The following is a 144179-nucleotide window of genomic DNA, read 5'->3' as shown; positions in this document are numbered from 1 at the left end:
GCACTCAACACTACACAGGATTAGGCCTATAGTGACATATTGTTAACATAATACAACAGTGCTGCACAGTAATTATGTTCATGTTGACAGAAAATGCATGGTCTTTTCCTGCAGTCCTTTCACATGTACAACTCCTATTGACGTTAGCGGGTGCTAAGATTGCAGGTTCTGGCCTATAATTCGTAAAGAGCAAAGCAGAACTCCAGGGCTGAATTCCTTCAAACACTGGGAAGATTCAGATCAGATCTGGATGTGAAATTTTTGACTTGGACCCATCTTTATTAATTAGGGAGTTACCGGCTACTGTAATAGATGCTATTCTGTGTAGGCATAGCTAGACAGGTTCAATGGATATCAAATCCCCTGCAGTCTGATTTAAAGAGAGATGAAATTATTTAGCCTCAAGGAGCAGGATATCTTCCATGTAAGTTGACACCAGTCACATATAAATTACCATTTACTATGGACAGTTAGGGCCTGCTCCTCTTCTCGTTTATACTGTAGTAAGTCAGAGGTAACGCCAATTAAATCAATGGAATTATACTGATGTAGAATCAGTATAAGTCAAAGGGGATCTGGGCCTGCTGAATGAAACTGCCATGTAAAATAAAATGGAATATCTAGAGCCAGAGTATCTGTTTTAAGTATTCAGCTGGACAGATGTGACTTTTTTAATCTGAAGGATTTTGAGTGAAAAGCTTTTGCCAAACAAAAGTTGTGGTGCTTTTTTTGGGGAGGTGGGGGGGGTGGGAGGGGTAGGTTTAGTAATGTCAGATTCATTATTTCATGCTTCATTCCCATGACCAGTTTGACTTTTAGTTGTTTTAATCTCTTTAAAACTTTAATAGTTGACATTTCTTTCCCCCTCTTGTGTTTTTGGAACATTCCTGGGATAACATACTTCTAAATGCTTTTTATATTCACAGCTTTTATTTGCAGATACGTATAGTCTATAATCAAAACCTTAGCTCTGAGTGTTCTTACAGATATCACTGTTCCATTTTCTGTCAAATTAACAATGTCACGCAAGCTTTGAGAGGCTGTAATTACAACCTCAACAGAGCAGAAAAGCTCTAGCAGTCAGACAGCCTTATGCTGCTCAAAAATTATCCCATTCCCCCTTGGAAAATGGAACAGTTCCTCCTTTTAGCTTCATCCTGATGGTGAGCCAAATTCTGCCTTCTTTTGGACCTCAGCAATGCTGCTGACACTCATTCAAGTGTAACCGAGGAAAGATTCAGACCAGTTGGGCTCTGATTTGTCATACAGTTCTCCCAGTTGCATTGCATAGACAGCAGCCCCTATATTTTAGCATAGAGAATCAGTTACTGCTTTACTGTAGGCTGTATGAAGTGTGATTGTAGCTGTGTTGGTCCCAGGATATGAGAGACAAGGTGGGTGAGGTAATATCTTTTATTGGACCAACTTCTGTTGGTGAGAAAGACAAGAAGCTGGTCCAATAAAGGATGTTACCACACCCACCCTTGTCCCTCTTTCTGCAGGCTGCTCATTCACATACTAGCATGGCACAATGAGATGAATATAAACTAAACAGAGCTAAACTATGGTACTGTAGCATAGGAGGATGAATAGACTAGAGCCAGGTTCAGGTTATTGATGCTCATCTCAATCCACTAGGCTACCAGCTCACAGTCACTTGGTTAGCTAACTAGAATAGGAAAGGCTGGACTCGCTCTCCATTTTAGGTACATATCAAGCTTAGGTTTACCATAGTATCTGAGCACCTCACAGCATCTCTGTGATAGAGGGGCAGTATTAACTGTTATCTTCATTTTACAAATTGGATCCGAGGAACAGAAGCCCAGATTTTTAAAAGGTATTTAGGCACCTAACTCCCATTGATTTCAACAAAATTTAGGCTTCTTAATGCCTTGAAACATCTGGCTCAGCGAGATGAAGGGCTATATTTTCCAAGGTATTTAGTTGCTAATAGGTGACAAGTGGGCTTTTCAAATGTACCTAAGCAGGTTACATGATTTCCAGGGGAATTAGATACCCAACCTCCTGAGGTACTTAGTCACACTCGGCATCTGGTTGAATTTTTAGGTGCCTAAACACCTTTGAAAGTCTGTCTCTAATTGACTTGATCAGGCACTGAACCAGGCTCTCCAAAGCCCCAAGCTAGCACCTCCTTCCTCAGACTACATGCTGACCAGTGTGTTACTGTCATTGTTTTTGTTCAGTGGAAAAAGGGAGGGATGGCCGTGGAGTTCCCCCATCCCTGAAGCTCATTCAACATTCAGTTCAATGCTCATCTCATAATCAAAAGCCTTGCCAAGTTTGCTTATTTTGAAAAAGAGAAAGATAGGAGAAGCTCTCACTGCACAGAGGTCTAGATCAACTAGTTCAGAATGGCGCTGTCTGAGGTCTGCTTTAAACACTGAAGGACAAGTGATTTCAATAGCTTTGCACCAGTGTAAGTGAAAGCAGTATTGAGCCCCAGGACCAGCTGCTCATCTGAGTTAAACTGGTGCAAATTCCTGCCATAATTCCTTTGAAGCAGATGATGTTTGGATTTATACTGACGTGACTCAGCTGAGCATCTGGCCCTCAACTGTTATGCCATTTGCAAATATTTTGACATTCAAACATCCCTAAAGCAAGCATAAATGTGACAAGTTCCTAGCATGGTAGCAGTACAAACATTTAATGGGCCAAACCTACCAGTGGCTCGCTCTCATTCATTACATGATAATAGACACCACCACCACATCACATGTGGAAGAACACTTTTCACAAAACAATCACTCCATATCTGACCTCTCAGCCCTCAGAGGCCACTCATATATTCCCAGAATACTGGACATTCCAGTATCTCTGTGAGTGGTGTGGACCTGCCCCAGCCAATGTGACCTGAGATGCATGATGTATGCATGCACTCCTCAAAATGGTATCCTCCAGCTAATACTGGACAAAACCATTTCTGGTCTTGTCTGAGTACCAGACAATGAACAAACCCTAGAAAACATGTCTGTCTGGTTTAACACCAGATGAGATGCCTGCCTACTCAGTCCTCATCCTCAAAAGAAACCTTCATGACACCTTCAAAAGATGAGGCTCATAACTTTGTTAGACACTAAAAATCAGAGTTTTCAGAAGGACAGTGGAATTATGGCTTATTACAACAATCTGTAACTCGCTATCCCCCATTTGTCATCCTATGACTGCATTTCACCTTGAATCATCTCTTAGAATATGTAATTACTTATGCTAAACAATCTATTCCACCTTGTATTTAACTGAGAGCCTCTGGATATGTCTGTCTTGCTATTAGACACCCACAGCTGGCCAGTGTCAGCTGACTCAGGCTCATGGGTGTCAGGCTAAGGGGTGCTTAACTATGGTGTTAGACGTTTGGGCTCTGTCATAAACAGATAGCTAAGGGTTAATGTCTCTTTCACCTGAAGCACCTGACCAGAGGACCAATCAGGAAACCGGATTTTTTCAACTCTGGGTGGAGGGAAGTTTGTGTCTGAGTCTTTGTTTTCGGTCTGCCTTTTTCTCTGAGCTTTGGAGAAGTAGTTTCTGCTTTCTAATCTTCTGTTTCCAAGTTGTAAGGTCAAAGAGATCAAATAGTGAGTTATATGATTTCTTTTCTTTGGTATTTACATGTCTATAGTGGCTGGAGTGCTTTGATTTGTATTCTTTTTGAATAAGGCTGTTTATTCAATATTCTTTTAAGCAATTGACCCTGTATTTGTCACCTTAATACAGAGAGACCATTTGTATGTATTTTTTCTTTCTTTTGTATATAAAGCTTTCTTTTTGAGACCTGTTGGAGGTTTCTTTTCTGGGAAACTTCAGGGAAATTGAGTCTGTACTCACCAGGGAATTGGTGGGAGGAAGAAGTCAGAGGGAGATCTATGTGTGTGTTAGATTTACTAGTCTGATTTTGCATTCCCTCTGGGTGAAGAGGAAAGTGCTTTTGTTTCCAGGATTGGAATTACACAGGGTGGGCTCCCTCTGTTTAGATTCACAGAGCTTGTGTCTGTGTATCTCTCCAGGAGCACCTGGAGGGGGGAAGGGAAAAGATTTATTTCCCTTTGTTGTGAGACTCAAGGGTTTGGGTCTTGGGGTCCCCAGGGAAGGGTTTCGGGGGGACCAGAGTGCCCCAAAACACTCTAATTTTTTGGGTGGTGGCAGCAAGTACCAACTCCAAGCTGGTAACTAAGCTTGGAGGTTTTCATGCTAACCCCCATATTTTGGACGCTAAGGTCCAAATCTGGGACTAAGTTATGACATGGTGTGCAGTGGTGGGATAGAATCCAGAAGCCAGTAGGAATATTATATTTTTCTTTTCTCTGCTAGGGACTTTTTAGCAGAGAGGGTTTGGTTTTCAAAGAAACCAGAGAGAATTTTTTTCTGCTCTCTCTGGCAGTTTGTGGCTTGCATATTAAGCAAGAAGCCATTAAGGAGCTGTTACAGGTCTTTTGTCATGCAATAGCACTCCCATTAGGAGGCAAATACCAGCACTATATACATGCAAATAAAGTGGTTTTTCTAGTTTACGCTAGAGGAAGAAAAGGAAATAAGCACTGTTGCTAGGCAGACTTCAGGAGGCAACAGAGAACCTGCAGTTCTGAAGATAAACACCGGAGGGCACCCCAACACAAGAAAACAGAAACCATGTCTACCAAGACAAAAATGGAGGCCGAAGAACAAATCAAAGAAGCTGAACACAGGCGACAACTGGAAAAAAGACAAAAAGAGGTGGAGCTGAAAGAAAAGGAAGAAAGCATCAAACTGGCAGCCTACCAAAGAGAACAGGCAGCCAAAGAGGCAGCACACAAAAGAAAACTAGAAGAAGAAGAGGTGGCCCACAGAAGGAAACAAGAAGAAGAAGAGGCGGCCCACCGTCGAGAAATGGAAAAACAACAAAAAGAAAATGAAGAAAAGGAAAAACAGAGAAAACATGAACTGGACTTAGCGCAAGCTGGGCTGCATGTGCCAGCCAATCCAGCAACCCTTCACCAATTATGGTTCCACACCACAGAAAATTTCCCACCTACAAGGCAGGTGACGACACCGAGGCCTTCTTGGAAAATTTTGAAAGAGCCTGTCTTGGGTACAGCATCCCTGAAGACCAGTACATGGTAGAATTGAGGCCACAGCTCAGTGGACCTTTAGCAGAGGTGACAACTGAAATGCCTAAGCAGCAAATGAATGACTATAAACTTTTTCAAACCAAGGCCAGATACAGAATGGGGATCACCCCGGATCATGCCCGTCGGCGCTTCAGAACCCAAAAGTGGAAACCAGATGTGTCATTTCCCAAACACGCCTACTACGTTGGGAAAAATTATGAGGCCTGGATATCAGGACACAATGTTAAAATCTTGGAAGAACTGCACCTCCTCATACAAATGGAGCAGTTCTTGGATGGTGTTCCTGAAGACATCACACGGTACATACAAGATGGAAAACCCAAAAATCTCGCTGAGGCAAGGGAGATTGGAGCCAGATGGATGGAAGTGGCAGAAAGCAAGAAAGCTACGGTCAAGGGGAACGAATACCCCAGGGGGCACACCGACCATAAACCCTACAACGAGGACAGCCAAAGACCCCACATACAACCCAAGTAAAGCCACAGATGCCCTATTCTTCCACCTCACCAGTCTCCAGTAACTCACCTCGGCCCACTGACCCATCAGATGGAAGATGCTTTAAGTGTAATGAACTGGGACATATCAAGGCCAACTGTCCAAAGAATACCATGCGAGTGCAATTCATTACACCACCATCACACCAAAGATCCCCAGGCCCGGATGCCTCTCAAATACCCTTGGAGCGAAGGGAAAATTTGAGAGTGGGCGGAAAGAAGGTTACTGCGTGGAGAGACACGGGGGCACAAGTGTCAGCTATCCACCAATCCTTCGTTGACCCCAAATTCATCAACCCAAAGGCCAAAGTTACAATTTATCCCTTCATGTCACAAGCTGAAAACTTGCCTACAGCTCAACTGCCTGTCCAGTACAAAGGCTGGTCAGGAATGTGGACTTTTGCAGTCTATGACAATTATCCTATCCCCATGCTACTGGGGGAAGACTTGGCCAACCAGGTGAAGCGGGCCAAGAGAGTGGGAATGGTTACACGTAGCCAAACCAGGCAAGCTTCCAGACCCATTCCTGTTCCTGAGCCATCCACAGAGGCCCCGTCTGTGTTACCAGAGACCCAGACAGAGGTAGTGGACCCGGATTCCATGTCTACCACTGAAACAGCCACAGCACCTCCAGTCCCAGGCCCAGAACTGGAACAGCAACCAGCACCAGCAATTGCAACCCCATCTTCAAACTCAACGCCAGAGGGTGCCAGTGAGCCAGAACTGGCAGAAACAACAGACAGCCATACCCAAAAGGCTCAGCCAGAGCCTGAAATACCCTCAGGTGCACCAGCGGAGAGCGGTTCACCAGCAACGGAAACAACCCCATCACCTACATCGCTTCCAGAGGGACCAAGCCCAAGTCCACAGTCTGAGGAAGAACTGGTGACCCCAGCCTCAAGGGAACAGTTCCAGACTGAGCAGGAAGCAGATGACAGCCTTCAGAAAGCGTGGGTGGCGGCACGGAGCACCCTACCGCCTCTCAGCTCTTCTAATCGATCCCGGTTTGTTATAGACCAAGGACTTTTATACAAGGAAATTCTTTCTGGTGGACACCGGGAAGAATGGCAGCCGCAAAAACAGTTGGTGGTTCCAACTAAGTACCTGGGGAAGCTCTTAAGCTTAGCCCATGATCATCCCAGTGGCCATGCTGGGGTGAACAGAACCAAGGACCGGTTGGGGAAGTCCTTCCACTGGGAGGAGATGGGCAAGGACGTTGCCAAGTATGTCCGGTCCTGTGAGGTATGCCAAAGAGTGGGAAAGCCTCAAGACCAGGTCAAGGCCCCTCTCTAGCCACTCCCCATAATTGAGGTCCCATTTCAGCGAGTAGCTGTGGATATTCTGGGCCCTTTCCCAAAAAAGACGCCCAGAGGAAAGCAGTACATACTGACTTTAGTGGACTTTGGTACCCGATGGCCGGAAGCAGTAGCTCTAGGCAACACCAGGGCTAACACTCTGTGCCTGGCCTTAACAGACATCTTTGCCAGGGTAGGTTGGCCCTCCGACATCCTTACAGATTCAGGGTCTAATTTCCTGGCAGGGACCATGGAAAAACTGTGGGAAACTCATGGGGTGAATCACTTGGTTGCCACTCCGTACCACCATCAAACCAATGGCCTGGTGGAAAGGTTCAATGGAACTTTGGGGGCCATGATACGAAAATTCATCAATGAATTCTCCGATAATTGGGACCTAGTGTTGCAGCAGTTGCTGTTTGCCTACAGGGCTGTACCACATCCCAGTTTAGGGTTTTCACCGTTTGAACTTGTGTATGGTCACAAGGTTAAGGGACCATTACAGTTGGTGAAGCAGCAATGGGAGGGGTTTACGCCTTCTCCAGGAACTAACATTCTGGACTTTGTAAGCAATCTACAAAGCCCCCTCCGACACTCTTTAGCCCTTGCTAGAGAGAATCTAAAGGATGCTCAGGAAGAGCAAAAGTCCTGGTATGACAGACATGCCAGAGAACGTTCCTTCAAGGTAGGAGACCAGGTTATGGTCTTGAAGGCACAACAGGCCCATAAGATGGAAGCATCATGGGAAGGGCCATTCACGGTCCAAGAGCGCCTGGGAACTGTGAACTACCTCATAGCATTTCCCAATTCCTCACTAAAACCTAGAGTTTACCATGTTAATTCTCTCAAGCCTTTCTATTCCAGAGACTTACAGGTTTGTCAGTTTACAGTCCAGGGAGATGATGCTGAGTGGCCTGATGGTGTCTACTACGACGGGAAAAAAGACGGTGGCGTGGAAGAGGTGAACCTCTCAACCACCCTGGAACGTCTGCAGCGGCGACAAATCAAGGAGCTGTGCACTAGCTTCGCCCCATTGTTCTCAGCCACCCCAGGACGGACTGAACGGGCATACCACTCCATTGACACAGGTAATGCTCACCCAATCAGAACCCCACCCTACCGGGTGTCTCCTCATGCCCAAGCTGCTATAGAATGGGAGATCCAGAACATGCTACAGATGGGTATAATCCGCTCATCTACCAGTGCATGGGCATCTCCAGTGGTTCTGGTCCCCAAACCAGATGGGGAAATACGCTTTTGCGTGGACTACCGTAAGCTAAATGCGGTAACTCGTCCGGATAACTATCCAATGCCACGCACCGATGAGCTATTGGAAAAGTTGGGACGGGCCCAGTTCATCTCTGCAATAGACTTAACCAAGGGGTATTGGCAAGTACCTCTAGATGAACCTGCCAAGGAGAGGTCAGCATTCGTCACCCATGCGAGGGTGTATGAATTCAATGTCCTTCCTTTCGGCCTTCGAAATGCACCTGCCACCTTCCAGAGGCTGGTAGATGGTCTACTAGCAGGACTGGGAGAATTTGCAGTTGCCTACCTCGATGATGTGGCCATTTTTTCTGACTCCTGGCCCGAACACCTACTACACCTGGAAAAGGTCTTTGAGCACATCAGGCAGGCCGGACTAACTGTTAAGGCCAAAAAGTGTCAAATAGGCCAAAACAGAGTGACTTACCTGGGGCACCAGGTGGGTCGAGGAACCATAAACCCCCTACAGGCCAAGGTGGATGCTATCCAAAAGTGGCCTGTCCCACGGTCCAAAAAGCAGGTCCAATCCTTCTTAGGCTTGGCCGGATACTACAGGCGATTTGTACCACACTACAGCCAAATTGCTGCCCCACTGACCGACCTGACCAAAAAGACCCAGCCAAATGCAGTTAAGTGGACTGATGAGTGTCAAAAGGCCTTTACCCAACTTAAGGCAACGCTCATGTCTGACCCTGTGCTCAGGGCCCCGGATTTTGACAAACCATTCCTGGTAACCACGGATGCATCTGAGCGTGGTATAGGAGCAGTGCTCATGCAGGAAGCAACAGATCACAACTTCCATCCTGTCGTGTTTCTCAGCAAGAAACTGTCTGAGAGGGAAAGTCACTGGCCAGTCAGTGAAAAGGAATGCTATGCCATTGTGTACGCCCTGGAAAAGCTACGCCCATATGTTTGGGGACGGCGGTTCCAACTACAAACTGACCATGCTGCACTAAAGTGGCTTCATACTGCCAAAGGGAACAACAAGAAACTTCTTCGTTGGAGTTTAGCTCTCCAAGATTTTGATTTTGAAATTCAGCATATCACAGGAGCTTCTAACAAAGTAGCTGATGCACTCTCCCGTGAGAGTTTCCCAGACTCTAGTAGTTAAAAAGTGTTCTTAAAATGTTGAAGTCTGTTAGTTATATACTTAGTGGTATATGTAAAGGTGCATGTGTTGTATTAATCTGTTTATTTTCAAGTTCTAGAAGGAAATCGCCGCCAGTGAGCTTCCCCACTGTCTGCAATTTGGGGGGCGTGTCATAAACAGATAGCTAAGGGTTAATGTCTCTTTCACCTGAAGCACCTGACCAGAGGACCAATCAGGAAACTGGATTTTTTCAACTCTGGGTGGAGGGAAGTTTGTGTCTGAGTCTTTGTTTTCGGTCTGCCTTTTTCTCTGAGCTTTGGAGAAGTAGTTTCTGCTTTCTAATCTTCTGTTTCCAAGTTGTAAGGACAAAGAGATCAAATAGTGAGTTATATGATTTCTTTTCTTTGGTATTTACATGTCTGTAGTGGCTGGAGTGCTTTGATTTGTATTCTTTTTGAATAAGGCTGTTTATTCAATATTCTTTTAAGCAATTGACCCTGTATGTGTCACCTTAATACAGAGAGACCATTTGTATGTATTTTTTCTTTCTTTTTATATAAAGCTTTCTTTTTGAGACCTGTTGGAGGTTTCTTTTCTGGGAAACTTCAGGGAAATTGAGTCTGTACTCACCAGGGAATTGGTGGGAGGAAGAAGTCAGAGGGAGATCTATGTGTGTGTTAGATTTACTAGTCTGATTTTGCATTCCCTCTGGGTGAAGAGGAAAGTGCTTTTGTTTCCAGGATTGGAATTACACAATTACAGCTTGTGTCTGTGTATCTCTCCAGGAGCACTTGGAGGGGGGAAGGGAAAAGATTTATTTCCCTTTGTTGTGAGACTCAAGGGTTTGGGTTTTGGGGTCCCCAGGGAAGGGTTTCGGGGGGACCAGAGTGCCCCAAAACACTCTAATTTTTTGGGTGGTGGCAGCAAGTACCAACTCCAAGCTGGTAACTAAGCTTGGAGGTTTTCATGCTAACCCCCATATTTTGGACGCTAAGGTCCAAATCTGGGACTAAGTTATGACAGGCTCGAGCTGGTGAGTCTACATTGTAATTAAAAAGTCCTGTAGCCTGAGCCCTGCAAGCCCAAGTCAACCAGCACGGGCCAGCCACAACTGTCTAACTGCAATGTAGACATAACCTCTGAGTACATTTCCCAGACTTGAGGCAGAACTCTGTACCTCAAAAAAACATGTTTCTTTCACCCATAGAAGTTGGGCCAGTGTAAAAGATATTTCATCACCCATCTACTCTCTATAACCTCCTAAATTGCAAGACAGTAAATGGATCTCAGCAGCAAAACATGCCTGCATGTGGCTGTTTCTCATCCATCTCTCTGCCTTTCCATTCCTCTCCCTCTTTTGCAGGGGGCAGTCTGACCTGTAGACTCAGGTAAGCCTTAATATTAACAGATTCCTATCTGTTAAACAGAATTACAAAGAAGATACTTACCTACCACGCAGGGGTGGTGAGAGATTTCAATTGGTATTCGTACACCACAGTAAATATGTACAGTGTATAAATGCTAAGTATTATTTCTAAGGCTACGTGCACACTGCCACTGACTTCTGTGTAACTTGCATCACTGAGGGGTGCAAATAAGCCACCCCCTTGAACAATGCAAGTTACACCGATTTAAGCATCAGTGTGGACAGACCTTTGTTGGTGGGAGAGCAGCTGCACCTCTGTAAGCTCTGCAGTGTAGTCATTGCCTCAGTCACCTACCACAGGACAGCTGTTTAATGTTTCTGCTGGCATCACAGGCACATTTTTAGGAATCATCCTTTGGTGGTTTCTCTGTGATCCAAGAAATTGAAAGTAGAGCTGTAGTGTGTTTTCAAGTTTTAAGTCTGCGTGGATAGAATTTTGTGAGAGACTCTTAGGATTACAGCCATTCCCCCAACGTTTATAAAAGATTTGGCCACTGCTCTGGTCATTGTGTTCTTGTTCTATTTAAACTGGGGGGTTATTAGATTAAAACTGGACAGGATTGGCAAACATGCAGTTGTTCAGAAAGCCTTTAACCCTCTTTGAAACATGTGGAAACATTATTCTAATAAATGGCTTTTAAAAAAACAGGGTTCACAGGACCTGGAAGTGCAGCCCTGTGCCAGAAAGTCTTAAAATGAGGATTTCTACCAAATGAGCTCATGTTACTCAATTCATAACACAGAAGAAAAATCAACTTGGGAACTCAAATTCACAGGACACAATGCAATAGATGCAAGAGGGATATTGGATTTATAGCTCATTAGAGACACAATGATACATGCTGCTGTACTTAACATATAGTGGTGTCTCATATTGAGTCAGATTCTCCATTGTAGCGTCGCCTGTTCACACCACACTGCTAGTATAATTTGGCATACAGTCCAGTTTAACCTTCCTATGAAGGATCATCCCAGTTTAAGGGTAACTCTAGTGGTGAGCAGTCAATGTCAGGTGCGGTAGAACCACTCAGTCCAACACTACTGAGGTAGAAGGGAAAAGCAGACATGGCAGGAGGAAAGGGGTGAGGTTGGGACGGATGTAAACAAAGCAGTCTGTCCCTTCACGCACCAAAAGGGGCTGGAGAGTCCTGGTCTGGAAATGAAGTGGGTATTCACCTACGAAAGCTCATGCTCCAATACGTCTGTTAGTCTATAAGGTGCCACAGGACTCTGCCGCTTTTACAGATCCAGACTAACATGGCTACCCCGCTGATACTGGTCAGGAGAGGAGACCAGCAGTCTGGTGATGGGAATCATCTGACCCAGCTGGACAGCATCAAGTGACTGTCTGATGATGCACTTCTCAGGGATATATAAAAGAGGACTCCAGCTGCATGAGTGAGCCTGGGACCAGGAGAAGGCTGGGAATGCACTCATATGTCACTGCAGCAGAAGGCTGTGAGACGGAATGTCAGCCCTGAGGACTTCTCGCACCCATGTTGTGGGAAGTTCCAGACCATAAAGCTACTGGAGGCCAGAGGGCCCCACAGCCTCAAATGAGAAGAGGACTGTTGCTTTTTGTTATTGTTCCAGTTTCCTTTGTGCATGTATGCATTAAAGAATAAACTTAGCCCTGATGTAAGGGCTACAAACTGAGCTGGAGGCAGCTGACTGGGTTCATCAGCCTACAATGGACCTCACCACATCGCTATTTAGCTAACTCTTTAGACTGGTGTAAAATTAGAGCAGGCTCTTTGGTGTTCTAACACAGTGTAGGGGACCAGCCTACACAGAGCAGCACCAAGTTCAGGGGAACGTAAAGATGAGTTTTAAGCAACCGTGGCCAACAACTCCATGACCTCTGCCATGTGAAGTTTAGCTGCATCCCAAAATCCTGTCCATAACTTACACAACAGCATTATACAGGCTAAGGCTAGGAAGAGAGTATGTACAATATTTATTCATCAGAGTAGGTATGTTCTGTAACTTGTAAAGCAATTTAAATAAACGTGTAAAGATGTAAGTCTTGATTCTCGTTTACACTAAGCCCCCTAGAGACTGGCATTCTGAGAGCAAATGAAAAATCAGGCCTTAACCTTTTTCTCCACTGTACCTTTTTAATTTCCCAGTTTTGACATGGAGAATATACTGGCCTAATCCTGAAAGCATGAGATAATTCATGTGCTGAGGGCACAAAAAGGCTCAAACAAACATCACCTCTTAAATTTGGCCCTTCATATACAACTCAGTAACAATGAAATTGCATTGGTATATATAGGGAGGTAAGTTAGGTTTGCAGTTGACAAGCTCAACCTTTGAACTGCACTTAAGATGTATGATACATAGCAACTGAATGCTGAAAAAAAAAACCCCAAACACACCTTAAGGAGGAAAAATCCTATGAAGTCTAAATCAATACATTGAACTATTTTGGAACTGAAATTAATGTAAGTGTAAATGAACAGCAAATATCATAAGATACTTCATTTGTGAATCTAAGGTTGTAGAAAATTATATAGTATTATTTGAGCATGTGATCATATCATAATGCTTATGCACAAGGGGTCAGAGTTAAGGTTGAATATGCAGCCTCATCTTTTGCTTTTCCTAACTTTCCAGTACTTAGTTGTGAAACTCCCTTAATAGAGTTCCCCCCCCCCGTGGAATTTCACATCTTCTATTCAATTTCTATATACATGGAAGTCACTTCCATAATACCTCTAATGTTTTTCAACTCCTCCACATGCCTCACTGGACACAACATAAAAAGAACGCGTCTTCAGTCTTTAAGCATTGATGACTACTCTCTGGTCCTGCAATAGAAGTGTCGGTTGAGCTGCATTTATACAAATCACCATACATTTAACCAATTTATACAAACAGATTTATATATAAACCACCAAGGCTGTTAAAAAGTGTATGGATGAACATATAAGTTGCAGTCCAAATAGATTTTAATGACATGTTCTGTGTCAGGGGTTGGCAACCTTTCAGAAGTGGTGTGTCGAGTCTTCATTTATTCACTCTAATTTAAGGTTTTGCATGCTGGTAATACATTTTAATGTTTTTAGGTCTCTTTCTATAAGTCTATAATATATAACTACACTATTGTTGTATGTAAAGTAAATAGGTTTTTTAAATGTTTAAGAAACTTCATTTAAAATTAAATTAAAATGCAGAGCCTCCTGGACCGGTGGCTAGGACCTGGGCAGCATGAGTGCCACTGAGAATCAGCTTGCTTTGGCACACATGCCAGAGGTTGCCTACCCCTGTTCTAGGCTGTTAATACCCATTCCACTGATTCTGAAGAGCAATGCAGTATCCATTTGTATGTTACTTTTATAGAATTCTCTTTCTTTACAAAGTAAAGAAGGTTAAAGTAATTTACTTCCAGTGTTTATCATATATGGAGCTGTTGAAATAATGAGGGCAATAAAATTGAATTTAGAATTGTCTTTATTGGTATGAAGGTTACATTCATAAGCTTTGTTTGTTTTAATAGGTTTATTGTACGGTTGTAGGCATATGCTATTATACAGCAATGGATATGCTTTGAATATTTTTGTAATTGTGGGTAGTATAAAAGTCATTTTCTGTTAGATTGCACAAATCCATTACATTAGTAGAAAGATACATTATTGTAATAGGATTAATATGCAACACATAAACATCAGTAATATTCTTTTTGATAAATCATCTCATTTTAATCACTTGGAATGTAGAGAGAGGTTTCAGGATAGTTCCATCTTTGATTTGCATAATTGTATTACAGACAGACAAATTGCATTATATTCTTCATTAACAGTAGATGGCTTGTATAACTATTGTATTTTGGAAGGTACTGCTCTTACGTTCATCCTGTAATTTGTCATTTTGTGACAGTGCTGTGTAGATTAGTTGGAGAGAACAGAAACTAAAAGATTACTTGATTTTAGCTGAGTTCAGTAATACCTCTGAATTCAATTGCAATGCAGTTAACTATTGTTTGTCTTAAATTATAATCCAACAGCTAAAACTAGTTAACATTTTCTCTCATTTGTGGAAGATCCCATGTTTATAGCTTTTCACAGCAGAATGTTAGCACTCGTAAATGAACTTCATGAAATCAAATCAGAATTTTTTTCTACTTTCAAACTTTCTTTCACATATCAGCCACAGGACTCCTTCAGGGAGTGGTTCTGTATAGTAAACAAAACGACTATTTATGACAAACTCACTTTCAGTAATAAATCCCTGTGTTTTAGGTTTGTATATTGTCTATACCAGCAGTTCTCAACCAGGGATCTAAGGCCCCTTGGGGTGTCACGAGCAGATTCATAGTGTCCGCCAAGCAGGGCCAGCATTAGACTCCCTGAGGTCCAGGGCAGAAAGCTGAAGCCCCGCCATGCTGGGGCTGAAGCTGAAGTCTGAGCAACTTCACTTCACTGAGCCCTGTGTGGCGTGGGGGTCCCAGGCAATTGCCTTTCTTGCCACCCCCTAGTGCTGGCCCAGACTTTTATATGCAGAAAAACAGTTGTAGCACTGGTGGGCCATGGACTACTTACAGCATGTTGGGAGTGGGGGGGAGGAGAGGGACTCAGAAAGAAAAAGGTTGAGAACCTTTGATCTCTACAAAGGCCCGAAGCTTCCCATAAATGTTTTAGGTTGAAGCAAGTTTTTGGGAGGGGCTGTTTCTAAACAAACCCTCTTCAATCACTTTTGACTGCTAAGAAATTAGAAGTTAATAGCCTGAGTCAGCTTTTTGCAGTCCTACCGAATCAAAACCACTTAGTGTTTTAGAAAAGTCAAATTGTTGCCCTCTATTTAGTCTGTCATAAGTTTTGTGCATTCATATTTTAATTTTTCTACAAAATAACTTTAAGGTGGTTAAATCACCAATAGAGATGTGTGAAGTTTTTCCATAATGAAACAGAAAACTCATGTTTCTGATTTAATTCAGAATCTGAAACTCAGGCTAGACTCACTGAGTTTTGCAAATATGGGCAAAGTTTGGGGCCAAGTGTTTTTTAAAAAAATAGGAGCCTAAAGTTAGAATCCTAAATCCACCTTTAGGCCCCAACCCTGCGAAGCTTTTTGGGCATGTTTATCTTTAAGCATGGCGAGTACTCCCCCTGGAGTTAATAGTCACAGATGAAATCATGACCTCATTGAAGTCAATGAGATTTCTGTAATTGACTTCAGTGGGACCAGGATTTCACCCACAATGTGCAAAGGTAAACCTGTGGGCAGGTCTCAACAAATTTTGGGCCCTAAGCATGCAAGAGCTCCCACTGGGAGAGATTCTCATCCTCATACCAGCCAAGTAAAGAGGCCACAGAGGTGGCTACAGATTCATCCAGAGGAATTCCACCAGTGCAGAAACTGAAGAATTCAGCTGCAGGCTATCCTGCAAGATCCTTCCTGTCAGTACTTGCAAGGGGTGTGTGGCTGGAGTATGTTGGGGGCAGGGCTGCAGCATGTGTTGCTGCCCATAGGGCAACCTGGGAAAGCTATCACAGTTAGACATCCCTGAGAGCTTAAAGCCACCTTAGGCCCCTCCTCCCAAGCTGCAAGTTTCTGTTCTCCACCTCTGTGCTGTGCCTCGAGGAATTTCACCCATTACCTTTAGACTCCTGTTTTGAAATTCTTGGCATTGGTAGTTACTACAGATGAACTTAATCTGCCAAATGTATATAGATATGCAAATATATCTGGATTCCAAACACTGCAAGCTTCAAGGAAGATGACTGGCTCAGGAGTTTCATTCTGGGCCCATCATTTATTCTAATGATTTTGACACTAAACCATGCCCCCCAAAAATATTGAGTTTTAGCTTTGGGGGTTCTTCATTTGAAGATGAAACTCAGTGAAACCAAATGTGATTCACTGGGGAACTGAACCATTAAAACGCAAAACTAAACAAAACAAAACAAAAACCCACCACACTGGTTCACATAAAACCATTAGAACCAAAAACCTTGTGTTTTCTGCAGAACAAAGAAGAGTATGATGTACATTACAGTAGGAGAACACTGCTAAGAAATCAAATATGCAATGGGATAAAAACTGCAAAATTGTTTTGACTAATTTTGCTCCTTGTGACTTTTTGTTCTTTTTACAGTAAAATTCATACAGGTGATGTTTTGTTTATTATGATGTAGAAAGTAAGGGTCATGAAACATGTTTGCATAAAGTTTTGAGCTTTTGATTTTTTCATGAAGTTCACTTGCAATTGTTGTTTCCCTATTCCTGCCCACAGGAAAGTCCATCCTCCAATCCATGCAATTTAGGTAGGCAACTGAACTCCAGAAAGTAACTAATGAACTATGCATAGCTTAAGTGAACAATTTGCTGAAACATTAAAATGTGCAAACACAGCATAGGGCTAAATTTGCAAGTTATTTGCAACCAGTAATTTGCCTACCTCTATATCAAATCTTCTAAGAGAAACTTTCTAAAGAGTTTTGGCACTCACATTTAAAGGTGACATTTCCAACCCCACTGGTACCATGTATTTTGATGTACATAACTCCCGTGTCAATCCAAGGGGGTTCCTATCTCATTCCAGCTTGGGTTCCTAGAAATACTGCATTTCTTCGATTCCCAGGGAAATCAATGGATAATTCAGCATTCTTCAGGATCAGGTACTTTGTGGGAAGTGTGCATATTGCCAAGAAAATAACATTTAGTCAAAAGTTCATGATGCAACATCTTATATGGGCATTGGGAAACAGCTTTTGGTCTGCGTATGATAAGTCAGCAGAATTCTACTGACGGGGAAAATGTGAAGAAATCTTTCAGTGCTATTCATCATCCTACATGTAACCTTCCAATAAATATACAAAGACCACATTTCTTCAGAAATGCATGTCTTTGACCATCTGTGGAAGAGAGAAGTAATTCCACTTGCCGCTGCCACTACCATATCTTGTGCATGTACCAAGAGGCAATAGCAAAATATGACATTGCACTCTCCACTTCCCCTCTTTCTGCAACCGAACAACCAGACTGCTCCAGATGAACCCATATGTTTCATTCTCTTGAGATCTCATTTTTTATTTCTCCTTTTAAACCATGAAGAGTGACATCTTGGTCTCATTGAAGTCAATGGGAATTTTGCCATAGACCTCAATAAAGCCAGGATTTCACACTGTATTTTTACTAGAATGTCCCATTGCACATCATCTCTCAGTGGTTGTAATTCAGTACATTACAAACAATGGAGGATAGGTCCATTGAGCCAAGATGGTCAGGGATGATGCAAACCTGTGCTCTGGGTGTCCCTGAGCCTTTGACTGCCGGATGCTGGGACTGGACAACAGAGGATGAATCACTTGATATTCCTCTGTTCTGTTCATTCTCTCTGAAACATCTGGTGTTGGCCAGTGTTGGAAAACAGGATACTGAATTGGATGGACCTTTGGTCTGAGCCAGTATGGCTATTTTTGCATTAATATGAATATAAATGACTAATAGGATAATAAAAATGGAAAGGAGGGTCTGCTAGATGATCAGGAGGCTTTGGAGTAGCTGGGAAAGAGAGAACAAAATAAGTTTCCTCCCCATCAAAGATATTTTCTCATAAAGATAAAATGTTGGCCAGGTGACTGATACCATTAGTCCATGTGACACAAGGCCAGAAAAGGTTATACAACTAGCAGGCTAATTGACCCAGATTCAACTTTTAGAGACGGATTAGTAGATAAGTGTGTTTTTTGTGTGTTTACATATATACTATTAGGGGCTGACAATGTAACCAAACAGTTCCTGTATGTCACTGTATTGTTAATTCAGAGATTAAAAAGAGATGTTAGCATTTAGATGAACTGTGAATGTAATAATATCACTGTCTTCATTTCTCTTTGCAGTATGTAGTAAACTACCTGTAAATGGCAGGAGATGAGCAGTTGTCGTATGTTAATCCATGTAGCTAATTACCAGTGGTGCTTAGGCAATAGGGGATTACTTCAAATCCACTATTGTTCACCCACAGACCGCACACTGTCAAGAGGCTGCCGGGGATCTATAAAAATGGATTCTTGGACTCTGATCCTGATCTCGGATCTGCTTAAGCTTCATCAGAGGAAGTTTAATTGCAAGTCTGAGATTTCCAGTTCCATTCTGGATTGCCCTGATATTGGACATTGGACTATAACCCGATGAACTGATACTGAAAGAACTTTTTACACATCTAAAGCTTATCATCTCTACTCTGAAACTGAAGAATTTTATTCAAGTTTGTATGTATAATCATCTTTTAACCAATACACTCTTCTTTTTTAATAGATCTTAGTTTAGCGTGTATTTGGGTAAGATCTGAAATATTCATTAACCTAGTGGGTTAATATGATGAACAAGTTTTTTGGCAATCCTCATCATATTTGACTTGGCTGTCTGAGTGGGAACTCAAGGCTAGGTTGCTTTAAGGGAACTGTATTTTGGCTTCTAGGTAACTAGTAAGGTATCGTAGAAGCTATTCTGTTGCTGGCTGGGTGAATCTAAGTATTAGAATAACCACAAGTTTGGGGGATTGTGTGCCCAATTCTTTGCAGTTTGCCCTAATTGAGCAATCTCAGCATGGCCCCCCTGGCACCTTGGTCGCACTCCACAACTGGTCCCCTTGACTTCTTGTAGAGTAAGGTGCTACCCAACATTAAGTAAGGGTTGGAGGATCTGGCCTGGTGTATTAGCAGACAGACATATTGGACCAGTGGTTAGGGTACTAGACTGAGTTCTATTCCTAGCTCAGACCTGTAGTGTGATTTTGGACCAGTCACAGTTTACGCCTCTGTATTTTGTTTGTACTCCCCATTAAGATGGCCTTTGATTGGTTTGTTTAATGTGTGATCTTTAACATTTCAAAGACAGTTGGAGGACAATTTCCCAGTGCATGTTTGATCTCACATTTGCTCCACTGACTCGAGTTAGTGCAACAATGCTCCTATGCCTTCTACCACCCAAGTGCCATTAGTGACATTCAGAACCGCCCCCCTCAAACATATATTGCAAAAACATTTTTAATATAAAGATTTCCTCACTCACCAAAAATACAATAATAAACATGGATAGAAATAAAAACAGATGTGAAAATATATTAAAGACAAAAAACCCAATCCCCTCCTTAATACAATTTTCCCTCAAATCTCCCTTTTTCTCTGAGTCTTTCATGTACATGTTGCATTGTCCTGATGGAAACTAAATATAACCTCCTTCAGAAATTAATAAGACTAGGTTACACTTCAGTGGGAAATCAGAGGGCATAAATTATGAAAATTTCCTGTGTCTTGTGGTGAAGGAAGCTGCTCTTTGTGCTAGTGAGCTCCCGCAAACAGACATTTGATGACTCAGATTTGCTGAGCAATCATCAACAGGGCTCTCTATAGGGTAGGGTTGGGGGCCAGGGGCCTGCCTGCGGGCCACATATTGTCCATTGAGTCTGAAAACACAATTAACAGACATACACATTTCCCCTTAGATACCTCAGTTCAGGAAGGCATCTCTAGTCATTATTCAGGAAAGCACACGCTTAACTTTATTCATGTGCTTAAATGTTTTCTTCATTAGGGATGGACTTACGTATTTGCTTAAATGCATTCCTGAACTGGGGCTTGGTAGGTCAGGCTTGTGTCTGCTGTTTTTCCTCAGATACTTGCCTATGGAAGGGTGACAGCTTCCCTCCTATGGAGTGGTCATTAGGGTCTGCTAAAAAAACCAAAACACATCTCTTAACAGTGGCATGATCATGATCATTAATAATGATCATGCTGTCCCTACCCTTCTCTTCTAGGATTGTAAAGACTTTTCCTTTCTATAGTGAGACAGACTGTGCTAGTCCCATTGACTGATGGCTTTCTGGTTCTTTTAGACTGGTCAGCAGCTTTTGATACTATTGGTCTGGGATTTTCTCAACATGTCTATAGGCCCTAGGTGGAAAGGATTTCACTTGAATGGTCCCATTTTTTCTTCCTGGGAAGGTCCCCTGGTATGAGCTCGTCTTGCCTGTGGGCTCTAATGTGGATTTTGGAGGATTATGTCAATAAGTTCCATTGTTTCATTCTCATGCATCTTTCCAAATTTCCCCCCGACCCCATGGTTGATCAAATTAGTAATATCATGCACACTCCCTATCAAACTATCCAGTGCCTGCCTACCTCACATAAGAGTTACTCAAATCAGGTTCACTATGTATTATATTCTCCCATAATGCAAACAACTTATCACAGAACCAAAGAAGTTAGAGATGGGAAAGGCTAACTGGGTTATCTAGACCATACCCTTGCCACTATTTTTTCCTTCTAATTTTAATCACAGAAAGAGGCTTTCCCTAAAGAGACTAATTTCAGCCTAAACACCCCTATTCTTAAAATTTTCGCATTACTCCTAGTTATGCTCTAGCTATCATTATCTACTAAAGTTATCCTTAAATTTATTACAACAGTTAAAGCTAATCCAATATTTGATCAAATAGTTTTAATGTTCCCAAGCCTGAGATTATGTTCAGTACTTTGTCATTTACTGCAACTATGGAGCTGTGAATTCTTTCAGAACTCCCTTCATTGTGTGTAAGAAGGGCTAACAATTATGTGGAACTTAAAAATTCGTACCAGTAAGGGATGACAAATGTATACAGTTCTATTAGACTCATAGACTCATAGGTCAGAAGGGACCAATCTGATCATCTAGTCTGACCTCCTGCACAAGGCAGGCCACAGAACCCCACCCATCCAATTTTATACAACCCCTATCCCAGGACCGAGTTATTGAAATCCTCAAAAATGGTTTGAAGACCTCAAGCTGCAGAGACACCACCAGCAAGCGACCCGTGCCCCACGCTGCAGGGGAAGGCGAAAAACCTCCAGGGCACCTGCCAATCCGCCCTGGAGGAAAATTCCTTCCCGACCCCAAATATGGCGATCAGCTAAACCCTGAGCATGTGGGCAAGAGTCACCAGCCAGCACCCAAGAAGGAGTTCTCCGCAGCAACTCAGTACCCATCGCATGCAACATCTCCCCGCAGACCATTGAGCAGACCTGTCTGGTGGTAATTCAAGATCAATTGCCCAAATTAACGATCCTATCATAACATCCCCTCCATATACTTATCAAGCTTTGTCTTAAAGCCAGGAAAGTCTTTTGCCCCTACTACTTCCCTCGACGGAAGGCTATTCCAGAACTTCACTCCCCTAATGGTCAGAAACCTTCGTCTAATTTCAAGTCTAAACTTCCTAATATCCAGTTTATACCCATTCGTCCTCGTGGCTACATTAGTACTAAACTTAAATAATTCCTCTCCCTCTCTAACGTTAACCCCCTTGATATATTTATATAGGGCGAGCATATCCCCCCTCAGCCTTCTTTTGGCCAGGCTAAACAAGCCAAGCTCTTTGAGTCTCCTTTCATAAGGCAGTTTTTCCATTCCTCGGATCATCCTCGTAGCCCGTCTCTGAACCTGTTCCAGTTTGAATTCATCCTTCTTGAACATGGGACACCAGAACTGCACACAGTATTCCAGATGGGGTCTCACCAACGCCGTATACAACGGTACTAACACCTCCTTATCCTTGCAGGAAATACCCCGCCTGATGCATCCCAAAATCGCATTTGCTTTTTTAACAGCCGTATCACATTGGCGACTCATAGTCATCCTGCTATCAACCAGTACCCCAAGGTCCTTCTCTTCCTCCGTCGCTTCCAACTGATGCGCCCCCAACGTATATCCAAAATTCTTCTTATTAATTCCTAAATGCATGACCTTGCACTTTTCACTATTGTATTTCATCCTATTTCTATTACTCCAGTTTACAAGGTGGTTCAGATCTTCCTGAATAGTATCCCTGTCCTTCTCCGTGTTAGCAATACCCCCCAGCTTCGTGTCATCCGCGAACTTTATTAGCACATTCCCGCTCTTTGTGCCAAGGTCAGTAATAAAAAGGTTAAATAAGATCGGTCCCAAAACCAATCCTTGAGGGACTCCACTGGTGACCTCCTTCCAGTCCGACAGTTCACCTTTCAATACGACCCTCTGGAGTCTCCCCTTTAACCAGTTCCTTATCCACCTTACAACTTTCATATTCACTCCCAGCTTTTCCAATTTAACTAACAGCTCCGTGTGCGGAACCGTGTCGAACGCCTTACTGAAATCTAGGTAAATTATATCTACCGCATTTCCTTTATCTAAGTAATCCGTCACCTTCTCAAAGAAGGAGATCAGATTGGTTTGGCACGATCTACCTTTAGTAAATCCGTGTTGCAATTCGTCCCAATTACCATTGACCTCTATGTCCTTAACTACTTTCTCTCTTAAAATTTTTTCCAAGACCTTACATACTACAGACGTCAAGCTAACAGGCCTATAATTACCCGGATCACTCTTTTTCCCTTTCTTTCCTATTATTCACTTAGGCCCACAACCTCAACCTCAACTATATTTAAGTGCTTAACTCCCACTGAAATCAACATGAGTTCGGCACCGCAAAACCTTTAAGGATTGGGCCTTTCTAGATACGTGTTGTAGAGATTTAAGGGCTTGTCTACACTGGACTGCTAAAGTCAGCGCTGCTGACTGATGCAGCATCATCGATTTTGCGTGTCTGGTGAAGACATAAGTCGATGGGAGAGCACTCTCCCGTCGACTTCAGTATTCCCCCTCCCTGAGAGGCGGAAGCTAAATTGAAAGGAGAGCATCTCCTCCCAACATAGCATGGTGTAGACACTGTGTTAGTGACATAGTTTACATCAACTTCACGGGGGTGATTTTTTTCACATCCCCGAGCAATGTAACTTACATCACTTAAGCGGCAGTGTAGGCCAGGCCATAAACATACATTCCTACCTTCACTTGGTTAGCCCCAAGATGCCCTAAGAGACAAAAGAAAAAAGTGCCAATGTCACTTTTGAAAATGGATCTAAAGCTCCCAATTCAAATAAGTGCTTTTATGAATTTTACTCAGAATATTTATGTACACATAAGTAAAGCAGGAAAGCCTTTAGTCACTAGTTTTATAAGCTAAATTATATCTAATGGTCTAAATAAAAAGATGTCTCAAAGTGATCAAGATGTCAATATTTCATGAAGAATACATTTATCCATAAGAATAACGAGTCTTGTTTAGAACTTTCATGTGTAGCTCCAACACGTGGACTATTTTAAATATCTGTAAGTGGACTTTCAAAAAAGTCAAATACACAAAGGATTTATACTTTATTGGTAAATATTAGATTGTCCATAGGCTTTTAAGCAACAGACTTATTTCATATAAGCCTTAATGCATCTCTATGATCAATATATTAATTTTCCTTTAGATATACATTTTCAATAGCAAGCCATGCATGAAATCTGTTAAACCTTTTGAATTGTCTATCAGTCTGGGGGGTTACAAATTTTAACCCATATGGATATATAGTTCAACCACATAATGAAAATCATTTTTAAAAAGTACTGAATATTAGTAATCAAATATGCATTTGAGATTCAAAATTACATTTTGGATATGCCAGGAAAATTTCCAGATTCAGCCAACCAAATGAAGCTCTTCTCTTACATATTCAAGTTTTTATACTTTCTATATTATACATCCATACCAACTCTTTGCACTTCCGTAGTGTATATATCAGAACATCAGATGATCTGTAAACCCCTTGCTGGCATTAAATTAGACTATTACTGTACAATGTTGTCTGTACCATATTCTGTAAAATATATTTTCCAATTGGATTTTTGTCAAACTGCAGCAGTAGCTGAGTATTTAAAACACATTGCTATAAAGAGGTGTTAGAACACCACCCTCCACTGATGTAAGTGAAGTCTGCATCACAATGGAGTGACATTGTTTTACACCAGCTGAGGAGCTAGCCCTATATCTGTTAATTTAATAGATTGCCTTTCCATTGCTTCTTTCATTAGAGCTCTCAAAACTTGTGACAGCCCTTGCGAGGAAAGTTATTGTACTTACTGTTTCCATTTCATTGGCTGAAAAATGGAGGCACAGTAGGGTTAATGAATCAGTGACAGAAGTGTGAATTGAATGACAAGTAAACATTTTATATTTAATTTTAATTATTATCACCACCTAGCTCTTTTCATGGATAGATTTCAAAGTCCTTTATGAAGATGTCAGTATCATTATCGCCATTTTACAGATGGTGAAGTGAAGTGACTTGCCCAAAGTCAGCCAGCAGGCCAGTGGCAGAATTAGGAATGGAACTCCTGAGTCTCAGTCCCAGGCTCTACCTATTAGACCACACTGCTTCCCCTCCTTTCAAAGGAACTGGAACCAGAGGAGTGCAGAACCCAAATAGCGTGGAAGGGCAGATGTCACATGTGCTAATAGCTTCAAATTACCAAATAGATGGCTAGATCTAGACCCAAGGAGATTTTCTATACCCTGAAGAGGGCTACTGCCAATCTATTTTATTTGGAAGGTACCCAGATACAATGATGGTCAGCAGCAGAAAAATGTTCAGTAGTTTAAAACACAGCAAATGCACAACTAAAAAATGCACAGTTTAATCAGACAGCTGGTTACACCTGACAAGAAGAAAAGAAATGGATTTACCTAGTGGAGGATAGGCTAGATAGACCTGTGGTTCTGTCTTTCCACAGAACTGCTTCATATCTGTGAGCTTTCTTTTAAAAATCAGCAGGCTAACTAACTGTGCAATCAGATATGTAACTATAGGGATGGATCCGGAAAGTGCTCTGCCCATGGAACTCCCATGAGAGTCCAGGGGAGTTGCCAGTGCACTAGGCTTGCAGGACCAGGCATGTTTCACTAATCTACTGCTTGGCTGTAACCACCCTGCGAAATGAAGCAGAAAGATTTTCCACCCATGCCAATGTACATGTACAATAGAGAGAGGAAAGACAGGCTTGTGGTGAAGCCTCAGGAATGGGAGTCAGGAGTTCTTGGTTTTATTTTTGCCCTTGCTACAGAATTCCTGTGTGACCTTGAGCAAGTTATTTAATCTCTCTGGGCTTGGTCCTGCAAGCTGCTGTGCATTCTGCCCTTGATCCATCACATGTGTAGTCCCACTGAAGTTAAGCTGAGCCTGTGCTAAAGTACTTTGTAGGCTCCAGGCCACAGCTTGCTGGATCGAGCTGTAGGAACCTAGATTTCTTTCACTGCAAAACTGGGAATATTGCTTACTTCACAGGTGTAATGCCTTTGGAGGGGCTGCTCCTGAAATACCACATTGAGCTTCTGGGTGCTTGCCTCTGGACTACAGCATCAGTGAGCTCTGAACACAGGCTCAGGACTCAGTTTCCCAGAGAGGGGCTTAAGTGGTCCATTGGGCCTTGTTTGAGCCTACCACATGGAGACAAATTTCACTTCACTGTTCACGGAATGCCTAGATTGCCTTTCAATCGCATCTTCCATGCAAGAGAAAGTATTATTATTATTACTCATAATAATCAAGTTAGCGGATTCCATACATTTACAAATGTAGGACATAGCCTTGGATCCACTGGAGTCAGTGGGAGTTCTGCCATTGACTTCAGAGGAACAGGATTTGGTCCTTAGTGTCCAATCCCATAGAAAGAAGGAAGTGATGAACAAAGTGAAAGAAGGAATAACTTCCCTAAAATTCTATAAGGGTTTCAGACAAAACAATTTAAAACCAAATTAATGTATTCATTTTTAATCACTCGATGAGCACAATTAGCAACCAGTGCATAATGACAGCAAATAATTGTTCTCTTTTTCACCTTAAGTTTAGTGACTATTTTCCCACAGTCTAAAGTGACATTGTATTTACCAGTTGTACTTATTTTAATATTGACAGACAAAGCACTTTTTAGGTAACAAAATTCTAAACTACAGTACATAATGGTCCTAGCTTGAAAAAGCTTTTGAGCCATTTTCCTATGACTGCAAAGGCTTCTCAAGAGCATGCTGTATGATAGGATCTCATTAAGAGAATTTCATGTAGAGAAATGTTGTTGTTCACTTCATCTTCCCCATATGATGACTAATCAGTGGCCCTCATTTATTATGTGTCTTTCCTTTATGAGCCCCATTATAGGTAGGAGTCCCAGAACAACAATCTTGAGAACCTTAATAATAGTGCTATATGCAAAACAAAAGTTTTAATATACAACTTCAGAATCCAGGTGGTTTATCTGGTAGCACTGAAGTATATGAACTTTTCAGCTGGCTTTCAAGGTTGTGAATCATTATCTAGCTCACTCTATATAAACACAGACATCACATTAAAACTGGAAAATAAATAGTTTTGCTGATTTCACCAAACAAGTGTCAAATTCAGCTTTTCTAAATAGTAAATACCAAGATGCAAAAGGTATCATCCAATGAGACAGTTTTCATCCTACATCTTCATTGAGTGTCACTGACTGCAGTGGCATCTGTTGCTCTACTGCCAACCAAATGAGTTCCAACTGATTTGTAAAAGATAAGAATAGCAGAAGATCAAACCAAAGGCCCCGGCCTGCAAGTCCTCCATATGTTGAACTGCCTTTGATGTCATCTGACTTGAAAAACATGGAAGATTGGTAATGACTTGCTCCAGATTCAATGGATATAGTGGATAGTAGTGACATTTCAATTTTCCTAGCCCATCACTTTGACCATGTCACTCCCTCCCTGTCTGCCTCTACTGGCTTCCCTTTCTGCATCAGAGATAAGCTATTTATTCTCACTTGCAAGACCACGTAGGACCTATCATCTCTTATTCACTATTGAGATGTGGACTTCCTGCTCCAACAGGCCCACAATCTCAGACTTCATCACCTATTTGTTAAATTTTCAAACAAGCACCTTTGTACGCTTTCTCCTAGGCTACGGCCCACACTAGAGAACAACTTCCCCATAAACATCTGCAATACTAACTTGTTATTCCCCTTTAGAGCCACCTGTTAAAACTTTCTGGTTTGCTGAGACTACTGCCTATCATTCTGACCAATATTATCTCATTGTTTCCTTGTACTTCCCTATCTGTATCCATCTGATATTGTCACCTCTCCAGGGCAAGGACTGCCTTTTTGTTCTGTGTTTGTATCATACTTAGCACAATGGTGTCCAAGTACATGATCAGGGCTCCTCGGCACTACAATAATGAATTTATGGTGGAAATTACTGCCCTCTCTTACACAAAGAGCTTTAGTAGCTCACAATGTTGGCTGTGACTAGCTAGCTGGGAAATACAAAACCCACCAGAGTTATGTTATATAGTTATTAGAGTAGGACCCATCCTATCCTTACTGTTGGTCATCATGAGAGATTGGCCATTGACTTTAATAAGAGGTGCACCCTAATTGTTCCTTAGACTTCTGAGTTCACTGTTTGTGGATGAAAAATATTCTAGATAACATAGCATATAACACCAGGTAGTAATAATAATGGCAGCATACTTAATAATTTACATTTCTACAGCACCTCTTATCTCAAGTGATCCTCAAGAGCTTGACTAGCTAGACACATACAGCACCACTGACATACTCCTATCTGTGGTGCAGAGTGGGGAATCCATTTGCTTATGATTGGTAGTTTACTGATGGGAGAAGTGTTGGCAGGACCGGTGCTAGAGTTTTTCGTGCCCTAGGCGCACGGCCATTGTTCTGCTCCCGTGGCTCCGGTGGAGCTGCCGCAGCCGTGCCTGCGGGAGGTCCACCTGAGCCGCGTGGGACCAGCGGACCATCCGCAGGCAGGACTGCGGCAGGTCCACCGGAGCCGTCTGCCGCCCCCTCTGGCAAAATGCCACCCCTCGAAAATCCTGGTGCCCTAGGCGATTGCCTAGTTTGCCTCAATGGAAGCGCCGGCCCTGAGTGTTGGCCAGTTGCATCAGGACATATCCTACTCTTACAAAAATGTGCATGGGATTTTTTTATTTTCAAGCAGAGCAAGAAGGACCTTAATCATGGAGGTCTCATCCCAAAGAGCACATGATAAATTGAATACCATGTAGTTTATCTACCTCAGAAGGATAAATTAGTGGATTTGCATGTACATAAAAATGAGTGGTATTGAGACTATTTGAACCTGTGGTTCCAGGAAGTTCAGGTGTTTCAAATCTGAAGTATAGGCCACTTAAAGATGAAAAAATAATCAGAACCAATCAGAATCTGTTTTTAAAAAAAAAAAGCTCTTTCATCAGATGTCAGGTGAGGTGAGAAATGGTGATGAGAAGAGACATGAGCAGCTGGCAAGCCCCTGTTATAAAGCAAGATTCTGAATGCTAGACAAACTTTGAATAGATTAGAAGCTGATCACTTTTTGGTATGTGTGTAATGAGTATTATGGAAAGCTGGGTGAAGTTTTTCACAAAGCCTTTTTAAGGACAAAAAATGCCAATTCAGGTCAACTAAAACAATTTGTGAACTCAGTTCAAATTCACTAACTAGTTTTGGTCAAAGGAAAAAAGATCGGCGAAAAGTTGAAACAAAATGCAACATTTCAATATTTTGATTTGGGATGACTTTTAATTTTGAATTTTATTCCAATTTTATATGATTTTAACAAAAAAAGTTTGATTTTTTTTAAATTTCACTTCAATTACCAAACTGAAAAAAAATCAGTTATTTGCATGTTTCTGGGATTATTGATTTCTGATTGTTGCTATTTTCATTGGACTCAGTTGATCAAACTCTTATTATAATGAACAAATAATCTTGATGATCCTACTATATCTTACAAGAGATCATGAAGAAGCCAGTTTAATATATAAGAATGAGGATGTTTAAATAGGCTTTTGGATCAAAAAAACCCACCTCATTTATAGCATCTAACCCAAATTCTTCCCTTGAATATTGAATATGCATATACATCCAACTTCCACTGAAATTTTGTGCACAAACTCAATTTTTTCCTCTGAATAAGTGTCTCATGTACAAAGGGAAGGGCAACTATGAAATTATGCGGCAATGGAGGAGAATCCCAGCCGTACACAAATATTATTATAAAATATTATATAATATGTTGGCACTTGTTCAAAACACTGAAGCATTAATATTTTAATCAGTTTTCCATTGAAGTAAAAATGCTACATGTATAATTAAACAATTGTATTGTACTGTAAAAATAACCATGTAATGACAGTTAGAAATTCTTGGTTTTTCATGGTAACACCATATATAATTACCATGTAATCTGTAGAAAGCAAACAAGTCTGCAGTTGTTCTGTAATCCAATTTAATTACAGGGTAACAGATTTGTTGTTTGTTCCCTGTAAAATATACAGACTCTGGAAAGAAGTTGGTAGAGAAAAGATAATTTACCTTTGGAGAAACTTATTTTAAAAAGTTGGTTCAACATTAATATGTTGAAGGACACAGATGAACCAAACACCAAACATCCATGGGTCAGAGCCTCAAATAGTGTTAATTAGCTTAGCCCACTTAAGCAAGTGTAACACCATTGAAGTCAATGGAACTGAGGATTTAGCCTTCCAAAGTAAGGCTGACATTCTTTCTGGGTTGTTTGCCTTTTACTTTTTCTCAAGTGCTGGAGAAAGGTACTGAGTTAGCAGCACAGGAAAAAGTAGTCTCGTTAAGTATTCATAGAACAGGCACTGCCTACATAACAGCACTGCAATCGTTCTCATACCACCTATACTTGTTCCTCAGGGAAATCCTGCAGATAAGCAGTTATGCCTATTAGTCCTTAACCTCTTCACTGAGGCTGAAAACAGGCCAGGGAAGTAATTTTGCTCAATTGAAGTTGGGCTGAGACCACTAACTGCTTTTTTTTTTTTGCAGCTTTGACCGCTGCTCCAACCATCAGGCTTGCCTGCCTAGACTAGAATATTAGGGTTGAAAGAGACCTCAGGAACCATTCAAGTGCAATTCTGACCCCAGCTTGGGTCATCAACAGAGTTCAGACTGTCCATAATTTATTGTCCCTTTTAAATTGTTGACAACTGGAGACTTTAAAAATTCCCTAAAATCTATCCAACTTGGACAACCAAGGCATCTTACATCAATATACAACAGACCAAACTCTGATCTCTGTGGAAAGCGTCAGACATGAAGGGTTAGATGTTCATTCCTTTACTCAGGGTGAATAGTACCTTTCTCTGGACACAATTCAAAACCTATGATTAACTCCCATTGAAATCAACATAGGGTGACCAGATGTCCCAATTTTATAGGGACAGTCCCGATATTTGGGGCTTTGTATTATATAGGCTCCTATTACCGCCCACCCCCGTCCCCTTTTTCACACTTGCTGTCTGGTCACCCTAAATCAACAGGACAAAGCATGTGTTTCAGTGCTTTGATGAATGGGGGCCTCGGAAAGTAGTACTCAGAGGTACTATTCACCATGAGTAAGAGTCAGAATCTGGCCCAAAGGTTTGACATTTTCTGAACCTCTTGTCTCCTAGGGGTGGCCATTTGTTTCCTTAATAAAAACCAACAGATTGTTGAGGGCCTGACTGGAGCCCTCAAGACCAATAATATTTTGAGTTAAGGTGTTAACTCCACCAGTTGTGTGTAGAGATCACAGGGGTCTGAAATCTGCATGCATTCTCTTATGTATGCTACACTTTTTGAAGCACAGGCATGGAAGTGTGTACACATGCACACAGGTGTGGGAGAAAAGTGGAGAAATGGATTCAGTTACTTTGAATTTATGATTGTCCAATTAATATTTTTAAAAAATGGAATTATTTGTATGTAGCATTTCCTGCAGGTCCTTACAGGAGGGGTGAGAAATCAATAGAAGGCTGTAAAACAACTCTTAAAACTTGTGAATCATTGCCATGATGGGCTGTTACTGTCTCCTTCAGAGCCATTCTAATCTGTTGTGCCAATGCATACTATTAAAGATCTTTAACTGATGGATTATTGACATCATAGGCTGTACTGGCTCTTTTGGATTGTTACAGTCAGTGGTGTTAATGCCTGTTTAGGGAGCTTTAATCTGCAGATTATCGACATGACAGAATGTAATGGCTCCTTGCAAGCCATTATGGTGCATTGTGTCAATGCAAGGCAGTGTGCATGTATGCACAAACTAATATGATGTACAAGTCACGTACTTTAACGCTGAATGAAAGTGCTGCAGATCATAGAGAAGGACTGTAGTATTGTAGCAAAGTTATTGCTGTTTAAAAATCAATACTGCACCAGGTACATTTTAAAATGAACAGAAGGAACTGGTATACACTATCCACAAATGGACTGCAATAATTCATGTTCAGCATGCAGGTCTGTCTTTCTAATGGTACCAAAATATTAAAACTAAGGGAAAGATCAGAGTGCTTTTGGCTCATACCAAGTGTAATATCTGTTATAAAATCAATGTCTCATATCTGCTGTGTCTGGGATCTGTAGATATAATCATGACAGGCGCTGAGCAACCACAACTCTGGTTGACTTCAGTGGAAGTTGCAGGTTCTCCAAACTGATCTTTATAAAGACAAGCCAAAGTCACCTTTGTTGAAAGTGGACACAGGTGCCTTTGAAACTACTGGGAGCGTTTCCAGTGCACGCCAAAGGTGAGTTGACCCAGCACCAGCCTTGGCCTACACTTAAAATTTAGATTGACATAGTTACATTGCTCTGGAGTATGACAAATCCACACCCATAGGCATCATAGGTACACTGACCTAACCTCCGGTGTTGATGAAGCTATATCAATGGAAGAATGCTTCCATTGACCTAGCTACTGTTTCTCAAAAAGGTGGTCTTCCCACAGAGACAAAAAAAAGCTTACACTATAGGGTTATGCTGGCATAGTGATAGTGCTGTAGCAGTGCCACTGTAGTACCCATAGCGTAGACATGGCCTCAGGTAACCAGTTGGCAATCTTTCTGCATGAAAGTTGTTACATCATTATAGTGACTCTTAGATACCATGGTGATGCGCTCAGTATGAAGACAGAAACAGCAGGGCTGATCCTGCTTACACTGGTTTTAGACTGGTACAATTTGACTTTAATAGCATGAGAAAAGAAAAAGGCTCAGCAACCTTATTCCCATTGAACTCCATGAGAATCTTGTCATTAAATACAATGAAAACCAGATTAATCTCTATAAACCAGATTTTGAAGAGTCTGACTCCCATTCAGGCACCAAAATCATAGACTATCAGGGTTGGAAGGGACCTCAGGAGGTCATCTAGTCCAACCCTCTGCTCAAAGCAGGACCAATCCTCAAGTAAATCAAATATGTGAACCAATCCCCAACTAAATCAAAATATGTGGTCAGATTTTCAAAAAAGCTCAGCATGTTGGGTTCTCATCTCTTCTGAAAATCAGGCCATAAGATTCACAAGAGGAGTTACTGGGTGCTGAACACCTTTGAAGGTCTGGTCCTTAATTAGGTGCTTCAGTAGAAGCTGGGCTTTTTTAAAAAGCTGGCCAATTTATACATGCTGAGCACTTGGCAATACAGCCCTGTAAATACACTTAATATTGGTTTCTTTGTCCTTTTAAATCTGGTTCAGAAGCAGGGCAAACTTGCAGTGCTAAGTAGTTGAAATGGATGCAAAAGCACATAGTGAAATAGAAACTATTTTCCATCTCTAATTCCCAATAATTGTTCAACACGGGTTTCATTCCCTCCACCTTCTTTACATTTACAAAGTAAGTTCAGACTATTAGCATTTTACTATTAGAAAATATTTCCACAGTATATATTTAAAGTGTGTCACAAGAACAATTCAAATTAAAAAATATTCCGGGCAGGAATGTTGGCTGAATTTTATAGCTGAATGGTATCTGAACTACTACAGAAGTAGTGAATGATAACGTTTTCAGGGTTTCAAAGTACTGGCATTTCATTTCTTCAAATGGGGGAAAGTAAGCATAATTGTGATATACAAATTCCTTTTTTTGATACAATTATCTAGTGGCAAAGCTATCACTTTGTACAGAATAAGTTGGCTGTAATGAATCTATTCCATCTAATCTTCATAATCATGGTATCTCCAAGGTAGAAAATTAATTGGATGAAGTTAAATATCCCCTTTTCATGTCAACAAAATTGGTTTTTCTGGGGATTAAAGGATTAACGTGGTGTTAAATCCCTAAAGAGGTTAAAACACTTTATTATTCATTACAAAACACAAAGATTGGGCTGTTATTTTGTTCTGATGTCACCGATCTTCATTTCATTACAACAAGAAAAGAAGGAGCAAAAAAATTGTTAGTGAACATTTTTTAAAAGCTGTATTTTTTTAAATGTTTTGATATTTGTGAACTCGTTGTAGACTATAAACCCTATATCATTTTATACAAAAGTATTGGAATATTGTATTTTTTTTAATCTACATCTATAGATAAAAAGGGGTTTGATATGGAGTAGAGAGGGGGGTATTGCAATGGGATGTTTAAGCTTTCAGATAACTCCATAATTATTGCAAAATTAATAATTTTGTAATTGTTCTCCCCAGGATAAAAAATGAATCAAATGGTGCACTAGCTCTCTGAGCAGAAAGTATGCCTGCTTGGAGGCTGACTCTTTAAATGGAAGAGTTAGGCTGTGTCTATACTGGCACTCTCCTTGTGAAGACTTTTGCTGCTCAGAGGTGTGAAAAAACATACCCCTGAATGACAAACGTTTTAACGATGAAAGGCGCTGGTGCGGACAGTGCTTTGGCGGCAGGAGTCATGCTCCCGGTGATGAAGATGCTGCCCCTCGTTGGAGGTTGTTTTATTTTGTCGCTGGGAGAGCTCTCTCCCCAGTGATAAGAGCGGCCACACAGCACATCTTACAATGACATGGCTGCAGCGGCAAAGTCATGCCATTGTAAGGTGCGCAGTGTGGACATTGCCTTACTCAAATCTTCACAAAACACTTCTGGGCCTGATTCAATGCCCACTAAAGTTACTGGCAGCCTTTCCCTCTCCCTTCAATGAGCACTGGACCAAGTCCTAAGACCCATGCATGGTCAATGTTATTAAAATCTTGATCTTTTACCAATTACAGAAGTTACCCTTTGCTCTGAGAGGTTGTTTTGATTGCCCCCTTTCATCAAATTTAAATAAAGCTACTGCAGTATGTATGGTAATCCCCATATCTTAATTCCTGACAGGGAATACCACAGACACTCTGGGTAAAGAAAATGCCCCAGTGCAGTAAATGTTTACATTTCAGTGGTGCTCACCATGCAGTGCTTCCCTGCATCTGTGCATGAAACTCCCTTGTCTGCAAAAATAGTTTTGAAAGTGTATTGAGGTCTGTGACACCAATAAAATAAATACATAGATTACAAAATATATAAGGCCTGATTTTCACAGTTCCAATAGAAGTCAGTGGGACTTGTACTCAGCACCTCTAAAAATCAGAAACCTAAAGTATTCTAATGTTGCTAGCGTCGTCCTGCTCTACGCAGCGCTGGTCAGGCATGAGCTGGAGTACTGTGTCCAGTTCTGGGCACCATGTTTTCGGAAAGATGTGGACAAATTTGAGGGAGTCCAAAGGAGAGCAAAAAAAAATGATAAGATTTAGAAAACCTGGTCTATGATGAAAGGTAAAAAGGTGGGCATGTTTAATCTTGAGAAAAGATAACTAACCCCGAACCTGATAATCTTCAAATGTGTTAAGGGCTGCTATAAAGAGGATGGGATCAATTGTTCTCCAAGTCCACTGAAGGTAGAAGAAGTAATAATGGGCTTAATCTGCAGCAAGATAGATTTAGGTTAGACATTAGGAAAAAATTCCTAACTCTAAGGGTAGTTAAGTGCTGGAACAGGCTTCCAGAGGAGGTTGTGGGATCCCTGTCACTGGGTTTTTTTTTTTTAAAAACAGATTAACAAACATCTGTCAGGGATGGTCTATGTTTACTTGGTCCTGCCTCAGCACAGGGAGCTGGACATGGGAGCTCGAGGTCCCTTTCAACTTGGCATTTCTATAATTCTGTGATAGAAGCTGCACCCCAAAATGTTTTACTGAGTTAAAACACAAAAAAGCAAAAACACTGTATAAATCAGATAAATCAATGCTATAAAAGCCATTTTTAGGCTAAGTTAAAATAACAGGTAATGTTAATAACAGAGAAGAAAGAGAACTTAAGTGGTACAGGCAGAATGGGAAAAGAGATGTTTTCAGATGAGATTTGAAAAGAGTTGGAGAGTCAGTGAGGTGGACAGATACAGGAAGGTTGTTCCAGATGGCAAGAGCTGCAGAGGAAAATGCTAATGAGTATCATTACAAAACAGTGGGGAGGCAAATACATGGCTATTTGAAAGGGTACTTAACAGGCACCATGTGTCCTTCTGAAATGGAATTGTGTCCCGGGCAGTCAGACCACAGAAACACTCTACTCAGTAGCCAGCAGAGAAATGCTCTGTTACTAACTGTCGTGGGACAGGTGTACCCCGTCAACCTTTGGGGGAGGGGGATGTTGTAGCCCCACGGCTGAGTCAAAATAACCACCCTTTTTCTCAGGGCAGTATGACCTAGTGGTCAGAGTCAATAGAACTGCCCTTCAGTACAGCACAGTAGGGCCCACTGGCCGACATTCATAGGCCTGTCCCTAGATTCAGGGCAGCACGGCCTAACGGCCAGAGTCAATAGGACTTCCCTTCAATGCGGGGCAGTATGTCAGTAGGGCTACTCTTAGCTTGAGGGCAGTATTGCCTAGCGATCAGAGTCAACAGGGCTGCCCTTATATGCTGGGCCTTTATATGGTCCTGGGGCATTTCCAGGCTGAGCAGAAATAGGAAGTACTAAAAAGCTCATAATAAAGACTATTCTCTTGCGAGATTCCATACCGTCTCTTGGCAGACCAAAAGATCAGGATAAGTGTAAAAATATTTGAGCGCTTATCCATTGAATCCATCCTTTACCCATGTTAGTTATACCCATCCCCAGTCAAGACTCAACTTCATAAATCCCTTGGGGCTTGTTCCAGTAATGCGCCTTTGAATTCTATATAAGGCAGACTTCTATTTCAAGCTTCGTTTCAGTTTCTTCCATAGCTTCTTTTGCAGCATCCAAAAACAGTATCTTTACTTCCTTCGGTTATCAGCTCAGTAACTACAATAGTGAAGGAACCCTCCATGCTGCTGCCAGGTCCACTGAAGAGAAGAACCTGTCAGTATTCTCTTCAGTGCCTTTTCCCTATTTATTATCTTGTTTATGAGACCATTAGTTAGGTAAAAAAGGACAATGATGTGTGCCAATTTCTCCTATATTGGCCATTGTCTTCAGTGTACACGAGATCAAAATCCCAGATGACAAGAATCCCATAGCTGCTAAGTAGCAATTATACTGCATTGTACTGTATCACCCTGCGTCATGTTAAAATAGATTATCAGAGGCACATGCCATACATTTTAAACAAATAGATATTTCAAATGCTGTTATTTAAAGAAGAATGGTGTTGGGGGGAAAGACTGACTGGGAACATTGAAATGAACTGGGGTGATGCAGCGACATGTTCCTTCGCTCTTTATTGTGCCCTGTGGGTGGCAATCAGCCACTTGATAAGTTTAGTGAGACCTTTAATATTTTCAGAAAAGAGTGGCGGAGCCATGAAAAGTCTCATAATCATTCACGATTCAATCAGTATTTCAGCTCACCCAAATGCAACAGACCTGTCATTTTTTTTTTGTTTAAATAATCTCTGAAGATGCATTACAAGTCTGATATCTATTTTCTGAAAATAGTTAACCACCAAAAAAAATTTCAATGATATTTTTTTCTTTTTGGCTAACAGGTAGATACGGCTGTTAAATAATTTGACATTACTCACAGTGGAAAAAGAATGTCTAATTACAAACAATTCAGAGCAACCCTTCAAGAATATTTCTTAGAAACCTGGAATAGATGCAATTTTAATTTCTTGTGATGAAATTGTGCAGTTCATTCAAAGATGTTGATTTCATTACAAAGAATAAAGAAAATCTAGGTTGTGGGAGTTATTGCAATATTATAAAAATATAGTATTCTAGAGTAGTGGTTACAAATACTACTATATTCTTATAATTTGGAAGATTACTGTAGAATTCTGTATTATACTTTGTGTGTATATCTGAAGGTCAAGAAAGCTTTGGGTTTTATATATTGTATTTAAAGATGAGCCAAGGATCTAGATCAGGATTAAGTTTGGTCTAAAGTATCTTTTCCAAACTGTAGTATGGCTTGTAACCTGGGGAGAGCAGGTTGGTTATATGGTGCAGGTTCTCTCACTTTGTCCACTTGCTATGTCACAATCAGATAAGCTAAAAATACATTAAACGTTCACCTAATATTACTTTTCCATGTCAAGAGTTACCTTCTTTGTCACATGGATGATCTATGACTATGAATGGAAAGCATGTGTTTTTCACAATTGGGGAGGGGAGCTGTTCATGAGCTTTAACCACAGTGTAGTCCACACAGGCCCAGCTCCAAGCAGCAATGGAGGAAGCATGTGCCTGGGGCAGCACATGCTAAGGGGTGGCATTCCATCCGTTCTTGGGCGGCACTGTCCAAGTGGCAGTTCAGGCAGCATTTTTTTTGCTTGAGGTGGCAAAAATGGTAGAGCCAGCCCTGCAAAAAGCTGAAGAACCAATCATCTAGAACAAGGTGAAGATTAATGCTGGAGTAAAGTTAAGTTTTTTATTCAGTTTCCAAACTCTTAAAAGCTTCCAGTAAAAGATTCAGGAATGCCGAAAATGGAAGAACATTCACAAAAATCAATTGATCAGTGATTTTGTGAGGATTTCCGCCTTGAATGGGTGAAATCTCATGAGATTAACTGTTCTCACAAGATTTCCACCCTCTTGGTGCAAAAAAAGTGGTAGTCACAAGATATCTGCTATCTTGAGCCACATGCCAATGTCATTTCTGTTCTAGGATATGACTTGGACTCAGAACTATAGGACAGGTTCTGATATCAGGGTTCAGATTTGAAGTTCCAGTTTGAGCCCATCTCCAACTATGTACGTTGCACCAAACTACTAAATCTGTAAAATTAAAAGGGCCAGCGCCTCAGTGGGTATAAGTCAACACAATTCCATTGAAATCAGTAGAGCTACACTGATTTTCACCTACAAAGGATCTGGCTCAAAGGGATGAGTGTTTGCTAGGCTAATATGGTATAGTATCTTGCTAATTAACTCCATTCTACATGCAAAAAGGTGAGTATCCAGCATTCAATACTGTTCTGCAACAGTTCTAAGAACCTTCACATACACATTTACAAGAGTCACATTTAATATATACCATTTCCTTTTTACATTCGCTTTGTATGCAGTGCAATAATATGGCATTAATTGTTGTGTAACGTGGCCAGCATCCATTGTTTCTAGGACGGAAATCCACTGCACTCTGCTTTGCCAAGTTCTCACTGAGATTTTTATTTTTTACATATAAAGTTAATCTTGGAATGTGGGCAAACTAGCTGGTCCTTGAACACTACGCAGAGGGAGACAGGAATAAGTTTTACCAAGGTTGAAAGTTTCTTGTTTCGTTTGTTTTTGTGTGAGTGCTTTGCAAAAGATATCGTACTGCAAAAATATAGGTGGATACAGCTTTAGACTATTTACATTTATGCTCTAGAAGTCTGTACTATTTAGAGAGGAAAAAAGAAGAATATCTTCTAAGTAATGGATACAGACACAGCATCCAGCCACCTGGAGTTTAAGCAATGGCTAGAGTTGCATCTCTGGTATGTGACAGGGTATCTGAGGAAGAGGGAATGTGGGTGAAACCCCAATACAGGGAAGAAAATACAGAAAAATCTGGAAGATTGGGATTGAATTATTAAGTGGCATAAATTCAAAAATTAAATATTTAGGCAGTTTTAAATTGCATTACTGGCATTCTCCCCAACCTCACTCGCTTCGCCAACATTCTGGGATGACCTTCACAGGGAAGCCAACCACTCTTGCACAATTATGAGAGCAAACAGTTTTCTTCAGAATTCAGCAGCTTCACTTCTCTCTTCTTTCTGAAGCAGGCACAGAGGAGCATCATTGGTCTTTGGTTGCACATGAGCCACCCCATTCAAGGTAATGATATTTCACCAGTGTATGTAGGCACAAAGCTGGACCCCTTGTAGCTGGGGCTGGTCTGCTCCTGCCTTCTCCCACCACAGAAACCTGCTCAGACTCCATTGCTTGGAAAGGCATACAGTGCTGTTTATTTCAGATCCCTCCACCAACACCTTTACAGTTTTTGGGGACAATACAAGGTCCCTTATAGCCTCAGCAGTTTTCCTAGGGTACAAGAGGAGACAAGGTCTCTCTCTTCCTGGAGAAATCTCAGCCAGCTCTGCCTCTGCCTTGCACTTTCTTCCCAGTCCTCAGCTGATGGGCTAATTAATCCTTTTACTCATTCATCTTCCATGGTTTGCTAATTACATTTCATTCCCCAATCAGGCCTCTCTGGGGGAACTTATTCTTCAAAAGTGATCAGAGTGCAGGCTCACCTGTTAGTGCCATGCACTCGGTCACACCCGTCAAAGAGTACTCAAGGAAATTTAAATCCTTAGAAATACGGGCGAGCCCCATAGCAAAATTTTGACTAAAAAGGAAAATAAGATATAAAACTCCTCCACCCCTTGCACTTTTTAACTACTTCAAAGTGTGTGTTTGTACATGTGTAATAGTAAAACTATAACTGCCTACATAATCCTGAGGAGACGGATAGAACTAGTTCCAGCTAACAGATCCTTACTGCTGTAGCCTTTGGCTTCCTTACCTGGCCAGCCCCAGTGCTTGTCATGATCCCTCACACCCCCTTATGAGGCAGGTATGTAGTGTTGGTGGAGCCTCTCCAACCTGCATGTCCTGCACAAGGGCCTGTTGCAATGTAGCCCCTCAAATACCCACAAAGAGGGTAGAGAGGTATGATCCTGCTGTTTCTCTTCACTGGTCTACACAGCAGGTCTGACATGCTGGACAGAGTATGTTGCACACATCTGAAGAGGAGTAGCAGTAGGCCCACTTCCCATTTCATGCTGGAGCCTCAAGAAAAACACCTCCTGGAGATCCTGCTGAGAAGGTGTGGCTCCACACTGCCTCCACCATGTGCTAGTGCAGACTGGGTTTGATCCTGCAAGGGTCCTGAGCACTCTGGCTTCAATCCAGCAAAACACTTTAGCACACACTTAGCTTTAAGCACAGTAGAAGTTTCATGGAAACCAATGCAACTATTTAGATACAGGATCAGGGCCAAAGTGCTCAGCACTTTGTAGTATCAAGCCCTTAGGGCCTGATCCAAAGCCTGTTGATATCAGTGGGAGTCTTTGAAGTCAATACAATTGTCATTGGATCAGGTCCATAATGCACAGCTGAGCCCTTCGGCTGTAAGATCCTCAGTGTACAGATATATTCTATTGGTCTGGAAAGCACACACTCTCTCCACACACACATACCTATGACTCTATGGAAATAAGTCCTAATAAGAACAACACATTGTAGTATTCTGACATCCAGGGCTAGGAAGTTGGTCCTAAGCTCAATTTGATTGAGTGACTCATCTCAGGAAGCACTTGGCCATATTGTTTGGATTTTGCATAGCACTCCAGGCTCTGGAACCATACTTTCCACTGAAAAAATATTGCTTGTAGGACCAGGAGACATGGGCGAAGGTAGTGGACAGTAGCTAATGCGCTCTCAATGCTCTACAAAAAGCCAACCAAGATAATCGGATTTATGGCATTATCCTATGCCTTGCTATAGAGAAGGCAGTTAAGGAGAGCTACCCATTGTGTCCAGCACATGCGGCCAAGAGCGGGAGATGGGGTCAAATAAAGGTATTCAGTGCAAAGGGCAGAAGCTCTGCGGAAATCTGCTGGAGATGCAATGGTGGGCTGCACAAGGGTGATCAGATGTCCCTATTTTATAGGGACAGTTCTGATATTCAGGACTATCACCACCCCGCCACACCACATCTCCTGATTTTTCATGCTTGCTATCTGGTCACCCGAGGCTGCACAGATGGAAGAGGTGGCCACATGGTAGGTCTTTCCAGCTTCCCACAAAGCTGCCTGCTTCCCCATCGCAAGTTATCTCTGTGGCCCCATCTTCCATGTTGGAAAAGGAGATATTTGAAGAACACAAAAGGAGGAGCCAGGGAGCTGCCATCCCCTGCAGCATGTTCTTCTCCTACATAATATCAAGGCCATAGTAATAAGGGGGATTTGTTAGTGCTGCTCATGGGAGCATTAACTATCCCATCTTTCTCTTTAACCCTGTATCACAAGGGATAACAAAGCTCGTGTTGGTTGCATGGAGACCAAAGGCAGCACAAACAGCCCAGCCATGCTGGAAATTGGGACTCAGAAATGTTCAGAGGTGAGCCCCTCTCTGTAACTGCTTGAAAGCCTGCAGCCTATGCTGCAAAAGCAGATTTCAACCCTTGCCTGTGTAACCCACTGGTCAATGTGTTGTACATCCCTCTCTGTGCCTAATTTACAAAGGATCAGAGTCTTCTACAGCCCCAGCTATAGAGCCTTTAGCTCAGGCTGCAAAAGGCCCCAGCTTCTTGGCTCATGACCACCACGTAAGTAAAAGCTTGTCTGATGTGCCTAAGACACTTGTGCAGAGGAAGTGTGTAACCCACTGATCAGTGTGTGTTACATGATCCCTCTTTGCAGAGCATATGGGTCTTTTTTAGCTCTCAACTTAAGAGTCTGGCTCTTTAGATCAAGCTATAGAGATTCATGCTCTTAACTCTGGAGGTTCACTGTTCAATCCACACTATTAATTAAGATGGTAGTATCACATCTGCACATCTCTCTGCTGGCCTTGACTGAAAGTGCGGGAAACACTTTTGGTACACTATTTTAAGTTTAGGAACCTTGGGGTGGGGGGAATCAGATAAATCTTAAAGAAGCTCATGTGATAAACACAGCACTGATAATCACCCATAGATCAGAATCAGTAAAACATCCTATCAGCCAAGGAGAAATTATTCCAACCAAACTATAATAAATTTCTGTGTTGTAATTCCCAAAATATTTTGCTGGAATTTATGGCGTCACTGGAACTTATTCCTCAGATGTTTAAGGTTATTGCTTTGCCAGCAATTTTATGTATTGTATTAAATCACTGGGCTTATGAACGCTCCCATTATTTTCAGACTTTGTCTTAATTGTAAATCACATTAATGGCAATTTAGAAATATATAAAAGTGATGGGACATTTTTATAACTTTGTTGACTATCTTAGATAAAAAAAAGTGTGGAGTGTGAGAGTGAAGGATGAGAAATGCAATTAAAGAAAATATCTTGATTTATTCAATTCTATTTTGAATCACTCTATCCATGAAATGGAATTTTAAAAATGACATTTTTTACCATTTGCTTTAGCCTCTCTTCAGTTTTAATGTCCATCAGCAAAAACACAAACCTCTCCAGTCTCCTAACCAACCAACCCAGTTTCCTTCGTTACCTTAGAGATTCACAGCCTATCCAGATTTTTCCTTCCCTTGTTCTGAGACTTATCTGCTCCATTAAGACAACATAGACCAGTGTGTAGAGTACAACAGAGTGAAGAGTTCTGCATTGTCAAAAAAACTTGCTGTTTGGCCTTGGGCAAGGCTTCTTTAACATCCCCAGCTACACAAAGGGAAGAATGTCACCTCATCAGTAGCTGAGGAGAGGAAAGGATTAGCTAATATATATTTGAACCAGCCTTTGATATCCTCATAACAGAGGAGTGTAGAGGATTATGGGTATAATTCACCCTTGAGCAGAGGCCCAGCAGAAGACAATTGCAACAGTAAAATCTCACATAGGCCTTTTTTTGAAGACTGAAATGATACATAGAATTTAGATTGGCCCTCACTTCTGGAACCAATTTCATTCTCAGTTACCTCTCAGTGTTATGCTTTTCTGTACACATAGATCAGCCAGACATTTCCCAAATGAACAACAAGACAGACACAAGTAGAGTATCTCATTTTTAACATGCTGCATAGCTCTCCCTCCCAAAATGGCAGACAGACCCCTTAGATTCAGTACACAAAAAATAAAGTCAACAGAGTTAGAAACTACCTACCTTTCACTCAGTCTGTCTTGTCCTCTGCAACTTCCCAACACAGACCATTCTAGGTCCTTCCAAACTTTACATAGACTGATAAAATTTGCTTGTGAGCCCTGCATATCTAGTGCTATTGACTGCTTTGAGTGGCAACTGGCTTTGCCAGGGTGCTTTTCACAGATCTGCTTTTATCCTTAGTAAAAATTATAGTCCAGAGTGAATTTTTATGACCAGGTTATAAACCCTGAAAAGTGAGTTTTCTAATGGATATCCTGACAGAATCTTTACTACAGAAGCACAAATTATGTTGCTATAATAATTTCTCTGTATGATCAAGGAGCACTTAAGGAAGACAAGGCCATTGTGGAGAAGCTAAATGAATTCTTTGCATCAGTCTTCACTGCAGAGAGCATGAGGGAGATTCCCACACCTGAGCCATTCTTTTTAGGTGACAAATCTGAGGAACTTTCCTGGATGGAGGTGTCAATACAGGAGGTTTTGGAACAAACTGATAAATTAAACAATAAAGTACCCAGCACCAGATGGCATTCACCCAAGTGTTCTGAAGGAACTCGAATGCAAAATTGCAGAACTACTAACTGTGGCATGTTTCAGAGTGGTAGCCGTGTTAGTCTGTATCAGCAAAAAGAACAGGAGTACTTGCGGCATCTTACAGACTAATAATTTTATTTGAGCATAAACTTTCATGGGCTAAAACTGGATCTTATGAAGTGGGTTTTAGCCCACGAAATATTATGCTCAAATAAATTTGTTAGTCTCTAAGTTGCCACAAGTACTCCTCGTTCTTTTAACTGTGGCATGTAATCTGTCACTTAAATCAGCCTCTGTACCAGATGACAGGAGGATAGCTAATATAACACTGATTTTTAAAAAGAAAAGTGATCCTGGAAGTTACAGGCTGGAAAGCCTAACCTCAGTACTAGTAAAGAACAGAATTATCAGACACAAAGATGAACATGACATGTTGGGGAACAGTCAACATGGTTTTTCTAAAGGAAAATCATGCCTCACCAATCTATTAGAATTCTTTGAAGGTGTCAGCAAACATGTGAACAAGGGCGACCCAATGGATTATGTACTTGGACTTTCAGAAAGTCTTCAACAAGGTCTCTCATCAAAGGCTATTAAGAAAAGTTAGCAGTCATGCGATAAGAGGGAAGGACTGCTCAGAGATCAGTAACTCATTAAGAGATAAGAAACAATGGGTAAGAATAAATGGTCAGTCTTCAAAATGGAGAGAGGTAAGCGATGTTCAACATATTCATGAATGAGCTGGAAAAAGTAATGAACAGTGAGGTGGCAAATTTGTAGACAATACAAAATTACTCAAGAATGCAGTCAGCTTTGGACTTAACTAAGAGTTGCAAAGAGACCTTACAAAACTGTGTGACTGGGCAACAAAACAAGAGAAATTCAATGTTGATAAATGCAAAGTAATGCACACTGGAAAATATTCCCAACTATTTGTAAAACAATAAGGTTTAAATGAGCTGTTATCACCTAAGAAAATATTGGGCTCTTCGTGGATAGTTCTCTGAAAACATCTCTTCAATGTGCCACAGCAGTCAAAAAAGCTAACAATGTCATTGGAAAAGGATAGATAATTAGACAGAAAATATCATAATGCCACTATATAAAGTCATATTGCATGCTGTTCTGGTGGCCCGCTCTCAAAAAAAAGATATAATAGAATTGGAAAGAGTACAGAAAAGGGCAACAAAAGTGATTAAGGGTATGGAACAGCTTCCATAAGAGGAGAGCTTAAAGAGCCTGGGACTGTTCAACTTAGAAAAGAAATTAAGGGGTCTATAAAATCATGAATGGTGTGGAGAAAATAAGGAAGGAAGTGTAATTTACACTTTCACATAACACAAAAAGCAGAGTTATTGGGTGACCTCTAACAGGCAGCAAGATTAAAACAAACATAAGTACTTCTTCAAGCACTGTTCCGTCAACCTGTGGAACTCATTTCCAGGGGATGTGTGATGGTCAAAATATAACTGGCTTAAAAAAAGAATTAGATAAATTCATGGAGGATAGGTCCACAAGGATCACAACCCCAGGGTGTGGGTGCCCTTAAGTCCTGATTGCCAGAAGCTGGAACCGGACAACAAGGGATAGATCACTTGATAATTACTCTATTCTGTTCATTCCCTCTGAAGCACCTGCCATTGGCCACTGTCAGAAGACAGAATAATGGGCTAGATGGACCATTGATCTGACCCTGCATGGCCATTCTTATAGTATGTTCTAAATCTGACATGGTAAAGCTATTTAAAAAATAAAATGAATGTTAAGTCACATAATCAGCTAGGTACTATACTCAGCAGATTTTAGAAAGCTGTTTTTAAACTGAACACTGGAAACTTTATAATATTTCCTCGGATCCCCATGAAAAAAGCTATTAGTTGTTATTAATATTGTAATATATATCTAAGAGAGTGATATCCTGTAGTTTAATTTTATTTTACATTTCTTTGGGCTAAATTGATCCATTGGCATCCATGAGGTACACCAAAGACGAATTTGGCCCATTGTTTTAATTTTTAAAAACAGACAATGATTTGTTTTCAAATCTTGGGGATATTCAAGTGTTTACGTGAATAATGGTTGCAGGACTGGTCCCTTGACTTTTATGACTAACATGGGGCCTGTCATGGAAATAGTTTCTGTCAGGCGTACTGTTTATACCAAGAGGCCCAACTGCATCTTCCTTATTCACAGTGAGTAGTTCCTGACTACATGAATAGTCCCATTGACATCAAACGGGACTGTGTGTGTAATGACGTACTAGTCCATCTGAGTAAGGGCAGCATAACTAGTGCCATGGATAGCCTTATTTACTTCAGTGTGACTGCTCCAGGTAGTGAGAATTACACCTGGTAGTACATATTTGCAGAACAAGAGCCAGAAAGAATGTAACAGTGTAACGGCTGTGCCACCCTGTTGCTGAACAAAAGGAGCAAGTGATCACTATTTTATCACTTTTTTCCTATCGTAAGCTTCTCCCAATGTAAGGCTTCATACGCGCAGTCCTACTTTTCGTAGCAGAAGTTCTTAGTGGAAATTCCAGATGTGAACTCCGTGATCAGTCCCTAATTTCAAAATCCTTCTTCTGCCATTATTTTCCTGTCTCCCATGATGGTTACCACCTCATCCTCACTCGAAGACTATACCTTCTAGTCAAGGCTATGTGAAAAAGATCACAGTCTCATACCATGCTAATCATAAATAAATTGGGAATGGAAAAGTGTATGAAGTTCCAGGACAGAGATTAGTGCAAAAGGAAAGAATTTATATTGAAACTGAGAAATAATGCAACACCACTTCCTAGACCTAGCTAGTTGTCCTCAGATATCTGGGCATGGCATTGCTTATGATCTAATCCAAGGAGAGGCTGAAATGTACCATCATGCACAGGATGTGATTCCATATAGTGGTTATGTATTATATGCCATCAGATCAAGATTTTCAAAGCAATTTATGGGAGTAAAGTGCCCAAAAAGCTCCTTTGAAAATGTCAGATTTAGCCATTAATAAGGGTCAAATATAAGGAAAAGTCGGTTGCTCCTTTTGAATTTGGCTGGCAATGTAAATGTAAACTGTACTTGAATCTAAAACCTTCTGAGAGGGGAATACCTAAGAAGTGCATTTTAACAACCTTTTTATAGGATGCCTCAAGGAGAGATCTACAAATGGGAAAATCTGTGATACGGTATGTGTATGTAAAATTCAAAGGGAAGGATTGGCTTCCTTCACACAGAAGATGCAAAAGATCTTTATGCAGTTGCTACTTACAGACAGCGTTACAAGCCAGGAATAAACAACCTAACTGAAGTACTGTTACATCAATAATTTTGAAACATCTGAAGCACCAGTGTGAGCCAACTTCTAGCTAAACTGTGCTATGCAACACATGCTCATGGAGGCTGATTGGCTGTTACTAACTATTATGCATAGTGCACAACTAAAACAAGATTAGTTTAGTTGTACCATATACAAGGCTAGCTCCGCTGCAATAATCCAGCTAGACTGCTCATCCTATACAAGTGTGCAAAATGATTCCATTTTAAATGTCTGTCCAGAAACCTTCTGTAATTGTATGAACAATAGATATTTAGGGATGATCCTGACTATATATCAGTAGATGAAACAGGAATTTGCCTGTGGGAAAAATATTTAATGACTATTTATTGTGTAAGCAATACTCAGTCTATCTAAGGCATCAAAACTCTCAAGCTTATGCTAAATGTTTTCCTTCTGTAGTTCAAACTGAGGGACTTTCCATGTCCACATACTGGAAAATACACTGCTCTGCCAAAACCCACATAGAACTAGCATGTGGTTGGGTGCTTTGGGTAGATTCCTTGTTGAATTTCATAGCCTAGTCATTTTTCATGTCGCAGGGAAAATCCAGGAGATAAAGGGAAATGTGCATGTTAGGGCAAAAACTAATTCAGAGCATTGTGTGCAAAACCAAAAGGATTCCTCACATAAGAAAAGTTTCATGCATGTATAGCTGTTTGCAGGATTGGGGTCTTAGCAAAGAACTAACCCCTCAGATCCACATAGTAATCTCCCCGCCTTTATTCTGTTCCTCTGCAAAAGGAGTGCTCCCAGGGTTGTCAACAGGAGTTCCGTACACAAGTGATTAAATTCCCCTTGTGCAGAGGGCCCATGAACCACTAAAATTCACATACACCAGCTCTCTACACAGGGGTGAATTTCATCCATAGACATGGCACTTTCAGTGTGACTCTGACGGGAGTAGTTTGCCTTAATCCTTCCATTTAGCCATTACTGAGAGTCAAACTTGTATCATTCCCTGTAAATCAAGTTACCAATCATCAGACTCAATTCAGGTATGTCTGGCAAAAACAGAAAGAGGTGCCAAGCCGCAGTGATTTGCCAAGTTTCCCAGGGCCTTGTACTGACTTAGCTCTACAGAAGCAGCCAGACAGATTTTATGCTGCATCTGGCCCTGATATACAATATATTCTACCTTGAAAATGGCTGTTAAAACAGTAAAGTTACAGCTAACTCAGATTTCCTATATAGAGAAACAGCTGCTTTTTAATTTACAAAATCTAAATTAAATCGTAACTTAAAAGCTATGTGCAGCCACCGACAAAACATGCCAAATCATATGCCTGAAATATAAATATTATTATAATTTCAGCAGCAGTTTTAACATGTTCTTTATGAAGAAAAATATTCATCCTGAGCATGGAAATGGCCTGAACAAAGGCAGCATTAGGACCTCCAAAGCTGAGCGTGTACAAAAGGTTATGAGACTGTGTCTGTTCAGAGCTACAAATCAAAGAACACCATCACCACGTTACAGAACATGAAGTATCCCTTACGAACACTATAAAACCCTGACAAATCCTCACCTAGAGATTTCCATTGGCCAGTGGAAGGCTGGGTTTTTCTCCATTTTTTAACTGCACGCCAAAAGCCCTGTGGTACCATTGAAGTGACCTTTGGGGGATTAAGGTTAAGAATCAATGACAAAGGATTGTCTCTGGTCTAATACTGTCTCCTATTTATATATTAAAAATATGGGTGCTTGATGTCCAAGTGATTTCAGGTAGAGTGGTTCCAGCTGGCTAAACTGTAGCCACGGGGTGAAAGATTGTCTTTTTTTTATTTAATTCAGGATAGTTTTAAGGCTTTTGTCTAATCAACGATTGCATATTTGTTGTTGCAAGGTATGTGCATCACCACCTCCAAAATTACTAGAGCTTGTTATGTTCTAAGGCAGGGGTTCTCAAAATGGGGGTCAAGACCCCTCAGGGATTGCAAGTTTATTACATGGGGGGGTCACGAGCTGTCAGCCTCCAGCACAAGCCCCTCTTTGCCTTCAGCATTTATAATGGTGTTTAAATATATAAAAATGTGTTTTTAATTTCGGGGGAGGGGGTCACATTCAGAGGCTTGCTGTGTGTAAGGGGTCACCAGTACAAAAGTTTGAGAACCACTGTTCTAAGGTATTATAAGAGCACAGCAATAAAATAAATAGGCCCAGTTTGTGGCAAGCGATGGACACCCCTGCAGGCCTGCAGGAGTGGAAGGGGGAATTAGACAGTTCTCTTGTGCTACCATGGAGGCTCCCCAGATGTTGAGTCTAGACACATAGGTGTAAGTGGGTGCCATGCACCCATACCTGCCCCCTGGACTAGGTGAAATGAATGAGCAGAGCCTGACTCCACCCCCACCAGTGTGCTGGCCAGTAGAATAGAGTTCAGTAGATATGAGCTGGTGCAAGCGGTACCATAATTTGCTACTAGTATAAAGCATTAGCAAATTATGCCACAACCTGCGCAGAAGCAAGGGGAAAGAAAATGGGAATGATGCCTTGGAAGCAGCTGCATGCTGCAGCCCCCTCTTACACTGGGCTTGTGGCAAAGCCAAAATCTCACCTATATTATGTGAGTTCATTTGCTTAGGAAAAAGAATATTTAAATTGGCAGTTTGTATCCTCCACACAAGTCTTTGCACCATACAGCCTGGTCAAGTTCCAGTGTAATTCAGGGGAGTTTTGCCATTGATTCCTGTGGGAACAAGATCATGTCCATGTTGCATTCTGAATTGAAGAGAGAAAACTGTGGTGTAGAGGTATTTCTGTGGCACTCACCACTGTAGTATCTGAGAACCTTACAAACAATGAACTAAATTTCACAATACCCCTTTGGCGTGGGAAAGTATAATCCCCATGCTATAAATGGAGAAACTGAGGCACAAGGAAGTTCAAACTCAAATTTTGCCAAGTGTCTTAACTGGAACATTGACGTAAATTCTATACATGCATACACTCCACTCCCTGCAGTTCTGCTTCACTCTTTGCTGAAGCAGAGGTAGAATTCTGTCTTTTCAGAAAACACTATGCAAAAATCATTCCCGGCATCGCTGTATTTTAAACCCTGAATATAGGGTCTTTAAACCATGATTTGAGGATTTCAGTAGCTCAGACATAGGTTAGGGGTTTGTTACAGGAGTGGGTGAGTGAGATTCTGTGGTCTGCGTTATGCCGGAGGTCAGACTAGATGATCATAATGGTCCCTTCTGACCTTAAAGTCTATGTGTCTATTTTATCAATAGCGCCCAAACATTTTAAACAGCACTTGGAATAGCTTTTTAAAATGAAGCTGCTGAATAGTAAAGTGACCGCAGTGTGTCCTTTCTATCTAGACTTCTGCAGAGGCTTTTCTTACACTACCTACGTCACTATTTCAAGTTCTCATCTTAATATTCACCCCCCTTTATTTTAGCACACACATTTTTGCTCATCAGATGCTGTTAACAGACAATCTCAGTCTAAATTGTGGCCTAACATCCACTGTGTCCCTTGAATTCATCAGCACTGGAATGATAATGGCGGCATCTCTCAGTCCATATCTAAACACTTCTGCCTTGCACTCAAACCCTGCTTGCTCTGCTTAGCTCGGCTGATCGAACACAAAACTTGCTAAACCAAAGTTCTAAAGCTCTATAACATCAGTACATAGAAAAAGCTTCTGGATTCCTACAGAGCCCTCACTAACACACAGCTCTTTTCTTCCCAGTAAGAGCAGCTGAGTTAGACAAGGGATCTATAGACACTCATCGTCCCCAGTCCTGCCTCTGTATTATTGCTCACTAATGAAGAAAGAGTCTCAGTTTAAAGCAGTTGGCTAACAGCAAATTGTGGCTTCAATAAGTTCTGTGGCTTTGAAAGGTGAAAATTTTTGGGTGCCCATCCCGAGACATGCAAAGCCTAATACTCTGTAAAGCAGACCATTGACATCTCAAGGTGGGCACCTAAAAATGGCAGATGCTCTTGGCCTATGAGATTGATCCAGAGCCAGACAGGAAACCTGTGCAAAACTGGGAGACAAACAGCTCTCAATTTCCAGGCCTGTGACTTAACTGCAAGTATTTATCCTGGTGCTGGGAGAGCAGACCTGACTGTGGGCAGAGTGTAGGTGAGAGAATACCAGGTAATCTTTTCAGATTAGAAGTTAGATTAACCTTCACATATTTAATTGAACATTAGATAAATCACTAGGCAATATTTTTACCATATACCTTATTTCCACAACTGGTGGAATACGCTTCATCATGTATGTTAATATCAAAGGAGCTGCCATTTTCCTAGTTTGAAAGCTTGAGACCCTGATTGTCTTCTCCATTACAAACTAAGAACATAAGAACATCCATACCGGGTCAGACCAATGGTCCATCTAGCTCAGTATCCTGTTTCCAACAGTGGCCAGTACCAGACCTTCGGGGGAGTGTACACAACAGGGCAATTTTGGAGAGATCCTGCAATATCATCTTCCCTTCCTGGTTTATGGCAAGTCAAGCATGGGGTAACATTTCTGATAGTCTTGGCTAATAGTCATTGAGGGACCTATCCTCCATGAACTTATCTAGTCCTTTTTTGAAGCCAGTTATACCTTTGGTCGTCACCACATGCCATGGCAATGAGTTCCACTGGCTATCTGTGCGTTGTGTGAAAAAGTATTTCCTCTTGTTTTTATTAAACCTGCAGCCTATTAATTTCATCAGGTGACCCCGTTTTTTTGTATTGCGAGAATAACACTTCTCTTCACTTTTCCCCACCTTTCATGGTTTTATAGACCACTTCATATCCCCTTTCAAACATCTCGTCTAAGCTGAGCATCCCTAATCTTTTTAGTCTCTCCTCCAATGGAAGCCATTCTATACCCTGATCTTCGACGCCCTTCTATGAATCTTTTCCATTTCCATTATAACCTTTTGAGATGGGGCAACCAGAACTGGATACAGCATTCAAAGTGTTGGATTTATCTAGTGGCTTTCGCAATATTTCTGACTTATTTTCTATCCCTTTTCTAATTGTCCTAACATTCTGTTAGCCTTTTTGGCCACTTCTGAACACCGAGCTGAAGTTTTTACGGAATTATCCACAATGATGCTAAGATCTCTTACTTGTGTGGTAAGAACTAATTTTGAACCCATCATTATATATGTGCAGTTGGGATTACTTTTTCCACTGTGCATTTCTTTGCAGTTATCAATGCTGAATTTCACTGACATTTTGTTGCCCAGTCATTTTGTTGTGAGATCCCTTTGTAATTCTTTGCAGTCAGCTTTGGACTTAAACTATTTTATCCTATTATCTGCAAACTTTGCCACCTCACTGTTCACTCCCTTTCCCAGGTCATTTATGAATATGTTGAATAGCACAGGTCCCAGTACAGATCCTTGGGGGATCCCTCTGTTTACAGCTCTCCATTTTGAAACTGAGAGGAGAACTGGGTTCTCATTCTCTATCCTTCTCTTTTCAGCCAACCCCACCTCCGGCTTATCCTTCCTTTTTCCTTCACATACTTGAAGAGGACACAAATCTGGCAAACTTGGGGCTCGATTCTGCTATTCCTATTAAAACATAACTTCCATTGAAGATATTGACTGTCTACTGGTTGTTTGGTGCACCCACATCTGGCGTGAAGTGTAGCAATTTGGGGTCCATAGGAGAGCTGATCAGAAAAAACTTAGAACATGTTGATTTCACCGACATATTAATTTGGAGGGGGGAAAAAGTGGGAAAGGAGTTCTAAAAATGTTTAAGCAGTGCATTTTGACATTTTCATTTCAAAAGGTTTTGATTTTATAATATATTAAAATTAGAAAGTCAAAATCAAAACCAAAAGGTTGAAATGTTTTGTTTGGAGAAAATTAAAATCAACCCAAAATGAATTTTTTTCCCCAGAATTTTCTTGCATGGAAAATTTTGGAGTTTTCATTCTGAATCAGAATGAAAATAAAATGTCAAAATCTGCCATGAAATGGAATTTCCATTCTCCGCATGGCTCTAGTCCAGAGTTTCTAACGAACACCGGGATCTTTTGGAGTTAAAGGCAATATACATGTAACTATCAGGAGAAGCCTGATCTTAACATAACAATTCCTTAACTTTGAAATCTTTTCTTGCAGATTACCCATGAAAAAAATGGCGATAGCACCCTTAGTCATGAAGGGAAGGAAATGCCATATGTGGGAGAATACCTGGAAGCTACAATACACATAATGGACATAAACATTCCATGTCCATAACCTCAAGGGGCAGCAGTTCAGTCCCGTGAGAGACAGGCTGATGGTCACCAACCCTAGAAAATATGCCTAGAAGCAAAAGAATAACACCGAGAATAGGCTGCAGTGTGAGAGGCAGAATGACCTTGCAAGATCTGGATCTCTGAGTTCAGTTCCCAGCTGTGTCACAGGCTGCCTGTCACACCCTGAGCCTGAGTTTCTTATCTGTAAGATGGGAGTAATAATACTCCCTCTCTGCCTTGTCTACATAGATTGTGAAGTCTGTGAGATGGGGAACCTGTCTCGTACTATGTGTTTATTTAGGGCTTTGTGCCTCTTTTGGGGCAGCAGGGTGCTAATGTAATACAAGCAATACAATGCAAGTGAAGCAGAGGCTTATCACAATATTGTGCATGATGAATGCCTACCAAGAACACAAAGGTCTAGTGATAACAGTTCCAAATGAGTGTGCTGGGGCAGGCATCTGGGGACTACACCAGTGCTGGTAGGCTGCTTGGGTTGATGCCTTTAAAGTTGCTATAAAAGTTGGATGGCTACACAGTTACTGTTTATTACTCGCTGAGGACTGTGGGGTGGGTAGAATGGGCTGAGGGGCCTTGGAGGTGCTCAGCACCCACTTTCCACCCCAAGGAGTGATGATGATGGAGCAGGTGGTTTTCTAGTGCCAGGGAAGTGATGGCAGATACAGACTGTAGCATATGTGCAGTCCTGTATGCCAACTTGCACATATGTGCTTTGGATGGGAAGTGCGCTACTGCTCAGTGATACATAGACTCATAGACTCTAGGGCTGGAAGGAACCTCGAGAGGTCATCGAGTCCAGTCCCCTGCCCTCATGGCAGGACCAAATACTGTCTAGACCATCCCTAATAGACATTTATCTAACCTACTCTTAAATATCTCCAGAGATGGAGATTCCACAACTTCCCTAGGCAATCTATTCCAGTGTTTAACTACCCTGACAGTTAGGAACTTTTTCCTAATGTCCAATCTAAATCTCCCTTGCTGCAGTTTAAGCCCATAGCCTCCAATGATAGAACAAGAAGCAAAGGTGAACAAGTTTTCTCCCTCCTCCTGATGACACCCTTTTAGATACCTGAAAACTGCTATCATGTCCCCTCTCAGTCTTCTCTTTTCCAAACTAAACAAACCCAATTCCTTCAGCCTTCCTTCATAGGTCATGTTCTCAAGACCTTTAATCATTCTTGTTGCTCTTCTCTGGACCCTCTCCAATTTCTCCACATCTTTCTTGAAATGCGGTGCCCAGAACTGGACACAATACTCCAGTTGAGGCCTAACCAGCGCAGAGTAAAGCGGAAGAATGACTTCTTGTGTCTTGTTTACAACACACCTGTTAATGCATCCCAGAATCATGTTTGCTTTTTTTGCAACAGTATCACACTGTTGACTCATATTAAGCTTGTGGTCCACTATGACCCCTAGATCTCTTTCTGCCATACTCCTTCCTAGACAGTCTCTTCCCATTCTGTATGTGTGAAACTGATTGTTCCTTCCTAAGTGGAGCACTTTGCATTTATCTTTATTGAACTTCATCCTGTTTACCTCAGACCATTTCTCCAATTTGTCCAGATCATTTTGAATTTTGACCCTGTCCTCCAAAGCAGTTGCAATCCCTCCCAGTTTGGTATCGTCTGCAAACTTAAATAAGCGTACTTTCTATGCCAACATCTAAATCGTTGATGAAGATATTGAACAGAACCGGTCCCAAAACAGACCCCTGCGGAACCCCACTTGTTATACCTTTCCAGCAGGATTGGGAGCCATTAACAACTACTCTCTGAGTACGGTTATCCATGCTTCAAATTAAAGAGTTGTTTATTTTAATGGCTAATTTGTAACTGGCATATTCCAGATACACTCCCCTCCGCTGATTCTCCATCCTACCCACCCCACCACAGGCACCGTCTTTATGAGTTGCTGGCAGGTGCTCGACAGTCTCACCTCTTCCCACCCTTGATCTGCTCCATTCCACCCCTCCCTTGAGCGTGCCCTGCCCACGCTCCTCCTGCATGCTGCTAAACAGCTGATCCACAGTGGGTGAGAGGCGCTGGGAGAGAAGAGGCTGATCAAGCGGGCTGCCAGTGGATGCTGAGCATGCACAATTTTTTCCCATGGGTATGTCAGCCTATGCCACCAATCCTTTTAGAAGGACTGGTGCATACCGTATTTTTCCCTTTGAGGAAGATCTTAGTAATAAAGCACAAATCCATTCCTCAAACCGTAACTCCAGCAGCTTCATATTATCCTGACCTTTCCAGCTTTATTTCAAATGTGCCTAATTCGCTGAACATCAACATACCCCTCTTGAGTCTGACTCTTTGACTTGTCAACCTCTCCTGTTTAATGGGGATGAAAAAAGCCCAGGTATCATGAGGATAAAGTGCAGACTGACAATAAAAGGACAAACTTCACTTTCTTTATCATAAAAGCTACAAGCCAGACCCTCTAGCTAGGAAGTTCTCAGGAATCTATCATGCAAGGAGATAGCTCAGCTCTATGCCATTCATAAGCAGACAAATCCTTGGGAAGTATCTACTTGTGCACAAGGAGAAGTGGCTTGTAGCACAAAAGCAGGTAGTTGGTCAGGAAAATTTCTTTCCCTCATTTCAGGTGAACAAAATGCTTGGGGAAATCATATACCTAGTGAGTATATGTATCACCAATAGCACCCATATCCACTCTGTATTTAGATGTAGTCAGAGGTACTTTTCATGTAGACTGTAGATTACTGTAGTGCGATGCTATCATGTAGCAACCCCAATAAATCCTTATGCTAGGCACTCTCCATACAGGTAACAAACAAGAGAGCCCCGCCTCAGAGAGCTTACAGTCCAGATCATCAGATGCAGGTGAGAGAATTGGTGTTGGTATTAAATGAAATGTCTGTTTTTCAAACAAAAATCATCATTTGTAATGAGGTTTCCAAACATGTACCAGCTGCTTAGGGCCAAAATTCAGATGCCCCTCAACGTGAGACGAGGTACCTTTACTGTGCTACATTTATTTAAGGTCGCTTTCATGGACATGACTGTTACATTCCACTGAAACAATGAAGCTTTTGTCCAATATGCAGGGGGATGAGGAATTGGAGGCAGAACCGTCATAGGGTCTGGATCTATTCTACAGAGCTCACTGCTGCAAGAGGTAATAGCAGCCATCTCACCACGTCTAAAATGAAATGCAAAATTCATTCCTTTAACTCAGCGTCTGCTCAATGAATTCTTCACACACGACACATGCTCCCTCGCTCTTTTACACCAAACATAAATACATCTTAAAAGCCCAATAAACTAATCAAGTTAATTCTCCCACACACTAGAAAGGAAGAAACAGAGATACTATTGGACATTTAAAGTGTCTCAGGGAAAAATGTAAATTCCTAAAGCTAGACCGGTTATATATCTCGTAGTAGATAGGAAGGCTCCAAATAACATTCCTATGCTGCATAAAGCCACAGTTATTCCCTCACATAGGCCACCCGCAAGTTCTCCCAATCAAGGGGAAGCTGATAGTTTGATTCTTTAAAGAAACAGGGTTTCATCGCATTATACTTACATCTCTTTTCTGTGGCCTGAAAGTTAGCAAAAAAGGATTTGGGTGAGAGTGGTGTTTTATTCAAAACTGTAATTTATCAGGTGGTCATACACCTTTACAGCTTTACCATGGGCAGTGGCCGGTGAGCAAATCCACATACATTACAATGTAACATGGAAACAATAAGATCTAAACTTTAAAACAACAGCAAACATCAACCCACCCCACACATTTCAACTGATGGGGTATCCTGGTGACATTAAGAAGCACTTCAGAATGTGATGAAGGGGTTAACCTGAGGTAGATGCCATCCCGGAGACCAAGAATCCACATTTACTCCCATTCCCCTGCCTCCTCAAGAGTTCCAGCTACTCCACTGCCTAGCTAATTAATTAGATCTGATTGGGAGGAAGGAAGGAGGAAATATTTCAGGCAATGTTCATGAATTTTTCCTGTATGTTTATTTGTAGAAATTTTGAACTTTGAAGAATTTTGATGGACTATTTTTTGAAGTTCAAAATGTTGATGAAATTCCAAATTTCAACCACCACCACCACCACAAAATTCTATCATCTTCTTCTTGCTACAGCATAACAAGTTTTGTCCTCCTCCCCATTTTTCCCCAAATATTCAAAATCTCGAAACTCTTCATTGAGATTTTGGCAATTTTGGACCTGCTCTGTAAGTAATGGTGTTTTTTGTGCTTCAAGAAGGAGATCCTTCAACCCTTAGTTTGCTGAAAGGACAATCAGCATAACACAGGGATCCTTAAAAGTTTGGATAAAGGAAAAATCAGAAGATCTTTAGACCCCCATCAGGTATGCTGAAAATCCCCATAGCAAGAAAAAGTGGAGATCTACACAGAACATGCAAGTATCTTCAAACCCTGGGCCAAATCCTAAAGTCCTTTTTACACTGAATTCAATGGTAGTTTTGCCTGAGTAAGAACTGCAAGATTTAGCCCACAAAGATCATTTCTTTACTGGGGCAGCTGTTTACCTGCATCAAGATTTAGTAGAGCGGGGAGGGGAAAGTTGAGGGATTAGAATTTTGTGCTAGATTTGAGTTTTGTGGTTAAACTGTCTCAAAGTCCCTTACTGAGTTTTCAATATACCTGGCCCAGGTGCGTTGATATCCTAGATAAAGCTGTTATTTGGTGTATCTCACATTATACTCTTCCTCCCATTGAGACATGCAGCTCAGCAACACACCTGGGTCCTGAACCAGTCAATGGAATCCTTCCTATTAGTATAACTGGTTGATGGCTCAGACCCCTAATCCCTTCTCTGTGTAATTTTTTCATTCAGAATGGTGCCACTATTCTAATTATTTGCATGCCTTTGAGTCTGCAAGGCATGTAAAATCTTTTGCAACAGCTTGTACTAGCAAGAATCTTGCATGGAAGATGCAAAAGTATACTTACCTAGACACAATCCTTTCATAATAATTGATCCATGCGTGAACTTTGCATTCTTGCTGGTAGGGAAACCACGTATTATTTCAAAAGAGATGTGTCAGGACCTACCAAAAAGGATTCTGGAAGGTCTTTTGATAACAGCAACCAGAAAGACTGCAGGGTGAGAAGGCAGATTCAAGAGTGATATAACGGTGAACTGTGAAGGTAGCCTCCATGATATCCACTACAACTGATATTAATTAGCACTGTTGGTGGAAATCTCACCTAAATAGCCAAGAAATGGGCACAGAGACTGGAGTACCTTCTGAATCCTATAGGTGGTGTCTCCTGGACAGATCCTCAGCCAGTGTAAATCAGCATAGCTTCACTGGAGCCAAAGGAACTGTACCAATTTAAACTGGCTGAGGATCTTCCTCTGCTTCAGGCTATAGCTCATTGGCAGGGCAGCACAAAGAAGCTTAGACTAACACTACTCGTATTGCATTTGTCTGGGGTTGACTCCTACGCACGAGACTACTTGTGGTTGTAAGGTGAGCAGGATTTGGCCCTCTATGGATCATGAGGGAAATTCAAAGTACACTGTTCATCAACAGGGGGCATCTTTCATGAACACCCCAAGTGCAATCCTGCATAAGCAAAAAAGAGGCCGTGGTTTTCAAAAACAACAACAACAAGCAATCAGCATTTTAATCTGTTTTTAAAATGTAAGTTATTAATTCTAAGGGGCAGATCCTGATCCTCTTCCTCATAGGCTTACAGTATCTTACTCCACAAGAAGTCCCAATCTTCATGGCACAATGTGATGCTCATAGTAAAAACGATATTAGAATCCGGTCATAAAAACATAAAAAATATAATCTATTTCCTGGTAAATTTCATATTTGGCACAAACAACCTTTCAGAGGACTAGGCAGGCACCGGTATCTACATGTGTTTTACTACCATCCATCAACAAAAGTTGATTCTGGGTATTTTCTAATCAGACAGAAGCCAAAAGAAAAGGCAGCTGTGATGAAAGCAGTTGTTGATAGTGTGATTATTTAATTTCAAGGATGGCAGGGCTTTTTGCTTTTCTTTCTTTCTTTGTTTTGTTTTTCCCTCCTTCCTTTTCATGTTTTCGCCCTTTTAAGCAGCTCTCATTTAGAGCTGTCTTCATTGTGGATTTACCAAACCCCTCTGCAACCTAAACCAGAACCAAAACTCTAGATTTCCCCAAATCTGTAAAACAACCCCCACCTCCAATTCATTTCATGTTAAAAAGTGGTTTGTATTGAAATTATTTGCCCGTCGTGCATGAATTGTTTGGCTGCAATCTAAGCAGTGCGCAGTCATTGCCAGATTTCAGAAAGATGAGTAAACTTCTGAATCTGATAGCGACTTCCACAGAATACCAAAAAGGGACTTCTTTGTTCTCCATAAATGGAGTATTTACTTTGATCTGGTAAAATGAATTAATGAAAGGAAATGACACTTTCCAAGTGTGTGTGTGTGTGTGTGTGTGTGTGTGTGTGTAATGGGGTTAATTTTTTTTTCCAGGGGAAGGGTAGGCAAGGGGGCAACCTTTCTAAAGTGTGGCTCTCTAAGAAACAGACAGATCTTTTCTCTGGTTAAAAGTCACCTCATAACACCGTAAAGTCCATGTATATGCAAGCAGTTCAGAGATATTACAAATCTGAAATAGGAAACTATTCACTTGATCTTTTGGTTCAATCCTATTAGGACCCCCCTGGAGTTCTAAATGGATACCAGCCTGTCACAGCCCTGTTGCTGTGACTACCCAGCCTTTATAGAACAAGAAAAAGAACTGATAGTGATTGGCAGACCTTTCTTGCCCTAGTATGTAACACAAAGGGAGACAAAATGAAGAGGAAGTCAGGCTCTTATTTTAGGTTTGATGCTTCTTAACCTTACAGCACCTTACACCTGGTAAGTGTCACCCTGTAAACCCTCAAACGGCTAATGTAACATTTCAGTATCAAATGAGAAGATCCAAGCCAGGCATTAATTATCTGTCATTGTCTGTTAATTGATTGAAATGCACACTGTGTTCTAGCAAAACTATGTCTCAAAGAAAAAAAAAGAAATAGGGCCAAATCCTGTTTGCCTTACACCCGCAAGTAGTCTTGCTGATGTAGAAGTACTAAGGTGAGCAGAATTTAGCCCATAGTGTAAATGAATAAGTGGCTAGGAAAAAAACAACAAAGGGTAACTATTTACCCTGCATGAGCAAGGAAGGAATTTGATAAATCCTACCATATGGTGCCATACTGTATCTTGCTGGCTATAAATAATAGCCTCTCTGTTTCTGGTTTTCTTTAGCTTTTCTTGGTAGCTATGACAGATTTCCAGCAATGGTTACAAACAGTACAAAATTCAGTTTGTTCTTTTTTCCTCCACTTTTTTGTGAGCAACTAAACAAGAGAAGAAAGAAAGATCAGAGGAACAGGAACAATAGGAAATTCCCCATTAGCTTAACAACAGGAAAATCCAGATAAACTAACTATCACTGGTATCTTTTGCCTTCAATTGTTGCTACCAAGAACTGTCAAATAAAATGATTGTTTAAAGATGATGTATATACATCTGCCTGAACTATACACATATAGTATATACGTTTCATCAAATAATTATAATGCTGTTACTAGCATGTTAGACTTCATTTTAAAAATTCTAAGGAGTCAAATGGTTTTCACATTGAGTCACACAGAAAGTGAATTTGAGTTTCTGTTCCATTTTGTTTCCTTTTGTATTGCAAGAAAGGTTTCGCTCAAAAAACTTTTAAACTGCATTTTTGACCTTCTCTGTTTTGTGACACTTTTAAAACAGAAGATTCCAAAAATGACTGATCAAATATTCAAATGAAATCCTATATTCAAAGATATTTAGCAAAGGGATAAATGTGCATACATTCTAAAATGACAGTTGTAAAAGTCACTTCAATAGAACTAACTACTAAATTCTAAAATATCCTATCCTAATACATAGTTATGACACAATTTACCTTTTAAAATAGGGAGGAAAAGGACACTTCCTACAAGCTAGAGCTGTTTTTAGCTCTTGCATGCCCTCAAATAAAAGCCAAAACAATGGGCCAGATCCTCAGCTGGCATAAATCAATGCAGCTCCATTAACTTCAATGGAGCTATACTGATTTACAGCAGCTGAGGATCTGCTCCCTTGTTTTAAGAGATTTTGGATCTGAAATACTGTAAATCATGACAGTGAGCTTTTAAGGTGACAGTTAGAATTTTTGCATTTAGCCCATCTGCCATTATTTCTTCCACTTTCCAAAGCAGAACTTGAAATAAAAGCCTTTTTTATATTGTAACAGAGAAAAAATTATCCACAAGAACTTAATCAAAAATTTAAAAAGCAAAGAAATTGACAACATGCTAATACTACCTATGTTTTCTGCACTAACCTACTTATTTTCCCACAAACCTAATATCATTTTGAGCTACAAAAAGCATGTGGAAATGTATATTTTTTATACTGTATAGGTCTGTCATCTCACTCCAGAAGGGTCTACAGTTCTACTAGAAACTAAACAGAAAAAAAGGAGTAATAGATATGGGCCAGCATACATAAATAAATAATAAATAAGTTTAACCTTTGTGTACCATATAGAATGAGTGACATTTACTATAAAATAGTGGCTTTGGACTGATCAATGGCAGGCTGACAGATGTTTCTAACCTATCCCATGGTAGCGATCATTACTAATTTAGAACCCACAAACTTCTAAACAGATAAACATTCATCAATATTTCATTTATACACCTTTCTCCTCCACATTTATAAACTTTTTTCCACTTAGCTTTTAAATGTGAACTATTAAATATTTTACCAGTGGTTTTTGAACTCAGGCCCAATTTTTGACCCAATTTAAAACAAAATTCTGGGTAGCACTTTTGTGGGGTTATAAAAAGTTTAAAAAACAAAGGAAACTAGTTCACTTAAATTGTTTTTGTTGCTGTTGTGACATTAGTGCTGTCTAAGTTTTTTTTGTAAAGACAAATTCATTTCTTTTGCAAATTTGAATAATTATAAACTAATTGTTGCCAATGTTCTCCCATTTATTTATTTTTAAATACAAAGGAATATTCAGCATTCAAAGCTATTGCCTCCTTTGACTTAGATGTACCTGACAATATTTTTTCATAAAATAGCTGTTTCCATTTCAAATACCACATGGGAATAATATATTGGCTATGAAAATCTTTTAAACAGAGTTAAAACAGGAAATAAGCATTCATACAAAGAGGAGGAAACAAGTACATAGAGGTAAATTACAGTGTATCCTCAGTGTTTTTTATGCATTCAATGAAACAAAGACTTTTTTGTCCTGTAAATATAATCACATTTGAAATCCCTTTTGTAATTATTATTATTGCATTAAAATATCATTTAGAATTGTCCAGATTCTCTTACCACTCATTATTTATTCCCAGGCATAAATTCATACCATATTGCATAGGATTATAAGAAAAAGCTATTAAGGTCGAGCATCATATTTTTCCCAGTTGGCACTATACTTGGATAGTTGTAGAGTAGCCTTTGAAAAACTGAGAATGTTTTGTCTTCACTGGTGGGATGAGCAGTGATTTTGCACCACCTTCTGGCACACTGAAGAACAACAATAGACCAAGTCTGAAGAGAAGAGTTATTCCCTCTCCCCCAACCCCTTTAAAACGTTAATGTAATTATACTATCTAATTAGGCCCTAATTCATGGACTTGCACTAATATCATAGGAGTAAAGGTCCAGCTATATTAATCCCTCTGCAGAATCTGGCCTACAGTACCACACTGATGAATTAAAATAGACCCAAGACTGAGCATTGCCTCAAATTAAGGGCTGCATTCAAGTGAAACTCTTGTGAAACTGGGGAGTCCTAACCCCACTAGAGGGGTCTGCAAGGACGTGCAGTGCTGGCTGCTGCAGAGGAGAATGTAAGTCCTTCTCTTCCTGTCCTGCACTGAAAGGAGGCCACACAGATCCATGTCACTTGCAGAACCATTGGCCATGCCTCCATTTCTGCTCTCGATAGAGAACAGCTGAGATCCACACCAATGTTCATGGGTAGGCAGAGTCAACCTGTGCTGGATCTCTGCTACTGCCCCCAGGCTTTCCTTAAGCTTTTATGAATCTATTCAATGAGTGTCTGGACTGGACACTTAAGGCCTGATCAGAAGCTCATCAAAGTCAATGGAAACCCCTATATTCCCTATATCTCACTAGACTGTAATGGAGTCTGGATCAGGGCCACAATTAGCAAGTCACAATGAACAGGCCATTTCATTGAGGGTCTCATTCTGCCACCCTTATTCACATGGGTGAATAAAATTTATGCTAGCCTGCTGTCAGTCACATTGATTTCCTAAGGCAGATGACCACATAACCTATTTTCCTTAGTTTTTCTATGTCAGAATGCCATTTTAATCTTTTCTGAAAGGAAAAATTGAAAATTACAGTACTTTGTGCCAAATCCTTCCTTGCTCGCACAGGGTTACTGAGGCCAACGGGTCTACTCATGTGAGTGGAATCTGACCCTGCACTTCTAATAGTAGCTGTTCCATAGATAAATAAGAGGGGTTTCAACATCTATTTGGCTTTGCATATCTAAAGCTTTAAAACAAAACAGGAGTCTACAACTACAGTACCAGAGAAACAAATGTGTTTCTTTCTTAGGTTCATAAAACACTCATTACCCACAATTAATCATAATGACACGTCGTATTCAAGGCTTTAGCTAGAATCTGGCTAGGAGTGTGAAGACTTGGCTCTTTCTAGATTTCAATTCTTCAGGCAGCGTGTATTTAAGGATGCAAAACCGATTAGGCAAAACACAAACCTCTTAGTTTCGCTCTCTTTTGTGTTGAAAAGCCTGTTAGTTTAATTGCTGAGGCTTTTTCATTTCATGCTTTTTCCGTACAGGACTTTTAGCCATATTTGTCTGTGGTTTAACTCCGTTGACATCAATGGAGTTACACCACAATGAATCTGACCCAGTATTTTTATAATTATTGAAAATTTGACTTGGATAGACTCAATCTTCAAAAGAGGCTTTGTGCTATGGCTAAGATCATACACATGTCTTAAATAGGATATCCTAATCTTCAGACTTCAAAGTATATTCCAGTATTTCATATTGACTACATGAAAATTCTGCATTTGTTAGAACTGGTTATTTGTAAATATGTGCCTTATGTTTTAAATGTGAGAATTTCCATAAAAGTTTTAATTAAAAATAAAAACAAAGACCCCAACAATCCAAAAGCTATACAAGTTTACTCAACCGTCCATGAATTCCAAGTAACAAGAGAACAAGGACAGTTCAAAAGTTGTGAATTCTCACAGAAGAGGAGCATGATATTAAATGCTAGTGCATATGTTTTGTTCACTACCATGTCACTTGTTTGAACTCTAGTAACAGGAGATAAGGGCTTGATCCAAAGTTCATGACAGTCAATGGGAATCTTTCTATTAATTTCAGTGGGGCTTTGAATCAAGCCCCGGGACAGAATGTGCTTGTTGGCATTTGCTCTCCCCCCATGGAAACACAAAGAAAGAGGAATAGACTTATCAAAAAGTGCAATTTTCATTTATACAATGAGCTTATGATCTATTGAAAACCTCTGTCCTAAGACACAGCTTCCTCATCCGCCAGCCATAATCTTGCAGTCATGGTGAGGTACATACTGTACAGCACATGCAGAGGACGGGTTTTTTAAAAAATAAAATCAAGTTGTTTGGGCATTTCTGGAATATAACATTTGCATTTATTAAAGCAGACCATCACAGTCCCCATTGAAAATCAGTGAGGTAAACATGTGCTTGTTTTTAGTGCGTAAAGCTTTTACTTGGCTTGCTAGTCCCCGTGAAACTCATGCCACCATGACTATACTACTCTGATGAGATGTACTGTCTACATTAAAGCTAGAATAGGTTTGCCTATCCATGCTAAAGTCATATCTTCATTAACAAAGTAGACGTGGAGGTCATAGGAGTGGGTAGAAATTTAACTGGAGAAAACGTTATTTGTTTATTTACATTCACGTTGTCAATATTTGCCCTTGAGGGAAAAACCTTGCTGGCGGCAGTTGTGTTTGTTTTTCTGATGACTCATTCCACCAAAAACTTCCAATGCCTAAGACTGTGTTTACTACAAAGCTTTGCAGACATAGCTATAGCCATATAGCTATATTAGCAGCTGTACCAGTGTAGATGCAGCATATGCCAACAGAGGGAATTTTTCTGCCAGCATAGTAACATCACCTCCCCAAATGATGTTAGCTATATCAACAGAAACACTCTTCTGTCAGCATAGCTGTGTCTACATTGCTATGTAGAGTGAGTGTGTAGTTTCCCCCTGCCCCCACATCTCAGACTAACATAGCTACACAGACAAAACTTCATAGTAGCAGCAAAGAATCCTGTGGCACCTTATAGACTAACAGATGTTTTGGAGCATGAGCTTTTGTGGGTGCATCTGACGAAGTGGGTATTCAGCCACAAAAGCTCATGCTCCAAAACGTCTGTTAGTCTATAAGGTGCCACAGGATTCTTTGCTGCTTTTACAGATCCAGACTAACATGGCTACCCCTCTGATACAAAACCTGGTAGTGTAAACCTAGCCTAAGGTAGGACCTAACCTAAGGTAAGTTATGATTTTCTTTGCCTCTGCTATGAACAAAACTGCAGTCTGGGAGGACTACTAGGCCAGGAGGACTAGATTTTCAGTGTGAGATTTGTTGCAGTGATGGGGCATGTGAGATACAGGGGACAGGTTTGCTTGGGAATCCGGGGTGTTCCTATGAAAGGATTTTGGTAGGTGAGGGTGACAAATGTGTGTTCACTCCTTCTCTCCTCCCCCCCCGCCCACACACACATTTCAGGATAAGAAATGGGGACTTCTAAATGTAAAAAAAGAGCCAGTGGGAGAAAATACTTATCTGCCTGCATTCCCTAAGCTGTTTGCTCACGAGTCCCAAGGGTTTTCCTCAGTGCTTAATTTGTAATGAAAAGGGTACCAAGGCTCATGCAATTTTTTTTACTTTCATAACTGGCTGAAGACCACTTACGGAGATGGGGATTCACAGGTGGCTTTTTTGCAGTGATGGCGAGAGGGGCTGGGTTTGTAACATGTGAGAGACCCGGCAGAAGGGGTCCTTATGCCCACATCCAGACTAACCCACGGCATCGGTGGGTTAAAATCGATTGCTCGGGGATCGATGTATCGCGTCTAGTCTGGACGCGATGTATCGATCCCCGAGCGCGCTTACATCGATTCCGGAACTCCATCAACCCGAACGGAGTTCCGGAATCTACACGGAGAGCCGCGGACATCGATGCAGCGCCATCTGGACAGGTGAGTACCTCGATTTTAGAAATTCGACTTCAGCTACGTTATTCACGTAGCTGAAGTTGCGTATCTAAAATCGATTTTAATACCCTAGTCTGGACGTGGCCTATGATGCACAAGCTCTCAAGCAACGGCCTGTCAATTTCACCACCGCAACTAGGCAGTAGCCCCTTCAGGTAACCAGGGTTTGTTAGGCCACATCCAGACTAGGGTATTAAAATCTATTTTAGATACGCAACTTCAGCTACGTGAATAACGTAGCTGAAGTCGAATTTCTAAAATCGAGGTACTCACCCATCCAGACGGCGTGGCATCGATGTCCGCGGCTCTCCGTGTCGATTCCGGAACTCCGTTCGGGTTGATGGAGTTCCGGAATCGATGTAAGCGCGCTCGGGGATCGATACATCGCGTCCAGACTAGACGCGATATATCGATCCCCGAGCAATCGATTTTAACCCGCCGATGCCGCAGGTTAGTCTGGACGTGGGCTCCGAGAACTGGATAAAACAGCAGGTTTTCTGGGACAGGCTCTAAAAACAGGACTTCTGTGCACTGATTGTATATAATCATTCAGTCTCCAAATCTGCATCTTAAAATTTGTCAAGAGTTAACTAACTCTCCAACAACTGAATGGAGTCAAGCATAAAAACTGAACCCCAAAATTGTGATTGGAGGGGGAAAAGACTTTTTACTCTGACTCAGTTAAAGTCTAATCTTTCTTCCAAATTGTGTGTATCAAAAAAGGCTGTTCAAAGTTTTCCTGCCAAGTACCAGAAGGTTAAAAGAAAGCTATAAGCATCTGTCTGTAAAGCAGGAGCTGCCTCTTTCTGGGCATGGCTGAGTGAATGCATGACTGGTGTAGTCCTATTATTTCAGTTCCCACTTCTTGCTAGCTTTGAATTTTTTTAATTATTTTTGAGTCAGGAGTTTTAGAATGGTTGAGATAATGCCTGTGGATTGACCCATAATCTCAAATATCTCAGGATACCTACAGACCTGCTGATTGACTGACCGGGTATGTTTTTAGATCTGTGGATTTTCTGAGCTCCAAGTTATGGAAACGGGGAAGTTCCTTGTTTCCTAAAGGTGACCCAACTGGACCTTGTTAGGTGCTACTAGACCTCAAAAAAGGACTTCCCATTCAGTTTCACCAAGAAGCTCCTGCAAGGAGTTCCATGGGGGAGGAACCACTCAGGCCACCAACCGAAGGAAAGGAAGATGCTTGCTCATTTCTGGCTCATTTGCCTGCAACAGCTGCTGGCCTCCGGCTATACAGCACCACTAAGTCTGACAAAGAAGCTTGTGGTTCAACTGGCAACTAAAGGGGTAGGAGTCCAGAAACATGTAACATCTAAGATTAGATTTCTACAGGCAATTAACCATTAGACTTGCCGGCTGGTTATCAACATTAAACATCGGGCGAACAAAACCAGCTAATCTTTTCAACTCTGTGTCACCTTCATGAAACTAAAGGAAACCACAAGAGTCACAGCCACCTCCTTAGTGTCATTTCATTTTTCAATCTTTATTAGTAGAGGCATGCATCTACCTCAGCATCCTTGCAATTGTTTTTAACTCCAGCAGATGGCTGGTAGTGAGCGTGTGTGTGTCGAGAACTCACAGAATTTATCTGAGAATGCTTCTGTAGAAGCATTCCTCAAAATGTCTTAAACACCATTAGGTAAAACCTTGCTGTCTAAAAGATCACACATGCATATATTTCATGCGTTAGGAGTGTTATGCTTAATCCTAAGAAATCATGTTATTTTCACCTAAATTAATCATTTGACTATTAAATTTAGCAAGTGGTTTCATAAATTGTATTAGACTTTTTCATTGTAATCCTATGTTTGGGGGTGGATGTAGGAAGGGGGGAAAGAAGTGAATGGCTGTCACCTATTAGCCAGGATACTTTAAATGCTCAACATTAGATTTAACTTGGGAAGGATATGATCCTCTCTATATCAGATATTTGGCTGGAACCTAAGTATGTATATTGAAAGGTATTGAGACATACCTTTGTGGAATACCAGGACTGTTGCCTTCCCAAATTATTACTTAAAGCTTATAAGGAGTTGGTGGTTTACGTGATATGAATTAATCAACCAGCTGCTTAGATTTGACAATTTGATATTAACTTTCTCTTTTCATGTGATAAGCACTGTTTTTGCTTAGTTATTTTTGTGTAGTTAACTATAGGTACAGATCATTGGAAATCTGTCTGGATTATATCTACTGTGACCAGATGTCCCAATTTTATAGGGAGAGTCCCGATTTTTGGGTCTTTTTCTTATATAGGCTCTTATTACCCCCCACTCCATCATGATTTTTCATATTTGCTGTCTGGTCACCCTATTTGGAACTTTCCTCTACAAATGTCAGGGTTGCAAAGCTGAGGAGTTCCTAGGCTAATAATGAAGCCACTCTGAGACCCACCTAGTGGTGGTCCATCAAATTGCTCCTATAGTTCTATAACTGGAGCCTGACCTGGTGCACTCAGGATTTTTGAGGGAAATGTTGACTTATACAGTGATAATTTCTCTTGATTAAACAAAGCATGGGTTTCAGAAACTTTGAGGGCCAAATGAGGTGGATATGAGCCAGTCAATCTAAAGGCTGGCCCATTTCCCTCAATAAATCTATACTTCTTGCAATGGGAGGGAGCTAATAACTGCTTTAGAATCTCACTATTCTACACTTTGCTAATCCAGATCCTTTTAGGGTTTACAAAAAAATGGCTATCGTCTCTTCCTACCTCTCAGCAAATAATTAACAGCAGAGGCTCTGGAAAGTATCCATATTACTGAAATTGAATTGTTTTTACAAAACAATTTGGAACATTTACCAATCCATTTAAAAGTATTAGTATAAATAATGATTAAATTACACAGATGCATATGTAAACACCAGTAGAGAAGTACATAGTATGCGTGGTATTTTGCACTGTCAGCAAGAGGAATGGCATAGGATGGGGAAAGGAGGTTGGATAAGCACGCTTTAGTGCTGATCTTATATATTGGACAGGGATAATATCCAGTTTTTGAACTAGCACGGAAAATGGTACAAACATGCATGAACAATTTAACCAAGTCTTTATTCTACCTCTTTTAAATAGGTACCACATGTATCTTTTATAACTGTTATGTTTGCAGTATTTAGGCAATAGCTACTATTGAAGACTACGTCAGCCATGCTTCAATGGGTCATAAAAGCATCTTCCGCTTAAAGAAAGAGGATTTCATAGTAATAGAGGAAATTGTAAGTGCTATCAATGGTTACATTTCACTTCATTGATTTACACTGTATAGCATGATAACCTGAGCTGAATCACGTATGCAGAAGATATGCTGTATTCAATGCAAGACAATTAGATTTTACAATATAAATGAACAAGCAAAGTCCACTAATTCTTGGCATGGGGACTGTGTGCATAAAACGCCCATGGGGTTAATGATTAGGTGATGCTGAGCACATACCCGTAAGTGGAATTTGGAGTGTATGCAGGTCTCAGGATGTTAGCAAAAATCTCATCTGTCCAGGATCAGAGCATACATACTTCGTTATTTGCTAATTTTTAAATGGAGAGCAAGTTGCCTCTTGCACAGACACATATCTAAGGGTAACCATGGAGGTGGGGTGGGAGAGGAGGGTGCATTTGCTGCATCTCATTCTGGGACATCTGCCAACTGAAGATGGGAAGAAGGCATTCTAGGAGTGTTTGGTCAGCACAACTAGCATGGATGCTGCCAAAACCTGCTGCCCACATTTCCTGGGGATTTATTTAGCCAGGGCAGAACCAATCTGCCAGAGAGCTTTTACAGTTTAGAGGTGATTAGAGAGGGCCTGAATTTGGCACAGTGCAGCACGTGCCAGGCACTCACTTTGGCAGATCCACATCACTGCTTCTTGCCATGGCTTATTTTCTCCACACATTGACACCACCAGACTTAACTGGTAAATACCGTTTTAGGAGACAAGTAACAGAGAACTGGGTTCTACGTGAGCTGTGTTTTATATCACCACTTGTGTAAACTATGCTTTGACCTGGATACTACATATCCTAGTATTAGCTGTACAGTCAATGTCCTTTAGAGCAGGTCACAGGCCAAATCAAAACACATGGTTTCAATGATAGTGGTCGTGAGAAGTTAGCAGGTATAGACTTAGTTTATCATACACCCTGAAATAAAGATGCAGCTCCAAGGACTGCTTTTTTATCTCCTGTCCTATGACATGAGTCACACAAAATTACACCCGTCCTTATGTATTATTAGCCATTATCAAAGCAGTGCAATTGATTAGAGTCGGGGCTCTGGCTCCGAGTCAATAAGTACAGCTCTGTTCCATTTTGCACTTACAGCCTGGGATTCAACTTCTTTGTTTCGTATGGGAGGAAGAAAGTGGATCATCCCCCAAACTACTGGATTTATGCCAAATATAAAATGAGTTTAATGGATTTACTTGTAAATTACCGATTAGGGTAGGAGTTAAAAATTGCACATGGACTTCAGCATTGCAACACTGAGTATCATGGCACCTAGAAAAAGAAAAAAAAATCACAGGAACACCACTGTGATCCACAAACCTTGAGTTAGGCACCCAGGCTCCTGCACAATAAATGGGGAGAAAGAAGTGCCTTAGAACATGATCCATGCAAGCCAGGCAGGGAGCCACTTGAACTGGCCACTGGGAGGGGCAAAGAAGGGTAGGGGGGTGGGGGAGGTGTGCTAAGCCCCACCTCTCTCACACAGAAAAACACCTAATTCTGGGCTGCAGAGAGGTACCTAGCCCTGCTTAGCAATCCATGAATGGGAACCCACTGCCTGGAATCAGGCAACTTAGGCATTTCTTGCAGGAATGAGGTAAGCGCCTGCCTCACTCTACACAAAATAGCTAGAGGAGGTGCTGCCACCCACCTTGTAACATTTAGCCCAGCGGTTAGAGCACTCACCTGTACGGGAGATCCAGGTTCAGTTTTTTCCTCCCCCACTCCTGCTTGAGGGGCAGAATAGATTTGAACAGGGAGTCTCCCACCTCTCTCATAGATGCCCAACCTATTGGACTATAAAGTGTTTCTCTCTCACTCGCCCGATGACTATTTAAGTATTTATCTACAGTGGAATAGTCATTGGAGCCAAGTGAGCATGAGAATGACTCTGTAGTCCAGTGGTTAGGGCACCTACCTGGGCAGTGGAAGATCAGGGTCGTCTCCCTCTTCCAGTTAATCTTTCGTTATTTAGACACACTGGAACAGCTTCACCAGGAGAGACTGCACCACACCAGAATATCCCATAGCTCAGTGATTGGCGCCCTCTTCTGTGAGGTAGACCTCTTTTCTCCCTCTGGCAGGAGAAGTGGGAATTAAACCTCCATCCCAGGCAAGTACTCTAACCCCTTGACTAAAGATGTCAGTTGGGTGCAACCACCTCCTCCTCTTAAATGGGACCCGATCCGGTCAGCAACCTCTGAGCATGCCTACTAGCTAGCACCCCACATGTGAGTAGGCATTTGCTCACCCATGTTCCCCCTGTTCATGGTTTACTCTGGGGCTAAAGCAGGAGATAGGCATCCAGACACCCACAGGCAGGTAACAGTGCACACAGTCAGAGATAGAAACATAGGGGAACTTATACCTGAAAATTTGGGTGCCAAGTGAGTTTAAGCACCTACAGGGTTCAGCAGAAGTTTTGTGGATCATAATGAGCCTAAAGCTAGGATGTTGGTACCTAACTCTGGAGTTTAGGTACTTCTGCGGCTCCCACACTGGATCCTTTAACAAAAAGTAGCATTGGTGTCAGCCTTTGCTTTGTCTCATATGATCTTAATAGTGGAACTCTCATAGTCCAAACTTTCATTGAAGCTTTGTACATAGGATATATTTGAAGAAATTATCAATGAGTGTTGTATACAATTCTTTTAACTTAGGCCACAGGCAGTCTCAGCAACTTGGGGAGGAGTGGATAGGCATTTTTTGGTTAAGTAGCTTGTTCATCAAAACAATGATTTTTTGGTCAGCCTCACACTATTTATTCATTAATTTGATATAAAATTCATGTAGTAGTTTTGGCCTGAAAAAAAAGTTTTTTTGGGAGTAAATTCACAGTACAGCCAGAAAGAGGTAGTACCATCCTCCTTGTAAATTCTAGGACCCTCACCTGGGATAGGGAAGACCTAAGTGTCTCTTCATTCCCCTCTAAATGAGTGTGCTAACCTCCTCCGAAGCCATGGGACCAGCGGACCCTCCGCAGACAAGCCGCCGAAGGCATCCTGCCTGCCGCCCTCATGGCGCTGGCAGAGCGACCCCCACGGCTTGCCACTCCAAGCACGCGCTTGGCATGCTGGGGCCTGGAGCCGCCCCGACCACCTGCTCCTCCAGGTTGGCTAAGAATCTAGTCCTTTTTAAATGCTTGAAAACAAGACATTTTGGGATGGATGACATCTTCCATTTGACTCAAAATAGATTTTTTAATTCACTGAAATTATCTGATTCAGTGCAGATCAAACTAGCATCCCTCCTCCACTCCCTCCCCCCGAAGTTTTCCACAACTTCCAGTGAACCAAAAAAGTCAGTTATTTGTCCAACTCTAACTATGACAGAGATAATTCAATCAATTGCCACTTCTTCTCTAGAGTTAATTTGCATGCAACAATTCTACGGTTGTAATGATTCAGTGGTGTAAAGGAGACTGGACAATTGTTCACTGGTGGATTACTTAGTCCCATTCTCATTACTCTTCAGAAGTAAGGTGACCATACATCCCGTTCTGACCAGAACAGTCCCTTTTTTAAGACTTCCCCTGGCCGTACTGACTCCCCCTCCTCCCTGCCTTTAAAAGGAGGCATTTGTCCTGTTTGCTCTTGCTGACTGTCCTTTGTCAAAAAAGGTGGGGTGCAGTGCAGACGAATGTGGGGGGGCAAGCAAAGATGCCAGCCCCCCACAAAGGAGGCAGCAGAGCTGGGGCAGGAGGCAGGGTTCCAGGTACTGGGCAACAGGCTTCTTAGGGTGGCCTCCACAGGGTTCCAGGGACTGGGCAGCAGCCTCCTGAGGGGTTGGGGAGTGGCTGGGTGTCCTGTTCTCTCTTTGGGAAATATAGTCAACCTATTGAGACACTCCATGCCGACTTGGGAATCAGTACTTAAAAAAAGGCTTCCAATGACACTGTTGCCTCTGCACATTGATGCAGAACCCTTGGCAGAGCTCAGGGAGAACCCTTTAAGCACAGACACATTGCAACTCAGGTATGGGATCTTCCTCTTCTCCCCTTACATAGGGCTGGTCTCACTAACACCTCTAGTTGGGGATTCGTCCTGCTTTGAGCAGGGGATTAGACAAGATGTCCCTTCCAACCCTGATATTCTATGATTCTCTCTAAATCAACAAGTCATTGTTTGCAAATTTGCATTATTTGAATTTGCAAATCCACTAGTACACTCTCCTGCTTTGTCCTGCTGTGGTGATGCAAAGCAGTAACCACATTTTAACTTGCAGGTGGCTCTATTGGTACTTTGTGCTGCTATGATTAACCTGTGAGATCTTCCCTGGAGTTTGTCTGTTTGCTTTTTAAGTGATTTTAGGTTGATACATACCATCAAATCAGTACAAATATGATACTAAAGAAAAACCCAAAGTGAATGCTACTGTATTAGTATATGAGATTTAGTTTTTAAAAAAAAAATCCTACAGAACATAGGAAAAAGTTCCATTAAGGCCGAGGGACACATCAGTAATGTAATGGTTAAAACACATTAGAGATTTGTAGTTCTCTCAAAGCCAAGAATTTTAAACCCAGGGAACTCAGAGTTCAGGTTATTCTACAGAGAAATCTAAACATGCTAAAGTAAAAAAATGCAGTGATGGCACTCTGTATCAGGGTGCATCTGATCCAGCATTCAGCCCACCCACTGCATCAATTTACCTTCCACCTCACATCAAGCAAACAACCACACCTGATGTTTTCACAATACTGCTCCCCTTCTATGTCCAGCTTATTGCAATGAAAATAACATCCAAAACAAACCTTCCAGATTTCCTCCCCAGGCTTAATTAGACCTTTTGGTTTATAATATGCTTTAGCCACCATTTAGCTCAAATACCTTCACCTTCCTTATAGCCTGCCCTCTAGGGCTTTGCAGTCCTTTGCCCCTTCCAGTTGGAACTAGTTCCCCAAATTACTTCAGGAGACTCCTGACATTTGCCTGAGAACTCTAAAGAGTCATCTCTACCCTCTCTCTATCTTCACTGATTGAGGTAAGTTATATACTGTGCCTGGTCACGTGACCACCACTTGATGCCCACAGAACTACAATTCCCCAGATCCTGCAGGCAACCATGTATATGACCGGGCCTTGAAACAGGCTTAGCTGACCCACAGATCCTTTACCACTCTTAAAGTGGACAGACCATCCTGTTACACACCCAAACCAGCTTAACTCTGCCCTGTAGTGAGGCCACAAGGGAAAAAAAATATAAAATCTGGAAAACAAAGCAAGGCTAAAGCACATAACATCCTGGACTGTGTAGAAATCTCTTTGAAACAGCTGAGAGCACTGCTGCCACACATATAGAGGTGTCACAGAAGCACTTGCTTCTATGACATTACCTAGGACACAGTCTGGACTACTGATTCCCTTCAGTTCTCCAAACTGAGTTGCCTTTTACACTGTTTCGCTGTGAGAGCTACCACTCCTGGCCTGCTCTCACACAGCCTCCAGCTTGTAAGTTACCACCAAGTGTACCGCATGAGTGTTATAGCCAGCCATTTAAGAATTATACTACAGAGCAACACCAGCAAATTCCCAGACCCAGACATTCCCCAGAAATGTATATATTGTATTGCCCAGCTCGCTTCTGGACAATACAAGCTCATATGAAGTCTGTCATTTCATTAATAGAAAATGATATGCACAGATCCTGTTATCAAAACTGCAGTTTCCAAAACACTTCAATTCAAACACACTGGTTTAGATTAAAAAAAAGTATTAATTACAAAAGATAGATTTTAAGTAACTACAAGTAATGAGGCATAAAAGTAAGAATTGGTTACAAAAAATAAAAGTAAAAAAAACCACACAACTAAGCCTTACTTAACAACCTAAGTGAATTCAAAGCAAAGGTTTCTCTCACCACACGTTCTAGCAATCTTATTGTCTGAATTCTTTCACTCAGGATCCCTCCATAGTCTAACGCTGCTTCCTTTGTTCTTCAAGTGCTGTTGATGCTGTAGTTAGAGAGAAAGGAAGGAATAATATGGTGTGTCTGTTCCCCCTTCTTATTCTGTCTCCTCTGATAATCATCTACAGCTGAGGTTCAGGAGACAGTCTGTGTGAATGGGAATGGTGATTTAACCAAAATCAAATGGTCCATTTGATTCTGTTGACACCCGGCTAAGGTGTTGGCTAGCCTTTTGTCTCTGGGAAACTCGTTTGTGACTGCTCTTCAGATTTGGAGCATGTCTTAGTAATATCATATAGTAGAATTTTATAACTTTACATACAATGTTGCCACATTTTACCAGGACAATAATGATCAGCACATTATGAGTTTTCAAATGATACTTCACAAGGTATACTTTGTACAAAATTTATCATAGTTTTGTAAGGGGATGAACATGGGGTATCAACTGTCACAGCTGCAAAATGGGCTCATTGAGTAAGTAGGTGTATCCTAGTTCCAGTCCCTCCACCATTCATCTGAGCCTACCCCACACTGAAGAGCTATTTCCCCTGTCAGCTAAAACAACAGGTACCACCAGCAATGTTGTACAAGGTGAGAAGGGGCATGGAATGAAGACTACTTGTAGCTGAAGGTGCTTTGATTGGGCTTCCAAATGAGCTGTCTAGGCATCTTCTCCCTCTGGCAAACCTCCTGTGCTCACCAGAGAAGAGTCCCAGTCTGAGTTATAGCAATGCTGCACAACTACATGGTAGAATGAGGCAGTACCAAAACAAGGTATTACTGAATTCGTTTACCTGAATTTCTATCACATACATAGGTGTGCACATATCACCCCGTGTATAATCAGCAAATTTCCTGTGCAAATGCCTTTTTAAATACAAATCAGAGTTAAAGAATTAAATCCACTTTGCAACTGGATTTACCTTGAGAATCAGCATTACTAAAATGTAGTCTCAACAGAGACCATAAAACAGGCATAATTCTGTACATTCAGAAATATTATTAAACCACAAAGTCTCTTGTTCACCTCAGGGCCCAGCCTGATACTATTGATCAAAGCAGGCAGCTATTCTGTCATGTAGAGGTGCAGGAACAGTGTAATGAAACTCAGGTACACTCCCTGCATTTGGTAACTTTTCTGAAGGTAAGTACTGTCATGATATAATTCCCCAATCTGAACTTTAGATTCCAAAAGATGGGGTACCAGCATGAAGTCCTCTAAGCTTAATTACCAGCTTAGATCTGATAAGCTGCCACCACCCAAAAATATAGTGTTTTGGGGCACTCTGGTCCCCCCATAAAACCTTCCCTGGGGACCCCAAGACCCAAATTCCTTGAGTCTTGCAACAAAGGGTAATAAACCATTTCCCTTCCCCCTCCTTTCTTTCTCCCAGATCTTTCCCGCCCTGGGTACACTAGGAGATCACCGTGATTCAAACTCCTTGAATCACAACACAGAGAAATCAGGTTTTTTCTCCCCCTTCTCTCCCCCTCCCAGGCTTTCCCTTACTGGGCCATCCTGGAGAGACAGACAGATTCAAGCTCTATGAATCTAAAACACAGAGGAAATTCACCTTTCCTCCCCCACTCCTCCTTCCCTTCTCCCACTAATTCCCTGGTGAGAACAGACTCAGTTCCTTTGAGCCTTAACAAGGGGAAAAAATTACTCAGGTCTTTTAAAAAGAAAAGCTTTTAATAAAAGAAAGAAAGAAAAAAAGTATGAAATCTCTGTAAAATCAAGATGAAATATTACAGGGTCTTTTAGCTTATAAACACTAGAAAAAAGTCTCCCCCCAGCACAAATACCAATCAAAATCCATCCAGCAAAATACACATTTGCAAATACAGAAAACGATCAAAAGACTATAACCGTCTTTTCTACTTAATACTCACTATTCTGAATATATAATTAGAGAGCCTGTAGGTACATCTGGTTACCGTCAGAATCCAGAGAGAACAACAGACAAAGAAAACACACAAACAAAGACTTCCCTCCACCGAGATTTGAAAGTATCTTGTCTCCTGATTGGTCCTCTGGTCAGGAGTTGCAGGTTCACTGTTTGTTAACCCTTTTCAGGTGAAAGAGACATTAACCCTTAACTATCTATCTGTTTATGACAAGTACACACTTCCCTAACTAGATATGGAAGGAGGTTGTTGGACAGTCCAGCTGTTGGTGGGAGTGTCCAACTTGCCCTTCATAACATCCAAGAGCATCTAGGGGCACATTCTTGTTGGTGGAGTCCCTCTAACACAAGCAGAGCAATGCTGATAATGGGATATGCACAAGCAGGTAGGGGACTGTCAAAGTTAGAATCAGGACACGCAATTTGTCAGACCACTCTGTTTATTAGCGCAGCGCTCTGCCAATAACATTCAGAATATGTGAGTGGCCATGCAAGGCCCAAACAGTCTTATTTATACAGATAAAAGAGGGGGAATTAGACAAAGGGACAAAGAAAGCAAAACAGGAAAATTCACCTGGGGCACAGCATGCATATCCTACTTTCTTACTAACTTTTATCAATCTAAGGCTAATGCTTCACCAATTGCCCTTAAATGGTGCAATTGTTCTATGTTAATGTCTGTATTCCTGACACCTGGTTGCAACATTTCAACAACTTTGCTTAAAAGGTACAGACAACATTTCTTTAATCCTTTCTATTCTTACTATATAATTCATTCTACTTTCACAGGACCATAGAGCAGGTTAAGGCTATATTTTAAATCCATTGCATTGCACCTAGACAGGATGTGATTCATATACCTGTACAGGATCCTTAATTTGTATGGTGGTAGCAGTTAGAACCCCCAGTTATAGGCAAGGGTGCAAGGCACCATACAGATACATTACAAAAGTCTCTTCCCCACTAAACTATCTACCTAGTTCTGACATAAACAATGAATAAAACGTCTGCACATCTGTCAGCATGTAGGTGCCTGGCTCACATCCTGCCTGAGTACAATGCAATATGCTTTTACTTCTAGGCTGTCACTATTTGCCTTGGCTCATTACATTTTGAAGTAGAGTATCAGAGCTCAGTGATCCTCCAACAGATCTTGAGATTGTCAAATTCGGGCTGTGATTTGGTTTGTCTCTTTAATTTCTCACATGTTCTTCAGTCATCTCAGTTGTAGGGTTTTCTTTGGTAAGGTATTTTCAAGCAGCTGCAGTTAATATTTTTAACAAGTGCCTGTTGGTAATTAGGAGTGTTTCAAACTGTTTTCAGGTCTTTTTCTTTCATATCTTGGCACTTGTGTGTTAAAACTCCACGGTTTTGGCCTGACTCAGAAGAGCTAGTTCAACATTTCTGAACATTTTGATTTGTCCTCCTCTTTTAAGGCCAGTCATACTCCATGATCATGGATCAACATTATCAGTCTTTGTGTCAGCCCCCACATTGATAAAGCAAGAACAGCTTATCCCCATCCACTCTGCATGGAGCAGATGGACATCTATTCTTTTAGGTAGGAAGAATTATATTCCTCAATCCCTGAGGACAGGTCCCTGTGGAGCATGTCAGTAAGAGAGTCTGATTCACTTACTGCTAAGAGGTGAATTTTACATCATAATTTGAAGTGAACTAGGTGATCTGCTGTTTCAAATAGCTAGACATTTTTATGACAGTAGCCCCTGGAGGTCCCAACCAAGGTCAGGGCTCCATTGTGCTAGGTGCTGTACACACATATAGTAACAGAACTCCCACCCAGAATAGCACACAGTCTAAACAGACCAAATAGAGGGGAAACAGAGGCACAGAAATGTGAAGTGACTTGTCTTAGGTCACACAGTCAGTCAGCAGCAAAGCTGTAAAAATCAAGCTCTCCTGACACCCCATATACAGGATATTGCACTGCATCACTGTTTTTGCTTGAGGGCTGTGTAGTTATTGGCAGCCAGGCTATACCCAGTAGCAAGTTACATCAGCTGCCCCATCCTCAATACCAGCTCGGTGACACTGCCCAGCAGATTGGAGTAGGGGACTGGAATCAAAGCTCCCCTGCCCACCAACTCTGCAGGGACTAAGAGGATGCAGAGTGCCTGCTTCTTACTTGCCCCAAAGTAAGGCTCAGGTTGCCCACACTGATGTGCAAGAGAAATTGGCATTCTTCCTTACTGCATGAACAGGCATCTACTCCGCATCAAATCCCTTGTTCATCATTGTCCTCCCCCAGCCCAGCCCGACTGAGCAGCCTCTGCTCCTGTGCAAGCAACATGGGACTGGTGGAGCCACCTGTGTACTTGGCAGATGGAACCTCTAGCACCATAGGTGCTGAGGGTGCTGCAGCACCCCCTGGCTTGAAGTGGTTTCCATCAGATACAGGTTTTACAGTTTGGGTAAATGACTATCAGAACACACACACCCATACAAACTATTCCAGTGCCCATCTAGCATCATAGGATTTCCTCAAGGGCTACATTTGCCCTGGTCCCTTTGCATCAGCCTCCCTAGTAGGGCAATGATGAATTGCGGTCATTTGTGCCAGTTTGTCCTCCTATCACTCACACTATTATAGCCCTTTTGTTTCTCTGTTGAGATGGCAAATTAAGAGACCTTTAAAATAAAAGTTTTCTGCCAACTACCATGCATGGCTCAATATAATTATTGAGAGCACACAACCATCAGTTATTTCAGTCAGCATGGCTATAGAGCCACAAAAGTTAACTCACTCTCTTCAGGTAGCAACATGTCAGCCTGTGTAGGATTGTATCTCAGCAATGTTACAATAGATTGAGGGACCTATGTGGAAAGGACTTTGGAAGCAAAGAACGCCATGACTGAAGTCTGAAGCCACATCACCTACCCAGTTCAGTGTCAGGCTAGCTACCTACTGCCTCACTTTCCCCTCACTCCAGCTGGATCTTCCCCCATCCAACCTGGTTTGGTTGCTGCAGTGACTTAGCACTACAACTAAATCTTTTTTTTTTTTTAAGTCTACTTTCAGGATAACCAAGCTCAATACAAACACAAACCATCCCCAATCTCAAGCAGCATACATTCCTTTTTACCTGGGATCTCTCATCTCAACCTCTCTCAAGCTCCTTTAGAGCACAGCCTAGCCTTATCAAGCAGTAGTAGCTTCCTACCTAAAGTCCCCCATCCGTACAAGCTTCTGGCTTATCTTCCCCACTCCCGACTGAAGGCTTGAGTCAGCCACATGACTTGCCCATCAGGTGATTTCACTAATTTCTTCCAACTGGAAATGTGAGTTCAGTATGTCACAGGTGAGGCTGGACCCATCTCCCTTTAATGGGCCAATCACCCTGTGATGGCAAGACCATAATGAACAAATAAGGCATGAGGTTAACAGGCACAGACCCTGTTTATTAGCTCAATCTAGTGAAGGCCTTCAGCTCACTCGGTTATTCCAAACCTGTGGTAGGGGCTGATCCTGCACTACTGAACTTAATAGAAGATTTGCCATTGATTTAGGGCTTGATCAAAATGCCCACTGAAGTTAATAGAAATCCTTCTATCCTTAAATAAGAGCAGGATCCTTCTAGGGATGGTCTGAATATGAGTTTCCTACAATGTGAGCATGGTCTGATAGCTACAGCTGTTTTTTTGTTTGTTTTTTTTTAAGGAGGTGGGCTAAGAGTCCCTTAAAATCTGTGAATCAATTCATTTTTAAAATGTTGACAATATTTTTTCAGATATTGCTTACCATTTTCCAACCAGCTTTTGTTCAGAGATTTGGGTTTGGTTAAATATCTTAGTCCCAAGCCATCAATTTCAGGTCTGGATCTGATCATTCCCATAGTTTGTGCAAGAGAGAGGATTAGATTCTGTCATGTTTTGTATTCTTATTGTTAATGAGAGCCACCTGCTAATGCAAAGCAAAGTATCGAGCCACAAGGTAAGGTCTCTAGGCAGTTAGGATATGTAAAGCATGGTGGAGGAGATGAGATATAACCACACAGCAAATTCATGAATGAGTTCATGGGGGAAGTATACAAGTCAGAATACTTTGTCTTAGTGGTATGAGAATGTAGGCAAGGAACAGAACAGTAAGAAAAATGAGTTCTACTTCCAGAGAGCAGTGACTGTGGGGTTCAGAAATTCATACGTATACGGAAGGTTTCAGCTTAGGCACTGGCCCAGGCAAGGAGTGGTGTGTAAGATGCATCACCCCAGCAGGTCCTGTGCACATTTCTTCCCTTCCTCTGGTATGGGCCTGGAGAATAGGAAGTTACTGTGGCTCTTGTAAGGGAGTAGCATACTTCCCCCCTTCTCATTTAGCCATTCACTTTAGCCAGTGAAGGGAACAGAGCCAAGGCTCTACCCTGCCTCCTTCTCCTACATTTGTTCACAGCACAGTTTTCCTTTGCATTAGACCAACGATCTGGGAAGATTTCACTCACCTGTGTAGGTTGGTTGTGGGGGCCCTTACACCCCTACTCAGGACAAGGGCAGAACATAGCTTCTAGTTATCTAGCCAAATACAGCTGCTTGAGTAAGCAGCAGTTTGAGAGAGAAAATTTACAAGCGTGTGATGTTGCTAAAAATATCTGCCTTTCGGTACATGTTTCAAGTGAGGGGTAGTGCGGAAAGAGAGAAAAAGTATATGTATGAGACAAGAAGGGTGGTCCACTGGTTAGGAATTCAGGGACCAGGATCCAATACTTCCTATGCCACATATGTTCTGTCTGACCTTTAGCAAGTCACTTAGGGCTAAATTTTCAAAAGTATTTAGATGCCTCACTCCCACGCCAGGCCTCTGTGCCTCAGGTTCCCATCTGTAAAATGGGGGTAGTCAGACTTCCCTACCTCACAGGGGTGTTGTGAGAATAAATACATTAAAGAGTGCGACGCACTCAGCTACTGTGGTAATGGGCCCCATACAAATACCAGACAGATGAAAGCGTCAGACAGCGAGGGGAAAAATGTTGGACGAATAAAAATGTGGTAAGAAAGGATATTTTGTGTATGAGGGAAAGCCAGTGGGAATTCTTCTTCCCTGTCCCATTTTCTTAGTACAGACACATCCTAATGTCCCAATCGTGAAAATGATCGTGTAGCAGCACTGCAGTTTGCCCCTCTTCATTCCTCTTCACTCAAGACTGAGGCCTAACAAAGATAAAATGAAAGTGTATATGTGTGTGTGTGTGCATGTGTGAGAGAGAGAGAGAAACCAGAGGACAGGCTGAAAGAGAAACTGTGTCTGCCTGTGTATGAGTCTGGTGGTGTATGTAAACATGTGTGCATGAAAGACACACAGAGGGAGCCAGATGATGAAACTGACAACGGCAAGTGTGAAGATGAACATCCAGTAGAGACAATGATGTTCTAGCCAATCAATGATGCTTGATGCATGGAGGAAAGAATAGATGTCGTTATTCTACAAAACCATACCCAAGCAAAAACAAAGCCATCTTTTTTTAAATAAAAATGAAACAGAAATGACAGGGAAAAGCAAAATATTTGTGAAATGATTTAAACATAGAGAAGTAAATCCAGGGAATTTCCCCCCCTCCCCCAGTGAATATGATGTACTGTATAGTTTACGAGGGGAGGAAGAAAAAATCAATCCATGGCAATATCTGACATGCCTCCGTGTAATAAAATGCTCCACAATTACATGAACACAGTGGCAGTGGTGACGAGAGCTAGGGGATTTTGTGTCACCAAATACACTAGATTTGTATCATCCTGTCACCAGTTGTTCAATATGGTGATACTGGGCAATCTCCCAGTGTTTCTCCCTGTAGAGCAGTAAACTTATTTTCTTATCGAGCCCTACGGCAGGTGCTGACATGAAGAAGGTATTTGCCTTTGTTTTTCTCCTTCAGCCCAGCCTAGCATCTCCTTAGTATGCAGGGCCAGTGATTCAGCCACATAAGTTTCCTCCTCACTGTATTTTCTTTGCAAGGATTGCTGCAAACTGCACAATGGGGAGAAGTTTCAACTCCCCCCCCCCCCGTTAATGCAAATGAGAGAAAATGTCTAATACCTGTTATAAAAGATGGCATTTTAATTACTGCTCCACACCACAACAGGCACATGTGCACACACACTGTGAATCTCTGGCTCCCTCGCCCTGGTGTCCTATGGAGAAGGTCTCCCTCCTCCAATCCTTTCTTGGCATTTATGCAACCCAGAGTTACACAGGTTGATTGGAAAGGTCTCTCTCCTTGATAACAACAATTCAATGTGTCTTGACATTTTAATAGCCTGCCATCCTAGTGAACACAATCGAGCTGAGCAGTGGAGCAAAAATCATTAGGTAAGCAAGATAATCTAAACAAAAAATCAGCCTCAACCAGCTCCCCACATCTGGGAGCACTGCAGGCTGCATGACTGGAACAGGCTGCACATCTGGGCAGACGTTCCCCACCCCCAACAAGAATGTTCCTTGTGGGGTGAGTGACATTGGAGTCAGTTGATTTATTATGGGGGAAAACCCACATCCCCCAGTCCCCCACACACAGTGTATGTCAATTTCTCTCTCCTCCCCATCATCCCCCTCCCCCTCACATACACATCCATTTCCATAGGAGTGAGATGCTGACTTTGCAAGCCATTTTCTGTATGAATATGACCCTCCACGGGAAGAAACCCTCTCAGGAGCCCAGAACTATGTTATCATCGTTATTAAGGAGCTAAAAAAAGGAGCTGGGAAGAGGAGACACTGCTGGAATTGCAGCTTGATTGTGATTGATGTGTTCCTATTAGCTTCTCACTGTTATCTCTCAGGATGGCAAGAACAGCCAGTGGCTTGTAACACAACAGATTACCTGAGTTTTCAGCCCTAGACGGATGTTTAAATAAAATATAGTCCCTTTTAGCGAGAAGCTCATTTTCTCGCTGAGGCTCCCAGACTATTTCATGTCAGCTGTGATTCGCTGTGACTCTTCTCAGTAAACATGTCTTATCATTAATAATTCTTTACAAGCACAATTTCATGGAGCCTTTTTGTGTAGGTGCGTGCGTGCACGCCAGCCTCAGCCTCATCTTGATACAATTTGGGACTCCAAGGTGCTTCTCTTCAGAATTTCACCTGCCTTGCCAAAAATGATTGATTACCCCTAGCAGACTAGGTGTCCAGCTATACCCAACAAATGACTTTGGCCCCTAACAGCAGGCCTTGGCCAGATAGAAATCAATATTTCACCATTAAAATCTATCAAAGAAGAGTTAAGGCACCATCTGTCCCTGCCGCCTTTCCATGGTGTGTGAACATTAAATCCGACACTTGTAGTACATGAGTAATCAATATATAGTAGTTCACAGATCATTTGTGGTCCTCTTTTAGCAGTGATGGATGCTTGGAATAGTTGTGATTCATTTTGTCACACCATTAAACAAGATTCTGCCCAGTTCCTTCCTGATTTCATTTAGAGGATCATTCTTCACAGTTCATAAGAGAGAAACGGTTTTACCAATCTGCTTCTATTTCAATAAGTCACTTTATAGAGATTTTGTGTCCTGCAGACTGTAAAAATTCTGGCTAGATAGTACAAACATACCTCTAAAACTATTCACTGCATGACATATGCATGAAGTGTGAAAAACTGAATGTAAATTTGTTTACCTCTTTATCTACAAATATTGGTTTTAACCCTCTCCTTGCTAGGGTAGACCAAAAGCAAAGGACTCGTAAGCAGAGCCTAGGACAAGAGGAATATTTTGGAGTTAGAAAATGTGGTGTGATCAAAATGACAATTAAAATAACCACAAACTCAGTTAAAGGATTTATTGATGTATCTGTTTTATTTTTAGGAGCAAGAAATACTGTTCTTAATTACTTCTCTTAATAGTCACTTTTTCTTGCTACATATCACACATATAATTATAATAAATGTATAATTACTAGGCAGTTTAAAATGAGCTCAAGCTCATGCTCCAAAACATCTGTTAGTCTATAAGGTGCCACAGGATTCTTTGCTGCTTTTACAGATCCAGACTAACACGGCTACCCCTCTGATAGTTTAAAATGAGTAACCTACAAGGAATAGGTAATATTTTTATTACTTTTGTTATACTTGCCATTATTATGCACACTTGTAATTTGGGGATAGGAGAAGGAATATTACACATTAATGTTTGAGAGATTGTTGATCTCATAAAATGACCAATTCTTCAATCTCACTCTGAGAAAACTCACAATGACATCAATCAGTTGGCTCCTTGGAGGGGGGTGTAAATTGGATAAATGATGTTATGTTGATTTGCACCAGCTGAAGATCTGGCCCAGTATGAGTTTTTCCTGACTGCAAGGAGAGACCTGAGTACTTTAAGGAGCATTTATGGATATTGAAATACAATTAAAGATAGCAATATAGATCTATCACTATATGTCCTCCAAAATCCACATTGTACAGTGGAATATTGCCCAAAGAAATAAATAGCAGAGATTCATGGAACTAGAAGTGTTGACCCTACTATGGGGCATTTTATCATGTACTTTTATCATGCATGTAGATCATTTAAAAATGATACATTTTTAGGACTTGGCTTTGGTTGTTAGTGCATTAAAATCATTAAGCACAGTGATCCCACAAGCTAACAGCCAACTGCAATCTGGCTAAAGGTAGGTTTGTCTTGCACAGCTACAAAACCCTCCTTGACAAAAGGACCTGGTCTTGCAAACACTTGAGTGCAAAAGTCACATTCGATATGGGAGCACATGTGTGCAGGATTAGGCTCCCTAGCACCCAGTCACATCCCCCAGATATAAGTGCGAAGCATCCTCTCCACATATAGCGGTTCCCCTTCTTGTGTGGGCTTGGTGGGGACTGAGAGGGCTGGCATAGGAAGTAGCCCCACTTTGTATGGATGTGAGGCCAGGGACACATATGTTTCCCCCCTCAGCAGCCTAGGGTTAATTACTGTGGACTAGCAGCACAGTTTCCTCTGTGGTGATCTCATCCTCCTTTTGACAAGGGTACCGGGGGAAGCCGCAGCCTAAGAGAAGGCATTGGAAGAGGTATGCTGCCGGTGGTACAGAGCCGGTGCATGGGAGCCCAAAGCCTCTCCACAGCTAGCCTTCTGCCAATATCCTGAAAACTGCAAGCTTTGGAAGGGGCAGCATCTGTGCCTCATTCCACAGAGAGATGGAGCCAAACATGTGCCTAGTTCTGGTGCCCACAGTTCAGGAAGGATGTTGAAATATTGGACAGGGTTCAGAGAAGTGCCACAATAATAATTATTATTTATTATTTGTAATTGGAGCCCTATTAATGGACCAGGACCCCACTGTGCAAGGTGCTGCACAAACACAGAACAAAAGGACAGTCCCTGCCCCCAGGGAATTTTAAAGGGTTTGAAAATATGCCTTATAGTGAAAGACTCAAGTGACTTAATCGATTTAGCATATCAAAGTGAAGGTTAGGGGGTGACTTGATCACAGTCTATAAATACCTACCTGGGGGACAGAAATGTGATAATTCTTCAGACTAGTGAACAAAGGTATAACAAGATCCAAAAGCAAAAAGTTGAAGCTAGTCAAATGTAGACTAGAAATAGGTGTACATTTTTAACAATGAGGATAATTAACCAGTGGAACAATTTACCAAGGGCTGTGGTGGATTCTCCATTACTGGACATTTTTTTTAATCAAGATTGGATTTTTTAAAAAAGACATGCTCTAGTTGAAAGAGGAATTAATTTGGGGAAATCCAGTGGCCTGTGTTACACAGATCAGACTAGATGGTCACAGTGGTCCCCTCCAGGTTTGTAATCTATGAAACCTCCTCCTTCAGCTGTACTGATTGGGGACAAACTCTCCTGGCATTTGCAACTCCTTTAATTACTATCCACAGATTTTACAACAGTACAGAGCAAGGCATGTAAAAGTAAGGGCCAAATCAAGACTTGACTAAACTGAAGACACGTCTATGCTTACAGTGACATGTAGAGCATGTGGAAACAGAGAAAAGGATAAAGGGGATTTGAACGCAGATATCTTAACTTTTAGGAATAAAGTAAGAGTTAGGCTAACACTAGCTCTAATAATGCGAGATTTCAGGTAGGGCCTGGGCAAGTGGAAAGTGAGTGGAACAAAAAAAATACTGTAAGAAATAGTGTTTTTGACCTTGTGTTAGATAAGAAAGGAATACAGACTGTAGCAGGAACTGCTGAGAAAAATAAGATATCAGAAGGAATATGTATAAACAAATGCGGTTGTTGATCATTATTGTCTGTAACACAAGGTATAAATGCTTGCCCTAATTGTTTATCTAACGGAGACCTGCCTGGGACGAGGGGAAACCTCTGTCCGGGTGTACTCTCCCCACCTTGCAAGTGTCAGGAAAATAAACTGTCTCTGACTTGTTGCAACCAACCTGAGTGAAGACTCTGTTTTCTTCCACAAGCACAAACACTGCATGCCCAGCTAGCATGGGTATAAGTAGCAGTGTAGACGGTGTGGCATGGCTTAAACAAGTAGAGTGCCCACATGCCTGAATCCTATGGTATTGAGCCTACATGTCTCTCTACATACCCAAACTGTGCCTCCCACATTTATGCTATTTTTAGCAAAATAGTGCCCCACTGCTGGAGCCTTTCCCCATTGTCTCCTTGCTGCCACAGTCTTTCACTGCCAGGTGTAGCTACATACCTCTGTGCCAACCCTGGATGCAGTGTGCTTTTCAATGTGGCATGTAGCTACACATGTAGTGCCCATATTCTACATGCTGCCATAAGTGCAGACATAGCCTGAATGTCCAGGAGTGCATAGAATAGCACCACATATCCCAAATCTTAATTTGTTAACCCCAAAGTCTGTTTATTGCTACCCGTAACCCTATGGCATGGTAGTTATTCCTTAATCACCAAAAAGGAAGGCATCAGGACAGTGTTTTAATAATATGACAGTACAGAGGATTTGTGTTAGGGTGGGAAAGTTGCGAGAGCAGCAAACTGTAATGGAAGAATCCTGGGATTCAGGCCTAATTATTTAAAAGTGCACACAAATGTTCCAGGCACACAATGCCCAATGCACACATACAAGCTGCTGTTGTACATTTGCCCTGAGCATTTTGCAAGTGCAATTCAAGCATGAAAAAAAATGCATGCAAATTTTTACACACACATACACATCTAAAAATGGCTGATATTTTCAAACTTGGGGGCTTAAAGTTAGGTTCCTGAATCCATACTTAGGCAACAAAATAATTTGCCTGATTTCCTGAGCTGCTGACCTCCTGCATCTGTTACTGCCTTCAGAAGCTCAGCACCACTGAAAATCTATAGAAGCCACTTGATTAGATGCCCCGTATTTAGGCACCAAAATTTGAAACAGGGCCGCCCAGAGGATTCAGGGGGCCTGGGGCAAAGTGAGGGAGCTGTGGTGCTTGTACTCACCTGGCAGCGGTCCAGGTCTTCAGTGGCAAGGGGGCCTTCAGTCACTCTGCGTCTTTGTCAGCACTGAAGGGCCCCCCGCTGCTGAAATGCCACCAAAGACCCGGACTGCCGCTAGGCCAGGGCTCACGGGGCCCCTGTGGGGTCTGGGGAAAATTGCCCCACTTGCCCCCTGCTCTGGGTGACCCTGATTTGAAAGGGTTGGCCTTAGACATTAGTTTCTATGTGACTTTACCCATCTGTAATTAACGTTTGTAAAAAAATATTATTATAAAAACAAAAACAAAAAAAACCTAGGCCAAATCCTCAGCTGATGTAAATCAGAATAGTGCCACAGATGTCAATGAAGCTACATTGGCTAGTACCAGAAGAGATTCTGGCCCTTAGTGCCTAGGATTGCCAGTAGGTCAAAGAATGGAGATGTGGGGGGAAAATGACTGAATCTTTTCCAAAAAAAAATATTTGGGACCAGCCAATAAAAGAGATTGTTCACTTCAGTCTTGCATCTTATAGCTTGGCACCAGTAAGCTCTCAGTGTATGGTGTTATGTTACCACTGAGTAATCCTGAGGTTCCTATCCCATACAGAAGCCAAAGGAAGAAAACAAAGATGTAAAAGGAAACCCAGCAAAAACTGTGAATTGTTCCTTGTGAAAGTTCTGTATGAGGGAAGGAGGATGGGGAATAAAGCAATGGAAACATGTCCCATGTCTTTCCTTTTAACACTATGCAGAGTCACTATGTTTTGTAGAACCTTTTATATGTGTAGGAGGAAAGGATACATGTATTGATTTTTTGCTAATAAACTGCATAGCTGTGACTCTCTTCTTGTAAATCTTTCCCTAAGCACAAAAGTGGGCTAAGGGAGGGGGACAGGGACTGTAGGGTAACAAGACTAATCAGGACTTTACCATCAAAGCGAATACATCCAATTAATAGCTATTAAAGAAGAATTTTATGGCACCGTGCACAATGAGAGCCATTATATCTAGTGGAAATTAATCTTAATTATTTGTACCTGTGTACATACATGCAAAGGGAAGCAACTCACATTAATCTACATTAAACTTAATACACAGTTGGTGTATTATCTACTCTGAGTCAAAATTGACTGCTGGTCCCTGCAAATGTATCTTCGGTGCTAACTCAAGTCATTATACTACAGCATGTTTCAAAGACACAATTTGTTCCATACATAATAAATCAACAGTTAGAATCTTTTATAATAAAATAAAAAAATAGAACTGTATGGGCAAATATCACCTTCTCAGAAATCTGTGTAAAAAAAATAGAAGCAGCTATACCGATCCATTTTAAAGGAAACTGAACAAATATAAATCTGTGGGTTTCAGAGATTTCACTAAAAGCAATTACCAACTCCAAAATGTTGTATTTCATATGCTTTGGACAACAATGTTAAAGCCACTCACGATATTTTGGATTTGGGGATTTTCTGGTTCCAAATACGTTGTTTGTTTGCTTGGTTTGCAGTAGACGTATGGGTAATTTTTAAAGGCCTGCACTGCGCTAAAAATAGTGAATGGTGTATTTGCTTTAAATTCCCATCTAGTGATCAGACACATTCACAAACAGATGTTTAGAATCCTAAAAAGGTGAAAAAATAAGAAGCAACAGGCTCCAGCTGGTTTTCTCTGCTGTTCAATTGTTCAAGGACATTTCTCGTTTCAGGAGGTAGCCTTGGTGTCCTGAGAAACAAATGAAGAAATTGATGTTTATCAATTATTTCTTTGTAGCAAAGGTACTACTGATTTAATGGAGATCATATATACATGATTGCCTAAGGCAGTCCTCTATACAGTATGATCACATTTTATAGTATAGTGTTTTTACCGTCTGATGACACAAACTGCAATCAAACAAAATATCACTGCAGAAGAGGCTTCGGTTGGAGCTCGGGCTCTGAAGCCCACCACCATCCCCAGGCTTTGGAGCATGAGTTCCAGCCCAAGCCGCAACTTCCAAGTGTTGTCTATGCAGCTGCTTTTAGAGTGCTAGTGCAAGCCATGCTAATCAAGACTGTTGACCCAGATTGGGAGGACCACTCCAAAATGCTGTGTAGACATACTCAGTGAGACACCAGTTCAGGAAAGTGCTTAAAATTAAGCATTTCCTTACATGCTTTGTTGAACTGGAGTCAGAGGAGAGAACTCCTTGCTACTATTTTGGAAGCTTTGAGTGGTGGCATAACAGAGGCCTGTCACTGAGGTATATTTAGCTAATGACATTGTTCTGATTATCTGTCTGTCTTTCTGTCTAAACCTAAGGCATTTCTGTTGTGTCTATCACCCTAGTATCTACAGACTGGATCTACAAAGGTACTTAGGCTCTTAATCCCCAGATTTAGGCACCACTGAAGTTCATAACCATGGCCAGCAATAACAACTCTCATTAGTGAGATAATCCCCATAAATTGCATAGGTGGATCAAGGAAAAGTCCCCAATTGTATATTTATACATTTTTGCTCAGGTATTTTAAGAAAAAGAAAAAGATAAAGAAAGTGGTTAAATTCTGGCCCCACTGAAGTCAGTGGGGTCAGTTTTTAGTCTAATATCTCAAAGCTTAAACAGAGCAGCTGTTACCCAGGCCCAGTCTACACGACAGGGTTAGGTCAGTGTAAGTTGCCTTGTGTCAACCTAGCTGTGGAAGTGTCTTCATTTGACTTTGGCTCCGGCCAACATAAATCCCTCTCTATGACAATTTAGGCTACCCTAGCACTTTTGTCAGTAAAACTTTTGTCAGTCAGGAGTGAGAAAAAAACATATCCTGACTGACATGTTTCGCTGACAAAAGCATCAGCGTGGACAGCTCTCCTGCAGACATGGCTACCACCATTCGTTATGGGTGGATTAATTATGTCAACAGGAGAGCTCTCCCATTGGCATGGAGCTGCTACACGAGACCTTACTACAGTGCAGCTGCAGCAGTACAGCCGTGCTCCTGTAAGGTCTGTAGTGCAGACATAGTAACATCACCTCCCCAGGCAGTGTAAAGTCACAATCGATGTAATTAGGCCGACACAGTGTCAGTATAGACACTGTGTTGCTTATGTTGACTTTTACTGGCTTTCAGGAGCTGTCTCACAATGCACCACACTGACAATACAATCGATACAAGTGCTCCTGGTGAGGATGTGCACTGCTGACACAAGGATCCAAGTGTGCACACACACTAGTGATTTAATAACTGCAGTGGCTGTAAGCCAATGTAAATAAGGTCAACGTAATTTTGTAGTGTATACATGGACTGCGGGAAGGGCGGCCAGCACATCCCTCAACCTGTGCCGCTTCCAACAGCCCCCATTGACCTGGACCAGCGAACTGCGGCCAGTGGGAGCCGCAATCAGCCGAACCTGCGGACGTGGCAGGTGAACAAACTGGTCCGGTCTGTCAGGGGCTTTCTCTGAACAAGCGGCAGACCAGCTCCGAGAACCACTGCTATAGAAGAGTGTGAATCTTTGTCCCCCGATAGTGGCTGGTTCACATAAGGTTTGTGATTTTAGCTCTGTGGTTGATGTATGTGGCCTGATATCAGGAAAATATATCTGTTTTATATTTAGGAATGATCATTATTACAAAAATAACAAGGATACATGTTATTCCAGTTCATTTAATGAGGATGATGGAAGCAATGGTAAGAATTTGTTGAAATTTCAATGACATTTAGAATTTCAAAATCCAGAAATAAAATGGCAAGACATTTTCATTAGAGTATTTCATAATTCATTCTATTGTATGGACAAGGTGTGTGAGTGGAACAATATTTCAGTTTTTAAATGTTGTAGAACTGTGAGAGTCACCCAAAACTCGTGAAATCCTGGCAAAACTCCTATTGACCTCAATAGCACCATGATTCTCCCCCTAAAAGGTCTTCACCAGAGTAAGCGATGTTAAGATAAGTGAATAATGAATGTCACAAAGACCCATTCTATTTTGTATAGGCTCCTATACTGCCTTCCTCATTGTAGTATATAAATACCTTCCAGGAATGAATTAAGCCACATGACTAATATCTGTCTTGTGCGGTTCATTCTTTCTCTCACTCTCTCCTCAGGGAAAGAATTGTGGATTTGAAATTTGGATTCCTTTAAAAAAACGTACATGCTGCTCTGTGTTTATACTAGAAAACGCAGGTTGAAGTCGTATGCCTTGCATTTGGTATAGAAGATAGTGAGATCTGTGATGGTTCTTTGTTCCTATGGCAGTTCATGCCACAGACCGGACCCTGAGAAAGCTTTTTCTTCTCCTGCATAGACAAGCTTTAGTCTTATGGTATAAAGTCCCATGGTGCCTGAGGAGTGGAGCTGTTGATCACAGCCCTCACCCCAGAGCTTTAGATGGTCTCTTAATTACCTTGCGACCAGGGCATTAAGTACCTTGAAATCAAGGACCTGTATATAAAAACATCAGTGAATTGAGTGAAATCTTTTTTGCAATCCTGTAGAAAAATTAAACTCCCATTTTTGTTGCTGGCCTTACCAATATGACAATAATAGATATTGCGTGTGCAGGAGTGAGGGCGTGAGCGCGCGCGCACACACACACACACCAGTTTCCACTAACAGCCAAATATAATTTGAACTCCTCAGTTCATTCCAACTATTTACAAGTATTATACATCATAAACAGACCACCTCTTCAGAAACATTCTTTAGGAAAGCTATATAATATATTGGCATAATAGTCTTTTTCAGGGAAAGCATTTCATTTTAATAAAATGTGTGCCACCATATTTAATCAATCATATTGATTGACAACAGCAATAGTTGGGTATTCCAGCAGATGCTGCTACTACCTCATTCTTATTCCAGTTTCATTTCTCAATCAAATCCATGTGTAAAAAAATATAATGTGCTGCCAAGATAATGTAATAAAGCTTCAACTGAAATGCATACCACCAAGACCAAAACTGATAAGTCAAAGTATGGGAAAAGTTAACTTTTGAAAAATCATTTATGACATGCAAATATTAAAGTTTTATAGACTAGATATGCAAAGAGTAGCCCTAATAAAAATGGGAAAGTTTCAGATATCATTGCTGAATAATCATTGGGAGATTAGCTCTGAGCATGTTTAAAATATTTTGCAATAAACCTTAAATTTTGTTAGTAGTATCTGAGTTGGATACTACTAACAGTAGTATCTGAGTTGGATACTTGTGTTCATTACACAAGTGAGATGAATTATAACTTTTATCTGAACAGCTGTGTTGTTTCTGTTGTGGCGAATACCGGTTAGCAGTGATGCATTGCTCTATGCCAGAGGCTGAACTAGCAGCTTTTGAAGTTAATGATTCATATAAGCATACAGTGAGCCCTAATTGTTAGTATGTCAAGCACACTATAAAATTACCGTATTCCAACTCCCAACTCCATTAAAGTTCTTTCTAAGCAACCTGCATACCTCACTTTACCAAAATAAGTTTTGATGACCAACCGAGACCACCCTCATAGTGGATTTGCTTTATCATATATATAGGCCCAGATCCTCAGAGGTATATGGGCACCTAAGTCCCATTAATTGAGGTTTCAATATTTTGGATTTTCATGCATATAGTATTATAAATCCATTAACTGTTAGATCACTATAACGTCATGGGCCAGGTCCTCAGCTAGTGTAATTTGGTGGGGCTCCATTAATGCTAACACAGCAACATTGTGGTGCTCCAGCTGAAGATCTGACCCAACAAGTCTGTCTCTCTCTAGCAATAGATCTTTTCTGAAGTTTCTATGTTTATGCCATTCAAGTACAATGGCACATTATGTTTTTAAAACAGTCAGTATATTTTAAAAAAAACCCAGAAAAGATAAGTCTCCAAATAAGTCTCCTTTTATGCCTCAGAATAACTGAGTAGGTTTCTGGGTGTCTTGAAATAAACTAGAAGATGCAGCCAATGACTATATAATTAGGCTATGGATGCCAGTATTGTTTGGCATCCTTCAAGCTAACCTCACACCCAGAACTGAGTTTAGTAGGAATGATGTTGACAGCAACTAGAAGAACACACAGTTCCTCAGAGTAGCAATCACCCTGATGGAATTTCTTATTCTAAAACAATGGAAAGTGAACGAGGAAACAGGCCAAACAGACCTCAGAAAATTTTTCCCAGAATCATTTTCTCAATGAGATGCCATCTTTTCTTGTCTTTTTAAATGACTGTATTTTTCATGACATGAAAGGTGCCAGATTCACAGTTCTCCAAACTAAAATCCAAATTGCAAAGGGTTCAGAAAAGAGATACAAGAATGTTTCGTCTGGAAAACATGAGAGATTAAAGCAGCTTAGTCTATTTAGTTTAACAAAAAGAAGGAGAAGAGGTGATTTAATCACGGTCTACAAGTACCTGTATGAGGAGATGGTTTTTGGTGGTAGAGGACTCTTTAATCTATCAGACAAAAGCTAGAAGCTGAAGCTAGACAAGGCTTAAATTTTTGACAGTGAGGGTAAATAACCATTGGAACAACTTTCTTAGGCATGTGGTGGATTCTTCATCACTTGAAGTCTTTAGATCAAAGTTGAATGTCTTTTAAAAATATGCTTTAGCTCCACCATAGGCTTGATATAGAAACCATTTGCTGGAATTCTGTGGCCTACGTTATACAGAAGATCAGACAAGAGGAGTGTAATGGTCTCTTTTGGCCTTAAAAATCTATGAAAATCCTCTAGTTACACATGAGGTATAACTGTGAAATTTTGGGGGAACATGGGGCTTAAACCTGTGAGGTGATGAGTATCCTCAACTCCCAACTAAATCAAAATAAAATGCTCTATAATATAGTTCACCTGGCAGTCAAAGAGTGTAATCTTGACTTGACTGGAAGTCTAAAGTATTCAGGACTTCACTGGAGGTACTCACAGACTGAAAACCATGGGCACCTGTCCTCTAGAAAATGCAGCGAGAGGAAAAAAGGTTGAAACTTTTTAGTGAATAGTAAATTTGCTGAAAAATGTATTTTTGGTGGTATAAACTATTCATGAATTCAGGTCAAATTCATTTAATAGCTTTGGCCAACCCTCACCCTACCCTCATCCCCCCAAAAAACCCTGAAAACAAAAATTTTGAAAGTGTCAACATTGTTTGTTTTGCAAATACCAATTCAAATCACCATTTTGTTTCAAAATGTCATTTTCAATCCATATCCAAAATGTTTCATTTTTGACCCAAACAAGTTTTTCTGTCCTTCATTTTGTTGAGAAAAATTGAAAAAATGCAAGTTTCAATTTGAAAGTAACCAAATATTTTTTTTAGATTTTTTGGGTTTGGCCACTAAACGGAAAAGACAATTATTCACTTGGCTCTTAATGAAACTAACAACTCATTTCACATAGATCACCAACCCATCATATTGTTATATGAAAGGTTTTGCAGCCCCATATCAGCCTGCTTAGCCATCCATTCCCCTTGTTTCTGGCTATATTTAATATACCATAGTAGTGACTAATGTTCAGTTTGTGAACAAACACAATGGACCAGCTTTCCCTTTAGTGTTTTAGTCAGGAATACAAAAGCTCTTGGAACATACATGAATAAAATTTTATTGGTCCATGCATCGTGTCTATCTTTCTAGATTTGTATAATGGCACTCATCATTGTAGTAACTGAGAGTCTTCCATGCTAAGCAAACACAGTTATTATAATGCAATGTATTGGGCTGGGATGGTGTACAATGTGCAAGGAGACTTTTGGGTTTGCTTTGATGATGATGATGATGATGAAGAATTTATTGAGTTTCAGTTTCTCTCACAAGTTCATAGCCTACCCATCTACGCATGTGGAATTTTTAAATGTTCTCAGCTTTGCCTGTATGCAACTCTTTGAAAGGAACCTTTATATTTTTACCACATGAAACAAATTTTCTTCCTCCATATTTTAAAAAAAGATTATAAATATTTGTGAAAGTAACTGGGGTGAATTGTTGGAGACCACTGAAGCCATCCATTTACCCACTTTGGCTGTGGCCCTTCCAGCTTCCCCATGCTGCCCTGCCAATAGGCCTCAGCATCCCGGCTAGAAGCGCAAGAGTAGTTCTTTCTCCATGTCTTCACTTCTGAGATGCCAACACAAATGCTGATTGGTGCCAGTTAATGAATTAGTGCAGTGGGTTTTCCAATGGGAGGGCCCAGGGGGCAGGGCAGGTGGTGCTGTTATACCAGGTCAAGGTTTGGCAGCGGCCTGCATTGGCAACATCATGAGCAGTACTTGTGCATAGAGATGCAACATCATGGCTATGTTTTGGTGGAGCAGCAGGCTGCCTGCTGCCACCAACACACAGGGGATCGACCCACAGATAATGTAGCTTGGGTCTCACCAGGCCCAGTGGAGACAGAGAGATTCCAGCTGGAGGTGACAGCACACAGCAGAGACCAGACACTTCCCTGAGCTGCAGCACTGGAGGTTTCCTCCTTTCAGAAACATAAATTCCCAGCAGCTCCCCCTTCCCTTAGGGCTTGGAAAGGGAAAGTGAGTATCCCCTGGCTGCTGTACCTCAACATCCTCCCATAACCTATTCTAAGGCCCCAAGCCATACCATTCCTCACCCTGTATCCAATCTAAATCATAAATAACCAAAACATCCCAATATCCCAGTAAGTCATTCTTCTCTTAACTGAAAGGGTACACGTGTCTTCCTGCTTTTTCCTACATGGAAACTTTATACTAGGGAACCAGAATTAGACTCTCTCTTCATGTCCTCACTTATGGCCGGTTTACCACATGCTGCCCTCAAGAGCTTATGCATTTAAGCCTGTTACATCAGGACACACTCAGCTCTGGATGCATAATCACTAACTGGCAGATCCAGGTGGACATTCCAGCCAGGAAAAGCAAATTAAAAAAACAACCCCCTTGAACAAGACACCCTGACAGTGTGTGACGTATCATACACCAGAAGAAAGGAACGGCACTAGAGCAGAGCTTTTGGAGATAATGCTGTGAAAAACCTGCCCCCAGTTAGAATGAAGAAACATTGTATGAAGTCTTTCTTAGCTCTGCTTGCCTAAAGAAGCCTTGTAACTATAATATTACAGAACTCAGCCACTGGAGTAGTGTTGATCCTGACACTTCAAATGTGCTGTAAGCATGCCTTGCCTCTCAAAGTGGCTCCAAAGAAAGAACGTGATGAAACAGTAAGTGCTATATAAACAGGTAGATAAGATAGATAGATCTGCTGGAAATTGTGATTGGCCCCTTGCAATCTCCCACACTATGTACAGTATTCAGAAGTACTAGACACAGGGGTTCTCAACTGATTTACCATTGTGGGACACATATGCAGCTCTATGTTTTTATGCGGGCTGCAGCCACACAATTGATATATTACCTGTATGGCCTGGAGGATATCACATGGGCCACAGCTGTGTGCTGATTGGTCTGCAGTCCATGGGTGGAGAACCCCTGTATAGAGGAACATGACTTCCTTCAAAACTCATCACTGCTGTCATGCCTTAATCAGCCAGAGGGGTCACTGTTGAGGCATTCATTCCCTGCCTCCAAGAGATGAACCAGCCTGCTGCCTTCTTCCTGCTGCCAGCCCCCTGGGAGTAAGAAGCTGGCAATCAAGTCTGCATTTCCATCGTGGCCATTCAGAGCAGAGTTTCATTTTCAAAGAAAGCCATTTAGATGTGAGAATAACAATATTTTGCATTAAGAATATTAAAGCCCCTCCCCAATATGAATTAATTAAATCGCCCACCAGTCTTCTGAGGCGGGTGTTATTATCCCCATTGTGTAGCTGGAGAAACTGAGGCATGGAGAGGTTAAGAATTGCCCAAGATCACACATCGAGGTTTCTGGGACAGGAACTGGTTATCTGGCCTTAATGTGTCTCTGTGTTCTACAAAACATACCTGCTCCTGACTGATTCACTGTTCCAGGCGATGCATTATAATTTGGTTGAAGAACTTCAGAATGGAGGACAAGGATCAGCCTCTTCTTCATTAAAGACAGAGATGAGCACGCTATATCAGTCTGGTCCTGACAATAGGGAGTCTGGGTTACCTCTTTAGAAAGGATATTGGCCTGACCACTGTGTTTCTCTTGGGCTTCTTAACCCCCCCTTTTCTTTGTTGTGGTTCCAATGCTTCAAAGAAACCTGAAGATCTCTGCATACATGCTTACTCTTCACAGCATCAGGGCCTCTACATATGTATTACATACAAAAAACAACATTAAAAGAATGCTGGGGATGCGGTTGGGACACAAGGGAAGGCTAGCCTGGCCCCTCTCTCTCTCTTCTCTCCCAGGAGTTAGGGCAGTTCCTGCCCCATGTGGTGCTGCCAGAGGAGACAATGAGCCTCCGTGGCCATGTGCTGGCCTCTTGGGGGAAGCCCAATCTGGCTCTTTCTCTCACCACACCTGCAGTTGGTGGACCTCTGGTCTCATGTGTTGTCCCCCCAGGGAGTGTGAAGAAGAATGAGTCACAGGGGTCTGATACTAAGAGGAGAGACGGAGGGAAAGGGAAGCCTGGTTTGGTTCTCTTCTCCCTCCAACCTCTATTACACCTGGTCTGGCTCTTAGGTATTCTCACTGCAAAGTGGTTGTAAATATGTTGCACCCCAAAAATTTGGCTTCAGGATTATTTGCCCTCCTCCACTCCTTCTCATCTAAGGCAGGGTGACAGGTAACAGCTGCGGTGATGGCGGCTTTGTGATGAGGAGAATGGAATGCTACATACTTGGCCCAAACCACCTAATTCATTTGACATAAGAAACTGAACAACATCAGATATGACGTTTCTTTTTCAATACTCTGCAGCGTGGAACAAATGTCTTCCTCCTCAGCGTGAAGAACTCACTTCACACCCTGAGTTTTGGGATTTTATCTATGTTGCAGCTGTCATTCTGGAAGGTTGCTAGTTTGGAGGCTAATTTTAAAAAGATATGTAGCCTATGGGTTGGGGTCGGAGCCAGGAAACCTTGTATCAGTCAATCTTCACTGTGTGTCGTCCAATATCCCATTGTAAAAATGCATCTAAAGCCATGCCAAATCTTCATGAAATGATGTATCAATATTTAACTAATTTTACCCTATGCAGGTTTAAACTGCCCAGTATAATCCAGAATATTCCAGTGGTATGAATAAAGGACTGAGAGGCAGGAATTAGGCAGGCAGGCAAATTGTGAATACTGTGATTACTGATGCTGATTGGCTGCGAATTGTGCAGTCAGTTACGCTAAAACATCGAATTTTCCTTCCTCACTTCAAATTCCCTTTCTCTAGTCTCTTATTTGTTTCCTCTAGCTGCTCTGTTTGTTGTTCACACAGCAAATTCTCTGGGGTAGGAACTACAGCGGATAGCACAACAGAACTCTGACTTGAATGAAGCTTTTAGCTGTTGCCACAATATACAGGATAGGAAATACTTCATTCTAGGTCTGGTTCAGACATTGACCTAGTGGGTAACTTCAGTAGCAAATGTTTCAAGCAAAAATAAATAGTTATTGTCCTAATTTATAATCTACACAATATCCTGATTGACTTGATTTCTTCCCTCAAGTAAAGGTTTTGATAAGCTGGAGTTTGATTAGAGCTGCTAAAAGGGACAAGTGCAACTACATTATCTTGACTTTTGAATAACACTTCCAAGAGAACTTAAGGCAGAAGCACCAACCCATAATTGAATCTAAGATTCCATTTGCCTTGAACTAATAGCTGAGGAATTCAGTATAATTTCTTCCCTGAGAAAAGTGAGATAAATGATGTGTACACGTCTATCAGGTACGATATTTGATCACTTACCTTCTTGGTCATCATTGATCTTTAATCACTTGTTACATAATGTTACACCCAATACAGATTGCAATCGAGGAAAAAACATAACAGTCACGCAGCCTGCAGAAGCAAGAAGGTAATTTGTCTCCAGCAGGAAAGTTGCTCTTTTCTGCACACTTCGTTTACAGCATCATCTATCATCTGTGAAAATCACCAAGAGGCAGCGGGAACAAAGCTTAGCTGAAGTCACATGAGGCAAACTGTCTTATTAGAGTCTCATACTGACAGTAGCCAAATCCTAAAAATTTCCCAGGGCAAGGACACATGTAAAGCAATGCCAAGTCAGTCAGTCTAAAAGGGTTTTTAAACGCTAATCCACTGCTATAGAGCAGAATGATATTGCTCATGCTACCTCTTTGAACACTGCTGTGCTGGGATACCAATTACAGTTGCAGATTATAAATGAGTAACAACATGGTCCTTGTAAGGAAAAGCTAAGCAATTTTCATTCGAGAATCAGTATGTTCCCTTATTCCTGCCAGTGTATCCTGAACTGCTGATGACTTTTTCTAGGTTGTGAACCGTCCATTTATTGGGGGGAGGCGGAGAAGAAAGAAGTAGAAGAAGAAAAATTATTTCTTCACTAAGAAACTTTCAGATCCCATGAAACCTGACTACAGCTTGGCATGTTCTTCCAAGCACAGCATGCAAAAGTAATAAGATTTCATGATGTGATTATTGGACACTGTGGGCCACAGCCATCTGCTAAGAGGGGGACATTCTGCTCTCGGAAGATCCTGGTTGTAATTTGCACGGTCCTTGAATTCTTGAAAGTTACCAGGAGTTCTAACTTAGTGCGGATATCAACTGGCAATTACAGCATGAAAAACAAAATGACTCAGCAATTTGGTCTGCTTAGGCAAACTGATTCAAGAGCAGGGATAGTCATGGTTTGTATTTAGCTTTCTCACCATCTGTAACAGGGATACTGAATTTTCCAATCAGCTGAAGACCTAAAACATAATTATTCCTCCTCAAAGTGAATGCTGCCTATCTGACAAAACACAAAGCCCAGTGATAGCAGACAGGATAGAATCTTCTTGATTCACAGTTATGGTTGCGTTCAGCTTTCCATTAATAAAAATCTCTAATGGCTACACTATTAATGTGTGAGGTCAGGGCTGGCTCTAGGCATCAGCATCCCAAACATGTGCTTGGGGTGGCACTTTTCAAGGGGCGGCACTTCGTCCCCTTTTTTTTTGCTCAGGGTGGCAAAACACCTGGAACCGGCCCTGTGTGCCGTAGGCAGAGTTGAGTCCCCTACCAAAGCCCATGGAGATTCCCTGTGCAATGACAATTTAGTCAGATTTCATGCAGGGATTGTGAATGACTAAATATGAGGAGTGGGATTTTCAAAAGCGTGCAGCACTAGCCTACCTCTTCTCCCACTGAAATCAATGGGGTGTGAGTGGTTTATCACTGACTTTGCTATAGCTCTTGGGCTGTGATAGCTTCTGAGGAATTTTCATCCATGTAGTCAGCTTCATTTGATTGGCTTCAATTGGAGCATTATATGCCGAGGGCTGGTAGGACTGGCCCTATGGTATCTATTTGGATTATAAAATTTTAGGTCCTATGAGCAATTAAGTACTTTGGTGCTGTGGAAATGCTGCACATCTGCAAACCAGGCTAACTATTTTGGTGCTCACAATATTGATATAGGTACTGGAATTTAGTTCCCAAGTTTGGAAACTTTGGCCTAATTTAACATTTTTCAAATATTAGTAACATTTCATTAGCAACAAAGTATGTTGCAGAGGGCCCATTAGAATGACAACAAGGACTCATTGTGGGTCTGAAGTGGCTGTCACAACAGCAAATGTATTGTAATATACATGAAGGACGTCTATAAATTTCAGATGAGAAGTCATGGCAGGGGTAAAATGGACAGCACTTTGCTTGCTGTACCAGCCACGTCCCCTCATTTCTTGAATGGATACCTCTGATGATCTATCTGATCTCACTCCAACATCAAGCAGTGTATGGATACAAAGACCTACTGCACCTATGCTCACCATGAAATCCTACACTAAATTAAGGGTTGGGCTCTGGGATGAACTATGCATCTGCAAAATGGGGGAGTAAGAAATCCTCTTCTGCCTCTACCTTGCCTACCAGGCCCTTGGACAGGAAATGGACTGGTAGAGATGGGGGCTGAACAGAGCTTTGACTCCTCTTCCCCACCATTCCAGCCAGCAAAGCTGAGCCAGTAATGGGCAAGGGAATCATAATTTGTCACTGATATAAGCCAGCAGAAAATTACTAAGGCCCCCACCTCCACACTAAGAGGAGAGAAAGGAGGGAGGTGTGACTCCCTGAGCCACAGTTCCTTCCCTGGGAAGCTCCTGGGGCAACTCCACCCTTTGTATGGGCTGAGTCCTTGTGGCACAATCTAACTGTAAAGGAGAAGCTTACTGTGAAAAAAAATGGACTTGATCCACAGCTGGTGTAAATGGACCCTGTTGATTTACAACAGTTGAGAATCTGATTCATTATCAGGAGCAGGGAAGTTGGGCAATTTTTTTCTTAATGACTAGGGCTATGTCTTCATTACACAGCTTACAGAAGTGCAACTGTACCGAGACAGCTGCGCCATTGCACGGTCCCTAGTGTAACTGCTCTATGCCAAGAGAGAGAGCTCTCCTGTCGACATAATTAATCCACTCCCAAAGAGCAGTCATTGCTACGTAGGCGGGAGAAACAAGTTCTCCCAATGACATAAAGCACTGTCCACACCGGTGCTTATGTCGGTGTAATTTATGTTGCTGAGGGGAGTGGTTTATTCACACACATTCAACATAAGTTATACCTGACATAAGTGTAATGTAGACATAGACATGACTAAGGTGCAGAGTGCTTACTGCAGGCAGCTCTGTGTGTGTTGCATTCATTTAAGTAGTAAGAAAAGAGATCACCACCATTGGATGTGTCTGCTCTGGTAGCCATCAATGCACAGTGGCACAGTGTATGCCACTGATGAGGACAAACAACGAGCATCACATGGGGAGAAGAGCACCATGCAGCAATACCCTTCTGAGTATATGTCAAGCAACAAAATGAGTGCTACAAAAGTCAGCCGTACCAGGTCACTCTAGGACATCTCATGCGTTTGGAGTTTATCTATGCAATATGAGCCTAAAATCTCTAATCCGAAACCAAAAAACACATGCTGTTCTGAATCATTGGTACTAAAATATATATTTTTTCCATGGAAGTATTTCTGATATCAAAAAGTAGTAATTCTTTCATGTTACAGTAATATATAACCCACCTAAAATTTCATTATTACCATTGACAGAAGGACAGGTGTTAACAGCTGGGAAGGGGAGAAACAGGTGTGGGGAACTGTGGCAAAATTTGAAGGGGAAACATGTGAGTGACTTAGCCTTTGTTCTTTATTGTAATAGTAATGTAATTATCAAATGCATCCTACACCATTGCATCAAATTATTTTACTCCCCCATGACCTTCTCCTCACTGTCACCTCTTACTATCATCAGAAGTATCTGTTAATCCCCAGGGCAATAGCATTTCCCCTAATATAAAATGGATTTAGATTTTTAGCAATAGGTGTTCTAGACTATTGACACCAAAGGGTATGTTAATTCAGGAGACAAGACAACAGGACATGGATGTGAGAAATACAGATTTGTCAGCAAAGAAAAGGAAGATCTCTGCTGTTCAATTAACCTACACTGGACCCAACACTATGAGAAAGTATTGTGCATAAAGGGACAAAATTCTCTATGACAGATGGCACTCGGCCTCATGCTATTACTGGGTTACTGCTCACGAGCTTGTTTACCTCCCATACAGAAACAATAAAATTGCTTCTTTATTTTAAAGAGAGAAGTGGAAATGCTTATTTACCAAATCAATCAAGGCTTACTAAGGCAGAACAGCCACAATCCTCACTCCCCTAGAACATTAGATACTTCACTGATTTCAAGTGGCAATTATCCAGTGCATTTTTTTTGCAGCCCACTCTGACTAGAGGCATTTAATTTGCAGATTTTGATGAAAAATGTCGTATTTTTTAATTGCCTATTTCACCAAACTGAATTTTAAAGCAAGTGATTAACTGGAAGCTGCTTTTTTTCCTCTGAGTTGCCTTGGGCAAGCAAAAAAAAAAATTGTCAAGACCCAAGTCTGGCTATTTCACGTTTGAGCTGAGAAATGCACAACTGCCTTCAAGTCAACATTAGGTATAACAGAAACATGATTATTATTTAACCATCACTGAAAATGTCAAAAACAAGCTGTGCCTGGCATTTTGACAAGACAGTGTTGAAAAGGAACCACTTTTCAACACTTGGGAAACTGTAGAGCAAAACTGTATAGTTATGACTTGGCTCTGGGTAGGACTGTAGGGGTTTAAGTTTAAATTCTCAGGATTGAGTTGTTATGGAGTACTAAATTACTTGTACTTGTAAGTACTAAAGCATTTGTATTCCAGTAGCACCTAGGAGTCCGAGCCATGGACCAGGACTCATTGTGTTAGGCACTGTACATACTGAGAACAAAACCCTGCCCCAAAGCTAGATAAAACAAAGCCTGAAGTCCCAATCCTACAAATGCTTACAGGTATGTTTGGCTTTATGCACGAGGTCAATGTAACTGACACATGCCTGACAGTAAGAACGTATGTGACTTTTTCCGGATTGGGACCTTAATTAAGACTCAGTGAGTGTTTGTTAGAAATAAACCAAAAATATTTTAAAGTAGACATCCTCCCTAGAAGTTTATCAAGTATAATCAAATTTGATTTGGCACATTTTTATTAAAAAATAGTATTGTGAAGGGGAAAAAACCTTTGATACTGGGAAAGCATAGAAAAATTAAAATCAAAATATTCATTCTTCCAAACAGAAGAGCAACTTGAGGGAGATCGTTTTAACCATGAGTTTAAGAAGTGGCAGTTCTTGTGATCCAGAATATTGGGTGGGTCAGTACTACAAGCAGATAGTACTCTTTCTATATGTTGATGATAGTTTTAAAGAATTCTAATGAGCAGGATGGACAAGGTATTATGCAATAAAAACACTCAAAAGCATCAAATATATGTTCTGCATTGTACAAGCAATGTTGACCAGCTTCATGTAGGTTAACTGGCTGCATTTCTCTGTGCTTCACCAAGATTCAGGTAAACAATTTCTAACCTGTTCATTTCACCCCACTAGGCACCTTTGATATCAACCAGTTTTAGATCATGTATCGTATCTCACATAGATTTGTCTGTACAAACATATTTGAACTGAATTTCAGAGTTGTCAGTTGTTGGCTTCCTGAGCAAAAGCTATAGTCCAACAATTCACATCCATTGATCCTCAAGTGAAGGATTATGATTTCTTCTCTCTTCAAACTCCTGCCTATAAACCTTTAACTTTGTACCAAATAAAAAGAGTTGCACAACAGATCTCTGCTTGTTCTACTAGCTATTTTCTACTTCAGAGTTTAAGTCAAACGCTACTGAGAGTTATGAAGGCTGAACTAAATGAACCATTACTCCAATCCAGTGTGAAAATTCTTATGTACTAGGAGTCCTGAAGACTTCCACACTACTCTTGGAGCTTCAGGGAATCATCCATACAAAGAGAATCGGTATCCTCAGAGCAGAGAGATTCCACATACAAAGAAGTATGTGTTTATTTTTCTGATGATTTCAGGAAATATATTTCAGTTTCTAATGCCCAGGAGAACTTTCCCTTCACCGACCCACAGTTGAGCTCACTGGATCAGTGCAATGATCAGGCTCATGAAGCAAACTTTACCGTGAGCAGATACCCAACTCAGAGATTTCATTTCTAGATTTCACCAACTCTCACTCAGGCCACCTCTAAACGTCTGTGCTTGTTACACTGCTTTTGAGAAGTCAGTGGCTAAATGTGGGTCTGAAATCACATGGAACATTATTATTGTTTAACAGAAGAGACACCAGCCCAAATCAATCTTGAGCTGAATTTCCTACCAGTGAAATATCAAAAAAAAAAATGCATGAATATGGCAATCTGTTGTGACAACAAGCTCATCAATAGCCAACACTTTGCACTCACATCATCATTACGCTGATCTGCCACATCTGATGCTAACAACTTCGTCCCTCTGAAGAGTTGACATACCCTATAAAAAGTGCACCTTATAAATCACAGAGAAAGATGACAGCTTCCATCCATGATGAAAGAGAAGAAGGGAAAGGCAAATTTCACAGTTTGTTCTTGTCTATCTAGATACATTTCTGACTCCTTATTACCTTAGGAAAAGGATTGAACAATTGTCATAGTATTCTTGAGCATTCTCAACCATGGTGGGCTAAATTCTTTGCGGTGAAACTGCTACAAATCCACTGAGGTCAATGGAGCTGTGCCAGTTTAGCGGAGGACTTGGCCCTGTCTCAGTTCATTCGGCAATGATTGTACTCAATGTGCAGTACAGAACATGCATTTGTTTTTAAAAGGAAAAAAGTGGGTTCTTTCAATGCTAACCCACCCTATAAATAGTCCCAGTTTTCCAAGAACTAAAGTGCCTTTAAATCAAACTCATATGTGTAACTAGTTTGAGGGTGGGGGTGGCGGTAGCAGAGGAAGAGAAAGGAGAAGAGGATATCACTTTTACTTCTTTGGTATTTTTGAGTGATAGGGGATCTCAGCAGTGGAGGATGAGCAAGTGACTGCTTGAAAAGCAAGGCAGCCTATGTTTCAATTGTACATCATTAAAACACACACCCATTACAATCAAAGTTATTTCTGCCCCACATAAACCTGATGTACTCTCACATTACCAACAAAATTACTGGGGATCAGATCCTCCCAAGACTGTTTTTCACTGCTTCAGCGGATACTTAAGTTGCCTAAAGACTGCAGCTAAAGAATGGCCTATGCTAAGGGACAGCTGACCTCCGTTATAAAGTGGTATTCCAGGTTGGATTGGGGATTGCGGTGGGGATGGGATGGGGCTGATGCACAACACACTCTGCCAGTTCTAGGCAGCAAAGCTACTCCTTAGGAGCAGTTACCCACTGTCATAATTTGAAACCGGCTCAAGGATCAGAGAGCGTGTCTGTATGAACACTGGATCTGTGGATCTGGCTGCCAATCTTGAAATTCAGGCTGAGAAAAAAAGCCATTTATCATTTCAAGCTTTCTTGTCCCTTACTGTTCGTTGTGTAGTCCTGTGCAAAGTTTTGTGGTTTCCCTTCCCCAGAGATGGATAAATAATTTGCAACAATTCCTTTGCTAATTTTTGTCTCCATTTCTGTTTACGAATTTTCACTGAATAATTCTTGTTTCAGCATCTAGTCACAGCAAATATTCAAAAATCTGAAATTCAAGCTGCTTTTACCACAACGCATATTCCTGTTCCCTGAGTTGCTAAGCGTAACTTCAAGTGAAGTGTACAGACTCTCACATTTACAAACTCAGTTTTCCCTTTCTGAATATATTTTGCAACCTTCGCTTAAATTGCACTATTTCAGCAAACATCCCTCCCAGTAAACTTATTTACTAGCATATTCATAGAAAGCTAACACAACAGAGGCATGGGCATAGCCGACGAGAATCTCTTTTAACGTTTGGATGAATTCTATTTATCTGGGATTTGGAATGTTGTGAGTTCTGTCTGGGAGCCTAAAACGTAGGATTTTCTGAACTCTCAGCTAGCAGACCTGTAATGTACTTACTAGTTTCTCTCTCCCTCATCTTCTCTTTCTTACTATTGTATTTGATTCCTTGAAATTATGGTACACTGGGTGCATTAGAAAATACCTAGAGCAAAAGTATTAACAGGACAGTTCATCTTTTGTACCTCACACCTCAGACAGCAGGGTTCTAGTGATTGCTAGGAAAAAAAGAAAACCCTTTCTAAAAAAAATGCAAAGCTGCCTTTTGGCCTGGATTTAAGCCTGCTAAGGGAGGTCAGGAGCGGACTACTGCTTCCCCTTGGAACTAACTGCTTTTCAGGAGTCAACACACTAACTGCCAGTATGCTGCCTGCAAATCTGTGCATAAAGTTTATACTTTCATTTGAGGCTGCTACTTGCCTGCTGAAGAAAATTCAGGACAAAGCAGTAGGTCCTTTTGCACAAAACATGATCATACACATAGTGAAAATGCAATGTGACTGCATGAAACAATTAAACTAAGTAATGTTTACTATTCCACTGTCATTAAGTAGTTGGATTTACCTTTCATTTAAGATTTAGAGTTGGACATTAAATTCCAGCATGCCTCCTGCTTTGCATTTAGTGCTGGCGTCAGAACTAACAGCACTAGATGATTACTCCCACTGTGAGGCACACACTCCCTCTTTCCCAGCCATGGTTGTACTTTTACAAGCACTATATTTCACATTTAACACCACTTAAGTGTGTGATGTTTATCCATTAATGTTATAAATGGGCATTACTAGCAACAATGATTCCAAATGTAAAAAACAAGCAAGACAGGCAGGGTGATGCATCTGTTATGATAACACTTTTTCCTTAGGAGCTGGGGGAGGGAAGGGGCTGCCAGTCCCTACTGCTGCAGAATCCAGCCAAAAGCAGAAATGGAAAGACTAGATGTGACAGAGTGCTAGGAGCCTACAGCTGATGCAGCACTCTGGTCACTAAGATTATGTTTATACTGGGATAAAAAACCCACAGCTAGCCCAGGTCAGCTGACTTGGGCTCATGGGGCTTGGCATGCAAGGATGAAAATTGCTGTGTAGACATTTGAGCTCAGGCTGGAGCCCGAGCTCTGGAACACTGCAAGTGGTTGGGTGGAGCTTGGGTTCCAGCCTAAGCCCAAATATCTCCACAGTGATTTTTAACCCTGTGACCCTGAGACAGGTGACCCATGCAAGCTGCATCCATGTTGCAGGTCTTTTATCGCTGAGTAGATGGACCCTGAGGTATGAGCTATTTCTCCCATGGAGCAGAGTTAATTGGGAGATGGGTGCTCAATGGCTTAATTAGGGGGGAGGTTGACGAGCTAATAAGAGCAATCAGGTTGTCAGCTGGGAACAGTTATAGGACAGGAAGGAAGTGCTGGGAAGGCTGCCACGGGGTACAGGATCTCAGGATGGTGAGATCTTGCCTTCTCCCTTGCCCAGCGAGTGGGTAAGGAGGTTTACTTCCAACAGTATGGTGCTGCACAAGGCTGTACTGGTAAGTTGGTGTCATGGACCCAATAAATAACACACTGGTGTTCATGAACTTGAGAGCATCTAGTCTGTTTGTGGTGGCCCAAGGTGTGGAGAAGGTGGCCCTGTCACACTGGCTTAGATGGGGGACACAGAGACAGGAAAGTTGGATAAGGGTGGAGAGGACACAGAGTAGCTTAGGATGAACACTTGGATGGACACTCCGTGGTAAAACTCCTGCACCTACCTGCCCATACAGGACAGGCCTGCCTCCAGGACCTGTCATGAGGAGGATCACCAGCTTCCTCATTGCTGCATTCCTACAGGGCAGGGTGGGAACAAGTGACTCCATTAATTATTCAGAGCCGTTAATGGCTCAGATCCCACAGACAGCATTTCCACAGACAAACCACTGGCAACTGCAATCCCCAGGACATCATAGATCACAAAGCTCAGAACAAAGCCTGTGAGGACAAGGCATTCTTGAGGTGAGGTCGGGGGAGGGGATCCAGCGGTCCAGGACAGATTAGATGAGCCCAGAGTCCTCTAGGTTTCTCAACCTTTTTGATACCAGGCACCAGCGTGCTGCTTTCCTAAACTGTCACGGAAATCTCAGGGACCAGTGCTGATCTAGACTAGTCGTTGAGAAACACTGCTCTAAGAGATGCTGCCAAGCTTCCTATTTGATAAAGCTTTTCCACAGCAACAGAAAGACATTCACAGCCAGCTGCTTCGCTCTATCCTTCCTCCCTCCTCAAGAAAAGAAAAAAGACTCTACCCCAGGCAAAGCTGTTTATAACCTAAGAAAGGAGAAAAACTAGGAACTCCAAGACGCCTGGGACTTCTCTATTGCCAATCTCAATCTATTGTGTCTGGAAGGTGCTGTGACGATGGGCAGCAGCACAGAATGGCGACATCATTTATGTCTATACAGTGTTTAGAACAATGGGGTCCTGGTCTCTAGGCACTATCATAACAAAATAGTAACAGTCAGATACATATACAACCTACCCACTAAAGCACCCAATGCATCAGCTACGAAAAAGCTGCAGGTCAAAACAGCAACAAAATGGGGACTGCAGCCTACAAAAGCCTCTCTCCAAAAGGTCTTCACTTTTTGATGGGCTAAAAAAAAAAAAAAAGAAAAAAGACAGATCTAAGCCACAAAGCATACCATCCAACTTCCAGACACAGAACTCTGGGTCACCACCACGCTGGTACATTGATAAGTGACATCACTGAAAGCTCTGTGTTTTCCTTGTCCACGGGAGAGGACATCAGCACTGGGTTTGAGCTGGCAAGACCAGACCTAAAACCAATCCCTGTTAGATCCCAATAGACAATCTCCAGCTCCCAAAATTGTGGTTTATCATTCTTATTTGTTTACAGTTCCTTCAACCAGTTTTCATGTGTGTGTGACAGTGCCTGTATTTAAGACCATCTGAATTAAGCTTTCACACACAACTGTGAGGCACTGCATTAAAATGCTTTCACAAAATCCAGATTTATTACACCTACTCCCTTCATCCAAACAACATCAAAAGAGGAATCACGTTCATGTGGCTTGATTTGTTCTTTGTAAACTCATGCTGTCTGTTGTCCCCCTCTATTAAGAAAATGAGTTCTCTCTGTCCATATTTGTTTCATTATTTTATTAAGGACTCAAGTGAGATTTCTACATATTTAACGAAGCACCAATCATCACAGAGTCATAGTACTCTTTATCCAACTGCTCCTGCCAGGGTTTCTCTTATATTAATATTTAAAGGACTGGCATCAGGTTTGCTTTCTTCACAACTGCCAGTCCCTGCCTCCCCACATCAGACGGTAGCTTGCAGCTTTCCATGGCTTTTTTTATTTAATTGCAAAGGTCAGTAAATTCATTAGCTAAAGACTTTGAGAACCTCCAGGAGTGCACATAAGATCTGTCACACTGCATCGAACCAATGATTTGTCTGGTGCAATATCCAATCTCAAACAATGGACAGTACTAGATATTTCTAAGAAATGTATAAACCTCCCTGTTAAGGACAATTATGCAATAACTGTCCTATGGGATGGGGTGGAGTTTTTTCCTAACCCCATGCAACTGTTTGGCATGACTTAGCATGAGGTAGAGTTGCCAAGTTCGGTTGGATGTATTCCTGGAGGTTTCATCACATAACAATCTTCAATTATAGATTAACCTTTAAGTTCTGGAGACTCCAGAACACTCCTGGAGGGTTAGCAGAGGGCTCTGTTCATTGTACATTTCTACCCTGTGTAGCATAACTATGGATATTCTTATTATTCGTCTAATCTTTAATTACATGCTCTTTTCCTCAATACTACCTTCTGCCAATGAGTTACAAAGCAGTAACTCAAAGCAGAGTTACAGTAGCAGCCAGAAACTTTAATTTGGGATTTGGGACCCATTTAGCTAGTATACAATCTATACACCTGTTGAGAGTATACAATCTATACACCTGTTGAGACAATACATGTATAAAACAAAACAAACAAATGGACCTGGAAAAAGACAAGATAGACAATGAAACAATCCGGTTTATATTAATAAATAAAAGTGTCAGTATGCCAACAGCCTAGCCATAGTGCAATGATTTATAGGCATCAAGGCAGAGGTGAGTTTTAAGGAGGAAACAGAAAATGTATTGTCTGGCTATTTCATTGGTTTAAATTCCTTCCTATAGCACTGAGAAGAGGTAAAGAAATGCCCAATTTATGTTCTTTATAACGTTCATTATTGTAAATAGTTCCATCGCACCACATCTTACCTGTGTCCTCTCTAATCTAAATAAGCGTAACCCTTCTAGTATCCCCCACTTTAGATGTTTATACGGATAACATCATCCAGAGGTGTGTGAGATCTCATTAGACACAATGAGGGATGTAAACCCTCAATCTTCAGTCCATAAATTAACCACTAACTCACAGGTGTTAGGAAAAAAGCTTTAAGCTATTCCATAACAGTCCATGGAAACATAGGAATTGTCATACTGGATCAGACCCAAGGTCCATCTAGTCCTGTACTCTGTCTCTGACAGTGGCCAACACCAGGTGCTTCAGAGGAAGCTGTAAGGCTGGAGCAAGCAGATATGGGAAAATCTCCCCCCACATCATCTCTCAGCCTAATATCTAATACTTAAAAGATTGATTTAAACCATGCAGCATGAGGCTTCATATCCATTCCAAAATTTTTGTGAGCATTAACTATTATGACAACAGGGAAATGTGTGTAGTAATTCCTATGTTCAGATGCAAAGTCATTTAATACGGCTATTTGTTTTCATTGGTTGCAATGCTCTTGACCTCTTCTATTTCTGTTATATTACTTTTGAGATGTCGTGTCCAAACAGAACACAGACATTATTACGTTTCAGCCTGAATATTTATCTGCCTTAATACACCTATGACTGATTGCTTTTTTTCCCCAGGGTTGTTGGGTTTTTTTAGACTAGTACACCATATAAACCAGAAATTTTTATCTGGGCTGCCCACAATGACACCCAGCTCTCTTTCCTCTCTTTTCCGCTAATGAAAGATCCATCAATGTATATGAATAATTCATACTGAACCTTCCAATGTGAATTAGATAAATATAGAAATATAGGGCTAACAAGGACCTCAAGAAGTCATCAAGTCCAGTCCCCTCCACATCTGTTTACAATGAAAGGTATATATGTACTATAGAATTGCTAAGTGGGTAGCTTTGAAGCAACTCAAAATTTGAGACTTGATTAACCTAACTAATGCTGCATTACCTAACATTGCCACCTCACTGTTAACCCCACCCAGTTCAGACCACGGATAAATAAGTTATACAACACAAGTGCTGGTATGGAGTCTTGGGACATCCCACAATTAACCTCTTTTCCATGTTTAAATGACCATTTATTCCAAAATCTTTATTTTCTGTCTCTTAAGCAGTTCAAGATAAAATTGGCCATTTGTATATATTCTCCCATCCAGCCCCAGTATTCCCCAACCAGCTTTCAGATTAAAAATGTCAGAATTTTAAAGGCAGTTCAGTACCAACGTTTTGTTGGAATCACTCTTGATTTAAGTCTCACTTCTTATTAAGTATTCCTGTTTTTAATCTAGTAGTTTTAAACAGGGGGGTTGTGAAACCATCATGTCAGTTCTACAGCTAAAATTAGCATGTGAACCACTTGTAGAGATGTTCAGTATAACTATGGATGATTACTACTTAAAAAAATAAGCCTGTCACAAAATACTGTAATTATATTTAATACATATTTTGCTTTTAACAGCAGAAGTAAACAGCATAGACCTTACAACTCGCAGTTAGTGAAGAGTTTATAGTGCTTATAAAGTTGTATCTAAAATATACCTTATTCATTCTATACTGAACATTTTGAATACAGTCTAATATTATAATTACATACTATACAATAGCAGCATGTTCACACCACTATAGTTAAGGCTGTGTCAGCATTCCCATTATGTACCTCTTTTTTTCAGGTTCTAAGTATTCCAGCCATAAAATTATAATGCAGTTTGAAAATTTGGCATACAAGGTTTTAGTCCGGCAGCAATTTATTTTCGTCAAATAAGAATTTAAAAAATAACACCTCTATAATAAAGGAGACGACCCAAGTGCATTTTGCACAATCAGCTTAAAGTTTCAAAACTGAGATTTTGAAAGAAGTTAGCTGACAGTATATTCCAATCATTTTTAAATGAATGTGATTTTAAAATGTTGCAAAGCGGGTGCCACAAATGAACAATAACCAATTTTCACAAGGATTTTTACTGTACATTTGAATACACATGCCCTGTTTTCTATAGGTATGTAAACCAATAGACAGAAGAACTTATTACTAAGCAAATAAGAAATTACTTACCTCCAGTTTTAAACACACACAGTGGTCAATATTAAAGCCGTGGAATGAGGTATCACATTATTTCCCTACAGCTACTGTAAAAATTATGAGCAATATCTCAGCTTTTATGCCAATCATTGGCTTTTTAAAAAGACAACCATGCTGAGGATCTGATCAGGCAGTCCAACAGAAATCATTTGCCTGAGTAAGAAATGCAGATCAGGCCAAATGTTATGGAAAAAAATAAATTAAAATATAGCAGCAGGTTCCTTGTGAAATGCGAGAACCTGGAGATGGAATTACAGCCTTCATTTATGTAACATCCAAGGTTGCATTATTTATTATGGCCCTAATGGAGGAGAAACATCCCTAAACAGGAGTGCACTTAAGCATAGGTTAGCTTAAAGGAAAGAGCATGCTTAAGCGCTTTCCTGATTTGTGACCAATGTGCAGAAGCAGCTCTATGCATTTTCCCCCCCATGCATGGCAGTCAGGCGGCTTTCGGCAGCATGCCTGCGGGAGGTCCACCAGCAACACGGATTTGGCGGCATGCCTGCGGGGGGTCCGCCGATCCCGCGCCTTCGGCGTACCCACCATCGAATTGCCGCCAAAGCCGGGGGACTGACGGACCTCCCGCAGGCATGTTGCCCAAGGCAGCCTGACTGCCACTCTCATGGCGACCAGAAGGCCACCCCTTGCAGCTTGCCGCCCCAGACACGCGCTTGGTGCGCTAATACCTGGATCCGCCCCTGCCAATATGCGAAGATGTGCATGAGGCATTGAAATGTCACGGAGCTGTAATAAGCCAATGAACAACTGTGATGCTGCTGAACTGAGATCTCCAAATATCATTTGCTTATTTAAAAATTTGAAAAGCTTCGTCCATGCAAAAGTTTTTCCTTCTGATGACTCTTATTGTTGTTACATGCTATTGGAGGCATTTCACTGCATACGTTATAGATTTCAGATATAAGCACACAAGACTGAAAAAAAATTGCCTATATCAAGCTTCATGTACAATACATACATAGACATTATTATTTATTAAAACTTATCTAAACATGTATTTGTTCTTTGGACCAACTTCAGTCTCCTTATGTGACTGTTACGTGTTTTAAAAATCTTTCACTGAAGATTAAAAATAATAACAATTAAAATGCAATAAAAGAGCTTGCTTAAACAACATCAAGACAGTGATGGAAGTCAAGAAACAAGAGGTGGGGACGTTCCAGGCCTAATTCACTGCTGGCATAATCAGGCAGACGTCAATTTAAATCATTCGGGGGATTCTATTTGAAGCAAAGGTGAGTGTGCCCTATAATTTCAAGGGGGAATTGCAAAACCAAAAAGGGAAACTGGGGGTAAGCCCCAAAATATAGGCCAGATTCCAACACACACACTGACAGAAAGGTGCAATAACCTTGGTCTTGGAAGACCTGGAATCAAGTCCCTGCTCTGCCACAGATTTCCTGTGTGACCTTGGGCAAGAAATTTAGCCTCTCTGTGCCTCAGTTCCTCATCTATAAAATGACGATTACAGTACTTCCCTATCTCACAGTGGGGGTAGTGAGGATAAATACATTATAGAGTTTGAGACACTTAGATATTACACAAATCAGGCCATACACGTACCTAAAATAGAACCTTCCCCCACCCACTAGTCCCACAGACTTCAGCCACACTACTTGTAGAGTAAGATATTACTCAGCATGACTAGTAGTGTCAGAATCTGGCCCTACATGATGCATGTCTTCGTTAATCAGTAGCAAGGCTGTGATTCTGTTCAGGGGAAAAGACATGTTTATGACTAGCTACCAGCATGAGTTGCAGTATCTTCAGCTTTAATTTTGAATTCTCTGGCTTTTGCTAAACTATCAAAAACTTCAATTCCCCAAATTGCCTAGAAAAACTGAAGCAGAATTTTCAGCTACAGTACAGTAACTCAAAGGTCTGTTTGGCACTGTAACATTGTGGAAAAAGATGGTAAACCTAGTTTAGACTGGCAAAAAACCAATCTTGTCTATGAACAAATATTGTTAAATGTATTGCATACAAGTGTTACTTCACAGTAATCAGACACCAAGGTTTCTAACTGACTTACTGAAGCAGCAATCACAGATTGCAATAACGTGTACCATTCAAAGGGGGCGGGGTGGCGAGGGACTGCATTTTGGCAATTTTGTAGTCAAAATGTTCCTTATAGCATGTTCTTCCGACAGTTGTTTGTCATATATTTTCCTGTATAAAAGATGTATTTTGCCTTTCCTCAGTCCTGGTGAGATTTTTCTGCAATGACTTTGCATTCATACTGCAAAACAACCAAAGAAAGTGAAAATTATTTGAGAACAAGGATTTATACAATGAAGTTCTGAGTTAGACAGCTGTGAAAGGGAGGGATCTACCTAGCAACTGACACAACAGCTCTACCCACACTTTCCCCAGATCAGTTCAGGCCCCCAAACTCCCATGCTTTTCAGGGTACCCTCACGAACTACCGTTCATTTTGTACACAATCTATGCACAGAGCGCTGGCATTCTGTACCTCCTTGCATAGCAAAAGAGAACCTAAGTACATTAGCTATTAACTTAGGACTTATGCAGCTTTTTTTCCCCCAAACATGGTGTTCTTATTTTGGCCTTAATCCTGGAAAGCACGTACAGAATGGAATGAACACAATGAAATGGGGAACCCTTTAGAATATGTGGGGCACTCAGCAGCGGACAGAACTTCTGCTGGTGGCAGGGACATGTTGACCAAACCGAAAAGCACTGTCTCTGGACTCCCATCTTAGTCCACATTTGCAATTTGAATAACTGGTTGGTGTTTATTAGGAAAGAATTTTTTAAAACCAGACAATACAAGCTCAGTATCGAGCTCCCCCCCATCAAATAAAATAAACCCTAACTTACCATTGCCAGCTGCCTACCAATGTTCCCCACAGTAATGCCACCAGCAAAAAATATACATGGTAACCAGGAACGAACATAAAGGAAATCTGGAGATGTATATCTAGAAAGGAATACAAGTTTGCATTGTTATCTGTTTACTGCCAACATTGAACTTAACCCTGTGCACAATCCTTTCTTCAAAAAAACTTATACTTTTAAAGTTAGGCACAGAGATAGACATACTGAGAAATCTAGATATGGGAATAGATTAGCGTAAAGATACACACATTTGTAGTAGAAAGTTTGATTTCTTACTGCAAATATCGAATTTACTACCCATCCATTCTAATATCCTTTCTCTGTTTGATCCAGGTTGTTTCGCTGTTGGTAATGTAGCAGTTTTACAACTCCAAACCAAAATCTCGGTCTTACACACACATAAGCACTCATATGAATAGTCCAATTACAGTAAAGTAAAGTGTTTAAGTCTTAGCAAGTTTGGGCTCAAGTTAAGTCAGATCTACCTTCAACGTTCTTGTTTACTAATCTAACATGAACACCACTTAACCAGAAGAAAAATAAAGACTCACTGGTAAACCCCATTGTAGACCAGAAGCTGTGATACCAAGGTGGCCAGAAAAGCAATTCCTATTCCAAGACCAAAGCCACTTCGTGATCTATCAAAGGTCCACCATAGTCCAATTGAAAGCGCTGCGAGTGTAAGAGACAACTGTATGTTGTTGGCAAAATCCACTTTCTGTGGTCATTTGTTAAGGATCAGTTTTAAAGTGCCAACTTCAGGTGAAGATCAATAATATTTACTTTGTTAACTAACTTTTGACCTGAAAAATAACACAGTCCTACATAATAACACCACCGAGCTCTTGCATACACATGGCTCTCTTCATTTAATACAACTAAATGGTATATGAATACTATAATAATAATTTTAAAGTATTTTATCTAAGTTAAGAAAAATATTTACTTAAAATGTTATTTTATGTTTACAATATTTTTTAAACTCATAATGTTGTCTCAGGACTTTGCTACAAACTGTACAAGTGTTTTAAAGTACAAGGAGACTAGCCAGAAATTAAGTGGAATACAGATTTTTGGACAGATTTACTGTAAAAATATTACTATTCAGATAAAGAAGTACCAATGACAGTCCAGCCTCACCTGTTGCTCCTTTAATATCCTAAGGTTAAAGCCTTAAATCTAGCATTAAATTGCCAAAATGCCATATATCTTACGTTGTTGCCTACCGAAATACAGTCATTTGGAAAAACAAAATCTATTTAATTTTAATAACTATTACATGTTCTTAATTAGAATAGTATTTTTATCCAGTAAAACATTTATTCAGAATCTTGTTTGCTTTTAAAAAAGCTACAGCTATGCAAATATGATAAATTAATAATCCTAAACACTTTTGTTGCACTTTGCCCTCTTTAAAACACTTTACAAATATCAACTAATTCATTTTCTTAAAATCTCTGTAAGAAAGTACCGTTAAAGAGAGATTGTTAACTTTCATAAGCCTAAACTTAGATTTAGGGGGTGACAAATGTATAGGTTAAAAGGTTGTCCTGGTCTCAACCACAGGAATCCACTGGCCTGGAGAAAGATCTAGTGGAGTAGTCTAACAAGAAATGGGGTAAACTGGACGGTAATAGAGAGAGAATGGCAGACACAAGGACACAATGACCAAAAGTCAGATCAAATGCTGTTATTTTAAAGTGAGATGAACTGAAGCTCAGGCTGTTCAGGAAGCCACTTAGAAGAAAGTAGAGTTGCTACACTAATAATTGTTATGGAAGAGGCACTGCTTCCTTAAAAATGTGGAACGGCTGATAGCAAACTGCAGAGGTGTTTGCTGAAAGTAATCTGACTCATGAGGAGTTCGCCACTCAATTTTCAAGAAACATGTCAGAATTTCTTAGGGTCCTGTATCTGAATGTGCCCACAGTCAGGGGATGGTCAGAAGTTGGTGGCATCCATGAGATCAGATGGACATGTCTTCAAATATGGGAGAACTGAGGCCCACAGGAGGACGTTAGCAGACCCTAGCTTTGATAGCTCCAACTTTTCTGGCCACACTAGATAGGATGGGGTATTGTGGGAAAAGAACAACATCCAGCCAAAGGTAAGGCTACTTGAATGGGAATGCAGCCCATTTTCCATGCCTTCCTTTGGCATCTCATTTCATCCATTCTCTCTCTTTTGGTTCTCTTTCATCTGGAAAGAAGAAAGAGAGCCAGCACCACATGGCCAGGGAGTTTTCACCACATCACCAGCAATTCTCTGCAGATCATAGTCTGGGACCTGATGCTAAAGATGAAAGAATGAGCCTTCTAGAGATTCTTAATTTTCTTTTTAATTACTTATCTTTGAGTCTGGGTTTGGTAGACTAGTTAATTGCCTTAACTTGGAGAGGGAGACCCTATACATGCTGACACAAAGCACAACTGCTCATGGGTTGCCATTGAGGCATCACAGTCCATTCTGAGGATGTTTTTGTCCAATGGGCTTCTTGGAATCATGACTCCTTCATCCATGGCTAGTATTAATCTAGTGTAAAGTTGTACATGGATTTTTGAGAATTCAGCAGAAAAACGATGGATTTTACATCATGCCACATTGACTCACTTGTAACTTCTCTCCTTTCCGCATATTCTAAGGCAAGTCACTTAGCCTTCTGCATCTCAGTTCCCCGTCCGTAAAACAGGGATAATAACACTTATTCGCTTTTGGAAAGTGCTTTGAGATCCATGAATAGCCAATGCCAAGTATTTTTTTCCTACCAGTTTTTTACCCATGCTTAGCGAAGTGCACACTCTTCACTGATGCTGCTACACATGTGAAGTTTGCTCTTTAAAACTGTAACTGTATTGAGTTTACAATAAGTGCAAGAAGAGCATCCTTAAAAATGTCTCAGAGCATAAACTCCTTTCCCGTATGTACTTGAATAACTCTAAAAAAGACACAAATATATATTTAAAAAAAACAGAGTGAGAGCTTTCAGTTTAAGTGGTATTTCCAGAAACTTATATGCATGACCTTCATTAACTAGTGCAGCTACTGACATTCTATAACAGTTTTAACTCTAAGCTACACTCTGTATGTCCTTTAAAAACTTTATATATCATATTTTAGAAACAGTTACATTGTGAGCAGCTATTTAACCTTTGGTTCGTCAGAAACTAATTTGTTACTGCAAACTTCATTACCACACAGAAGGATACAGCACTAGCATGATTGATACCCACAAAGACTGCTACACATCGCATTACACTGGACCATTCTCTCTTAAATTTATGTGGCTCTCCCAGATGTCTGTCCATGCAGGGATACAACAACCCAATCACAGCTGTGGAAATATTAAAGAAAAATTAACAATTAAAGCATCTGCAATATCTTGAGACAATCTAGACCAAGATGATTCTGCAATCATAAAAAACAAATATTTTTCAAACACTGTCATGATTTAAAAATAAAAAAAGGCATTTCAGATAACTTATGTTTTGGGCCTAAACTATTATTAAAAGGTTGCCTTAAAATTCAATGAAAACAGCTATATGTTTGTAATTTAAAATTCCCCTGCAGCATCTTCAGCCACAGCAGCTTTGCGCTGGCGCATATTACCACGAAGGGGTGAAAATAAACTAAAAGTGGGATTTTCTAAACATTGTCAATACATTTCCTTAAACACTCACTATATATAGTTCCACTTATAAAGACAGTTGCCACCCCAGCTGGGAGGCACACTTGAAAGTGCTGTTTAATGTTACGCTGTTTTAGTATGTAAGAAGCAGGGGCTCAGGAGGTAGCTTTGAATTCTAACACCTATTGTGGTGGTAGGTTGGATGCATCTCACAGGAGATGTTTTCCATGTGCCAGAGAGGAACCTGATCTACAGGGTTTAAGAAATAAATGAAAAATCACCAGTGAAGCAGCATCAGAAATTGCCATGTAACCAGCATTCTAGTTGAGGACGTGAGGCCCAACTGACAGGTAACACTGGCAGATGAAAAAAGTCTCCGCAAATAGCACTGATGGATGGCTATGAAAAATCTCTCTTCATTTGTGTCTTTGGGATGAGTAAATTAGGCCTAATGCCTAGAGGGTTGTTCAAAGAATTACATATTTTGCGATTTTGCATATCTGTTTACCGGGGGTGATGGAGAGGGGGAAGTCATACCCCAGAGACATATTAATGTAAATCAGGTTGTGTAGGTAGGGGTAGCAGAACACCACACCAGTTATCCAGCAGATCGCCTTGAATAGGTTGCAAACACTAATCCCTCAGGTAGCACTTGTGTGCTAGACAGACAAGAGCAGGCAAGGAAGAATTGTGAAACATTCCTAGAAAGAGATACTGTAGTATTTAAAGCTGGAAGAAATCGACTAAGAACATGCAACCTTGTAAGTCAATTTCAGCATAGAAGCTCAGCTTGTCACCTCAAGACGAAGACAAAGCCTGAACCTTAGAGTTTCCTGGTAAAGAGTTATGTAGGTATGTAATGGTCTCAATTGCTTGCTAAGAGAGTGACACTATCGCAAACGGGACACTCATTTCAACCCCCAGTACAAATCCATTAGGTAGAAACAACTGGAGTAGACTGTGCACTGAAAATAGTGTGGGAGCATGGTGTGTAACTAATGAGAACAGTAGGCATACCGCTGACCCTTTAAATCTGTTCAGAGCCTGTCTCCCCTCTCTCTTGTAAGCCCCATGGACACAAAAGGCGCATCTTACTAACATAATTTTACAGAGCTACATCCATGTATTCTCTTTTACAAAACAAACCTGAGATCATTCTTACTGTAAAAAGACATAATAGATATGTTGTTGGATAGCTGAGACCTGGTACAAATAGGAAAGAAAAAATCCTTCGAGATGACCAAATCAAACTGCTCTATCAGTAAATCAAACCCCTCATGAGCTCTATGTCAAGACAACCAATTTAAGCATAAAAATATATGCAGCAAATACAGGGCACCATAGCAGCAAGATTAGAGAATAAGAGCTATGTTAGATAGGCAACTTACAGATACAAGTATATAACTATGACCAAAATATTCCAAATACAGAAAGAACAAAACTGACATATTGAGACAGCTATTTGGATGGTTTCCTCTCAGATCAGGCTCTTCTACGAAATCTGTAGTGAAATGATTCAACGCCATACCATAAGAAAAGTAAACAGATAAAATATTTGACTTAAAAATTGCCTTTAGCAAAACCCAGCTGCCAGAGGTGCCCAACAGACCAAAGGTAAGTTTACTGATTTGTATCACCACCCACAGAGGCAAATGGACTCCTCGCTCTTATTAAAATCAAGCTCAGGGAAGATACTGTCTTTAAAATAAAGGTCTGCTTATAATAGAATTCCCCCATCCATCTGCTCAGAATAATCCACTGGTAAAGTGTTATGTTGACCCATGGGAAAGGTCTTACACTGTGTTCTGAAGCCCAAACTCTGCCAGAATTTTAAAGGGAGCAGATTTCAGAGAACATCCATTGTTAACAACGTGCCACTGACAAGAGCAAAGCAGCACCTTGTGCCTATATCTCCAGAGGCTATGGCTACACTGGCACTTTATAGCGCTGCAACTTTCTCACTCAAGGGTGTGAAAAAACACTCTCCTGAGCGCAGCAAGTTACAGCGCTGTAAAGCGCCAGTGTAAACAGTGCCTCAGCTAGTCCCCTCGGGGAGGTGGAGTACCTGCAGCGCTGGGCAAGCTCTCTCCCAGTGCTGGTGTCGCAACCACACTCGCGCTTCAAAGCGCTGCTGCGGGAGTGCTCCCGCGGCAGCACTTTGAAGTTTTGAGTGTAGCCACAGCCTTAGGATATAGGGGAACAGCTGCATTCCAGACCGCGTGGAGCTTTACAGATCTAAACCTGCACCTTGACCCGCACTCAGAAGCAAACAGGAAGCTAGGGCAAAAAATGGCATACTCTCATTACGGCTTACAGCAGACAAGGCAAACTACTCCATGCTGCAAAATCTGGGATCTCCAGGTTCCTTTCCAGAATTGCCCACAAAGGGCATGGCAGTAATCTAGCCTCAAGGTTACCATCATATGGATTTCAGTGGATTGCCAAACTCTGTTTTCCTAATCCTGAAAACTGAGCATAATCTTCTGACTCAAGAATTCAGCACAGCAGGGCTCAAACTGGCTAATATTTAGTCCTGCCTCAGTACAGGGGACTGGACTAGACGACCTATCAAGGTCCTTTCCAGTTCTGCATTTCTACGATTCTATGATTCACCCTACAACTTCTGTAAAATGTACACCAATCTTTTGGAGAGGAAACAGATAGATGGGAAAGGGGGCAGGACTAGATCCAAAATTTTAAATCTTCCGTATTTTTCTACTAATGAAGGATTTTAATTTCCTCACTACCACCCCCCCTTCACACACACACACACGAAACATACAGACAGTTGGCACCTTCTGACATTACCTGAGGCTGTGCCACAGCAAGGTGGTACCCACCAAGCTGAAGAGAAGATGCTTGTGATCACATCTGGTGGAAAGAGTGTGACATTTCTCTGAATCTGTAGCAAGTTTAACACTAATGCAAGAAACACGCCAATAAAGAACAGCACTAATCCACGTATCACCAAGTTTATGCCATGACTAGTTACAGACGAAATGTATGGACCACACTTTTTTGATATGGTTGGTGCTGCATCGCTTTCTGCCATGACGCACTAGGTGATATCCACCAGTGTGACTGGGGAGGATCCACTTGAAGTCAGTATTTTAACTCTTCCAATTTAGGACGTACTCCAAACCCTGTGAAAACAACAGACAAGGCTGAAAAAGAGAAGACATTTTTACAAAAATGTATTTTAATCTGTTAAAAAAATATTTAAAAATAAGTCAAGCTTTTCTGAATTTGCAGAAAATACAATTTACCTTCTGAAGAAGGCAAACCTCAACAGAACTAGCTCTTTGTGCAACAATGCTACTGCAGTTCTGTCCGCAATCATGCATTAAGCTGATGTATATGCTGCTAAAAATAAAGTTTTAGCAACAGCTTTACATATTTTGGAGGGAGGAGAAAAACAAACCCGAGAATGAGTTTGTGATGACTCTGATGTGGAAGAAGACAACGAAATGGTACAAGGGTGTAGGTGGCTCAGAGGAGAATGAGGCATCTAGCTTCAAGGCAGCTGTGGAGTTACACACTTCTTTGATCTTCCAAAGAAGCCATTAAAATGATCACAGTGTAGAGTAGGAAAATGAAATTTGAGAAAAAATTTGCAGGGTGGAGCCAACAAGCTTTGTAATAATTGAGAAGGTGAGTCTTTGGAAGCTAGAAGGACAAACAATCCCATTACACAGAAATTCTCATGAAGGCAACACAGATTTCAATAGAATTTTAACAGTGTGTTAAGAAAAATGATTCTCAGCTACAAAACAAACAGTGCAAAGAGGTAAAGAAACTCCACCTTCCTATCAGCATCAGAGCACTCCAGACATATATGCCCAGCTCTGTACACACTAGATATGAATGGCAGAATTTCCTTCTCAACCATCTTTTTTAAAACCATCAATCAAAACTATTGTTTTACGTGGATTCAACATCACATTCATGTAGGACATGGACAGCTTAGCCACTTGGAACTTTAAAGAAAACAAACATTGTTTTTAAATTTGAAACTGCCAACTGGTGGCAGCTTTCTGTAACTCTTACTCACGGCCACATGGATAGAGACAGAAGAAGACGACCCCAGTCCATTCCTAGTGCACACCATACAGTCTTCAATACTGTCTTATGATCCACAGCTAGGCAGAAATCCATACTTTTTGAGAGGGTTACCAAAGAGGCCGCATAAAAAAGTGTTGCCCTATCCATATGGAACTTAATTCTTGTGGATTTGGGCATCAGTTCACTCATGTGGACAGTTGTAACGACTCCAATAGGACTACGCTTGTGAGTAGTTAAGTGTGCGACCCAGGTTTGTGAACTTGAAATGCTGCCATTATTGTGGATACAGAGGGCCTACTTTTCTGTCCTCCTGCAACTTGTGTAGTCATTTACACCAGTGCTAAATTTACAACGCTACCAGATCTGATGCAGCTCTGGCATGATGGCGCAGATAACTAAAAATGTAATGGAAATTTGTCATCTAGAATGGAGCAACGACATCTTAAGCGACTAAGACTTTTTAAAAAAAATATGAATGTGGCAGCTTATCTCACTGCTGCTACAGCAATGTCATGTACTCTTGCCCCTAAAGAAGGGGAAAGAGGAGAGCTGGGCAAGGTTAATAAGCATCATATAAAATGAGATGACAGCAAAAGCAGCAGCTAAACATTATCACATCTGCTTAGTGAGATAAGCCATGGACCTCTCGCACTGAAGTTCCAAGTAAGAATATGTCATTGTTTAAAGAAGTAAAATAAAAAGCATGGGAAACAGTGTGGCCTTTTATATAGAACTCTGGACTGGGCCTCTGGAGACCTGGCTTCTATTCTTGTCTCTGCCATTAGCAGGTGAGGTGATTTTGGGCAAGTCACTTCACCTACCTGTGCCTCGGTTTCCTTGTCTGTACAATGGGGATAATGATATTTTTTAAGTGCTTTGAGACCTACTGCTGAAAAATGTTATATACAGCTTGGTATTAGTATTATTATTAGTTACTAGAGAAAACATATTGGCAGTAGTATGGATGGAGTTTAATGATGTCAGCATACACAATATTAAAAGAATTCACCAGACAATGATTTATGAAACAACTGGCAACATTCATCAACCAATCACAGGCCTTGCCTATGGCAGGAAATAACTTGTTTTATAGCAACAGTGCAGCTGCAGTGCTGCTATTAACTGGGCAAACTCTGCTGTGGCCCAAACATTTTTACCAGTGTCACCTTGACCGCTCAGAGCAAGGAAAGAAGTTCCCTAGTGCAGAGGCAGTTATAGAGAGTATGAACACGTTTACAGCAGCGAGTGCTTTGCCTTGAATTAGCAGCATGGTGTATTGGTTAGGAGCAGGCAACGAGGACACAGGACTCCTAGGTTCTAATCCTGGTTCTGCCATTGATTTGCTGTGTGATTTTAAGGAAAATGAACTTACCTCTGTTCCTCAGTTTCCCACCTATAAATAAGGGACAACAACTGACCAATCTTTAGAAAGCACCAAGATCCTATGTTTTTCCAATGCATTACTAATGTGCCTCCTGCATTAAATGTGGAGATTAAGATTTCTGAGGGAAGTTACAGCTGTGTGTGTGGGAACGGTATGCGCCTATATATACACATTAATCGAAATCAGTTACATTTTATCCAAAGCGTCCATCCAGGTCTGAATAATGTCACCACAGTTTACAATTTGACCCTACAACACTGCTGTGCCATCACCTCTTGAAAAGTTGTAACAACGCAGGAAAGCTACAGAGCTGGCACTTTTACAAGACAGGCTCGACTCCACTTTACCCCTTCTGTGGCACATCACTTCAACCCAAACTTTTTAATAAGGGGAAACTGTGCCACGTGAAGGCTTTGGGAGTCATGTACAATAATGAAATTATCACCTGAGATTTTTTTTCCAGTCACTGCAATGTCTCTAATAGGAAAAGCTCCAAAGTTTACCAGTTGAGCTAATCAATAAGGCTCATTTGTGTGAATCCCACAAATAAACTATTCTTATGTAGTATATAGATGTTATGCAAAACATGGTGGAGTGGAAAAGAAAGTTTCTTAAACTAAAAATCTAGCACCAGGTGATGAGAACTGGGAAATGAAAAGCTACCATTATCACACCAAGGGAGTTTTCTAATGTAGACAAGGATTAAGTTTCCCTCATGACATTAAAATCCAGGAACTTCACCTCAAAGCCAAATCAAAGTTCCCCCAAAACAATAGCTTCTCAGGCTGAGGTGGTTAAGGCATGTCAGTTTCCTGGCCAACAGTACATAAGGGAGTGATGTGGCCAGCATCACATCAGACTGACTTTTACTGCTTAACCCAATGGATCAGGTACCCAGTTTGCAACTGAGTGAACTGGAAGTGGCCTTTCAGTGTGAGATCAAGTTAGACTTGAACCCAAGACAACCTTCAGGATTGCAGTCAAGCACCTTAACCACTCAGGTACCGCACCAATAATTATGCAGCTTTCCCTGTCCTGCCATGCCCCTTACTGATTCCTGGCCTTGCAAGTCCCGTTCATTTGGAAAGAGAATCTGTGAATCATTTTGGATTAATTTGACGGCTTTTTTTTTTTTAAGACAATGTTGTGCTTATGATAACTACCAGCCTGACAGCCCTGGAAAGCAAAAGCGTAGAACAGAACAGGTTCAGGACAGACAATAGCAGCGCAAGTTTCTCCACTACAGCCTGCCACTGTGGCTCTGGCACATGTTCAGAGATAAGAGAGTAACTAGATGGCAAGGGGAATTCAGACCTTCATTAGCCTGCCAACTAGAGCATCTGCTGCGGATGGTGGATTTTTCAGAGATGCCTGTTCTCCAGGATCACATACGCCCAGGGCCAGATTAACGCAGGGACTTCAGTGACTGCAGGCCAAGGCCCCGGGCTAAGGGGGGCCCTGGTGCAGCAGGGCTCAGGCAGGTTGCCTGCATGCCATGGCCTCACATTGCTCCCAGAAACAGCCAGCTGCTGGAATGTCCTTGCGGCCCCACGTTGTGGGGGGGGGGGGGGAGAGATGGATCTGCGTGTTGCTCAGGCCCCCAGCACCATCACTGCGGGGTGGCGCGGGCATCACACAGAGGCATGCTGTCCCCCTCTCCCCTGGGACATGCAGAGACATGACAGCAGCCGTCCGCTTCTAGAAGCAGCATAGGGCCACGGCATGCAGCCTGCCTTAGCACTGCTGTGCCGACCGGCTGGGAGCCGCCTGTGGTAAGTTGCCTGCTGGCGGTAGCTTGCACCTCACACCTCTTGCCCCAAGTCAGAATCCTCTCCTGCACCCAAATTCCCTGCCAGACACTGCACCCCCGCCTGTACTCCAACCCCCTGCCCCAGGTCAGAATCCTTGCCAGCACCAAAGTCCCTCCCAGAGCTCACTCCCCTCACCCTCTCCTGCACTCCAGGCCCCTGCCCCAGCCTGGAGCCCCCTCCTGCACCCAAATTCCCTCCCAGAAAGAAATTAATATAACAGCCCTTCTAAGGTAAGAAGTAGACTATTTTGAATTAATTTAACTATATTCTACATGTTTTAAGACTGAAATGTAACCACAGAACGGCTTTATGTTTATTAAAAGGCGAGTTTAGTATAGCATTAATAACCTCGATGCCATAACTGTGATCATTTTGTTTTAAATTAGGAAAAAGACTTGCATACAGGGGCCCCACAAAATCTAATAGCCCCGGGCACACAGGAGAGTTAATCCGGCCCTGCATACGCCAACAGTCGGGTGGCAACAACTCTCAGTGACTGGGTCTGAGCCCGATGTGAAGCAGCACATTGTTATTAATCATTTAGGGCCAAATTCTGCCCTTGGACAGACGTATAAAATTCCTGCTGCAGTCAACAAGGGGCTTGTGCGCCCAGAGAGCAGCATCTGACCCTTACCCAGGGCCGGATGTGGACGTGGCACCTTCTGACACATAATACAGGGCTGACTCCCGCCTGGGGGAGTTCACTACATAGGATCCCAAAGAGGGAACCCCGGAGCCACCCCACTGAACACGGCATTTGAAGTCACTCCCTCCAGGGGAAGGTTTTAGCAGCGAGACATCCCCAGCCTAGTCAGGGGTGCAGCTGCTCTGTCCGATCCCAGCTGCGTCCCCCAGAAGGCACAATCCGTATCTCCCCCACCCCGACCTACCGCCCCGCCACTCCCACTGCAAGCCAGTGCCCAGCCCCAGCGCAAGTGTCTCCACTGCCCCCTTACTTACTCTGCCTCCGCCATCTTCTCCCTCCCCTGCCTCAGTCTCCGCCTTGCGCAGGCTCCACGGCGCTCAGCTGAGCCGGGGCGAACAGCTGACTCGGGGCACGAGGGATTCCGCGGGGCCAGGCGGCTGCAGACGAGCTCAGGGCAGTCGGGCTTCCGCGGGGCCAGTCGGGGTGCTTGCAAAGCACGGACCGAAGCGGAGGTTCCCCTTTGCTCCTGTAGTAATGAAGCAGGAAGGCGAGCAGCCTTCGTTTCCAGAGGTGCTGGGAAAAGGGGAGTAGGGACCTGCCAGAAACGAGAGAGAGAGAGACGTCAAGAGAGAGATTCCCGGAAAAAGTGCAAGAAGAACGTAGTATAGTCCGTAATATACAGAGAGGTAGGAAATGCACCCATCAAGCAACCGCTAAAATAAAGAGATAGTGAGGAAGGAGGTAAAAGTGCAAAAAGAAACAGTAATTCAAAGAAATAACCAGTGCTAAGAAATGGGAGGGATGCAAGCTAAAAAAGTCACAGTGGTGAAAAAACGGGAGTGAGATGATGCTAAAACAAGGGAAGGAGCAGGAATTGTTCAAAGAAAAAGAAATTCAACCTCAAAAAAGTCTTTTTAAAAGACTGAAAAAACGAGAGAGAGAAAGAATGAGAAACTGCAATACGAAATAGTCTGTAACAATTAAAAAAATACTGTAGCTCCGATCTTGCAAACAGCTATGCAAATACTTAACTGTACTCCCATTGATTTATTTTAAACCTAGCCCTAGTGACTTCGGTGCAACTAGTTTTAAAAGAATTCAATGTTTTACGCTTGAAAAAGAAACTTCAGTTGCAGTCTCTGAATTCTTTTTTCTCCATTATATTTTATAAAATTATTCTTTGCATGTCGCCTTCAACTGCATTTTTTTTAGATTTTTTTTCTGTGAACTCATTAGCTCATCAACTTCAATGGGATTACTCCGGAGTAACATTAAGGATGTGTGTAAAGCCTAGGATTGGGGCCTATGAAATGAAAAAAATGGGGGCTGGGAAGAAATAGTAAAAAAATATAAAAAGGAGAATCCATGCAATAACACTTAAAATGCAGAAAGAATGTGTAAATGGGAAGTGTATTAAAAATGCATTTTTAGAAGTTATTTTTTATATTTTGTATTTTTGCAATTTAGCAGTGTATAGCAAATGAATAAAAGCGCAATTAATATATAAAGTAAAATTTAATGAATGCAACTGCAGTTCTTTTTAAAATGCAAAACACTGGCCTTTGTTATAAATCCAGTTCATGACTAAAACAGGAAGCACAAAATTGAGTCACTGTGTAAAATCCTTTTGCTTTCAACTTTGTTATTTTGGCACAGTATAGTTGTGCTTAATAAATATCACTAACAGGGATAAAGATTTAATCATTTGAGATGAATTTCAAAGAGGATTTAAAAATTGTTGGCCTGAATTAGGGCCCTTTCTGATACGAAGATTTGCGAACATACTTAACGTTGTTTAACAGTGTTGGTTTGCTGACTAAGGCAAAAGGAACAGAGATTACTAATCCAGGAATCCCATTTTTATCACTAATTTGTGGCACCTGTAGACTTCCTTGGGGAGAAGCTACAATGTGAGGCACACAACTTCTGGTAAACTAACTTGATTAACGACGAGCAGGAAGAACAATAAATAAGAACATCCTGAGGCTTGTTGTTTTTATTTTTTCTATATGAGAGAAATACCATTGGGAAAGAATACTATTACTCATTCCATTATGGTGTTAGTCAATGAACTTCCTTTTTATTCTTATTCAACATGTCTTAAATACAATATAATAGATTTAGAATACTTACAGATCAGGTTGACTATTGTATTTCAAGAACTTTGCTATATCCATGTTACAGAATCACTTATATGATGATTGGAATGGGAGTTGTTGTTGCAAATAAGAATGCAAACCCCAATACGATTGCAAGAAGACTCATTGGTTAACATGGAATTATTTTATATTATGTATTACAGTAGTACCCAAAGGCCCTGGTCACAACCAGGGCCTCATTGTTCTGGACTATGTACAAATATATAATAGGAGACAGTCCTTGCCACAAAGCACTTACAATCTAATTTAAGGCAAGACACAAGAGATTGTGACAGATATATTAAGGAATGGGGGAAGGAAGAAGCTGTTAACTGCGATAGAAGTAGGTGATTACAAAAGTGCACTAGTTATGCAGTTACCTACTTTCAAGTCATTCAATGTGTTTTTGTTATATACAACAGAGATGAACAAAAAATACCAATCTCAGTTACTCCTACAGCCAAATGCTTAGTCAGTGTGTTTTATGTGATGATATTTGACTTCCAGTTTTTGGATCCCGCAAGGTAAAAAAAAAGTTTTTTTTAATCAGATAAAATGACCTTTTTGGACATAAGATAAATTTCTTAGGACAGCTGCCTCCTCAAGACAAAGCATTGCTGGTTTTACTATGCTTATGGCTCAGGAGCCTTATTCAAAGACAAGGCCCTGTCAGCCCACTGGGGACAACCTTACAGTAAAAACTTTATACAAATAAAATGAGTGCATTCGAGAAAGGAATAGGTTGACTGTATGAAGACTACAATTGATTGATGGATCTTTTCCTTCCTTGTCATATATATGGCCTAGTAATATTTTATCTATAAATAAATTAAGGTTACTTATAGTCTGGGCCACCAAGTGTTTAGTGCAATGCTCAGTGATTTGAGCATTGGCCTGCTAAACCCAGGGTTGTGAGTTCAATCCCTGAGGGGGCCATTTAGGGAACTGGGGTAAAAATCTGTCTGGGGATTGGGCCTGCTTTGAGCAGGAGGTTGGACTAGATGACTTTCTGAGGTCCTTTCCAACCTTAATCTTCTATGATTCTACAAGGAACTAATTTGTAAAGAAAAATTAAACTGATCACATTAGAAATATTGACTGTATGACTGGAGGGTGGGGGGAATTAAAGTCTAATATGTGACAAAATAAAAATAAATCAGTGCAGCTCCAACAACTTCAGTGGGCTATGCCAGTTTGTGCCAGCTGAAGATCTACCCACCTTTCACTGTAGCTGTCATAGACAGGAAGAACAAAAAAAGGTAGGGGAAAAAAGGATAGGAAGTTGTGTTTGAATTTGAGATTGCAAAAGTAAGCAAATCAGAAAAGAGGTAGACCTAAAGGCCAAAATGTAGACGCTAGGGATTTCGTGCTTACTTTGACATTCACAGGAATCACAATGAAACCACACAGAAAAGGCATCTTTTTTGGATAGCACTAAAAGGTTCTTTCTTTACATAGACCACAGAACAAACAAGATCCAGAATATCCTGGACTTAGTCCTCTGAAATGAATATTTCCCTTAGCGTGATGAACAAGATAACAAAAAGTTGTTTAACATAAAGGAGCGCCCAAGTTAATCACATAACTAAAAAAACAAACAACTAGAATCGCTTTTTTCCCTGCGCATTTGTCTCAGTGTGCCTGCTACTTTAAAAAATAAACTGGTATTTTGTCCTAGTTTTTATGAATTCCTGCAAATTCTGGCCACCTACCTCCGAAGACCCCCTGCTCAGTGAAACCACAAACTTAACCTCCAGGGAACCCTACTAACAAAAACCCGAGCCCTGGCTACAAGGAGCCCTACCCACAGAAACCCACAGCCTAGCTTCAAATACACTAACCATCAGAACCATAACCCTGCCTCCCGTTACCCAATTTGGAATGCTAACGCTAGTCCGAGGAGCCCTAGCCTTAGGAACACTAATCATAGCTCCAAGTACCCTACCCATTGCAACTCTATCCCTGACTCCAAGTACCCTACCCATTGCAACTCTACCCCTGACTCCAAGTATCCTACCCATGGGAACCCTAACCTTAGGGCAGGGAGCCCTACCGATAGGAACCCTAACCCTAGTTCCAAGTACCCTACTCATTTACAGGAACCATAACCCTAGCTCCAAATACCCTTTCCAAGGAACCATAGGCCGGGGAGCTATACCCATAGGAACCATAACACTAGCTTCAAGTACCCTCTCCATAGGAGCCCTAACTCTAGAGCAGGGACCCTACCCATAGGAACCCTAACCCTAGGGCAGGAGCTAAGTTCCCTGTAAGCTGTGCGGCCACACGACAGGCTATCAAGGGCCACGCAAACGGGGAGAGGAACCCCCTCCTCCAGCCCAGTCCTTCCCAGGCCCGTCAGAGCTACCGGGGCAAGGAGACACTCTCCCAAGCCCAGACCAGCCCAGCCCTGCCCCGCCGGAACTGCCGGGAAGAGGAGACGCTCCCCTGGCCCAGCCTGGAGCTACTGGGGAGAGCAACCCCTCCCCCAGCTTAGCCCAGGCCCGCTGGAACTGCCACGGCCTGGGAGAGGCACTTCTCACCTGGCTCTGAGCTGCTGCAGCAAGAGAGGGCTGAAGGGAGTTGTCTCACAGTCCCAGAGCAGCCTGCACCCCAAACCCATCATCCATGGCCCCACCCCAGAGCCCGCACCCCCCACAATCCATCCCATAGGCATGCTTACCACAGGGAACCTTAGCTGTAGGGCGGGGATCCCTCCCCAAAGCAACACTAATCCTAGCTCCAAATATCCTATTTATAGGATCCCTAACCCTAACTCCAAGTACCCTAGCCATAGGAACTCTAATCCTAAAGTGTGGAGCCCTACCCATACCACTCTAACTCCAGTGAGGTTAGCAGTTGTTCACCTTAGCAAGTGATATTGACAGCAGGCTGGCTACCAGAACATGTGCCTTGAAAGCAGTATAAATGAAGAAGAGGAGGACAATGAATTGATGGATGAGAAAGAAGCAGACAGGAAGAGACTCAATAATCTACATTGGTCTGTAGTTCACAATGTGGCCATGTGTGACATAAATGGCCAAGTTGCTCCTGGATCTCTGTGCATGTGTGTGTGTGTGTGTGTATTGGGTAGGAAGAGAACACTCCTTTGCTTCTGCTCAGCGCAGTGCTGTTGGGGAGAACAGGAATTGCTTCCTGCTAATGCTCCCATGTGTTAACTGAATGGGGAGCATAATGAATCTAGGGCTATATTACTGCCTCCTTTCTACACCAGTTAGTGTGTGGGGGCGGGAGGAGTGCACAGTGCACCAAGGGCAAGAGTGCAGAGATGCCAGACAGCAGAATGTACTGTTCTGAGACACAATTCTCCCTAGGGTCTCCCTCTCCATTGCAGCTCTGATGTATTCCCTCCAGCCTGCCTCTGGCTGTCAAATCCAGAATCAAGTTCAAAGGGTTTGGTAATCAAACTCTTGGTGGGACAGAAACAGCTCCTGAGGTACCAGATGGAGAATTCGGGAGGTTGAGCCTGAATAGCAAAGAAAGACATTGGGAAAGAAATTAAATGAGCTGAATTTAAACAAGATTGTAGCAAACAACTTAATCAAAATTCAGAGGCAGCCATTTAAGAGTCAGAGGAACTGCTGAGGGAGAAGCTTACAAAAATCCAAAGGCAAAGCAAATTTAGATAAACAGACATCAGGTGTGATACATATGTGCGGTTGTCATCAGGGCCCACACTGGGGATTGGAGCATGGTCAAATAGGAGTAAGAGTGTAGGTTGCTATAGCTTGGGACTGTGATAGGCTCAGATCCCCTATGGATCAGGCAAAGAGGGGAAACACTCCCTGTGACTAGTGGAGACTATACTCAGAAGAAAACCCCTCCTACTGTTGCCTGTATTTTTCAGAGGGCTACAGATATCCAGACAGAGGCCTCTGTAAATTGCTTCTTCTCAGGTATGAGGCCAAATTTGCTTTCAGAGTCCTGCAAGGAGCCTCTCACGTAGATTATGTTGGAGTCTGACTAAGAGTGAGTAGTCAGCAGTGTCTGCCTCTTCTTTATTGCAAAATCCAGACAACTACATCAGGTACAACTGTGCATCTGAGACATCATCTATAACAGTAAAAAAGGTCTTTATTTTATAAACAGTATATAGCAAATATATCTGTACAAAATACCTTACAAATCTCCTGGAAAGCCTTCTTGAAAGTTCTCCATCCATACAGAAGACCTCTGGAAAATCTTCAGACATGTGGAAAAGTAAGCACATTTTCCACAGATTTCCTTTATTCTGGCAGCTAAGGCTGCTGTCTTGTCTCTTCTTCAAAAAAGGAGGCAGACTAGCCATTCTGGTTAGCGTGCAGCTGGGACACATGCAGAAATCAGAACTGCTGTTGTGTTTTGCAACATATGGGATGCTTGTTATGCACAAAGGGGCAGCACACTATGAATGTTTCCAATATCTTGGCAAGAGTACAACCTGCTATAGATAAGTTGTATAAAATTGGCTTTTCAACAAGGTTGGCATTTCAGAGACTGAAGCATAACAGAGCAGTAGCGATGTTAAACTATCAGCTCACATCTGTTCTTACATGTGAAGAGGGTTATTATACTTATCTCACATTATGGATGGAATATAAAATTCTAGGGACGATATCACTGGCAGTTTTTGTTTGTTTTATTTGTTTATTTTACTGCTTGCAGAAGGTGCTGGATCACCAGCTCCAGAGACTAAAGCCCTTTATTTATCTACTGAACAGGTGCAGCATGGACAGTCACAGCACAAGTTTCCCCACACCAGCCTGCCAACATGTCTCAGCAGTGATCTAGTCTCCATACACATTCAGTCCCTGGCATCCCTGCTGAGGCTGCTACCTAGGGAGTGGTGTTGTGCCAACGACGCTGGTGGTTTCTGTGATATGGAGACCTGCCCACTAGGAAGATGACCAACACAACCACATTACATCATGCACCAAACAGCCACAGACAGCCATCGTATTGTAGGATTTAGGTTTTAAATAATGCCATTGACATTATAGGTTTGATCACTCCCAAATTAGACCAGATTCAGAAGACCTAGACGTGAAGGGCTTCCTACTGCATTATTAATTCCATTGGACATCTAGAGTCTAACAGGAGTTAAATGAAACTGAAATACAGGAAAATGAATGCAGGAACGTAGAACTTCAGCAGCATACTTTTTTTTTTTTTTTTTTTTTAAAGAAAAGGAAGGTTTGTGTGAATTTAAATGTGCGAAAACAATGAAGAGAAAGGTCACAGAAAGGAAATGGAAAATGTATAGACATAAAGTAATGCATTTCCCAAGCATTGTGTGTGTGTCATTTGGCAATAAATACAATAGAAATCAAAACAAGGTCAAGACGAATGTATAAGTAAGTGGAAAGAAAGAAGCACATGTCAGCCTAAGCAAATGACTGGAAGGATTGGAGAATTAAATAAGAAAAATGAGGAGGGGAAAAAAGGGGGGGGGCAAATATGCTTGCCCACCCTGGGCACTAAAATGCCTCTTTACTGCACTGCCCTCATCCCCAAGGGGAAGCCAGCAACCTCACAGGCCTTGGCCCTCTCTGACCTGCCCCTCTCCTCGCTTTTTAAATTCTTTCGTCACCATGGTCATTTTTTGGAAGAGTGGGAGGACCTCAGTTTCAGAATTTGCCCTACGACCCCAAAACAGAGTTGCCACCCGTCTGGTTTTACCTGGACAGTCCAGTTTTTGGCTTCTGTGTCCAGGTGCCATTTAGAGTTCCCAGGTGCCTGGTATATTACCAGAAAGTCAAGTCAAAAAGGGGACCTTGCAGCACGCCAAAAGTCCGGTTACTGCAGGGCAGGGGAGGTGCCAGGTCATTAACCTGTGCCAGCCCCTGCTCAACCAGGGCTGCCTCTTACTTGTAGGCAGGCTGCTTGTCAGGCTGCAGCAGCTCCTGTCCCAGCCCCGGATCAGAGGGAGCCCAGCGGGAGTGGGGTGGAGGTGGAGACAATCCAGCGAGCAACAGGGAAAGTGTGCAGAGGAGTGAGGTACAGTGGGTGGAACTTTAGGGAGGAAGAGGCAGGGGTGGGGCCTTGGTGAAGAGGTGGGGCCTCAAGGGACCAGTTACCAGCAATTAGAAAGGTGGCAACCCTACCCCAAAAACCTCTGTGCAGCCATGCTTTAGGAGTCTTAGCCAATAGCCTCGATTTTAAGCTGTCATGGTATAATTCCTCACTCTGAACCTTAGCGCCCAAAAGATGGGGTACCAGCATGAATTCCTCTAAGCTTAATTACCAGTTTAGAACCTGTAGTGCTGCCACCAACCAGGAATTCCAGTGCCTGGTACACTCTGGTCCCCCCAAGACCTTGCCCGGGGAACCCCAAGACCCAGACCCTCTGGATCTTAACACAAGGAAAGTAAACCCTTTCTCCCACCATTGCCTCTCCCAGCCTTCCCCTCCCTGGGTTACCCTGGAAGATCACTGTGATTCAAACTCCTTGAATCTTAAACAGAGAGGAAAATGCACCTTCCCCCATCCTTCTCTCTCCCCCTCCCAGACTCTCCCTGAGAGAGACAGTAATCCTAACACAGAGAGAAATTAGCCTCTCTCTCCCGCTTCCCTCCTTTCTCTCCCCCAGTTCCCTGGTGGATCCACACCCCTTCCCCTGGGGTCTCACACTAGAATAAAAAACAATCAGGTTCTTAAACAAGAAAAGCTTTTAATTAAAGAAAAAAAACAGTAAAAATTATCTTTGTAAATTTAAGATGGAATATGTTACAGGGTCTTTCAGCTATAGACACTGGGAATACCCTCCCAGCCTAAGTATACAAGTACAAATTAAAATCCTTTCAGCAAAATACAAATTTGAACTCCTTCCAGCCAAATACACATTTGCAAATAAAGAAAACAACCATAAGCCTAACTTGCCTTATCTACCTAGTACTCACTATTCTGAACTTATAAGAGCCTGTATCGGAGAGATTGGAGAGAAACCTGGTTACACGTCTGGTCCCTCTGAGCCCCCAGAATGAACAACAACCAAACACTAACAGCACATACACAAACTTCCCTCCCTCAAGATTTGAAAGTATCGTGTCCCCTGATTGGTCCTCTGGTCAGGTGACAGCCAGGCTCACTGAACTTATTAACCCTTTACAGGCAAAAGAGACACTCCTGTTCTATTAACCCTTAACTATCTGTTTATGACATAAGCCTCCTGTCATTATATCATGTTTAACAAACATGCATAAGTGTGATGGGATCCCTGGGGTATAGCCTGGGATTGTGGGACCACTGTGCCCCCTTAACTCTCTCCAGCCTGGGCTGTGTCTCACAATGCCTTGCTAGTGACAAGCAGCAAACCACTCCAGGTGCTGTTATCACGCAGCACAACTGCATGTGGAGGCCCACACCCAGCTAGACTGCAGGAATGCTCCCAGAGCCACACATAAATCACATAGTGAAAGGCACCAGCCAAATCCCCCCAGCTCACTGCTCAAGACGAGCAGTGCAAATTTATTAATTGGTTCACCACTTCATCAATGGAAAGTGGAAATACACCAGCCTTTGTAAACCTGAGCAAACACCCTTGCCAAACACTTCAGGCAAACTCACTGGTGAAGATAAACAGTTAAACAAATTTATTAACTACAGATTTATTAACTACAAACTATAGATTTTAAGTTATTACAGATTTATTAACTACAAAATATAGATTTTAAGTGATTATAAGTGATAGGCAAAAAGTCAGAGTTAGGGCTGGCTTATGTAGTTGTGGCAGAGTGCTGGGAGAGGTCTCTCCCAGCACTCAAGAAAAACCACCTCCATGAGGGGCGTAGCTCCCAGCGCTGGTGCACTGTCTACGCTGGCACCTTACAGTGCTGAAACTTGCTGCTCTCGGGGGTGTTTTTTCACACCTGAGTGAGAAAGTTGCAGTGCTGTAAAGTGCCAGTGTAGACAAGCCCTATGCTACCAAAAGAAAAAAATATATAAGCACGCAGTCTAAACTCTCAACCCTGTTAGACTGGGTAACATCTAGATTAAGTAGTTTTTCCTCATCCCACTGAATATTGCAGTTCATAGTACACAGTTTTCACCCTTGAAACCTGGGCCAGTCCCCTCTGTTGGGGACTTCAGTCCTCTGAGTGTCCTTATTGCTTGCAGTGTGTTCTGTTTTATACCCTTAGTCCATGTGTTTGGAGAACACAAGTCCAGGCGTGCCTGGTGGGCATTGCTGAGTCACCAGACAAAGTTGAGCAACTCCCCTGGCGTGGCCTTATGCAGGCGAGTCATTGAATTGTAACTTGCTTGCTGGACAATGGTTGTGGATGGTTGTTTGACACCTGCCTGGGCGTTAGTTACTTTCCTTGCTATTGTCTCTGGGGAGCTATCATCTGGCTGATTCCCCAATTTACAGCATGTTTTACTGACAACCATACACTAATGATGTACATATTTAGATAGAACAGTGACTTTCACCAGATCTTAACCTTTCCCCTGATGCCTTATATGGCATGCTTTATATGCAAGATCACAATATTTATATACATGAGGAATATGGGGGTTACAGGATGCTCTCCCAAGGCATAGAATGTCACAATAAGCATAAGGAAGAGATGTTTATCTGAACCAGGTTATATCTTGCTTTGGCTCTTCATGTAGCTTTTCAGTTTGGTTATAACAAAGTTCAGAACTCATCCTCACTGACTGGTCAAACCATGTTATAACTAGTCATGGTCAGAAAGTTTGAAAATAGTCAAATTTTTGAAGCAAAATGGACAAAATATTTTCCAATACATTATTTTCCATGGAGATTGATTTCACTTTTAAAGTCAGTTTTACTTATAACTTGTTTTAGCCACAGCTGAATTGAAAAACAGTTGTTAATCGCAGCTGAAAATAATATGCAGATAGGACTCATTAATAGAGCTGGTTGGAAACATTATTCCGCATAAAATGTATTTATTTATTTATTTGGTGGACATTCAAATACACAAATAGTTTTCAGCTGAAATTCAGGATTTTAATTTAAAAAATTTAAATTTTCCACAGAAATCAGATATTTTTCACAAAAAAAAAAATCCTTTAGTTGGAAACCAAATTTCGACCAGCCCTACTCATTACAGTGAGTAAATCAGAGGATAAGATTCATAGTCTTAGATTCTAAGACCAGAAGAGACCATTGTGATCATTTAGTCTGACCTCCTGCATAACCTCCGTGGGTCTTCCTCAAAATAATTCCTATTTGAAGAGCAGGATGTAACACATGGCTAAACCAGTTGGATATAGTACCCCACCTAAACTTTGTCTTTTGTTGCTGGATGATGTTAATTATCTGCCATATTCTACCAAACATGACTGCATTTCAGTAGTTGGTAATGTAATTATATAAATGCTTCAGGATGAATGGATCCACAGCCCAGAAACCTACTCAACATAGTTTTCACCACAACTATAAAGAGAGCAATTATTCATCTGTATTTAGTTAATTAAACTATTATATTCACAACTGATATGGATAAACTATGTACTTCACAAATGAAGGTAAGGCCTAGAGTGGTTGCATGATATAAATATTAGCAAAAGTGGCCCTTAGATAGTAGATTTTGTACTGTAGATTGATCTGGCCTAAACATTAAACCCTTTTCTCTTCTCCCTTTTAGTTTTGCTGCTTTTGCTATAATCTTTATTAGAAACTGATCGGAAAGACTTGTCCGAATCTTCTACAGTCATCGATCAATCAGTGTCAGCAATGAGTCCTGAAGCAGTCCTGGTTTTACAATTGTCTACACTGTTGTTTTAGCTCCTCTTTCTGGAAAAAGCATTGATAATAATCCAAATGTATTTTTTCAGAACATTGGAGCGGAACCCTTCAAATCTGGGTGGAGTTTGAATCCAGATCTAATCTTTATGCCTTGGCCCACCTCCAGATTTTCACAATAATAAAAAATGTTTCTGTTTTCAGCATTAGCTTTTTTATGTTTCACCTTGTTTTATTTAAGGTTGCCCCAGGGCTTTTGAGCATACATTCTTTCTGAATTCTGTTTCAAAAAGATACTTATACATCTATTGCACCTTAAGCATGTCAGTAGTCCTACTGAAGTCAATGGGTATGTAAATGTGCTTAATGACAGGAATGTGCCTCGATACCTTGGTGATATGGAGACACTGAATTAAAGCATGGTCTAGACAGGATCTCAGGTTTCCCCTTGTTCCTTTGTTCCTGTTTATTATGGCAATGTATTTTGGACACAGTCTCTGCTGGTATAAATTGGCACTACTCCACTGGAGTGGCATTGATTTATATCAGTAAAGAATTTGGGGTGTGTACTCTCAAGGAACCCAAATAATATCTCCATACTTGTGTTTGGATTTTTTTTTTTTGGATGAGATCTGGGCTTCTAATGGTATTTCCATCATCCAAGTATTGAAGTCCTCTGAGCAGGCCAGGTCTTGCATAAACAGAAATCACGAACAAATAGAAATACTGGAAACACAAAGTAGTATTAGAGCTTATGTCTTTTATTACTTACCCACTGGATCCTTTACAGACTGGAAAAGTAGGATGAGAAACCTCTTCCAAGAACAATATTAAGTCATTCCATAGAAGGTGGTAAAATATAATGATTGACCATCTGTTTTCAGTGAGCAAGCAGTCTCTTTTTATAGAGTTGTGATCAAATTCCAGTAGCTAATGTTCTCTGAGTTATCTGTTATTCATGTTTTTATTTCTGTTCCTTAGGTAAGTGTTGAACTCCATGTCCATTGTTCATATAATATAATCACTTTGCAAAACTATACCAGCCTTTATTAGTACAATGCGAGAAATTATCATATATTCCTTCTGAAAGTCTTATGAAGATCTTCCATTCCGAATAAATTCAAAGACACCAACAGAGAGTGGCAGTTGAGCATGGTAGAAACAAGACGCATTTCTGGAGCGTGTAGCACCAATCTGTTTCAAGGTAACCTTCTCATACAATTTCTCAATGGAAATTCCCCGCTGCTTAGCACAATCTTGCTGCCGTTCAATGTGCAGTGGAGCAAAGATAATGTTTCGTGCTACTAAATAGGATTCCGATTGTGTGTGATCAAAAAGTTTTATGGCATTTTGTTGCTTTCTATTGAAAACTGAAGCCTGTTATAATTTAGTGGTTCCCAAACATTTTACTACAATGACCTACCAACTGCATTTGTCTTTTTTTGAAAATCTCCCCCCCACACACACACACTATTACATATATGCACCTTCTGCCCTGGCACTGCAATTCTAATCCCAGGTTTGGTGCAGAGGGGAGGCTCCAGGGGTGAGGGTTGCAGAGCAATTCCACCCCACTCTCACCCCTCAGTGGCAGCTCCTGTCCCGCGGGTCTGGACTCGGCTCCCTGCTCCAGACATTGCGACCTAGTGCATGGGATCACAGTGTCACTTGGGCAGCCAGGCCAAACCTGAGTGATGCTGAAATCCCAGGCACCAGGTCGCAACACTCAGAGCAGGGAGCTAGGCCAAACCCTGTGGGACAGAAACTGCTGCTGCAGGCTGAGCACAGGGTGGGCTTGCTCTCCAACCCCCTCGCCTAGGCCTCCCATCCCTACTGTGCCAAGAGAAATGTATGTTTGCCTAGGCTAGGGCCCAGTGTTGGGTTAATCCAGCCTTGGATGTGGTGACCCATCTGGAGCCTTCCCACAACCCACTGGTGGGTTGGGACCCACTGTTAGGGAAACACTGCATATGGAGTAAACTGAGAGAGGCTTTGTCTAGAACCTCAGTGATTATCTACACTCTCAGAAATAGTGGTCTAATCTTCACAATCAACTTGATCCTCCATCAAACACCTTCAGACAGGACTTGATCTCCAGTGGGAATATTAGAACATTGGTGAGTGATGCATATTTTATTAGCATCCTTGTGGTGCTTCACACAATGCACAACCTGTGGAACTCATTGCCAGATGATGTTGTGAAGGCCAAAAGTATAACTGGGTTCAAAAAAGAATTAGATAAGTTCATGTAGGGTAGGTCCATCAATGGCTATTAGGCAAGATTGCTAAGCCTCTGACAGCCAGAAGCTGAGACTGGATGACGGGAGATGGACCATTTGATAATTGCATTGTTCCGTTCATTCCCTCTGAAGCATCTGGCATTGGCCACTGTCAGAAGACAGGATACTGGACTAGATGGACCATTGGTCTGACCTAGTATGGCCATTCTTATGATCTTATGCTTCAGCAATACTGTCACTGCTCCTGGCTTTCTCTTTCACTGCATATAAATAAGAAATCTGATTTTTGTTCTATTTAATTTATTCCTAAATAAGAAATCTCATTCATTTGGAGAATATGAGCTTCAAATGCTTTACTGAGATTTTCTTGTCTGCTTTGGTAACAAATATGCTACCTGTGCTCAGGACCATGTCTTCCATC

At 41.5% G+C, this 144179-nt stretch overlaps 1 protein-coding gene across 3 annotated transcripts; it reads right to left on the bottom strand.

Moving 5' to 3' along the window:
* Positions 1-85875: 85875 nt before the first annotated feature.
* Positions 85876-130091, bottom strand: INSIG2 (insulin induced gene 2). Of its 3 annotated transcripts, none has more exons than XM_050916041.1 (6): positions 129983-130083; positions 124574-124908; positions 121347-121471; positions 118692-118858; positions 118123-118222; positions 85876-91169 (listed from the first exon to the last, which is right to left on the bottom strand). In XM_050916041.1, exons 2-6 carry the CDS (start codon positions 124815-124817, stop codon positions 91149-91151), a joined length of 657 nt encoding a protein of 218 aa, XP_050771998.1. In that variant the 5' UTR covers positions 124818-124908; positions 129983-130083; the 3' UTR covers positions 85876-91148. The 3 variants fall into 3 exon arrangements, with proteins under 3 accessions (XP_050771998.1, XP_050771997.1, XP_050771996.1); XM_050916040.1 differs by lacking the exon at positions 85876-91169 and adding an exon at positions 117368-117520 and having other exon boundaries at positions 124574-124929; positions 129983-130091; XM_050916039.1 differs by lacking the exon at positions 85876-91169 and adding an exon at positions 117368-117520.
* Between the last annotated feature and the right edge of the window lie 14088 nt (positions 130092-144179).

This window comes from Gopherus flavomarginatus, chromosome 10, assembly GCF_025201925.1.
Source record: "Gopherus flavomarginatus isolate rGopFla2 chromosome 10, rGopFla2.mat.asm, whole genome shotgun sequence".
NCBI classification, from domain to species: Eukaryota; Metazoa; Chordata; order Testudines; family Testudinidae; genus Gopherus; species Gopherus flavomarginatus.
Note: the sequence above shows the minus strand (reverse complement) of the source record. Positions and strands in the feature narration are given on the sequence as shown.

Bases quoted from the DNA above. Each gene is read 5' to 3' on its own strand.
- INSIG2 (XM_050916040.1), bottom strand. From the start codon at position 124,817: ATGGCAGAAAGCGATGCAGCACCAACCATATCAAAAAAGTGTGGTCCA. The intron at 118,223-118,691 runs GTGAGTCTTTAT...ATTCCTTTCTAG, and splicing joins GTCTACAATGGGGTTTACCA to ATATACATCTCCAGATTTCC. The intron at 117,521-118,122 runs GTAAGTTAGGGT...GTTGTTTTGCAG, and splicing joins TTGGTAGGCAGCTGGCAATG to TATGAATGCAAAGTCATTGC.